Here is a 144,179-nt window from a genome sequence, read left to right on the forward strand (position 1 = left end):
CATGCATATACAGTACTGCTGGTAGTGTAGCTGCTGCTGTGGCTTGTTGACCTTTTACCACATATACACATAGTCATTTCTAGTAACCTCACCATTTCCTAACCGGTAATAAAGACTTTCAGTGCTCCTTTGACCCAGCCTTCACTCTGCCTCTCGCTGTACTAAACTCTTAAGAGGGCCTACTCATTCATTGTTTGTTGTCCACTTTGTATTCCCTTGAACTTTGAAACGCCACTCAAACGGGGTACAGCGGAAAACCATTGTTAAAATGTTTTCAAGCACTTTCAGTGACCACAACAAAGGCCCCTGTTTTGATTCTTGCAGAATGTTCCATGATGAAATTTTGAGCCATATTGTTTTCACTTCACTTTTCTGATGTGCCCACTGACCCAGAGTTCCTGTCTGGAGGTGGATGTTATATTTACGGTAGCTCCACACTGACTCAAGAAGACAAGGTCTGGGACTGTTAAAATTCAAAGACAAAAGCACCGGTTCCTCTGAGGCGGCACCTCTGTGCTGTTATCCTCTCCCTCCTTACCCTAGAGCCCGGAGCCAGAAAACCGCCAACAGCAACGCTCATACACTTATCTTGTACACATGGATACGCACACACACACACACAAACACTGCATCACAGGAAACTCCTGTCTGGCGTTGAAAACACAAAAAGAGCCTTTCCCACATTATGTAAATGATGACACGCAACACTGTACTCTACTTTAGTATGTGTGTCACATGTCATCATCACTAATGGGAAGGCCGGTTGAGCTCTGATAGAGAAGTCCATGTCGAGGCATCTTTAGTGGTTGGACTTGTACAGAGACTGGCCTGCATGTTGTGTTCAAGTGCACTAGAAAAAAAAAACACAAATCAGACGTAGTACTGTAGTTACACCAGGTATCCCCCTTGTGGCAAAGCAAAGTATAACAGGACAGTGTGTAGATATGAAAGAGTGAAGTATTTTGGTGTTTGCTGTTTTGCATTTGCCGCTCTGCAGGAAAATGTTGTGAATATGGTTCATAAATACAGGCTGTGCTCACTGAGCTAGTTCTGCAGTGCAATTAGACTAATGAGATTGAATTGAATTTTAAGCCAAGTCAAGTTAAGTCAATTTCATTCATATAGCACAAATGCAGAAGAGGGATTTATGAGGTGTAAGCAGCTAATCAGGGTGTTTTATTGAGTTGCACGTTACTTGGTTGTCTGACTTGAGCTTCTCTCTGCCACCAGATTGCTGCCGACATCGTGGAAGAGGTGGATCGGTCAGAGATGATTCCTCATGAAGTCTATGGAGCTCATTTTGTGAGCTGGAGTGACTCCATCTGCTCTGGGTTGAGACGTGGAGCTGTCCACCAGTGAACACCAAGCCAGTCAGAGCCGCACAGCGCACCGAGAGGCCAGCCTCGCACATAACCACTGAGCGGAGGTGAGAGCGAGAGAGAGAGAGAGAGAGAGAGAGAGAGAGAGAGAGAGAGAGTCCAGAAGTTGTACCGGGAAATAATACAACCACAATGAAATCTAACCAGGAGAGGAGTAATGGATGCCTGCCTCCCAAGAAGCGTGAGATCCTGGCTCTGGAGCAGAGGCCGGTGGTCGTCGCCGCCGCCACACCACCAGCCGCGGTGGTCCACGACAGTCCACACACGGAGAACTTGGCGTGGCTGGCAAGTGTAGCCAGTGAGCGCTGCAAATCCAGAGATGCAGAGAGCCCGAGGTGTCCCATCTCCTCCACTTCCTCCTCCTCTCCTTCCACCTCTGTTCCTTCCTCGTCCACGCCTCTGTCCGCGCTGCCCCTGGCCTCTCTGCCTGCGGTCTACCCCACAGCCCTCCCCCAGCAGGCCGGGACCATCCAGTTTGCTCAGCTCGGACCCAACGTTCAGTTCATCAGCTCCGGGCCCTACGCCGGCTACATCTCCTCTCACATCATCTCCACAAATTCCAGCTCCATGCCCAACAGCGCCAACATGGTCGGACAGCGTCCACATCTGGACGGCTACACCACCGCCCTCATCTCCCCCAACACCAAAGGGGAGCAGCAGTTTCAAATCGGCCTCTCCCCGACGGAACTGGCACCCGTGTCGCTGCCGAGCTCTCCCCAAGTCACCGGCCAGTACATCCACCTGGACAGCAGGACGCCTCTGACTATGAGCGGAAACGCTGTCGCTTCCCCCGCGGGCCACCTCCAGCTTCACCCGCACGCGGCCGTCCTCCCTCAAACGCTCACCCTCGCCCCCTCCCAACTGGTGGTTCAGTATGCAGATGGCTCCGCTGGGAAGAAACCAGAGGGGCACGTTAAGAGCCTACTGAATGGGGAACTGGAGGTCGTCAAACAGGTGAAAGCCCCCGGTCAGGCAGCGAACCATCATCATCAGGTCCAGAGCTACGAGGCCAGACATATTCTCCTGCCCGCAGACTACGGCCAGAACCCGGCAGGACTGCAGACCTCCTTGGTGCTGGTGGCTCATCCGAACCACGGAGCTGAACATGACGCTGCCCCAAATAAGATCTCTTTAGTCCAGACTGAGAAAGGAGGCATCTGCCTGGGTAAACCAGTGTCCAGAACTTCTTCTTTCACCTCCCTCTCCTCCACAGAGGTGGTGAAGTCTGTTGCTCCTCACACAGTCATCCAGACCACCCTGCCCCACGAGGAGCTGCCGCCCAGCCTCTATTCCTCCACACAGTCGCCCATCATCGGCTACATCACCAGCGCGAACCAGCACGCCGTGAGCTACCACGCGGCACTGCCCCAGCACCTGGTCATCCCGAGCGGCCAGTCCCTCCTCATCCCGGTCAGCAGCGCCAATAACGGCACTGAAATAGAGGTCAGCCGCACCGTCAGCGCCCTGACCGCCACCACCACCCCTCAAATATCCACCGCCATGCCACATGCTTATCTGGCCACAGCTCTGTCCAAGTGTGAGGCGCTAGGTCCAGATGGAAACCAACCGCCGCCCCCTGCTGTCGCGCAGGCTCCGGTGCTGCCAGTGGTGCCCACGAACCCGCCGCCGCCCGCAGTGGTGGCGGCGGCTCCCTCGCCAACTCCCGCTCCTGTCCCGGCCCCGGCCCCGGCCCCGGCCCCGGCCCCGGCCCCAGTTTCCATCCAAGCCTCCCCTTCCATTTCCTCTTCCTCTTCCCCCGTGGCACTTCCTCCGTTCTTCATGCGAGGCTCGATCATCCAGCTGGCTGATGGGGAGCTGAAGCGCGTGGAGGACCTCAAGACGGAGGACTTCATCCAGAGCGCCGAGATTAGCAGTGAACTGAAGATCGACTCCAGCACAGTCGAGCGTATTGACAGCGGGCAAACTCCTAATGCTGTGGTCATACAGTTTTCAGTAGGAGAGCTCAAAGCACAGGTGAGATATTCCAGATTCATTGTAGTTGTTAATTAATCATGAGTTTAATTTTCAAGCTTGCTGTGTGCAGATTTTGAAATCTCAAGTCTTTGGCGCCCCCTGATGGCAACATCGAAAAAATCCTCCTGTGCTCAATAAATAAGCAGCACAATTATATAATTTCTCTAAATGATGATGAAACTGATGAGAAGATTTTTTCTAAAAACCACCAATTATAAACAGGAGTGAACATTCCTCATTCACAGTGTCTTTTGCTGCAATAATACTCTTTAAATCATTAATTTATGCAAAAACTACAGCAAATGGGAACACCATTCTTACTTAATATGATCATTTTTTTTCAACATACTGCTGTTATCCACTTAAAGAGCCTGACTGATACTGGATTATCAACACAGAAGAAACCAGTCACATTATTTGAGATTTGGTTTGAAACTCAAGTGAAATGGGCTCTAGTATGCACAGCTCCACCTACTTCCTAAACTGCTAAACTGCTCCTTTATTTCCTGTCTTACATTATTGGACAAACTGATTAATCCAGGTGTGTCTGAGTAGTCACAATGGTCAGACACACCTGGATTAATCAGTTTTTCCAATAATGTAAGTCAGGAAATAAAGGAGCTGCCTTAAATTCAGGAAGTAGTGGAGCTGTGCATAGAGCCAATTGGATTTTTATTTAATTATTTAACATTTTACAGGAAGGTGAACTTGTCTGAACTTGCTCTAATGGACAAAGTATGTACAGTAATTGTGATCTCTGGACTCTGGTTAATGTGATTTACATCTACAGTGCATCATCTGCAATAAGCAAAAATGTCTTCAGCTGGAAAATGTCAAACAGTCAAGCTCCACTCTAAACTTCACCCAATTTCAGCAGAGTGGTAGGTTCTAGTCAAGTGTCGCACTAAACCATGACAGTCTGACAGTCAGGCAGCATGCACAACACCAGGAGCCTGAAAACTAAACTCGAGAACTTAAAATAGAAGTCGGGTTCCATTATTTTAGTATTTACTCTTTACTGTACAGCCAGGCTTTTCTGACTGTGACATTAAAGTGAAATTTGCACTGACTAAGTGTGCGGATATCTTACGTCTGGCCTCTGAAACCCTTGATTCTCCAGCACCTTACTAATCCTGAGCTGGGTTTAGCAGCAGTCTTCCTACATTGTCTACCGACTGTGACGTGGTAAAAATTTCTTCTGTGAAAATAGGACAAAATCAAATTATTCTACTAACAAAAACTTGAACTAACAGAACAATTTCTAAGATGGTATAATCCCTTTCAAATCCTCCACATAGCAGCTTTGTGTTTTTACTGTAAGTCCTTTGTAAAATATTCAGTGTGTGTTTTACAGTGAGCTTTACTGTGTTTGTTGTGCATGTGCTCCTATAATGCAGGTGTGTGTGGAGGTGCTGGTGGAGTACCCCTTCTTTGTGTTCGGTCAGGGCTGGTCGTCCTGCTGCCCGGACCGGACCACCCAGCTGTTTGAGCTGTCCTGCGCCAAGCTGTGCGTGGGTGACGTGTGTGTGTCGCTGACCCTCCGCGGCCTGAGGAATGGTTCGCTAACGGACAGCCAGGCTTTGGGGACGAAGCTGAAGACGAGTCACCTCCCTGACTCCTGTCACAATGTGGATGCCGCCGTAAGAAACAGTATGAGTCCAAATGCTGCAGGCAGTAACAGTGGCCTCCTAAGGAAGGCTTCCAGTGCAGACAGGCTGGAGAGGGAGCAGGTAACTGGACCAGGACCAGGACCGGGACTCGAACTACCGCCAGGACTTGGACTAGTTCCAGGACCGGCGGAGGGGATCTATGGAGCTGGACCAATGTTGACAGTCTCGGGGACTGGAGAAGTAAGACAGGAATCAATGAAAACAGACATGCCTGCTCTAACCAAAATACAATGTGGCGAGGCAGAGAGACCCTCGGCCCGAAAGAGACGCTGGTCAGCTCCGGAGAGAGACCAGACTGAGAGAGCTGAGGAGGAACCTCCTCTGACTCTGCCCAAACCCTCTTTTGTCCCACAGGAGGTTAAAATCAGCATAGAGGGCCACTCCAGTACCGGGAGTGAAAGGTGCTTGAACAAAAGAGTAGACTGTTGAGAAAGAACTCTAAGGAATTTTAACTACCAGTGGTTTGCTTTGTGTCTATCCCCCTCTCTTTTCTCTCTATCCAGACTACTGTAATATAGACTGAGTTTACACAGTATTTACATGTTTCCTTTTCTTTCACTTAAGTCTGATATCTACGATGAAGTACAGTCGAGCACCTTCATAAGTGGTATCACACACGAGATCAGTGCAATCAATGCTGAAAGCAAAAACGAATGCAGCGTGAATGTTGAGTATGAATGGCAGTCGGTCGCCTGAGAGACGTTTCTCTTTGACATTCGATCACTTTTGTCACGTGGCTCAAACCTGTTGAATGCAGAGCCGTTGACCATTTCTCTTGTCACACGAACAAGCACAGACCCCGATGTCAGCGTGTGGAAAGTGGGTGCCCATAATTTTGACCCTTTTTGTTGTGTTTGCTGTTTGGTTTGTAGTGACGTGTGTGAGTTTAAGAGAGGCCTGTGGTGTTTCACTAACAAATGCTCAATCATCCTGGCTGTGATTTATCCTGCCACGTGTGTCCCATGCGGGTCTTTGACTTTTCTGTTATAAGCAGTTTTCATTTTCATACCATAACAGATGTGTGCGACCACTGTGGGGTTGTGCCACTTGTCTCCATATGTACAGTGTGTGCCTGTGTGTGTGTGTGTGTGTGTGTGTGAAATGGAGCACAGGAGTCAGGTGTGTTGGTGTGTGTGTGTGGCTGGTAGCTGAGAGCTCAGTTGTCTGTGCAGTCTGCAAATAAAAAACAAAACAAAACAATGAAAAAGGCCTGAATGTAAACCACTGAAACTGTCCTCAGTGCTGACTCGCTCAGATTTTCATACCAAATGCTTTTTTTTTTTTGCAATACATGGGTGATGGCAGTTGCATACGAGTGCATTCCTCTGACAAAGTTCCTCAGTCGACGTTACATTGATAGCTTGTTAAGTCTATGACAATTTCTTTCAAAGATAGCACGTGTTTTATATCTCACCCTGGCTGCTAAGTGCAGCATTTCAGATATGTACAAAAAGGGAAAATAAAATATTTTGGTCTAATACCTCTGAAAGGGTTTTTAGCTAATCTTTGTATGGATTCAGCCCTCATACTGCAATATAAACTATAGTTGGCTAACTTAGCTGCTGTAATTAATTGATTTTTTTTAGCCACTTGGGAGCAGCACAGCAAACCGTAAACACAACATTGATATATTATTATATAACCTTTAAAATTTGATATGGCAAACATGTTAGCTAACGATTGCGTAATGACACATCCAGCAGACACAGGGCAGCATTAGCGTTCATCTAGAAAGTCGTGTTTCAGGCAGCTTGATGAATCAAAGTCCAGCACATCCTACTTTTTTAGCTCTGTTTCTGCTCTGAGGGAAATGCCGAGCTCTAAAGTAACACAATTCTGCATCACTCTTTACAGCTTCTTTTAACTGAAACAACTTCCTGCTGCAGCTAGAACATTTGGTTGATGGGGTGCAGTGAGCTTGAGCCAAAACAGTAAAGTTGAGGGCCATAAAAACCAAAAACAATGAGCTGAATGTGATAATGAATGACACATGAAAAAGGGGAAATTGTTGAGTTTGCTAATGATTATCTATTGACCCCTGTCACCTTACACATCACCACTGTCAATATAAAAGAGCAACTTTAAATGCAAACACACCATATGGTAAAAAAAACAAACAAAAAAACATGACATAATAATTACTCACTGATAGAAAATGTTACAACAAAAGGACATTATATCAATGTAACCTGTTGCTTTCTTTACAGAAACTATGGCCTTAGATATATATATACATACCTGGTTCACAGCAGCACATGGTTTTTAGGGTTTTACCGTTAAAACCTACTTTCCTCAATGATGGTATGCCTCTCTGAAGTCCATACCTGGTATATCAGAGTACTGCTGTTTTTTATTAAAACAGCTTTCTTTCTGTTAGTCGATTTCTTTTGTAGAGTAGAGCCAAAATAAATATCCTACAGTTCATTCTCAGGAACAGTACTGTATGTGTCTGTATGTATGTACAGTATGTTTGTATGTGTGTGTGTGTGTGTGTGTGTGTGTGTTTGCATGTGTGTGTGTGTGTGTGTGTGTGTGTAGGTCTGTGCGTGTCCACAGCCACGTGTATGTTCTGAGCAGCAGCACTTTGATGAAGCATCCAGCAGGATAGTGGTGGTGGTGGTGGTGGTGGTGGTGCCCCTGTTCCTCAACTATTAGATATAATGGGAATAATAAAATGACTGTTTCTCATCATATTATGTCCTATAGGTTTAACCATTAGATGAAAAAAACAAACAAACCCACAATATATACCAGGACAGGGAATGTAAAACACATCGGGCAAACTATCTCAACTTTATTTTTGATGAATGATAGAGCTACTATTCAGAGACAGAGAGAGTTGTAGAATTAACTAGCCAGCTAGTGTCGATCATGTACAGTAAATTGTATCCCAGAAAGTGTACAGTAGTGTGTATAGATATTCTAACCCTTATGTAGCCTATGTACTGTATGTGCCACAGCGCCTCCTTCTTCAATCATTCCATTAACTCACCAATATCAAGTGGTTCTGCTTTTGTTTTTTGTCGGTTCAGGTATTGATCTAATGTTCACGAATGTGCTACAGTTCTTTGGGAACATCTACATAATTTGGCCTCCTCAGAAATTAATTTGACTTGCACACTTTAACATACAGTATGTGTGAATATGAACTGCAGTTTATCATAATAGCCATTAACCTTTTAGAAATCCTGAAAGGTGTTTTGTTGTAAACCCGGTAACCAGACTGTTCTGTCTGTATGTGTTTGACTGCTCAGGCTAAACACTGCCCAGTGACTGTTCTCCTCCTTCAAAAAAAAAAACTCTGTGGTCTTATATTCCTCACTGTTACAAAGTAGAGCTACTGTTTCATCAGTTTGTCTTTGTAGCCATTCTTCTCTTATCCGTGAGCCTGGCCTGTGTTTGTACGTTCCTTACAGGGATTGTCATTTTTCAAATACAGACCTGAAATGACACCACGACATGGACAAATCTATAAAATGTTGGATTGATGCTTAAAGGAAAAGGCTGGTGTTATTCTGCATTTTTCTTATTGTCAGTAAATCCCACAACAAGACCAAAAACCAACAATGCATTTGTCAAACTACTGACTTCCTTACCATGGGTGGCACCCAGCTCCAAGCCCATTCATCCCTAATGAAACACAAATATATAAAGGCTGCAAACATGTGGTAGCCTAATTCGTTTTTTTTTAACAGGAACAAATAATTAGTTGAATACTATTTGAAGCTGTGGAGGGATACATTAAGAGGACTGAAAAATAAACAACCCATGTTGATGTTTTTGGACATCAGCAGAGGTCTATCAGATGTCTACATGTTAACACATGTTAGTTTGATAAGTTCATTGTTGGTTTTGGTCTTTCCATGCAATTTATTTCACTATAGGTCATTGCCCGTCTTTATCATTTAGAGTTATTTCTTGCCAGTAAGATCTCTGCTCAGGTTGATGCTGCGCTGAAACCTAAACAACAACTCAGTATAAGAATGATAAAGGTGGACTGTGTTTTTAGCATCAGCAAGAGTTCAGCACAGTGAGTGTTGCCCCTTACAGTGCTGAGCAGAGGTCCAATCAGGCAACATCAGTGTGGGTGGACCATCCAGGGGCTTTAAGTTAGACTCTCATATCCGCCTGGTGGAAAGGCTTAATTACATTATTCCCCTTTTCTGTAACAGACCTGTTCAAATATGTAATTTTCAGAGCCTTTCTAAATAATGTTGAATATGGTGTATACATACCACCTTGTGGTGATCTTTGGATTTGCACTTTGACATGGGGGTGGGGTGTTTTAGTTAAACTAATTCACATCAGTAATGTACAGCATGTCTGAGAGGAATTGTACACTAACAGTACAGCTCAGTGATTTGTAAATAGCCAAAGTCTTCCATTATAATGTTGGTATGACCTTGTCGCCAGTGGAGAGGATAAATACTGATCCCCACATACAGACTTTTGAAGTGAAGTTTCAAGACTACATCCCCATTTATTTGACAGAATTACACGATATTGCTTCACCCAATATATTTTTTTTGCACTAGCTCAACAATCCAGGAAATTATGGGAGAGATAAGACTTTAAAAAAAAAAAGATTTTGTAATTTGGGTCTGTTTGTTGGATAAATCTCAGCTAAGATACAGTATGTCCTACGTACAGTATGTAGTAAGTATCAATAATGTTCCCTTATTTTGATGGTGTTGAGATTTGCTAGTCAGAAACTGTTAAATCTTTACTTCAAATGTTTGATTTTACATTTGATCAAATATATTCAAAGAAATAAAGAGTCTAAATAAGAAATGAAGTTTGTCTTCTTTGCATGCCTCCTTTCCTACAGGATTCAGACGTGTGTGTGTGTGTGTGTGTGTGAGAGAGAGAGAGAGAGAGAGAGAGAGAGAGAGAGAGGACAGAAAATATTTTATGAGAGCTGTGCGACTGCGTTATTGTGAATGACTCCACTCTAGATGGATCTGACAATAGCTTCACCTCCACTGTGCTGATCTGATATTTCCTACAATAAACAGCAACCCTGCCAAGAATGAACCAGGGAGTATTTGGACTGAGTGGATGCAGAATTTCTCATTTCTGCAGAAATAATCAATGATGTTTTTCCCTTTGTAATTTTGTCAATTACAGCCTAGAGGGAGGTCTAAAGGATCAAGTGCTTCCCTGCTGATGGTCAGGGGCTCAATATTAATAGCATCAGAAGGATATTTCCTTTGAGCATCTTTATTTTTTATATATATTGTTGAGCCACTTCAATCAGTCTCAGTATTTTTCCAGATTTACTGTGCCCTTCGTGTGTTTAGTGTGGCTGCCTGTTACGCCTCAGATTGTGCTGGCAACATGCACAGTTGAAGAAGAAAGAAAAGATTCCATCTATTGCTTTGTGCTTCAAAATGATCAGATTCCCCACCTGCACGGCTAATAATGAATGGAAAGAACATGGATAAAGGAAACCACATTTTGATTCATGCGAATAATGGAAAAAAATAAAGTGAGACTAATCTATTCTCTGCTGCAGTCTGATTTCAAGTCACAAAAACACTTGATTGAAATTGCCATTATTATCAACAATTTGAAACAAACCCCCCAACCCACTGCTCACAATATCCAGAATTATGTTTATAACAGCTGCGTTTTAACTTATTTTGACATCTTCTCAAATGTGTTTGACCAAGACAGACTTCTTTTCATTCTTTCTTTCTTTCTTTTTCAAATTCATTGCCACGCCAGGCTACAGTCCTGTGTAGGGATTCACTGGGTGGCTCCTCAAAAAAACACACTCATTTGTTTCTAAACTGCACCACCTGGGGGAGCAAGAGTCCTTCTGCAGGGGCGGACTCATCAGCCCTGGAAACTATTATGTTATTTGACAGGATTAACCAGAAAAGATTTTGGAAAGATGTGGCTTCAGATACTATTACAGCTAAATGATATCCAACTCTATAATCTGTATTTGTTTTGTGTAGTACTTGACAAGAATATGTATGGTAGTATATATGAAACCTGCACTGTACGACCAACTCTGTCTTAATAATAAGTATGGTTTCTAGGTTACAGGTAGAATAATTTGTACTACTACTAGATGAAAATGTGATCATTAACTCTTTTTTTTTTGCCACAGATGTCACTCTGATCACTTTCTAAGTTCAAGTTGTTACCTAATAAGCTGAAAATAAGAATGAATAATCAAACAACATTTTATTCTGATAAAAAATTCACACTCAACACAAATAACAAATTAGATTCAAAGATGACACATTAAAAGTAAGTTTCAAATTCCCGGGTGCTGCTGATACCCAGACTGCTTTGTTCTGCCTGCCAACATTAGACGCACTGTTAAGGCCACACAGTCCGTGCAGTAACGTACACAGTCTCAGACTGTCTACAATGTAATTTTGATGGACTGTTTATCTTTTCAACTCTGTTTTTCCTTTTAGGTCATATCAACAGAAATCCAAAATAACAGACAAGACAGTATTAAGTTATTTATCTGTTATTTCCCCCCTCACTTTATTCTTTTTAATAATGTCATATGGTGGCTGTCAAAACAATTGCTTTTGTTTCTTTTGCAATACTAATATCTAATATATCAATTAATCACTTATATACAAAAACAATGGAAACATTAAGCTCTAATAAAATAATGCCAGTGTAAACAAGCTTCAGTATCACGTAACACCCAAATATTGCACATACATTCATAAATATACACATTAACTCTGTGCCTTTGTGTTTATGCATGTGGCTGCATCCTATGTGTGTGTGTGTGTGTGTGTGTGTGTGTGGAATTCAATAACTGAATGACATGATGACATAAGAGGCACCTAATAACCACACATATGTACAGTAACTGCACATATACACATTCACGCACACTCTCTCACAAACAAACAAACAAACAAACAAACAAACAAACAAACGCTCTCATACTCACAAAAGCACTTGTGCATAGATGTCAAGTCTCTGTGCGCCTCACTTACACAGACACATGAAAACGTTCAATTGCAGAAACATTTAAAGCATTGTCTTCACAACAAAGTCCAGTCTGTCTTCAGCTCTGGTGCTTCATCACAATGGATAAACAATAGACATGTGTGTGTGATTGAGTCTGTTTAATGTGTTCTGGTCCCATTCTGTCTGGTTTCAACCTTTCTTTGGTCCCAGTCTGATTGGCGCTGCAGTCTTCAGTCTGTACTTTCAGTCAGTGTCATTAACAGTGAGGCAGAAGATCTCCAGCCAAGGAATGTAGGCTCCAACTACAACAGATCTCAGATCTGATTGAAGTCACTCAGAAGGTGCATGTCCCTCCCAAACCACAGTTCTCCAACCTGGAGCTGTCATGTCAACATCATTAAGCGTCACCAGTTTGATCAGATGTCAGCTGCTCCTGGTCGGAGATGTCGTCGTCAGCTGGTGGTCGCGCCCGGTCAAAGAAACCACACTAAAGGGATCATATTAACCCATTAGTGTAGAATTAGACGATCAAACTACCACAAGAATGCTTTGGGATGGTGAGTGTGTGTGTGTGTGTGTGTGTGTGTGTGTGTGTGTGTGTGTGTGTGTGTGTGTGTGTGTGTGTGTACCTTCCACATGGCGAGTGTTAGCATGGCTAGCACCAGCAGCCCCAGCAGAATGGCCAGGATAATGACCCAGAGTGGAACAGCAAACGATACGTCAGGGGTCCCCCACAACACCAGGGTCCCCATCTGCAGAGCACAGACAGGCGGAGTTAAGTATTTATGAGCACTGAAACGCTTTCTTTGGCCGTAAGCACCTCACACAGACTCGCACACTTACCGAGGTGGTGTGTTGAGGCAGAGTGGGGGGCTGGATTCGGTAGGGCATGGCTGTGACCATGTAGGACACAGTAGAGTTGAGAATGTACGGGTCGTTCCGCCGCTGTAAGACACATTTTACATTATTTATTAAAAAGGTGACATTTGACCCATGTCATATTTTAACTATCATGTTGATTTGTCAGGTAACACTCAGCGTCATTTAGTTAGTTCTGACAAAATGGTAATTTGGACATGATCAAAAGTCCCAGAGCTTCTTCTAAATGGACCTTGTTATGAAACTGTTTTCTCAACTGCTGTTTCAAAGGAGCAGAAATCAACTTCAAGCCTTTGTTAGTATAGGTGCATAACAACAAAGCACAGAAAAACAAGAGCAAATCCTAAAAATAGAGCGATAAATAGGAGGCAAGTGAAGCAAAGAAAAAAAAAAGAGTCTTAATAAGAGGTTGAGACACCGACCTGCAGGAACGTATGTGCCCAGAGTCTTGAGCGGATCTTGACCACTGCGCTTTGCCCACGATCCAACCGGCCAACCACACACACGATCCTCAGACAGGAGATTTTAGTGCAGTTCTGCATGAAGACAAGGTCGAGGAGAAAGAAGGACGGCATCACACATCTGTGAATCGCTAATGGACATTTGGTTAGGTTTGTTTTCTTAAGAGGGTAAACACATATGTGTGGCTCACCAAGGTTTTATCTTTGTAACTCTGAGTTTTGCCGACGGTTCGTTTGTGGCGGTGAGGAGGAGCGCTGGTGTTCTTCAAGAAACCCAATAATTCAGGTGTGTCCTGGAGAGCAGAGATCTGATGCAGGCAGAAAATGATACAGTAGAGAGAGTTGTCAACACTTTGAAAATGGTGAATCTACACTTCAAAGATGATCAAATTATCAAATTATATTGGAGTAGACAGTCGACAGGAACTGCTTCTTGTATTTCAGCCAGTAAGGCTTTTACACTGATATCAGATCTGAGCTTTAAGGGCTTAATCAAACCACAGATTTGACCAATACAATGCTGCAAAATGGGAAAATACTAAATTGTTCCAATGTTCACATTCCTTTTCTAATTCCTATTTTGATCGTTTCCTCAACAGCATGTGTTCAGGCCTTTTGAAGACAGTTATTTGTCAAAACGTACAGTTAAACTCATGTTTTTTAGTGTCGTCTGTATTGCACATGGGCTCTGATGCAGCCCAGACTACAAGTGAGTCAGAGTGTCTCATTTGCAGTGAATGTAAAGAGAGCGAGGGCTTGTAAAGAAAGATTTTAAAGTTGCTGTAACGGAAGTGGTAAAACAACAGAAAATCAGAAGCTCTGGAAACAAGTAACGTTTGGTGACCCGATCAAAAAAGATTTTGATCAAAGGAAACAGAAGGATATGCAAAGATTTAGCTTATAGAGTCAAGATGACAAAACAAAGCAACCTGGAATTCCTCAAGTCACCAATCACTCATAACAGACAGAGAACGATGATTCAGTCCTGCAGCTTGATGGAGATAAAACATTTTAAATCAAAGCAGATGTGTGGGACACAAGTTGCTTTTTCCTCTCTACTAATTTTAGGAGCAGAGCATAGCAACAACGGTCGTGTGCTTCTCCTCCTGCAGCTCAGTGGGCAGCAGCTCTGTCTCCTCAGCCCACAAGTCTCAAGTGACAGAGGTGCAGAAACAGACCACAGATAACAATAATGGTGTTTTGGACAGTGGGTTGCAGTTTGTAAATGCATTACTGTAAAAAGAATGTTTTACTCAGCGTGACCTTGGGGCACAGGGGCTTAAAAAATGACACACCACCTCGGGGGAGGACTGGGATCGATTCACAGTAGCAGCAGCATCCTCATTTTTAACAGCACAGATAGTAGGCTGCTGGGAAGCTGGTGAGGGATCATTCCTGTTTCTGCAATAGCCACTCCTAAAGATTTGTTGACTATTGTTAATATCAATTATTTTTTCAGCATAATCATTTAGCTATCACAACTATCACAAGTTGCCAAAACCCACAGGGACAGCTTAAGATTGCTTACTATGTCTGGCCAACACTTTATTTTACACTTACATTGGAAACAAGCAAATCAAGACAAAAACACTCTGACCTCTCAGCATGTGTTGTATATCTGACTCATTTTGTTTTCATAGATGGTTATAGCTCGCAGCATTTCACATTCAGAAATAATTGCCCACTTTTTGAAATAACGGCATGTTTTCTTTCTGAATTACTCTACAAGATGATATCATAGATTTTGGAAACTTTTCCAACTCTAATTTCTACTAATAAGCATAGTATTCAAGCCTCCTTGTTTTGAGCCAACCAGCGAAAGGAACATGGAGAGCAGCCAGGACAATGGGTACAATTATGTTTTAAATAAGCGGGTATAAATGATGGACCAGTGGATGGATAAATAAGCCGCCAGCAATGTAATAAAAAAAAAAAAGGCTGGTGGTTTAATAGTATGCAAAAGACAACTTAGCGGTTAGAAATACTATGAAACATATTCACTGACACTACAGGAAACATACCCATAATCATCTATTTGGTTCTATGTATATTTTCATGTTACCTGAAGGCCGAGTGGGTTGAGACTGGTGTTCGTCTGGCAGCTAATTGGTCCATCAGTTTGAATTTCCATGGCATACAACAGGTTCTCGTCACGGTGACGGGCAGGCCAGCCGACCTGGAGCTCAGCCTCTCGAATACTGCTGGGCCCAGAGTTATGGAGCTGGAGACAGAGGGAGGCAGTAGAAAGTTGTCAGTATTGCGGCCTCTTCTGTCTTATTAGTAGGTCTCAAGTGACTGAGGCTATAATCAGGTTATCCCAACTGTGGAATGAAGACACAGGCCACCTGTGTGTTAGCGAAGATAATACTAATGCAGCCTTCAGTCACCCGGGACTGAAACACAAGACAAGCAAAACCTACAGCATCACCTGGCTCATCATTCCACATCTAAATGAGGATAAATGAATTATGAGCCTAAATGAACCATCAATTCAATAAATCCTCCTTTCTGCCCCATATTTTCTCTGTCTCACACACACACATGGTCATTAACACTGAAGCAAGTCATCCAAACAGGACATGATCCTGGTGCTGCGGGGCAGGAATTCTGTGAGAGCAAAAAAAAAAAAAAAAAATCTGTTCTCTTTAACTAGAAGCAGCTGCCAACTGGAAAAAAAGTACCACAAATGAAAATCATTATCAGCTGCAGGACAGGCCAGACACTGCAGCACCCCAGTTCAATGAAGCAGCTGTCCCTTTAAAACAAAAAGAAATCACATGTACATTACACACACACACACACACACACACACACACACACACACACACACACACACACACACACACACACACACACACACACACACACACACACACACACACACACACACACACACACACACACACACACACACACACACACACACACACAAACACTCACCCCTATTGTAAACTGTTGCCAGTCTGTCTGCCATCCTCTCTGCTTCGTACAGTGAGTCTGCACCTCTGTGTGACCTTGTTTTTCCTCTCAGTGATTATCACTCATTACACTGTGTCCAGTCTGAAGAACAACCCCACTCCCCTTTCCTCCTCCTCTCCACTCCCCTCGCTCCTTATTCCATTCTCTCTTTTCCCTCCTTGTCTCTTTTTCCTGCCTCCACAGCAGTAATTACTCCTGAGCCGGAGACCTTTGATCAGCCAGAGGCCAATTAGAGCTACTGGTTTTACTTTGTGTGTGTGTGTGTATGTGTGTGCGTGTCTCTGTTTACTTCACCTTGCTGAGCCCCCGTCTTGCTGAAGGCTAATTTACAACTTTCCGCACCTCTTTTTTTCTTGCTCTTTTCATGTTAACAGTCCATGCAAAGACTTTGACTTTCTTGACCAGCAGCAACCAGACAGACATACCTCATAGATGTGCGTAACTTGCGGCCCCACATCGTCTTCTTTGACAGGCTTCTCTTTGGGTTCCCAGCGTGGGAATGGCAGCACCACCTGAGAGGGATGAGACACCCTGGAGGGAGGAGAAACAACTCACTGACACTGATGCATATCTACATTAATCAGGTTGGAGTCCATCCTAATATAAAACTCACTGTCCATATGAATGTTGACAGCTGTTATTGGTCATTTCCCTCTGGCTGCGACAGAGGGATGCTCTCTACTTGACCTAGGTCGGCCTTAGTGGCTGTGTTACAAGTCTACACACAAAAATACCTTTGTAACTTATCTTAGATGACTGAAGCCCTTATATTTGCTTTAGTTGAATTCCTGAGTACATTTTTTGCATTAAACAAACAAGGACCATGGATTATTGCCTTTATATTGTTGAGTTACACTAATAACAGCATTTTAAAGTGTTTTTAAACATATGTGTTTCCATATGGCCAGAATTGACCTATCTTTTAACAGCTTTGTTGTCATATTGGTGGAGCAAAATTACTCCATCAATGACAACAAAACTCTAAATGCCAGATTTCCCTCCCTCATATGATGACACCAAACTGAAGATGTCAAGGGGGAAAAATATTTATGTTCCAAAATGGTAGTTTACTGTCTAAAAGCTTCCGGCGCCTGAGTGTGCAGGCTGCCCTTAGCTGCTTGGCGTACTGAATTTCCTTCGGGATAAATAAAGTATTTATCTATCTATCTATCTATCTATCTATCTATCTATCTATCTATCTATCTATCTATCTATCTATCTATCTATCTATCTATCTATCTATCTATCTATCTATCTATCTATCTATCTATCTATCTATCTATCTATCTATCTATCCCTATCTATCTGTCATTCAATTGACATGCAATGCAGACAAATCTAACTAACTAATCTTTCCAATCTTAGACTGGCAGAGTTGACCAAATGCCACCACCACAGTGTATTTAAAAAAATGTGGGTAATGATTTAAAATGTCAAATTTTCAACTTCATTTGGAGACAGCTGAGGCAGTTTAGCTTCACATTCAAACACAGTCCTCATCTCTCTCATCCCAGATCCCCCTCTGCTTGTGTGTGCGAGTGACCACACCCAAACAACGCCATGCTCAGCTCCAAGCTTTGAAGTGTGTGTGTGTGTTTATGTGTCAGTGGGCATAATATGGGCATCTATGTACATGTCATGAGTATCCCATGTGCACATGATTACTTCAAATTTATTTCTAGCAATGTGCTTTCATGCTGTTTTCCATCTGTATGTAAACATGCTTCACAAATTCAAACATTACAAAAGGGGCAGTGATGACATCCCGCACACACCAACAAGTTTAGACTGAAAACAGATCGGTTGTATCTTTGGGAAGCAGACGAGGCACCAAAGAAGCTTTGTCACTGTTTCTTGGTGAAGACGACGCCACCGATGTTTGACTCACCCGCGTAAATCCAGCCGAGCCTTGGCGGTGATGGACAGATTCAAAGTGACTGGGTTGCTGTTGGGGTTATCTTTGTTGGAGCTGTGGAGACATTCACAGGGAGTTCACATCAAATCTGATTGGTACAAATTAAAACATTCACCTTTATCTATTTGGAGACATTGCACAGAGGGCCACAAAACAACCTGAGAGAGATGGAGTTGTATTTTTATGTTCGGCTGACTCTGAGAAGAACTCCTCTAGCAGTGGGCTTGGCCTACATTCAGCTGTGTGTGTCTGCGTCTAGTGATGTGCTCCATCAGAATCAATACAATGAAGCAAACAGTGGACATGTTGTGTAGAACTTGTCTTCTCTATGGAGTTCCTTGCGGCGGTCTGTCTTCTGCTGTCGCTGCGGTTAGTTTCATCAAACCACAGACGGTGACAAGATCAGGACAGACACAGAACTTATTTACATGGCTCAGAGGAAAGACAAGCCATTCTTTGTGTGTGTGTGTGTGTGTGTGTGTGTGTGTGTGTGTGTGTGTGTGTGTGTGTGAATGTGGGGCGTTAGGGAGTATGCGTGACTGTCAGTGGGTGTGTCACCTGTGGATTTGTAGCTCAAAGCTGATTTTTGGTCCGGCATCATCCAACCTTTGGACAGAAAACCTCAAACCCACAGACAGCTGGGCCGGAGTGTGGGGAGAAAGCAAAAAGAGAGAGACAGAGAGTGTGTATTAGAAAACATGTGAATGGAGGAAGAGGAGGACAGATGAAGAGTGAAAGAGGAAGGAAGGCAGAGCATCTGTACATCAAAGGTCTCATTATGGCTTTAAGTGTCTAGTAATATACAGTAAAAAGCCCTGTTAACTAGATCCTCTTCTCCTATTACATAGGCAGAGGATCGTGTTGAGTGTGTGTCTGTGTGTGTGTGTGTGTGTGTGTGAGTGTGTTGACAACAGCAGAAATCTTAAATCTGAGTAAACCCAGACAACGTGCACAGACACACACTTAAAAGCTACAGTTAAGGTTCTTGTCTGTCCCCAGTTCAAATCCTCTGCCCTCCAGGCTAACTGGAAACATGTGGAGGATTTGGTTCATCATCCACTGTATGACAACAGTGTGTGTGTGTGTGTGTGTGAGTGCATGTGTGTAAGCTCTAGTAAACAACAGGTCAGACCCACATGGTCCAGAGAGGGAAATGACAGTATTCAGACACACACTAACACTTGAAGAGACCACGCCTGAGGGGCTGAGGGACTACAAAGCCAAGCAGGGAAGATCTAAAGAGACAGACACCAAGTTGAGAGAGGAGCAGACGTCACTATCAGCTGTGATACTCTGCAGAACAGAGAGAGGGGAGGAGGAGGAAGCGGTGGAGTGGAGAGGACAAATGCGTCTCTTAAAATCTGCCTTTTACGCGTCCAGCACTGACCCCCTGGTTTAAAAGGGGGGATGTTAAAAGTTTAGCTTGCTCCTTTGGAGAGACCAGCAGCTGTGGTCAGCTTGAATTTATTCTGGTTTCAATGGATTGTGCATTTTCACGGTGGAGAAAAATCATCAAAACATCCACACAAAACCTCTCACAACACTCATGCCCCGTCCGTCTGTACGCTCTGTCTATTCCAAATCATTATCATTGCACCACAATACACGGCTTCTGTGTTCGACTATTTGCCCTCCTTGAAGCTACGGAGCTTTGCCACAGGCAGTGCATTTAGTTGCGTTTTGGCAAAACAATGGTTCTTTGAAACAATACAGAGAGACGTGGTTTATGCTGTAAAGCAGTGGTTGGAGCAGCTTCTAAGGGCATTGTAATAGTTTTTGTCAGCCATACAAAGTATCCCCGAAAACAAGTTGGACTTCAACTGACCTTTGTGGCTGCTTTTCAAAAGGAATTAAAACGTTTGGCGGCCATGTTTCAAGGCTACAAGGCATTTAAAATGAGGTGCTTAAAGACAGATGTCACTTTGAAAAAATGGGAAAAGAATATCCTCTATAAGCCTCTCAGAAATTAAGCTTAATTTAGTCTTGCATTTTTACTATCATCCCATAATTGTTAGTTGTGGCAACAGTAGCGGCTGCTCAGCAAAGGACACACAACTTCACTTTAAATGTAGATATAACAAGAATAAATGTCAAATCTCATGAGCTAAATGTAGAGATTCTGTGGCAGGTTTATTCAATCCAAGCCATGACATGTAACTACACAGTATGACCAGTACAGTATATAAGTACTTGGTATTGGTCTTATTGGTAAATGATATCATTTTGTGGAACGATAACATAATATAATCCATTCATACATCGGCTAAATCGCTTATGGTTGACGGAGGGGCTGAATCGAACCGACGCAGGCAAACTCCACAGAGGAAGGGCCTGGGGATCAAACCCAGAGCCTTCCTGCTGTGAGACAACAGTCCTAACCACTGCACTGCCCATAGTGTAATCATTTCCTCAAAATAGGTTTCCACTCTCATACAAAGTTAATATTCAATAATCACCCAGTGAATGTTATCATTACTGTAAAGACAGGATTTAAATGAATGAGGTCTTTAATTCGCAGTCAGATCTTCTTTAACGATCAGGTTAGGGTCAACCATGCCCATTAACAACCCATGTAGTTTCACAGTAAGTCTCTTTTCATTGGTATTGTTTGCTCTGAAAACTTTTAAATACATTTACTGAGTCGTGTTCACAGTGCTGCTGTGGCACTGCCACTAAACTAAAGTGAAAACAAGGAAAGACAGAACAGTAACAAAGATGAAGACAGGCAGACAATACTGAAGCCAAATACTGAAGCCAAGAACAGCTTTCCCTCAGGCATGTACCTCCTACATGAAGGAGGCACTGCAGCTGTGTCATGTGGCACAAGGAATGAACTCCAGTGATGAGAGTTATTTAGCTGCACAATATGACCAGAGTCTGTATGGGGTACATGGAGGTATGTTCTGCATAAGCTCATGGATTCCTCAACATCCAGTTGGGGCAAGGGGAGAGTTAAATATGGGAAACATCTGGACGGCTGGGGTGCACACACACACACACACACACACACACACACACACACACACACACACACACACACACACACACACACACACACACACACACACACACACATGCACATTTGCACAGAGTTGTCCCTTTTATATGCCTTGTTTTGCTCTCCTCCCCCAGCAGTGAAACATGACCACATAATTGATTTATCAGAATGTTGTGAGTCACCTCCAGAGCTCAAACGCACCTCTACGCCGGCCTTGACACCTTTTAGCGAAACCCTCCATTTAGAACAACAGACACACACACACACATGTATACACACATATATTGTTCATGTATGCACACAAACTAAAACACATGTGAGATGCTTTGTGGCGCACACATGAGTTTACCGGTGTGATAGAATTTCATGTAGGAAGAGACCAAAGCCTCGTCTTCCTGCATGTGTCAACCATCTGAGAGCTAAAAGGATTATTATTATTACATGCTGCGCACACATATGCACACACACATGCACACACATATGCACACACAAATTGAGTGTGAAGCATAGTCATGGGAGTCAGAGGTGTGGAATGAGGGTCAAGGTGATGATCAGTAATCATTGGAAACCATCAATCAGTGTGAATTAACCTGATGAGTAACAGTCTCAAGCTCCTTAGCCTGGCGGGCTGTTGGAAGGGGTGGGGGACAGGATTTCTGATGTGTGTGTGCGTGTGTTTCTGTGCTTGCTGACGTGAAAATCTCACCTCCGTCCCGGCAACCATCGGGTTCCCGAGGTCACACACCACCATCCTGGACTCGTTGACCATCTTGTACTCGCAATTCAGCTGAGACAGCGACTAGAGGAGAGAGAGGGAAGGAGAGTGAAAAAGAAACAAGAGGTGGCCAGTGAGTAGGATGATAAGAAAAAAAAATGAATGAACGTGACAACCAGGGAGCAGCGGGAGTCAAGTGGGGAGAGAAAAGAACAAGGGAGGGAAGTGTATCACCATCAAAGGGGGAAGGGAGTAAGGGATTGAAAAAGAGAAGGAGGGAGAGGAGGGAGGGAGGGAGGGGTACGGCAGGGAGAGGAAGAGTGATGAATGCTCTGACAGTAACAACCTCATCAATCAAACAGCCCCATTACACACTCATTAGCGCACACAAGCGTGCAAACACACACACATAGACATAAACAGACACACACACACACACACTCGGCAGTTGACCCACTCCATTTCCGTGGTCACTAATGCAGCTTGTAAATCATAATAGGGGCCTTTTGGGCAGTTGCCAGTAAAGCATGCCCTACTGATAGCCTCGCCTTAATCACGCCAAACAAACACACACAACGACACAACAGGATGTGATGTCGCACTGTAGCTGCTGCCTCAAATAGCTTACTTCCTTTTTTTTTTTTGCGTGGTCACTTGGCACATTCATCAATCATGACGAGATGACAGCCTCGATCCTGTGTCTATTTTTAGTGTCCACCCTGCTGAAACTAAACTTTGTTTTTTCATGCACCAATCAATTTTGAGATTTTGGGCTATTCTGCATCCTTAACATGCCTTCTTTCAGAATAGTGGAAAAAAATGGTAGAAAAAACCCATTAAGGTGGTTATTTTTCTTCATTTTGACTTCTTTCATCGGTAGATTTCTCCTAAATTCACCAAAAGTTAACATGCTACTGTGGCAAACTGTGAGATGCCTGTTGTCTGACCTATGTCAGGTATCATTGTAAAGCTCTCTCTCCTGAACAATGATGTAGGATCCAACAATTGTAATTTCTTCCATATCAGCAACCAATCGTAAAAGTACGATTGACAGTAACAATCTATGGAATTATAGTACAAGTATTGAAAGGTCGTTTTCTCAAAATGGGTTTTTCCTCATACTAGAAATCCCCCCTTCAGTAGCACCTTCATACACCAAATCTTCCAGTTTTATCCCTTTCTATATCCTGAAGGTTTAACAGAGGGGTTTGTTGATACATTATTCACAGCCTGATTTATACAACATTTTATTCCCAAAAACATGGCACATGTTAATTTTTTTAGGGTTGGTGATAGTATTCTCTTATTTACAAAGTGATAAAAAGAGATATCCAAAATCCTTTCTGTAAAAGATTCTGACTCTAGTACCATGTCTCAACAAAATAAAACAAGAATTTTGAAAGTGGCTTTATCCATTGTTCAGATTTCTGTTCTGGAATTGTATGCAAATTAGCACATATTTAATTAGATATTGCCTCATTTACACATACAATTTAACAAAACTTGTAATACAAAAAGAATATTTGTCTTAATGCAAGTGATAAACTTGGGAAGTTTCATGGTGATATCTTTTAGTTAAAATTTTTACCCTATTCACCCGTAGTGTCTCACCTAAAACAATGGATTTTGGGCAAATACTGTATATGAACATTGTATTTGTGTGTGTGTGTGTTTTTACCTCTACCCTGCGCTCCACTCCGATGTAGTCAGCCTCCGGCGGTATCAGTGTGTGTAGCTCTGTCTCGTAGGCTCCCTCTCCTTGGTTCACCGCAGTGATGGTCAACATGACTTGGTTGTCATCTCCAATCACCAGCTCTGAGTGGTCCCTGTGTGTATATGTGTTGTATTTAGGACACAAGAGAAAATACTGTTTTACATACTTGATGTTTCATAAAAAAATTATCCATCTTGTGTTTTTTTGTCAAATCAAGTTTCTAATTTTTAGGATTGGACTTCGTGTGTAATCCACTCATCTGCAAAGAATGCAATACCTCTGACCCCAACAACAACCTCAAGAATGTATGTGTGTGCTTGTGTGTGCGTGTGTGTGTCTCAGTCAGCAGAGGGTGACAGGATGTTTGTGTAACGCTGCCATGGAGATATCGTACAGCTGGAAACACTATGGAGAGTATTCTAATTCACATACACATATGCACACACACATATGCACACACACACACACACCACATGGTAAATTGAACTATAATGTGAGCAACTTCAGTGTAAACTTTGCTCATTGTGTGAGGAATAACAGACGTATACTCTCATTTGGTTCAGCTGTGTGTGCGTGTGTGTCTGTGTCAAGTGCTGAGTGTTTACAGGTTGAGGTCAGAGGGCGTGGCCGTGTCTGTCTTACATGCTGGCAGAGAGCCGGAGGTTGGGGATGCAAATGTTGTCGTCTCCGCAGTCCAGGAGAATGTAGGCCTGAGAGGAAGAGGGGGCACACGAGAGGGGCACTGTGATGAGGAAATGTTTAAAGTACACATGTGCATCATCAGGAAACCAGAAATAGAAGAAAATGTTACAGGGACACACCAGGATGCAGGTGGAGCATCTGCACAGGCCTTGGTCAGCAAAATGAAGCTTTTGGGTTGGGTTTGTTGAGCCCAGTTTCAGACCGAGGGTTGGTTTGGTTGTTTTTGAGTTTAATTTTGCAATAAACTTTGGAACAGTAAGTAATGAAGAATATAAAGCAAACACTGGCTTAAAAACTCCAAATAATGTGGGCAAAGCTTCTTCGGTGAGGTAACATTACTTGTGTGGTCCATGAGTGTGCATGTGCATACTTTAGAATTAAAAATGAGCAAACTGCTTTCAGCCCATCAAAGGCTCAGCTCTGAAAAAAAAACGTCTTGGTATTTATTTCTGATGTTTGTGCACATGGAAGAGCAAACAGTAGAGTGCATACTTTTCATCAAGATTGCTTATTTGATAAATACGGAGTTGAGTTTTTGGTGTGCAGCAAACCTTTTCTTCGTTTTTATTATTTTGCATTCCCTGCACTATCTGTTGCTAATCAGTGTGTGTGTGTGTGTGTGTGTGGGGGGGGGGTCCTGATTTTTTTGATAGTGGATTCTGGATTATACCTGTTTGATCTACTGGGGAAGAAAGGACTGGGCTTATCCACTACATTCATCTTCTTTGCACTGGGAGAGGTTAAACCTGGTAATCAACTTAACATGTAAGGGAGATCATTTTTTATTTGTGATAAAGCCTCTCTGTATCTAAATCCAGCGTTTTCTACAAATATTTTAATGTCAGGTTAGTTTTACGCAGGTCACGCAGTCACTCCAAATCAAGTCAATCATAAGAAACCAGTATCACAAGTCACAAGTTTGCTGAGCTTTAACAACATTTAAAAACTGACCCTCGATTCAAATAAAGAAGAAAAAAAAAAACAAGCGGAGAAAGAAAGGAACTGTTTCATGAACACGGACAAAAGCTCTGGGGGATTCCTCTTCTAGGATGGACAAGTTGTGCGTGGATGGTGCTTTACTGAATAGGCGAAATACTATGCTCATATACTGAATCTACTCACATGCTCTTGGAGGAAGGTGCTGCTGTAGTGATTGAGAACAGGTGGGAGGTTTTGGCCACGAGGGGGAGGAGCCAAGCTGTAGTTCAGAGCCAGCGAGATGGGGGTTAATTTGTCCCTGAACTCATCCTCCTCCTGTGAAGAGAAGCAGACGAAACAGACAGAGGTGAGAAATGTGCAGCTGTGCCGCAAACCATCATTTGATTACTCTGTAAAATACATGATTGGGTTCATTTGCTCACTTTCAGATAAATGGTGTAGCTCAGACACGCACGTGGGCGGTTGTGACCCAGCGTTAGGAGCCCCGTGCGCTGAGGCTGCTGGGTGTCCAGGAAGAGAACTCGCTTGACTCCGCCCCTGGTGCCTTTCAACCAGTCCAGCTGCAGCTCTGCTCTCAGGTCTGGGCAGGAGGGAATGATGGAGACGGAGACGAAGTGAATAAGTGAATAGGAACATCCAGCCAAGCAGACACTCCTTAACTCTGGGTGTGTTTGACTTTCCATTTAGTTACGTTGTCATGAGCCACTTGTAGGTGTGTTGCTCTACGGAGCATCATTAGAAAGTGGAAACAATGTACTCCACACCTCCACTGTCTGTGCCTGTGTCCTGTTCTTGCTCCCGCTCGCCCTCCCTCCCTCTTTCCTTTGTTCTCTACCCTGATCGCTGCGGCAGCCGCAGAGCAGTGTGGTTTTCTCCGCAGGAAACTCTAATGAGATGTGCGACACCACGGATGTGTCTGACTACTGTCCCACCCACTGAGCTTCCTCCCTTTTTTGTCTGTTGCTTCTCTCTCTCTGTTCCCCGTATTGTGCACAACTGCTTACCTACAGAGCTGGGGATTCCCACACCGCTCACTGCTGCACACACATCCACTTTCAGACTGGAGGAGGAGGAGGAGGAGGTGGAGGAGGAAGATAGTGGGAGGGAAGACAGATAGAAAAGAGGGAGAGAGAAGATCATGACTGTTAGTCTCTTGTCCTGAGAAGACAAAGAGTATGCAATTCATTTTAACTGTGATTTCACAGCTATGTTACAATTACATTTATCCTATTACTTTAAATTTAGGTGGACATGTCTACCACACTCTTTGTTTTACAGTACCTTTGAATGCATAACAAAATCAACAAAAAACAATGTGTACTGTAAAAACTAGCTAAATAAATAAAGTGTTCATAAGCAAGGCATTTCTTCCTCTCTGGACTCATGGGGATGGTGGGAAATACCACTTAGGGCCCAATGAGCCCCTCCTGTAGACAGACATAGGAGACTGGGAAACATTTCTGCATTTCCTCTATTTAAGTGTGTTTGCGTGTGTGTGTATGTGTGAGTGTGTACGTTATCACCTCTTTAATCAGGAACAGGAAAGTGACTCCCACACAGGGAGCCCCGCACTGTTAATAACTGCTAATCTGAGGAAGCTACAGATGTAATGCTCCTGCATCTACACTGAAGACTCAGCAATACAGTATGAGGCAGGAGGTAAATGACTTCATGTGATTATTGTTTGTTTGGTTTCGCTTCGCAAACCCTAACAACGAGATCGCAGATGTTGTGGAGACCTGTGTGTTTGTTAATAATTAGGATCCCCATTAGATGACACAATAATGATGAGCTAGATTTCTTGCGTTCTCAATGTGTGTGCAACAGATGTGAGTTTACATGTGTGTGATAAAATACAGGTTTCTATTTTAAAATGTACTCCCCTAAGCCATCCTGACCTTTCCAGGTGGTTTCATGTGTATTTAATAAGTGTTGCATGTAAGCATGCGTCTGTATTTTGTGCTTTTTGGGCGGGTGTGACTCTAATAAGCACTGTGTGTCAATCTTAAGTGCGTGCAGCACGGAAATTACCCCCATTCTACTACAACAGCTCTGGCTCTTGGTTGGTCATTACCCTATGTAATTTTCCCCAAAATGCATCTGTGCTCCACAACCTTGCACACTTCTGACCAGCCCTCCCTGCAAAAATGTACACATAAATGTCCTTCCCCCACCACCCAGGCTCTGCTTAACCCATTTAATCCCAAATTTTTCCCAGACATGAAAATATCCAAACCATGTGCCATTAGCAACCCTTTGAAATAATCAATCATTATTTTTTTTAATTTTCATGGAAAAATCTGAGAAAAAGTGTGTTTTATAGTCGGTCACAATTGTGACCGGTGGGATAATATGTATACTAATTTTACATAATCCATCATAGCTATCAAATTGCTTATATTCCAGCCCAATTTTAACTGGGCTGTACTACAGAGCTTTTTTTTTACTGTTACCAGTGCCAGCATACATAACAGATGCTTGTGTGCATTATCACATGTAAGTGTGGCTATTTTACATATCAAAAACATGTAGAACAACTAAAAGCAAAAACGAAAAGACGCCTATCAACATTGCCATTGTCACTTTTGTGAAAAATTTAAGACATGCATATTGTAACTTTGTTATTGGATTTACAGTGTGTTACAGTTAGTGCAATATTGCTTTAGTGTACTTTTCATTTTACCATTGTATATGTACATTTTTTGTGCAATATTGACTTATTGACCTAGGGGTCACTCAGAATAACCTGCATAACCTCAGTCTTACTTTTGTTCAGGTTCAAATGTAATTTCAAAAGACATAAAACCAACATGACTACAAAATGCACATTTTAACAAATTTGATGCAAGCTTTTAAAATAGTTTTTTTTAAGAAAATTCATGAATTGCTCATCTTGCCAACCCTTATTTGTCACTGACCCATGTATGAGATTTCCTTCCTACAACATCTCTGTAGAAGAGGTGGCTGCTTATGAGTGCATTGAGGGACCATGTAAAGGTGGGCCCCCACCACTTCTTGGACCTGATTAAGATATGACACCTTATGAAGGTTGTTTGAATGTTTAGATTTTATTTTTGACCACCTGCAACCTGCACCTGCTGCTTGGTTGGGGCGGAAACCTGCAGCCGCGCGGCCCTTTGTGGGAAGGTTTGCCCATAGCTGCTCAGGTGGGTACAGGTGGGTAGAGGGATTTGCCTCTTCACCAACAGTGGGTGGAAGTGGGGTGGTGAGAGGGAAGTTATCATCCCTAATAACATTGTTTCTTACATAATCTTTTTGCCTAACTTTCATTCAACAGCCTGGCTGGCAATTGGCCTGTCTCGCTCTTATAGTCCATATCACAGTCACTGGGGACAATATCACTTTGAGAGATAGGTTAACTAAAATGCTTTAGGGTCTGTAAGGTCCAACATATACTGTGTTTGATTCAAATTTAAATAATAATAATAAAAAAAAAGAAAGTTTTTAAAAAGTAGAAAGTTAGCTACTTACACTGTGTTATCCCACCGGTCACTATTGTTGCCGTCAACAATTTTACTCATGCTGTGACCACACTAAACACAGTTGAGTGATTGTAGATGCATATATCAATACTAGACACCTTAAAGATGATGTGTGCCACAAATCTTTCTCTTATCTTTATGTTAACCTTCTTTACTAACCTTCTTTGTTGAGGCTTTGATGCAGCCATCTTCCTCGGATGGTGCAACCAGGAAGTAATCAGCTCTGATCATGTGACAATTTACACTAAACATATGAAACTGCACATATGTGATCAGGAGGGTTTCTTGCTTCAGTATTTTTTGGAAATATGTTAATACTCCATTTACTAACATTTTTAGGGCCTTTCAACTGGAAATATTTTTTACGGTCACTTTTGTGACCGATGGGATTAAATGGGTTGTGAGTAAAAACTTTCAATTTAAGATCAGTTATTAAGTATAATAATCCCTCTTTATACATAATTCCTTCAATCCAGTCGAAGAGCTAAATATCTGATTTTCTAAAAAAGAAAAACTAGTTACCCAGAGGTTAAAAATCAAGACTATTGTTTAAACATGCAATAATAAAAGAAAAGAAGAAAATAATAGACGTAGGAACAGGCTGAAAAGTGTGGTAAACATGTCAACCACTGACTGAATTCATGTAAATCTGACATTCACTCTCTTTTAAGTCTGATTTTGGTTTCTATTGTACATTGGCCCTGGGCACACACTGCAACTAAAGGAAACATTTGCAAAGACACAAGTGTCCCGCATATTCAGAAAACAACAGAATTTGACAACATAATGACTGCAAAAAATCACAATGCATAAAGAGAACCAAACGCACTGCAAACTTGGTCACAATAGAAGTGTTTCCAGGGGACACAGGAAAGTGGTGAAGCTGGCTGGGACTTGTTTTTCAACGCACAAGCATTTGGATAACAAGTGTGTCCCAGGCAGGTTCATCACATTTTATTTCTTGCCATAATTATGAAAGAGAGAGTGAGTAACAGGAAAGTCAGGGAGACAGAGAGGATGATACCACGCATTGGACTCAAAGCCAGTCTGCTGCAGCTAGATTTACGCCTACATGGTGCCCAATAGTTTGTATCTAAATATAAAACATTGGAAAGAAACATGAATATAAAACAATTTAACTCAATAAAATGTCTGATTTTGGCACACGTTGTAAAAACTGACAGAGGAGAAATGTCATTTTCTTTGTCTGGATTAAGAAAAGGAAGCACAATCCGACCAAGTGTAACTGAAGCCGTATCATGAATCTTAAACGTCTCAAAACGGTGGAAAAAAAAGTGCATTGGACAGGACAAACCTTCTGGGTTTTTCAAAGATACTCAGGTAATTATCTCAAACCATGAGACTCAAATATAATGGTAATAATAGCTGAGAAGAAAAGACAGGGGCCACCTCCCATCATGCATCTCTCCAGCTCTAACTGCTAGGAAGCAACTAAAATGTAACAAAATCTTTATAGCACCGAAACATAAGAGCCTCAGACAGACATTGCTTAACTCTCGGAGCTGCTGTTCGACTCTCTGCTTGTGTGCGTGTGTGCATGTGCATGTGCATGTGTGTGTGTGTGTGTGCGTCCTGCGCCCTATCTGATTCCATACCTCCGACCGAAACTTTATGGCGGTTTATTTAAATAAGCTGAGTTTTGTTTTGACAGAATTCCACAGTTTAGTGCTTTCTGTCAATTTGACCCAAACCCTGTTCCCTTTTCACTCACTGCCAACACTCACAAACTTCTGCGCACACAGACAACGGAATGGCAACTGGCCGAGCACACTTCTCCCGTCCAAACAGGCTTGCAGCGGTTCCAGCCCCAATAAGTTAGGACCAACAATAGACTGCGGCGAACCAGCAGGAGCCTTTGGACCCGTTCCCCTCGAACCAAACTCGCCCCCATACTGTTCAAAGCCAAAATGCTGCCCACAGGAACAATAATATAATCAAAATAGAATTATGCAGTTTTAAATTAATTGCAGCACTATAAATGTGAATTTCCAGATTATATGAGTATAGGCTTTACAGTGCACTTCTAAATTACAGTATTAGACACGCAGACAAATGGACCTTGGCTGATGGCAGACGTCTAGAGTGTGGGGGTGAAATATTTGTCACATCTGTCAGCGTGTGTGAGTCTTGAAATTCTATACTTTATAACTCGCACACAATTTATGATACAGTAAAAGCAGTAAAACCTCTGTTACAGATCTGGTTTTCAGTGCAGCAGCGGGGCTCATTAGTCTCATGTTTGTTTAAGACTTTGATCCATTTAGTTTTAATTCACCTGCACACACACACACACACACACACACACACACACACACACACACACACACACTGGTCTGTTTCCAAATTCCTGAGTAAAAAATTAATTATAACTGAGTGTTAACACCGGTGGATGAACAAATGAAGTGCTTGAGTTTGAGGGTGGTATTGATGGACGCTATTAGCCCACAAGGCAATGCCAAATGGAAATGATGGTGCCACACACAGCTGGAGAAAAACAACAAATTGTGGACTGTGGTGAGAAAACATTTTAGCGTATAAAATTTTGTGAAAACAAATTGATTGTTTAATTGAGAGTGGTCTTATTGTTTTTGTATCATGAAGAACATTCATTCCTTGTGCACAAACAGGAGACTTTTTTAACTTGGTGAAACAAATGTCACAATTTCAAACCAAGATAAAAGTGCAGCATTATGACATTGTATAAAACAATTGTATAAAACAATTACTGCAAACACTATAAACAGGTCAATAGAACAACTGTCATGTGCTACCAGAGCATACTGTACAGTTGACATTATCCTCTTGGCACATGAAGAGACAGTTTCCAAATCTAAAATAAGGTCAAATAATACATTTGTAAGCATTGACCTAAAGATCCTTTACAACTAACTTCTATTTGCAGTTAATGATCTGTTCTGTTTGTTGTTTCTAACATTTTTGCAGTTCTAACATAGAGATCTGACATCTATACAACATTGTGAGAGTGCAAAGACAAGTTTTGGTTTGCCCCCATACGTATTAGAAGGAACAAGTTGAAAGAGAAGTTTAAATATGAAAGTGAGTATGCCTGGTACATGTATCAATATGCAGTGTAGATTTGGGGTAAGAGACAATCTAATGTTGCTCTTCTTACCAGGTAACCATGATGTCTGTCTGAGGCAGGTGACACTGTCGATCATCTGGGTTCAGGATTCTAGGGGTCAGGGTCATTGCAGCTTCCACCGACACCACGGCTCGAGACCTACACACAAAACACACACAGATGCACTGATGTAAGACGGATCTATCAAGGTGATGAGACTGAATTTCTTTCTGAGACGGAGTCTTTTTGAATTTCAGGAAAACAAGTTGCTACTTAGAGAGGAGGAGCCCCTCAGACAGAAAAACAGACAGAACACCTTCTTCATTTTTACCTGTAAACCGAGACCTCGCCTGCGCCAAACGCCCCCACAATCAGATCTGTGAAGACAGAGGGGGGAGGAGAGAGAGAGAGAGAGAGAGAGAGAGAGAGGAGAGGAGAGAGAGGGGAGAGCCGGGGAATGGAGAACTTCAAAGAATGCAACAGATGGGACTGATTTCAAGGTCTCCAGCAATCTTCATCAAACACAGACTTCTCACATTTAATACACAGACACACAGACACACAGACACAAAGACACACAGACATGCACACACACACACACACACACACACACACACACACACACACACACACACACACACACACACACACACACACACACACACACACACACACACACACACACACTGTGATATACCATTGACTTTCTGATATTGCCATACTTTTCCCATCATTTCCTTTCACACACGACCTGTTTCAGACTAAATTCATAAACAGAGAATGTGTTAATGTTTGTATGTGTTTGTGTGTATGTGTTTGTGTGTGTTCATATGTGTGTATGCGGTGAGACAGGGACCCCACGCTGCATTCCAGTGCCATTAGAAATTTCACATTGCTCCAATCACATTTTGCTAAACAACAATTCCCAACAGCCTGCAGAGCCGCCGAAGCCCTAATTGTAAGCAGCACCAGATCTCATCTATATGTGATTTTTATTTGTTTTCATGGCTTTTGTGATGAACACACTTTTAATTGGCTCTCGGCTCTTAAAATAGAGCCGGCATTTAATGGCTGTGGTCAGGGGACACATACCAATGAAATCCACACAAACACACACACACACTGACGCAGACACATCCATGCACATACAAGTGCTGATTAAAACAATGTGAAACTGGAGAGAGGGACTTAATGGATAAAAGACGCCGCTGCCAAATGCAGCAAATCTAAACTGGGTGATCCTGAGAAAGACAGAATAACCTGAGGCTGCTCACTGCTAGGCAACTGGAGCTGCAGCTAATAATTATTTTCAATATCAGTCAATCTGTTGCACACATGATTAAAGGTTTGACCTTTGCCGTGATAAAACATGGTGCAAATTATGATACAAATGTCCCACACCCAAAGACCAGAGTTTATTTTGTTCATGGTCATATAAAACTATGAAAAACAGGAAATACTCATATTAGAGAAGCAGAATAAACCAATCATTTTAGCTCTAGAGGGAGATACATGTGGGAGGTGCAGTGGTAACCTGCTATGACCTAAGCTGCTTGAAGTGGACTCTTATGGACTTTGCTTGTCATTTGCTGTGACTTCCCTCTTCCCTGCGTATTTAAGAAGAAAGGGACTAATCGAATCTGAGAGAGGCACATCTGTTTCTGCCTTTGGCTGCAGTCACTGAGTCCCCCTGAAACCACAACATTAAACATTTAGACCCTAGTCCCTCTTCCCCAGGGGTGTGCTATGTCGCTGTGCGAGTGTGTGCGGCACTGCGAGTACGTACTGTATTGAAAAGCCTGTGATGAGAAAAGACCCCAAGATGTGGGTTTTGTGGGGCAGCCGGAGAGGTACGGCAAAGGGGGGAAAAGAAGTGCACGAGAAGGAGGAGACTGGGAAACGATAGGAAGAAAAAGGAGGGCAGAGGATCATGCACTTGGCCTTTAAACCGCAATCTGTGAAAGCCATCAGAGGCAAGGTGTATTTAGCAGAGGGAGGCGGAGAGACCACCTCAGTCCCAGACCAAATTCCTCTGTTCATCACGCTGTTTGAGTTGTGTAACTCTGGAAATCCAACCCCACTCCTGCCACATGAATGTATATATATGTGTGTTCGATACAGTGGTAGCCTGTACTCCTTATCCCGACTCTTGTGTTTGCTCTTAAAACCGCTGCATGACACAAGACTGATTTGAGGATAGGGCACCTTTGGTGGGGGGTGGGCGGGTTAAACGTGTGTGAGAGTGCGAGTGAGCGCATGGCTGCACTGAGGCCTAAATCAAATAACGGCCCACTTTCCTTTCCATGTCAATCCCATTTCCTTACACACAGGAAAGCTTGCCTGCCACTGTTGATTTGAGGTTAGCGTGTGTGTGTGCAGAGAAACACATTCAGCCTTGCCCACACACAAATGGGCTGACAACTCAGCGAGTACACTACTCACAGATAGGTGTAGTAGGTATAGTCTTGGTAACTAAGCTACTTTAGCTGACGGTGTCTCTCCTGGGCTGTGAAAACACAACCTCCATCCAGAGTTTAGACAGACTGTCAAGCTGTCACTGGCTGCCTGCCCTGACTGCCTGTTTGGCTGCAGGGAACAGACCTTAATGATGAAATGCCAAAGGTCAATGGCACTCGGTGGAAAAGGAGGTGATTTCAGGATAGAAAATGAGCATTTCTCAACTCTTGGATAGGGGATGGATGTGTGGGATTTTGGGGAGAGTCAATAACTTGCCAGCTATTACACATAGGTTTAATATCTGACCCAAACTAGAGTTTTGTAATGAAAAGTGTATTTCTCCCAATGCAGACAGAGGGACAGGGGAGATATGCTGTTTCAAATTGTGCTTAGGATGGATTGATATGGAAGACTTTGGTTACAGGTACTCTTGGGATGTATTGGGGAACAATAGACTTTCTGCTTCTTTTTCTATTTTTAATGTGAAGCTGCAGAAAAAGACAAAGTACATCCAGTGTGAGCTGAAAATGAAGATGGCTGTGGGTAGATGTGGAGCCCAGTAACACATTTTACACCTACTTACCAACCAAAGCTAACGACCCCTAACGCACTACGCAGCACACATCCAAATCACTGACCCTGACACGTCCCTGCGTCTGTAACTTCGGTGTAAAACCGGTGTGATTGACAGGTAAAACATTGTTAGTTCTTGATCTCTGACCCCTTGGCTGAACCTCAAATGCACCCTGAGGCAATCTGACCCCCTGGCACTGCATCAGTGAAAACACTGAGCCAGTAGTTCTTCTGTGTCATGCTCACAGCCAAAGACGCCTATTTAATTTAACTTAGTCAAGCTTTACTCTGAGAGTGGAAGTCATTTTTGATCCTGCACTGACTCGCCTTTCATCTTCTGTGACCTCTGCCTTTCATTTAGCTTCCCAATGTCAGTATAAAAAGGATAAAAAGACAAATATAAGACATCATTTTTTGAAGAAAAAGTCCATTAAAGCTAAAAGTGGAGCCTAATGATCACCCTTCCCTCTGTCAGTGTTCCTGCAGTAGACTAATGACATTTAACGTCGATAGGAGCAGAGAGTGGCTCTAGCAGGCCTCCCAGACGCCAGTGCAGTCCTCTCATAATGCTGATCAAACATCGCCGGCTCCTTTGAACAGTGTGACTTTACTACCCTGCAAACGACACACCATGTGCGCCCGTGTGTGTGTGTCTCACTTCCGTCAGCCAGTTCTCTAATGACAGACGACACAAGCACTGCACATTTGTGTGAGCGTGTTTATACGGTGTGTGTGTGTGTGTGTGTGTGTGTGTGTGTGTGTGTGTGTGTGTGTGTGTGTGTTGGCTCAAAGCTTTACCACCCATGAGTTTCTGCTCCACTCCTTCCTCCCAAAGGGTCTCCACCAGCCTAAATTTCAACCTGTAACCCCAGTGTGTATTTACTGTACGGTGTTTTTTAATTCAGGATCTCTGATTTGCAGCGGGTCTGCACAGGGTCTAGGCTCTGACCTGGAGCCTGGCACACGCTCAACACACACTCTCTGGCTGCCAGTGAAACTGATCACAAGCTGCACATGTGAACTTGTGTGTGTTCATGTGTGTGTATTTCCCTTGATATCCTGTTTGTGCAATGAAGAAATCTGTTATTACAGTGAAATGAAAAGGAAAAAGGGTAAAGGGAGTGGGGGCACAAAAAAAAAAGAAAAAGGTAAAAACTAAACAAATTCTCCTTTTCAGCCTAATCTGTGGAAGCACAAAGCCAGAGTGATGTTGAGAACAGAATGGCTCCAAATTAGGGAGAAAATAAGGTAGTAAAACAGTGGTTTTACAGACCTGCTTTGTTTCAAATAACCCTTTTTTTTAGAACTAAAAACTCATGTATATAAACAGCTTCCCACTCGTAAAAAAAAAATCCTCTCTTTCTCAAGTCTTGATTCTTTCTATGATTGCAGTGAGGTTTCTAATACGCTTTGTAAAGCCAGAAGGTGAATGGATCTGGTAAGGTAAGTAAGCGGCGCATAAAGTGAGCAGTTTACATGTAATTTGATTGAATGATGCTTTGTCTACACACAATTTTAAGGTTGTGGCCCACGGTTTGACTGTCTGGCAAACCGAACATGCGGATAATGTATTATTATACTTCGCTCTTGCTCTAAATCTCATGTTTTCTCTCCTTCTTGAGTATTGAAAATCCCCCAAAGAGTAGATGCAGCAGCGGCTCGTTGGCACTCATCCCTATACCCCCTTCCTCTGACTGATGACTTTAGCAGAGAAGAGGAGGAAAGCAATACGGGAAAACATGGGGATGGTAGTGGAGGAGTGCATGTGGGGAACGATGAAATGTGGAGGTCAAGAATGAACAGGAGGGAGGCTGAAACGAGAGGAGCTGGAAGGAAAGTGGAGAAGTGAAGGAATTCAACTCGGAGAAAGAATTTTGATTATAACACAGGGAGCAGAGTAGAGAGGGACAGTCTTGATGAGTGTGACCATTTACCAGGGTACTGATTGTTGTCCACGTCTTGGCCTCCTCTTACGGTGAATCCAAACCCAGGCAAGCCGCCGCCCGAGGACCGGGCCGCTCTCAGCTCTTGGCTCAGCGTCAGGCCTTGTGTGGATACGTCTTTGTTACCATTAAAGATCAATACTCTGCCACCACGCTCCTCGCCTCCGAACGGACAGCCCACTGCCACGTCTAAAGGGATGACACACACATGCATGTTTTAGATATCAGCAGTGTTAAGACCCCTCTGGGACAGAAGCGGGAGGAACACATGCAGGGAGAAGAAAAAGAACTTGACCTTCCTTTACCTGCACTGTGGGACCATATCAGTGTGACTATTAACCGCTTTCCTTTAATTTCCATTTATTATACTCATCTTTTTATTTTTCCTTTCTTCTCTTTCTCTTGTTTCTGCACCGCTTAGGTCATTGTTCAAATTCTTGGTTACTTCTTGGTTATAATCGGAGGTCGCACAAGGTTAGAAAGCAGGCTAAGAGATTAGCACATTTGGGGCCAACATTGATCCACATCCACAATGGATGGAGCAGCTCACATATCAAGAAATCTGCAACAGATTAGATCATTCATCCAATAACCTCTTAATGTCCAAGCACGCGGCATTGTCCTGCATTAAAGCACCCCTCAGTACTGTAACTGTCCAAACACCTCTAGACATCCTGTTTGTCTCCGGACCCCCTCTCCCTCAGTCTAAACAACTAGTTCCACATGAAGTAGATTGTGGGGTAGAGAGGATAAATGCAACCATGTGTGTATGCAAGTGTATATATGAGCCTGTGTGTGCATCTGTGTCTGCGAGTCGGTATGGCTATGTGTGGGTATGTATACATAACTGAAAAGCCATGTAAGAAAAAAAAAAAAAACCTTACTTAAAAAAAATAAAAGCCTTCACTTCAAATCATGTGAAAGTCGCTCATAGGCATTGCACACAAAGCAGAAATCCACAGCAAAACAGCCTGTCGAACACCCACTGTGATCACTGCGACCAAAGCTATAGGAGGTTGTTACTCACACAGACAGTAATGGGCCGACACTCTGCGAGGGATGCTGTCAGAAAAACAGTGTTGCTAAATAAAAATTAAAAACAAAAGAGAGCCACATGTCAAACCGGGTTAGCTAAACTGTGAAGTTTCGACAGCTGACACTCAAGAAAAGCCGTGGAAATTAGAGGAAACGGGTATGGTTCTGCTTTTACAAAGAATTTTGGATAATGAGCGATGATGTCTCTGCTATGGGAGGATGAAAAGCCTCTGTGTCGTCGCAGAGAGGAAGAGGGATCTGTCAGTGATTATGCGCAGACACACGAGGGCACAGGTACAGATGAAGACATAAGTTTGACATTAGCGAGAGGGAGCTGCTGAAAACCCTGTTCCCAGTGTTTCCGTGGTGCCTCCCTCCACAACGTAATGCAGATTAATGAAATCATGCACAGACATGGACGTGTACTCATTAGGTTAACTCTCAACAAGTCTTCTCCCCGCACGTCACTGCAGCTGGCAGAGAGGCTCCGTCTCCTCAGGCCACATCAGCGACCCTCAGAGACTGTCACATCCTGACAGATTTATGTTCCTGGCCAGAGAAAGCTTTGGTATTGATCCAGTGGTTATTGATCCGATGGTTAAAGGGTTTAAATGGTTGGGACGCACATTAACACATGCTGTCTATGAATAAATAAAACATAAATCAAAGGACCAGATGGGCATCAATTCATTCATTTTTAAGGCTGCACTCCACAGGCCTGAGCTCCATGGAGCATTTGGGCTGCAGGCTGCATGGTTTGTGTGTATATCTATGAGTGTGTGCGTCTTTGTCCAATCAATGTGGGGATAAAACAAACACATCGAAGACGAATGAACTCCGGGCAGCAGGACAGAAACTCCCAGATGATTTTATCTCGGGGCACATCTGGTGAGTTAAAAATAACTCCCAACACACACTTACACACACACAGCCCTAACCCCCTGATCATCAGAGGAGGAAACAAGTTCACTCTGACAACTTTTCTTCGCCACACTTCCTGACTGGCTGAAGAGCTTTAAGGTTTCTCAAGCAGCTGTATGTGATAGGATTTCCTCATTCCTCAGACAAAACAGTCCCAGAGGCACAGGAAACACCGAAAAAGATTTGTCTGCCACCGTGTTTACCTGAACGCATCAGCCCCATGTGGGAAGCCAAGTACAAGGGGAAACTGTTCATGCACTGAGGCACAATATTTATTGCAGGATTTTCAGAAGTTTCCTCATTTCCATAGCTTTCTCGTCATTCCTTCTTTGTTGTCTCTCTCATCTTACATATCAGATGAATTTCATCGGGTTCAATTTCTTTTATATCCTCAACATACCATTGTATCCATCCTGGTTGATGTCCCCCAGCGGTGCTATAGCCGTTCCGAAGCGTCCGAAGGTGTGTGAGCCGGTGAGGGCGATGGGTTTGGAGAAGGTGAGAGGGGCCATCTGCAGGTACAGGTAAACCCTCCCCACCTCCCTGGGTTTGCTCTCCATCTCCCGCTCCATGTAGAGGGGCGCTCCGACCAGCACGTCGTCCATCCTGGGGGGACAAGAGGTGTAGGTTTGATGCTCGGAGAAACACAGAGTGTATGTGTGAAGAGTGACATGGTGGTTTTCTACTTACCCATCACCATTCAGGTCAGCGACAGCCACTGAGTAGCCAAAGTAGGAGGCCATCTGAGGGACAGACAGGAAGCAGTTGTCAACCATAATAAACCCAATGCTATTACGTGATCATCCCCGGTTCAAAAGTTTAGTGTCCACTTATGTATGCTGTATTTTATACAAACCCCTGCAATATGAGACAATGACTGCGATGTGTTGGAGACTGCGATGTGCAATGTCTCACCTGTTCCCCTGTGAAGTTCTGGATGAAGGTCAGATTAGTGGAGTTGATCATTGCCACCTAAAACAAGCAGACAGACTGTCACATCCTGTACAACACAAGCCTTTGTCCTTGAAACACACATGGATGGAGTAGACATGGCCAAGCAGTCTGACAAACAGGCTCATGAAGAATGCAAGAAAAAAGTCTGAAACCACATTTACCAAAAAAAAAAAAAAAAAAGCTTTTATGCTTTTATTCAACTGAAACCTCTTTCTTTTCTCCGCCCTCCCCCCACCACCATCCTTTTTGTGCCTTTACCATTTCCCCCTCATCTTTCTCTCCTACCCCCCATCCTAACCCCAGTCGTGGGGAAAGACGGAGGGGGAAGGCTGAGAATTCCTTCATAAGACCTAAAATAACAACCACATGGAGACAGCCGGGGGCGACACGTACACACACGTGCCCGCACGCACACACACATGCAGAAGGATACATGTTGACCCCATCACAGATATCTCAAAGACACACTAAACGGGGATAGACTTACGAACACAGACAGATGAGGATGTGTAAACACCAATATTAAATCACAGGCTTGGACGTCAGTGTTCCTGCGCTCTGACTTGTCAGATCTCAGAGGAAACCGGATCAGCTGCTCCGGTGCCAGGCCTCTGACACGGCTTACCTGCATCCCTCATAACACCCCTAACCCTAATGTCAGCTCACAGTGCACTGTATGTACAGGAAGGAGGACTAATGCACCACCTACAATGCCCAGACATAAAACACACACTGTTGCAATGTGTGTGTACACAGTGTGGTGAGCCCTGCGGTTGCACTGCAGGTCAGGGTTAAGGGTCGTGAGTGTGTGGAGAAGGGTTAGTGGGGTTAGGTGGGGTCACCCCCCTCCACATGCAGCGGAAGCTGTGTGTCATTAGGGAGGACTGACACAGTCCGCCCTGGGGACACGTTCCCATAAGACAACTCAAGCCACACTGCAGCATATGCATAGAAGCACATACAGTATTTGTTGAAGATAAGTATAAATATATAAATACATATATACATATATTATGTACATGTTCTTCTGAACGGCACAGCCTGTCATCCTATAGAAGATTGATGACAGATGAATCCAAGCAACTTTATTGTGCACATGTGTGTCTGCACATAAAAGCCGCCCTAATACCTCCGGCCTTCTACCACATCATATGTAGACATTTACACCTTGACAAGATATTAGGTTTACATCACTACAACAGAAACTAATATAATGTTTCCTAACAAGATGTTCAGCCGCCCCCAGCATCCAGAACAGATCCAGTAACTCTATCAGAGGCATGAACATTCCTCTCTCTGTGTTTTCATGACGCACACTGGTCCAAATTCTCCCACAGGCGGTGTTTGAGATGTATTGATTGTGATGGCCATATAGCATATGATATTTAAACTGTTCATTGATCGTTTGTGAATTGTAAGGGTGCATGTAGCTGTTACACAACAAGTGTCCTTTCCGAGCACTAAAATGTGCCCTGTGTGCCAAATGTCAAATCCATCAAATACTCACATATCCAAAGTTCTGTGCTCCTCTTGGGACTCCAGCTATCAGCTCTGGGAAACATAAAAACAAACAGTTACTTACATTAGTGTGTGTGTGTGAGAGAGACTTACAGGGGAAGAAAAGGATCAACGGGGGTTTGACAAAGGCCGTAATACTTAAAGCCCCTACCCAGCCCACCCTGTAAGAACAGCTGAGTGTTGCTGAGGACACTCTGAGCTCAGGATCTGCCTGTGTATTGATTGATGAGTGTGGTGCTGAAGACTTATAGGGACGATCTAAGGGTCCCACCCAGAGAGACAGAAGACAGAGCCCTCCCTCCCCCCCATCCTGCCCTCCAGCTCGAGCCAACAGGCTCAACCACGAGCCTATAAACCAGTAATTCCCAGCTCCATCTTCACTCCAAGCTCCCAGTTACGACCAGTTCTCCAGTCTTGAAGAGGGTTTGGGGAACAAGACCACAACAAGTTCCGTACCACAACACAACACGACACATCAACAGGCATGTGTAACCTCTTAAGGCTCACTTAAAGACTGTGTGACATGTGTTGTGCCGGAGGGGCTTCGGGGCCTTCACGAGGTTGGTATGGGGGTATGTAAACGTAACATTGTCCCCTAAAGATCCCACTTAATGGTGATTACCAAAGAGCCTCTGATAGACAGGAAATTACGAAGAGAGGCTGAAGTGGCACGAGGGGAAAAGGATCTCGAGCTTATTATGACACAGCAGCAGAAATAAGTGTGTGATGACACTGTGTGAAGAGGAAGCACAATGATGCGGCAGGACTGCGGTTGATTTTATTTTCTGTGCTTTTGCTTGAAATTGCTTTAGTTTCATGTGCAATTATGACAAACTGATGGCGTGGGAATCAACTTGAGCAGCAGTGTGTCTCCGCAGAGCAAAGAAAAAATGATGTCCTCGTAATCTTAACGTTTATGAATTTCTTTGGACTTTAAAAGTTAACGTGTGAAGTTCAAAGGCATCCCCTTCCATCTGTACATCTTTAATAAAACGTCTCTCTTTCCACCTAATATTACAAGTCAGTCCAGATCTAATTCAGGACTCGCGCTGGACCTGAGGAGGTTTGTGGAGTCTGCCACTAATCACTCTAATCAGTTAACATGAGGGCCAGGAAATCCCTTTATCAGTGGTTCCTGAAGTCCTGTCCCTTTGGGGTCATGACCCAGACATGCAGAGACAGTTCTCATTACAACGTCAGAGTTCAGAGCCAGACGTTGTCACCCAGCTGTCCACTCCATATCGCTCACACTATCACACGGCAGTTAGCGAGGGTTTCCTTTGCTGCTGCGTGTGGTTAGTTGTAATGAACTGTTGGTTTTCTCACCTTGTTCGGAGTCTCCTGTAAACTCTCCCACTGCCACAGAGTAACCTAGAGAGAAATGAGTTGCACACGATGACATATGGGTGAAATTAAGTCGGAGTTTGTTTATACTGTATGTCACAGTTCTTATTTAGTTATTTAAATTAAGGTGCATGAGTTTTGTGTGTGTGTGTGTGTGTGTGTGTTTGTAAATGCATGTTACCAAGGTAACTGTCATCATGTGTGTCTTCAGCTGCTCTAGTTTGTTTCTCTCCTGGAACCTTTCTCAGGATCGCCTTCAAAGAGTAGCCGTTCAGTATCTCAGCTATGCCTGCTGTCACCACTTGACCTGCACATACACGCACGCACACACACACACACACACACACACACACACAAACACACACACACACACACACACAGATAGAGAAAAACAAACACCCAGGGTGAGAGAGTCACATCTGCTCGTGGACAGCGGTTTCAGCTCGGACCCCATGAGGGGAGCATCGCTGGTCTCCTGCTGGAGCTGGACCGCCTGCTCCACATGAAAGATGCGTCCAGCTAACGATACACACTGGAGTCCTCCCAAAGAAAAACTAAAACACATCATTGGCAGAGGAATAGCTGGAAAAATATTCCAGCGCTCCTTTAAAAAAAAAAAAAAAAAACCTCAAGAAAACGCCTGTCCTCTCCACAGCGTGGATTCTGAATTATAGGTGTCCGCGCACAAACAACACCCTTCCTCTGCCGTTGAACAAGAGGTCAAACAAACAAATGATTTTTATCTACAGCCACTCTCAACCTTCCATAAATCCTCCTTAATGTGCATGTGCGTGTGTGCGCTGACGTTGGGAAAATGTGCCCTCTTAACCCTCCCCCCCAGCTCCTCTTCCACCTCCTCCCTCTCTTTCTCCATCACACTGAGCTACGAGTTTATCTCCAAGAGTAACATATCACTGCATCAGCTCATTATTAAAACACAATCTGATTAATGAGACACCGTGTTACAAACTGTTAACATAGAGGTATAAGTCACTGCCGCTAATTTGAAGTGTCCTTTACACCGAGAGATAACAAGATTGTATATAAAAGAGTTTTTTTTATGATAACTCCGGCTGAAGGCTGAAGATAATCGTTGTGTATTAGCGGCCATAAAATCCAGGCTGAGTGCTTTTATAAACATTTAGAGGAAGTGTTTTAACTGAAGGCAGCCAGCCTTGCCACGCTGAGGGCACAGAGAGGGAGCAGTCCATTAGGCTGTCTGTGATGCCTGTCTAGTGCGGTCATGTACGATGGAACATTCATTATTTAACCATATGTGGCAACAGCACCAATGCCAAATAATAATAATAAAAAAAGAGATTACACATAAATCTCTGTGACGGTTTTAAAAATAACCACCAATAAGCCGCTTTCTTCCTTTGTCTTACTCTCATTTCTTTTTGACCTCTTGCTTGCTCCATCTTTCCATTTTGAGGAAATTGAGCGCTGCAGAGTGACAGATCAGAGGGTCACAGGGAAAGCAAAGTGAGGAGGGAGGGGCGTGCATCTGATCGGTATAATTGCTCCAGAAAAACAGCCGCAGAAATAAGTCACGATAAGTGAAGAGGACAGGAAGGGAATAAGAGAGGGACACATAGACTCTATCACACACCTGGAGCTGGGGGAGTAGAGCTACACTTCAACAGCTGAACTCTGACACACTCAAGCTGTGTCTACACCTATTAAGACACTTCATCCCTCTGCTTGGACTAGCTGACCTCAGCACCGCTTTTATCAAGCAGGAGATCCATCTTTTTTTTGCCTTCACTCTAACATAACCCCCTTACTTCTCATCTCTCTCTCTGCTGCAACATGTCTCTATCAACTCCTTAACAATCCTCTATCACCCCTGTTGCCCCCCCCCCCCCCTGCTCTCTTTCTTTATCAGTCTTTAAACCCCCCTGCTCCCTGTCCGCCCCAACTTTCCCCTGTCCCCCTCGGTCCTGTTGCCTGCCCTTGAGCTTCTTCCTCTCCCCTTGAAGCTTTTCCAAACCCCTCTGTGCTTTTTTCTTGGGGCAGAGGGGCAGTTCCTCCACACTCCATTACCCCTCGATCAGCTCATTACAGAGCCCAAACACCCACTTCCTGTTACACTGTTACAGACAGAGAGAAGCATGAGGTAAAAGGAGCGAGGGAGGGAGGAAGAGGGAGAGGAGGACAAAGAGACACATTTCTTTCCACCTTCGCCTTTGTAAGACTATAACGAAACTACAGATCTGGCAAGCTTATCAGTGTGCATGAGAGTGTGTGTGTGTGTGTGTGTGTGTGTGTGTGTGTGTGTGTGTGTGTGTGTGGGCTGTCCTGACTGTTAAACTCATCTCCATTCTTTTCTTTCATTTGAGCACCTTCCCATTTATGAAATCACTGCAAAACAGAGACTAAACACAGGTTTACGCACTGCTGCTGCTGCAGTTACCTTGCCAGTAAAAGCTTCCAGGTCCTCCTACCACCAGCCGTCCTTCCTGGAATAAATACAATTAGGCAGGGTTAGTCATATGACATGAATTGGTCAGTGAGTGTGTGCACGTGAGTGTGTGTGAGACTTAAGGGGTGTATAACACGTGTAGCGGTGCGTTTGTGAGCACGTAAGATTCCTGCTGCCATGCCTGTGGAGAATGACAGCTTCCTGTACAGGAGGGTAGAGTTGGACCATGAGACAGAGGTGAGGGGTTCACGTTGAACATACAGCTGAAAGAATGCGTAAACGCACGCGTGTTTGGTCTATTGTGTTCAGAGGCGGCGGTGGGTCACATCAGGAGTGGAGGGACCCCTCTAGGGACGAACGTGCTCTCATCTTCCCCACGTCCATAAATCTCTGAGGGGGAGTCTTGTGTTTTCAAGAAACCTCTCTTGAGTGGGGAGGGGGTGTCGTGTTGATAATGTATGATTGTTTCTGCAGTATTTACCTTGGTGAAATCCACACTGAACCCAGCCTGGCAGAACCCCTGTCCCTCTGGGTCTGGATCACCTGGGAACAAAACAAACAAACAAACAAACAAACAAACAAACAAACAAACAAACAAAACATCTTAACCATTGTGGCACCAGCTTCCTTGAGAAAAACAAACAGCTATCAGAAATTTAACAAGTAAAAAAAAACACTGATATTATTATAGTTTACATCAAACGTACTGAGGTGTGTTTCAGTTAAAATAACTGCATCTAACTGTGCATGAACACACAGAACCTACAGTATGCGCCGCACATAGTGAATTGTTCTCCATTTCAGAGGCACCCTGAGGTGATGTTTAATGATGCGTAACCTACACATGCGCGTGCATAAACAAAGTGTGAGTTACGGTTGTACTCTGTGTGGTGGTAGTCTCAGGTTAAGATGACGTAAAAGAAAAAGCTGCTGGAGACAGAAAAATCGGTTTCAGACACATGATAAAGAAATAATCCCCTCATGCATTATTTCCCCCAGAGAACAACTGAGTTTACGATGTGATTATTCTAGACTTGATTAGTCAGCACTGACATAAACAACAAAATAACTTTAACCAATTACGGCAGGCGGTGTAAGTATGAATGTGTGTGTATGGGAGTGGGATTTTTATGGAAAGCGGATGATGGAGTGGACGATAAGGGCCGCGTTTGATCTGCTGTTTATGATGTGCCACCTGATAGCCTCCATTTCTTCCTTATCATACTGTGCTGGTGCCTCCTATCAACGAAGGGTGTGAGAGAGATTGCAGGAAAGAAAGTTGGAGAGAAAGAAGAGAAAAATGCAGATGGAGGGGTGGCGGTGGAGGTGGAGGAGGCAGGAAAATCCCACGAATGTAGTTTACAGAACCGATGACAGAGAGAAGAGGGCCGGAGAGAGAAAGAGGAGAACTGTCAACTTTCAGGTTGCTGCGGCAACTAATAAAACATCAGGGAAGGTAATCCACTGCAGAGGACGGCAAAACATCTGTCTGCTCACACCTTAGAGAGTCCATTCATCCAAATTACAAAAATACACAGATTTCTCGCCTGCATACTTCATTGGGTTTGAGATTTCTGCTACTTGGCAAATGCAAGCTAAATGGATGGAAATTAGTTTTTGAAAAAGGAAAGAAAGAAAATGACTCAAAAACATGCTATAAAAAGGGGAATATTTCTTCTGTGCTTTTTTTTTTTTGGTACAGTATGGACCGATCCTTTAAGCTTGAGGCATAGACATTACTTTTTATAGGCTGCCATAAAAATTGGTGTACTGATTGACTGATGGATGATGGGGTTTATTAGAAGGTCTGTTAAGGCAATATCCTTAAAAAAAATGTTAATTTGTGTTGATACTGACAGTGGAGAGAGGAAGACAAAACAATGGAAGTGCGGATGGAAAGCAATAAACGGTATGTAGGCAGTTGGAGCCGAGGCTGCAGAGTGACTCACTGGTCCTGCAGGGTGAGTACTCTGCGTAGGCGCTGAAGTTCTGGACGGCCACATAGCAAGTCCCCACAGGTTCCTTCTCCCCATTCAGCTTCACTGTCCGCCAGTGGTAGAGAGGAGCGCAGGCCTGAGTGACATAATAAGACTCTGATTCCCATTTCCAAGCACAGATGGGACAGTTGATGATGATGTCACGTCCACTCACCACCACTTTTCCTTTGTGTGTCCTGACTGATGCTCCAAACCACTGATGCGACTTAAACTCCACAGGCTCTCTGGTGCCATTTACCTTCATCATTCTGTTATCTGGAGACAGACGGAGACAGAGAGGGAGGAAGTGGCCGACAACATAAAAGATGAGAATAAAAGAGACATTTCATAATGGTGACTGTAAAAGCTGGTATTGACTGTGGTCATGTGGATCCAGGCCTGTAGCTCTGGGTCCTGTGTGGATGGAAAACATTTGTCCTCGATGAGCAAGAACAAACAGCATCTTAAACACTCTTGTAACAAACATCAAAACACCATTTGCCCCCCAGAAACAGACATTTGTCAGGATGCTGGGGGGATTCTTTTTTCTTCAGTCAGAGACTTTCTCATAAAATGTAACAACACTTAAGAGACGGCGGGGCCTGCATGGACACACTTACACACACACGCACACGTTATGAGCATTTCCCACTCGACTCACAATGAAGTGTCAAGTTTGGTGCGAGTGTGTCTTTGCTCTGTAGTTGATACTTTCCAGCATTATTAAAGACCAGCTGGGTCTCTTTAGGGCTGTGCAGACCCCTCCTCATTAAACACCTTTGAACACACACACACAAACACACACACATGGATCATGGTGCATGCATAAAAGCAGGTGAACAGTCCATGTTCAGCCTATTAATGTCGTTAGTTTCGGTATTTATTTGACATTTTCTTTAATCTTATTACACAACTTCATTTTAAACTAATTTAAATGTACATTATCAAGCTCTCTAATAAAATCCATCATTATCAAGCTCTCTAATAAAATCCATCAGTATCACTGCCACAGGAAATGTAGCTGGGGTTGAAAGATGCAGGCTTGTAACCGAAAGGAAGTTTCTTTTTAATCTTAGCATCAGTTGGGAAATTGTGGGTGGAGTTAATGAATGGGGAATCCTGCACTAACACATAGTAAAACCGAGTTTAGATGCTGTGAGGCTTCCAGATGTGGATGTGTGGTGCAGGGTGACAGTGAATATTACTTGGAAAACAGTTCACAGGCTAAACCAACTTTTTTTCTGCAAAAACAAAAGAACATCTTTTTTTTTTAAAGTCATGTTTTTTTAATGAACGGAAAAATCTGAGTCATGTATCATATTCCAGTGGATTAAAATGAGATAAATTAGTACAAGCAGCACACAGACTCTACAGAGCAGGGGAGTATTCTGCTTCTCCAGGTTTCTTCACTCTAACATGCAATCCATCACTAATCTGTCGCACTCTCACCATATCAGCCTCTGACCCAACCCCCACCCTGCGCTGGCATGACTTGAAACATCTGCCTAACGTCACTGAAGCCATGCACGTGCACACACACTTGCATGCACACAGGTACACACACATAATCAGGCACATGTGAAGCTGACGTATAGATATTAACCAGTACAGTACACACAGATGTTCACCACTTGTGCTGATATTTTGTGCATTGTGCACAGGCAAACCCCTGTGTATGTGTGTGTGTGTGTGTGTGTGTGTGTGTGTGTGTGTGTGTGTGTGTGTGTGTGTGTGTGTGTGTGTGTGTGTGTGTGTGTGTGTGTGTGTGTGTGTGTGTGTGTGTGTGTGTCAGTCTGTTTATACCTGTAATAAAGGGTCTGCTGTAACTCTAGAAATATCCGTCATGGCTACTGTCATCAATAACCATGTGCCTACCCACCCACTCTTGAGAACAGATAAACACACACACACACATCTACTCCTGTGTTTATTCTTCTATCCTAAAAAACCTGAAATTCCCCCCCCCCCAAAGCACTTCACACTGAAACCAACCCCTCGTCAAAAAATAACCTGTAATTAGCTTTACACAGAACCAACATCACCGCCGTCGTCGTGGAGCCTTATTGCTTTAAGTTGCAGACAGGGGACTGGAGTCGTGCTTGAATCAGCTGATCGGATATCAGCTGTTTTATTCACAGTTTCATCACAGCTCATTGATACATCAGCTGATGGGCGAGCAGCTGACAAGCAGCATCCAATCGTATTCACAGATGTGTGCACGGCGGAGATTACGGCACCACAGTCCTCTGTTGACATCCTCATGTCAGCGTCACTTGTGGCTGAAGCTCCATCCTCAGCTGAAGCCTGTCTTATAAATGCTGAAACTGCTGATGACAGTTAGTTACCTTCTTTGAAAAAAATCTAATCTTCACGTGACAACGGTATCAGCTGTGAGTTGCTCTTTAGAGGTCAAAGCAACACTCACCAAACCATGGTCTCCTACCTCTTTTTTTATGGTCCTCACAAAGATGATACAAGGAACTCACTAAAAGAGAGAGAGAGGGGGATAGACTGGTGGAGGGCTATGGGGGGAAAAGGATGGGTGGGGGTGGGGGGCAAATTTTCAAGATCTAATAAAAAGCAGACCTCACCCAATCCCCCTTTCTTCTGAAGGGGAACTAAATTCCCATGTGCATACAGTTTACCCCCTCCACTCCTCTCCCTCTCCACCTCTTTCACTCACTTGTTCTCTCTCTCTCTACCTCTTCCACACACACACACTCAGATGGAAAAAGTGTGCACGAGAGACATCAGACGCACAAACACAAGGCTGATTGGACCGTTAGCATTGATGATGATATATTGAAAACCACAATCAAGATGTAGACTCGCACCAAGGCAAGGCCGCCAGCCACCTTTTTTGGGTAGATGAAGTTGATGAGACCCATGTGTCTTATCTCTCTTTTTCATGCAACCGCACATGTGCCAGCTCATATGCACACACACAGACCAGACACACAGGTTACGAAACTCCTCTGGTCCTGCATGCTAACATCTGAGGTCACCTATGGCTCTAAAAGAACCCATTTGGACTTCAGAGAAATCAAAAAAAAAAAAAAAAAAAGTTGGTCTGTTTTTCACTAACATACTCACATGAGAACTCCCAACACAATGACAGTGGTGATCATGTGCCTCACGACACTGAAGTTATTCATTTCCATGTTCTATAACAACACAAATCCTTTAAAACATGGCCTTGGGAACATAATTTCACCCAGTGGGGCTTCCAGGGGGTCTAACTTTAATTTATTTAGGTCCATGACATGAGGGGGGGGGGGAAAGTACAAAGCTTTCAGGTAACTCACTGGAATTGTCAAAAGGTATCTGTCTGCAGCTGTCATGCAGTCCAGGCCAGGGGCAGTAGTAGACAGCTCCAGCCTCCACAACGCCAGGCTGGGAGGTGTTAGCCTTAGGAGCCCCCACCAACACACTGATCCTGATGGGGTAAGAAAAAAGAAAAAGAAAAGCTAACGTAGGTACATGCAAAACTTGCAGGAGAGCGTGTACAATGTGCAAACGTGTGCACCATTTATCTCATTCAGAAATCTGAGTTTCCTTTCTGTCTCATCACTCTGCACAGCTTCATTTGTTCTAATTTAGATTGAGATAAATGTTATTGAACTTGTAGGTATAATTCAAATTCTATTATATGCTACTAAATCTATTGTAAAACATTTTGGGTAAATTAAAAACAGATAAAACGGATACAGTGAGTCCCTGATGAGACAGCTTCAGTCCTGATGTTGCCACTCACGTGTTGCTGTCGGTGGTGGCTTGGTAGAAGTCCACAGAGTAACCGAAATAACTTCCACCGGGTCCATTGTAAACCGTAGGATGCTCTGCGTAAAGGTTAAAACTCCAAACTCCAGTCAGCGCCGGCCAGAGCACCGACATCACCCCGAGAGTAAACATCCCAGCGGAGGAAACGCAGTCCCGCACACGCTCCATCCAAAAAGAACAACCAGCTGCGCACTAGTCCCCCAAAAATGAGAGGGAACAGGGAGAGAGAGACAGAGAGGGAGAGAGACAGAGACAGAGAGAGAGGGAGAGGGAGAGGGAGGGAGAGTTTCCTCCGTGCAGGTGAGGTAGCTTTGTCTCGCGTTAAGTCCGCCAACTGGATCCTTGGATCAGTGCGCTCTGCTGCTCCCTGCCTCCTCCTGACACCCTGAAACCACAAGGTCTGTCCAGACAGAGCCTGGGCTGCAAGACTACACAGCCGCGCCCCCGCCCTCTGCACAAAACTTTACCCCCCCCCCCCTACAAACACTGACTGACACACACACACACACACACACACACACACACACACACACACACACACACACACACACACACACACACACACCAAGGCACAGGCCACATCTGAGCGCGCTCAGGGGCCCCCGCGTCACCGCTCCTTTTATGGCACAGACATTTTCTGTGGCGAATCGGAGGCTTCATCCAGGAACAATAAATGATATGGAAGTGAGATTTATTACCACCGTCTCAAATCGGACCGCTGTATGTAACCTGGCACGTGCACGCGCAGAGACTTGGCGCACACGCACACACAAAACACAGAGGTTCCAAGTCAGTGCATTAAAGCACTTTACTTTACTTCTATATCGGCCGGTTCTTTAAAGCGGGGCTGCGTTTCCTTCCGTTGAGAGGAATTACTTGTAATTATGTCAGTAATTATTATGTCGGGGTTACTGCGCAAAATCTCTTGAGCTGCGTGCACAAGTTTGGGCAGTTTGGCTCGCGCTCACTGTTTCACTCAACACCAGACGGTTTCCCTCCTAAACCTCCGAGGTAACACACACTTCCCTCGCGCTGAAAATAATATCCTGTAATGAAAAACTGTTTTTAAGAGGTGACACGCCAGGACCATGACTGGTTTCTGTGCATCCAGCTCAGAAAGAACTTTTTCCATGTCAAAAAACTAAAAATAAATACAATAACAAAATCACAATGGCACCCATTTCCAGGCAAACTAACGCGCAGTTTAACAGCCTGTGGAGTTTGTTTTAATTAAAAATAATAAGCTTTTATGGACACATCAGCTGTGAATTAAACTCCACTGCGTAGTAAAACTGCAGTGGAGCAGAACGAGAGTGTTTTCTGTCAGAGGAGAGTTGATAAGAACCAGGTGAGAAGGTGAGGGAAAGAGTGGATGAGAAGAATCCCAACCTTGACCTGCCAGATGGAGAGCTTTCTCTCCACATCCTTCACCTGCCTTGTTCAACACCATATCCACCCCTCTATCCATCTATTCTGCAACTCTGTCCCCTTCTTTTCTTTCTATTTTTAGGTTTCAGTTTCTTGAGAGTAGACTTGGTTCACCTTGTATACGCATCTCCATGATCCTTTGTTGTGCAGAAGTGAAGTGTTTGTGTCAGAGAGAGAGTAGAAGTGAAGGTCTGTTCTTTCTCAGCAAATCTAAGATGGAGAGAGAGGGAGGGGGGAAAAAGCACATACAGTAGGAGAGAGATGTGTGTGTCCCGTTTCTTTTTCCTCGCACAAGAAAAAGGGTTGATGATGATGATGGAGTGAGGGGGCAGCAGCCAGACGTGGTCCTGTTCTTTTGCCCCATTTGGCTTTATTGCGGCTGCGTTACGTCGTCCGCCAGGTAAACCTAGTTTCAGTGTCTGCTCATTTCCATCTGTGATCATTTTCAATCCAATAAAATTCTCACAGATATTCAGTTTCCAGGAATACGCATTTACTTGCATACTGTTCAGGTTACGTCCTGTCACATCGCCAATGCGTTCTGATCACAGATTTACTGCAGCTCGCTCTGGATTGATTACTGCACACACAGTAGGACTTTGTATTTTACACACTGAGTGCTCGTTCCACCCCCCACCTTTTTTTTTATAACAAACTCTTAATGTGATCATTAAACAGCCTGTTATGTCAGATTAGGCCCACATCCTTTCTCCATTAGACAAATCCATTACACACACACCCAGCCAATGTTAGAGCACTACGCACAGATACAGATTGAGACAAGCACTATCTTTGCGCACACGCGAATGCAAACACAAATGCACAAACCCCAAATTAAGAGCTGTTTTGTCCTAAGCCAGGACTAAGTACTTAAATAGTATGTTGTGCTACTTCTCTAACACTTGCCACTTGAGTTGAAAGCTCAGTAATAGACAACATGCTGTAATAATGAGGTGCCAAACATGCCAGAGTTCAGGATGGTTTGAAGATGCCATGTTTCCTTCGTCTTCTTCTGGAGAATTTTGACGATGAGCTAAGAAATGGGACGTATTCTGTCCAAGGCCAGATCATTTCTGTTTACAGAGAGGCAATTAAGTCACCATCAGTGTCCTGGAGATTTAGTGAATAACTGATTTAGAGTCTCTCGGGTCACAAAACATACGTGGTTGTGTGATTTAAGGGGGTGCAGAGTGGACAGACCTTGGACATCCTGAAATCCGAGGCTGCCTGATGTCAGGGTCAGGACATGATATTTATTAGAAAAAGACGCACAGAGACAGAGGAAGATGTCTACGGTTTCAAAGCAACTAAACCACACCATGTTTGAACAAAAAAAAAGTGTTTATTCCAGAACCTTTGAGTGCGATAATAAATACATTAGCACTTGGCCAACACACCAGAGTGGTGCATGAAGCACACACACAGAGCACCTAAACCAGCTTCATCTTGGTGAAAACACTGAAGAAACATCCTGCTCATATCTCCAGTTCTCTGCGTCTAGGTTGGTCCCTTTACGCTGTAAACGCTTATCAGTAGGCGTGACTGTGTGTGTATGTGTGTGTGTATGTGTCTGTGTTTGTGCGTGTGTGTACGTGTTCTCATATGTGGAAGGCTTTGGTAGGTTTTTCCCTCAAACAGTCCTGTAGCTGGATTAACAGTAGTGCTTCACAGTCGACTGGCTGTACATGTGGTTCGGCGTGTGGTTAGATGACGCGCTGCAGTCGCCGAACCGAACCAGCCTGTTCTCTAAACAGTGTCTAGCTGTCTACTGCTAAACTGTAGCGGAGGTGTCGGCACAGAGCAGAGCTGTAAAAATAAACAGTCATTCCGTTTTTTTTTGTTTTAAATAATCACATCATAAACATCCTGCGTGTCATATTACAAGCCATGGTGAACAGACAACAGCATGAACTGTAAAGGTGAGTTTACATCTGTGTGGAATGTAAGTGAGAATGGAAGAATGGATCTCGAGGAAGGGGGGGCGGGGTGTATTGTTCCGTTCATCAAAGTGTTTGTCTCCGTCTCATGTCTGTGTGCATTTGTGTTTTTCTCGTTTGTCTGCGTTTTGTGTGTGTGTATGTGTCTCAGTCTTTGTAACGTGCTGACCTGTCGGGGTCAGCGTGGAGAACGGGGCAGCAGGAGTAGGGGTGGGTGTGCGTGTGTGTGCGGAACAGTAGTGGTCTTTCCACATACACAGGCACACCCAAGACTGTGTCAACGCTAGTTCAGGGACGGGGAGCGGTCGGTGGTCCACAGCAGCTCGATGTAGGGCCACTTGGTCTGTAGGCAGCGCTTGACTGGAGTGTCGTCCGTTCGAACCATGGGGTCCTCAAAACCTAGCACCAGAGCTGTTCCTTCCACATACTCCACCTACAAAAAAAACAAAACACACACATACGGTTACCACACAACAAATTTCAACACTTTTCTCAGGTTTGACAGAATCCAACTCTATCAGCCTTTTTTTAAAGCCACTTCCTCTGAAAGCGTCAGGGGTGAAATACAGAGAGATGGAGGCACGTATGCAACCGGCGCTCACAAAAAATGCACACATACACATCTACCAGCTGCAGGAGGCTGCTGTCAGCAGGTCTGCTATTCCCATTTGGAGCTATGGGAATGGAAATGCCATCACAATCTTATAGGCGCCTTGCTGCCATATGCATGTGTGTGTGTGTGTGTGTGTGTGTGTGTGTGTGCGTGCGTAGGCGTGCGCTTTTGTGTAGGCAAACGTGTGGTGCCATTCCTATATTTTCAGGTAGCAGGATGGAAAAAAAGCTGTTTTACAGACCAGACAAAGTTGAAGGATGATGAAAGTGATATTCCTGAGTACCAGGTTTGTGCGTCGCCACCAGCTACATCCACTGACAACCATCCATCAAACTAAGCCTGCTTAATAGACCTGTGTTTGACCATTTATCACCGGTAGGCTGCTGACAGTGGCCTCTGTGCTGGGGAAACAGGAGGCTAAGCTAGGGGTTTTGGATGGATGGACAGGCTATTAGCCTCGCAATAGCTACTGTTTATTCTGGAGTGGCCCACTGCCTCAAACTGTGTGTGTGTATGTGTGTGAATGATGACAGGAAAAGAGGAGAAGTAATTGTAAAATAGTAAGGGAATATAAAAAGGAATCACTACCATCGGCCACTATTAAGTACCTGAACATAAAAAGAGTGTCTTACCCTCTCGTTGTGGTTGGACTGTTTGAGTCCATTGTAGTGGTAGACGGGAAATGAGTCTGGGATTCCTGAATCCTGAAACACAGACGGGGAGCAGAGTGAAAAACATGCAATGTTGTCAGAGAATCTTTGGGAAAACTGTTCCCACTGAGATGGAGGTAAAAAAAAAAAAAAAGACCCACAGAGGCAGAACATTTTTGAACTGAAAGGTCAAGCCGACACATCTCTGGCTGCAACAAAAGCTTTATGTGATATCCCACATGTTAAAATTTAAAATGCGTACGTGTTGGTGTATGGAAGCAAAGCTCAACTTCAATTACCACAAACCACCCGACACTACAAAAATGTCTAAACAACGACACTGAGCCAAAACACTGCTCATGACTTTGGCTTGAAGGTGCAGAACGCTAATAGGGTGTGTTGTCTGAGAGCGTGTCCATCTTCTTGTGTTTATATGCCTATATATGAAACTCTAACCCTCGCTCCAATCCCACGTGTGTCTGAGTGTGTGTCCAGTTGGCTAATGGTAGTATAATTTCTTTGTGGCTTGAGGCCATTCCTCTGGTGAGTCCCTTAAGCCCTGATCACTTTAACACAGTTCCCCTCTATCTCTCCCTCCCTCCCTCCCTCCCTCCCTGTCCTCCTCACTTGCTCTGCCTCATAAAGGCGTCTTATAGTCCTTTCTAAACTTCTCAGCGAGTAGCGTCATATGAGGTCGAACACACGCATTGATTTCACATGAGACACCACAGGAATGTTTTTGGCATAAAAACCTTTGATTTGCTAAAACAGCACTCCACATAGAGTGTGTTCTGGAAATAGACATTAGTGTCACCCACATGTGTGCATACATGTTTCTTTCTCCACATGTTTTAACTGTGATATGGATTATATGACCAGTGGAAGGTATTTGTCATTTGTACGCGTGCACACACACACACACCTGATCGGGGAAGAACTCCAACAGGAACGGGCCCAGAAGTATAATGCCCAAAGTCTCTGGATCCAGCTTGCTCTTCACCAGACTGACACTGAGAGACACAGATGATAGAAACAGAGGTAGATAGGAGAGGAAGGAAATAAAAAGTGAGCAGAGGAAAACAGATGCAGAAACCCAGAGAGACAACTGACAAAAGGAACATGCACCTGAAAAAAGCAGGGGACGCAAAACAGCAGCCTGTCATGTCCCACGTATAAAAAAAAAGGGAGACAAATTTACGATTCTCTTATCAGAGTGTGAGGCAATGTTGCTGATTTTGGTGAGTGTGTGCATATTTTCATGAATACCACATTGCAACTAAATATACCTCTGTCCAGACATTCCTACTTGTTAGATCAGTGTTATTATTATTCCCCGTGATATAAAAAAATCCAGTCAGATTGCCCTTTTAAGGCAGCGAGGAGAGAAGCAGGGGTTATACCCAGACACACAGAGCCAAGGCAATGATTGTGAACTCAACTATTGATTTTTACAAGTCTTATGTGCAGTTGAATGGCGCTGGTGGTCACTGAGGAGGCGTTGTTATTTCTGCTCCCTATGTAGGAGATTGAGAAGATGAGAAAATCTCCGCAGGGGATCAATAAGATCTCACTACTGTGAACAAGTGACTGTGTGTTAATGGGACCTGGGGAGTTGGTTGTTTGTGGTGGGTGTGTTCTGTATCCGCTGCTTGACTGCGTATGATGTCATTTAAAAAAAGGGCTGAATATGAGATGATGGTGCATATGACTGCATTGAAGATTTCACAGTTATTTCTTGTGTCCAATCGGCTGTCCGTGTTTGAGTTATAATGCAGTCATATGATGTTGTATATCCGTCATTGGTAACTTTACTGTCTTTTTTCAACAATTATATACGCACAAAATTGATTAGCTGGATGTGAATCGAGGAAACAACTTTAACTTTGAAATGTCTGAAATGATCACACCTAGGTATGATAATGACATAACCTGTTTGTTCTGCAGATAATTTGGCTCCTGTTAAAAACCTCTTGAGCAACTGACATTGAAGTAATCCTAACCGGTACAAACAGTGGTGAAGGCAGCTCCCATGATAATACGGTTTGTCACAACATCAACCAGCTGTCTTTTAGTGTCTTGCCTGACAAACTCTATAGCAGCAGGTTACATACTGAACGTTAAATATTTTTCATTCATTCTCATTGGGTTGAATTGTCTGAATGGGTCGTTTTCCATCTGTGAATATCTTTTGAAAATGAAAAAGAGTGGACTGGACTCCCAATTTACATTAAAGACAGTAAATGGGTGAGTAATGCATGAGAATAAGAAAACACCTTCACTAATGCCTAACTCATGTATTCAATGCCATTATCCTGCTTATTTAAATTCCATATTAGGAGACGGTAATGATTCATGGCTGACAAAAATGTCCAAAGTTTCAGTACATGATTACAATCCAAAGGGAAGTGTTTGTGAATGGATAATTCTGCCACAAACATTACACAACAAATAATAGGGAGACAGTGACTCCTTGGAGCTGTGTCCTGACTTCTGCTGGGAACAACCAGTGTCCACAAAATTGGTTTACCACAAATAGTAGCAGCTTACTGACATAGGTCATACAATATGTAGAAATACTAAGTCACAGGCAACTTGCAAACAGTTTGCACTCATCTTCCATGAGTGATGAAAATCTGTACTTTAGTGCTTCCAGATACTCATGTTAATCATTTTTTTTCAAGCCTACGCTGTGTTTTTTTCACATGGAGGAATCCCTGCAATAACTCTTAGGTTGTGTGGTAAGGAAAGAGACTTTTTGCATTGGGAGTCTCCCCAGTTTACTGTGTTGTGTTGTGATGTATCAGCCATCTGGGGGTCTGCAGAGCAGATCAGTGGTCCAGTGACTTGGCTAGGCCCACAGCTGCAGCGTTAGGACTTACTGTTCCTCAGATGAGAACGTGCCTCTGTTTGAAGCGGCACTTTAAAGCGTTTCCTCCCTCTCTCAGTCTTTCTTCCTGTCGTTAATGATCTCCCTCTAAGCCTCTGTTTCTGTTTCTTTATTTCTTTCTTTCTCCCTGAGCCTTTATAGTGGGCTCTCTCTGGTCTTACTTTATAGTAGCTTGGTAGTGAAACATGAGCATACGTCTGCTGACCTGGCCTGGCCGTGACTTAAGAGTTAGAACTTTAGACGCTCTACAGGTGCCACACACACATAAATACACACACAGACACACACACACACACAAACATAAAGCCTTGAACATGCAAGCACTTACTACTCAGGCTCTGAGACAAGGTCAAGGGCTTTCATCACGTCCTCCAGCAGAGACTCTGGGATGAAGCCATTATCTGCAGAGACAGAGAGAGAGAGAGAGAGAGAGAGAGAGAGAGAGAGAGAGAGAGAGAGAGAGAGAGAGAGAGAGAGAGAGAGAGAGAGAGAGAAGAGAAGAGAAGAGAAGAGAAGAGAAGAGAAGAGAAGAGAAGAGAAGAGAAGAGAAAGACAATGAGGCACTGTCTGACCTTGGACAAAACATTAAATACACGTTTCATAGGTTCGAGCACTATTTACATCACAGCCCCTGAGGAATGAACTCATCTGACACAACTAAAAACATAAAACAGCCAAAACAAAACCGGACACACAGAGACACACACACACACCCTGTCCTTTCTCTCTGACCTACATTCCACGGCCGTGATGATGATTGCTTTACCTGAGAGGAGATGCTTTAAACACTAACATGTGTTCTTGCCCAACAGACTGTTTGTGTGTGTGTGTGTGTCCAGGCAGTTACAGCATGTGAGTGTGTGTGGCCTGTTGTTTAGATACATACATAAACCCCGAGTGTGCTGTGAAGAAGATTAACTGACGCTCGCTCCGCTTGTCCAACGCTCTCGAGCAACTCAATCTCGTTTTTTCAATCTCGCTGAATGTTATCCTGTCTCCATGAGAACTGGAAGTGTGACAGCCGAACCGAGAGGACGCATGCGCTCTACTCAGGGACAGCGACAAACTCCGTTTGTTATTAAAGAACATGCTGAGACGATGGGTTTCTGAGTGTATGTCTAGTGAGTCACTGTAGTGTGTGAATGCGCCTGGCGCCTTTTTTCTACAACACAAGTGGCTGTGCCGACGCCACATGTGACATGAACAGATTTATGAGCCTTTTTGCGCAGCACTCTATTGCACTGCCGGCTATGTGGTGGTGTATACGCTACACTTTGTGAATTGTGTCTTTGTGCAATATGTGTGTGTGTAAGAAAAGACTGTACGGTTTGGGCTGATGTAGATCTGAGAACATGCAACGTGTGAGTGAGAGATGAAGAACAAGTGGGAAGAAAGATTAGATTCGACTTCTTGTTGAAGTGCATAGAGCTGGAAAGTCACTATAACATTGCATAACGGCACAGCAGAAAAATAAGATGTCTGATCCTACACATTGTATAATTCTGTTTATGGAGACAGAGTGCAGCAGCAGCACACTTCATTTCACATTTAAAACACAAACACAAACATGTGTTACGACTGCAGATTTAGTCAGGTCCTTGGCTGAAGGCGCTTGCAACATGGACAGCTCTAATTGTGTGACTCCTAACATCTCTGCATCTGTCCGTCACGTCTCTCGTCTCCACGGCAGAAGAAACTCGATACACAGTAACAGATGTTACAACAATAACTAAATATTTTATGTCAATGCTCATTCTCGTCTCCGAGTGTACATGAACTGCGCAGTTACCCAACACTGTAATCTTGATGCTACATAAATGAACACTGCAGACATCCCACTGGCATTTTTTCTGACATGACAAACTGTCCACTCTAAGCCTCTCTACTGTCAGTGTGTGGCTCTGTGTCCTTCCCCTCGCCTTTTACCCCAGTCACCTGGAAGTGACAAGAAAAGAGGTTTAGGAAAAGAAGGAAGGGAGGGAAGGAGCGGGATGGTTGACTCAGCTGTTGGAGGGGCTGATCTCACCAACCTAAACAACAACAGTGGAGAGGAGCGAAACAGACACTGAAGAAGAAAATAACCGAGACAAGAAGAAAGGAGGACGGAACTGGAGACGGTTATGAAAGCATCTGCTCAACCAGGACGGACGGAGGAAACAGACTGCAGTTAAAGGGATTGTTTGGATTAATTAAAGTATTTTGATATAGCCAGAGTACTTGGTAAATAAAATATAATGATCTATAAAATAAAGCGAGCGGGGGGTGAAGGGCAGACGTGAACCATTAGTAATATGATGACTTCTACATACTCCTTTTTGGACACTGCTTTATCGTCTGTATTTTTTTTGTTGTTGTCTGTTTTTAAATTTTATTTCATGTTCGAAATAAATAAATTAATTCATTCATTCATTCATCATCTGTACAGTACGTATGATACAAACATGTTCATTACCTTCAGGATCAAATGACTGGAAGACCCTCCTTGCCTGTTCTGATGGAGACTCTGGACCTACCAGGGACATCTCCTACAGAGAGACAGCCAGGAAGGACAAACAGACAGATAGGAAGAAATCAAACTGTGAGAGCTTGTGCATGACAACATGAAGAGTTCTGACATGAAAGCGACCACATAGAGGTTTGTGACCCATGTGAGGAGATGGAGATGGAAAGAGAGGAGATGCTAGACCACATTTTGGGAGAAACAACTTCAGTTAAAGTAAAAGCTGAGTGCAGCGTAGAGACAATCATCAAGATCTACCTTGATCAATATCTAACAGATTTTAAAAGTTCTTGTCAAGGCTTAAGCAGGAGTCAGGACTAATGTAAAATGTATGTATGTATAATGTATGTATAATGTATAACAAACTGTAGCCACCATACAGCACCGCCCATTGTTTATGATGCACCGCTAATGTACATCTTGCATGTACTGTATGTGTGTGTATGTGAGTGTGTGTGTGTGTGTGTGTGTGTGTGACTGGGGGTAATCTAAGGGGCCAGCGCAATTGCCAGAGTCCATTGGGTTATTAACTGATCTGCTGATAAAGTTAGATGGCTTGTTTTCACTCCAAACACTCAATCAGGAAATCGAGTCTTACAAATACAGCCTGTGATTTATGACAAGATCTACAGTGTTTGTTTGTTGGTGAAATTCAGAGAGAGCAGTGTTGGCAAGGGAAGCGGTGGCGTGCATGTGCATCAAGGGGGGGGGCATGCTTTTTGTGACTGGCCAAACTAAACCAAGGAACTTAGCATTCTTCCCACAAAATGCTTGTCATATGATTAAACAGCATATACGACCCCCCCCCCTCCATTCGCCATTGTCCAACATGGGAACTGGGAGGTTTGCATTATGACAATTTCATGTAGAGGTATGACGTGTGTGCACATGTGAGAAAGCAAGCTGGGTTTGAATGACTCTCTCCTTCTCTCTTTGAAGCCCTCTTGGTTACTAATTCTTGACTAAGATCTTGGACCAGTATCATGCAGCAGAGTGATGTAGCCAGGGAGGAGGGAGGGGCAACATTTTTTGCCTTCAGATCAAACACTGAACACCAAGTCTGTTTTAAGCATAGTGAAGCCGTAACAGTTTTAAATCAAACGCCCTTAACAGATCTCTTGGGATAGAAACTTCTTCTTCCTCTCGAAGTTTATATTTCTAAGCATTGTCCAATATTTTCAAACTTACTGTTTGTATATTTAACAGCTGACCAACAATCAGTTCCTGATAAACTGATTAACGAGCAAAAGTGCAAAGGTGAAGGTCCTAGTCTTGAGAATGAATAATTATTGAAGTGTTAGGGAGATAGAAGGGATATTTATTAAAGAGGGAATGAAATGAGATACTTCATAAAACGGCTTTTCAGCTTTAGGCGTCTCTCTCCTTCTACACACACAGTGTGCAGGCAAGAGTCAGAGGGTTCTCACTGTTCCTCCACATGAGTGAGGGAGGGATTGTATTTATGACAACGAAACGCTGGACAAACACGGCATGTTTTCGGAGAGCAAATGAACCTTGCTCATCTCCTTTAGCTGGCCTTTATTAAAGCTTGAGCCTAAGATCCACGCAGGCTGCTTGGGTTTCACGGTCCACTTATTACTGTACTGAGGGCTTACTCATGGAGAGAGGGGTTCAGGGGGACACATCGAGAGGGAGATGACTCCCAGCTGCCGGCTCTTCAGATGCAAAAAAAAAAGAAAAAGAAAAAGTGTTACAGACTGGCGAATACGCGCTCGCACACTGTATAGCAGAGTCCTGATGTGTTAACATTACAGGCTCCATAAATCTGACGGGTCATTTGTCATGGAGTAGATGTGTCTAATATGTTTCACTTATGAGGATGGACGAGGGTCATTTTACCGATCCCACAGGAATAAAGTGCTGAAAAAGTTCCTTAGCTGTTGACGATGTGTCGGCAAACTAATTCATTAAATCTGGGATTAACGGTGAAGTATGCATCTCAAAACATGAACCGTTCTGATAAACTGCAACTTTGCCTTTTGCTTGAACCTGGAAATGTGTCTTCTCTGAAAGTGATGAAAAGTCCAATGAGCCTTGTGAAAAAAAAAAAGCCCCCCGTCACAGTTTATTATCTTTCAGACCAGGATGGACACATTTGGTGTAAATCACATAGTGCTGCTATAGTTACAGGATGTCAACACTTGGCAAACACTAGTGTGTGGACATACTCCGACAAAACAAAACATACTTATATGACTAGTCTATACATGTCGATACGGCTAATGGGCGAAAAGCAAAGAATAGGAAAGACAATGACTCACATGAGCATAGGATCATACACACAAACCTACATAATGGCACCAGAAATGAGGTGACTGTGTGTGTGTGTGTGTGTGTGCGTGTGTGTGTGTCTGCATGTGTGATGACAGGTCTGCTTGCTTGTCTTTGATCTCTGTTTTATTAGAGGCCTGAGGAAGATGCTGCTGTGTTGGAAAACATGTCATGGAGCTAACACAGTCCACAGGGAAGGTGTATGGAAGTGTGTGTCTCAGCGTTTCTTTGCACTCACACCCACATGTGTGTGTGTCTAGAAAAGAGAGAGAATATTTGTGCAATTATTAGGCCTGTCCGCTGCTGTTACAGTATGTGTCCTGGAGTAGTGCATACTATTCTCTTTAGTGTAAACATTCATACTCATGTAGATACATAGTACAATGACACACACACACACACACAGTCCGCAGTATGACTTTTTTCCTGCCCAAACCGTGGACCTCCTTAACAAAGAAACAACAAGCTACCCTACAAAGGAACAAAGAAACAACAACACTCGCACACCACTCCAAGGACTTAAATACACAAAGTAACGCGGGACAGTTGCTCCGAGCAAAGCAATGACCGAAGGGCTTTACTTCAGATGAATGTGTATGTGTCCTCTGAGTTACATAATAGTAATTTGTCCCACAACACAAGATATGTAAGGAATTATATACATTTCTAATCTTTAGATCAGATTTCCTGCCTCACACCCTCCTACATACTGTAAGGCACCAAACTTAGCTGTTTTTCGACTGACCTCTTAACCTTTTGCATAACTTGGTATGGAGGATTAGTGACCACAGCATAAACCTTCAACTCTCCATCAGCTCTTTTGTCTTTTACTAGACTTGAGTGTCTCTCTTCAGGTAGACAAATCATCCCCTGTAGGCCTTTTTCCTCTCTTACTACGTCTCCTTTGCCCATATTTACCCCTTTATACCTACTATTTCCTGCTTTAAGTACCTACTTAAAGCAGGTACTACAGTTTTGGAGTATTTCCTTCCCTCCCACCCTTGACTTTTTCTTTCCATTCTTCCTTCTCCTTTTCGTTCTTTATCTCCACATGCTACTTGGAGGAAAGACAGGAAGGCATAGTAGACTAGAGTTACTTTTTCTTTGCTTTTGGTCTACCCAAAGAGCCATTGTGTGTGCTGAGAGGCTCTGAGTGGCCACAGAGTGCATCTGAAGGGATCGGTTTCAGGACAACAAAGCAGAGGTCTCGGACAGTGTCTCCTGCCTTGTTCCTAGTTTGCTTCGACAGCCTCACTACATGACAGGCTGAGGAGGAAGGTGAGGAGACAGCCAGTGAGTGCGCTTGTATGTGTCTTTGTGTTGTTCACCTTAACTAGCCTTTGTCCGAGTACAGGCAGCAATGCAATGGAAATCCTCTCCCTTGCTACATGAGGAGTGCGTGCGGTATCAATTGTATGTTAACGTCTGTGAGTCTGTGTTTTAGGTGTGACAGGCAGGACAAAGCAGTGATTTATGGAGCTGTCTTGGATGAGAAAGACTGTGTCTCACCAGAAAAGTGAGGAGACACCAGAGGATACCAACGCTGTGTAATGATGGCTCCTATAACGGAGACCAACACACAGGGGAAAAGGAAGAACAGCGCAGCACACACACACTGACACAGAGAGCCTTTCATCCAGCTACAATGGCCTTTGGTCTGACATGTCACAGATTATTAATGACCGTTAATGTACACTGCTTTGTTTCGTTTTGTTTATGTGTGGCCCGCACCCTCTGATCACACTACGACCAGAAACTAATCCTGCTCAACAGAGGGCGTTCAGCTTTCTTTCTTTCTTTTAATATTCATTCTTTGTATTCAGGGGATCGGGGGCATAATTCAGTATTATCTACCAGCTCAGCATTGTCATTTTACGTTGATATGATTACCATTCATTACTGAGCCACTAGGGGATCACATGCAGTAGCTGTGGCATATTACTCTACACTTCTTACTAGCTCTGACACCTGAGCAAATCAAATAGACTGGTTAGGACTGTGGGATAATTATTTCAGCCACACTCTAAATCTAACGTGGGTATGTCAACAAAGCCTCATTGGAATTAAACTAACCTACATTAACTGTGTCTGTACAACGTTGCTTCAAGCTCCTGCTCTTTATCAGTTCCTCTAAGGATATTCTGTGTGCAGAGTCAGACAGAAGCCAGAGTCTTATGGGACACAGAGCGCCACAGCGGCTGCTCTCCTTCCTAGTAAATCACTGACCCAGAACACAACTACTGTACACATACGCACACAGAAACACACATGTAAATCCCCGGAGAAGAAGAGAAACAGCCTGCGAACCTCATCACTAAGAGAGAAGAGAGTCAAGAGTGATGAGAAATGTCACAAGAGGATCAACCCCCCCCCCCCCCCCCCCCCACCCCCCCGACCTGCTTTCCTGAGTGACCATTGCCCCACTCTTTAAAGTGCATCCTTCCTTTCTACTTCCCTTGTTTCCCTCTTGCTTCCCATGAGGGACCAATAATCTGAAGAGCTTGGCTGAGGTGTGCTGGGGAATCCTTTTCTTGGGCAACTTACCCACTGTACATTGGAGTGGATAGTTACTTCAAAGACAAGTGCGTGACGTTTTAGACAAAATGCATGATATGTCTCATCCATCACCTGTCTCTCCTCTCATCTCTCTCTGTCTTTCTGTCTTCCTTTCTCTCTCTTTCCTCTGGCGTCTCAGAAACTCTTGTCCAAAAACAGATCCCATTACATGCCATTATACACACTCTCTTTCTCGTATGCACACACACACACACATTAATACAACAGAGGGCAGTGTGTGTGGGGGGTGTTGTGGGCAGGGATCAGAGATGGTGAAATGGCCTTTGTGTAGGTAGATTAGATTGAAAAAAAACACTAATGCTATTAAGCTGATGGTCTGAAAGCCACAGTCACACACTGACAACAACTCAAGGGAATACACACCCGTCTCCAAAGGCAGACAGAAGGTGCCGCTGACACATCAGAGGGAGGGATCAGGTGTTCTGCTTTTGTGGAGCTGATGGTTCTATATCGAAGCTAAAAGCTACATAACCAGGTAGCGTGTATTTCTGTATCATGAAACCTGGGAAACCTCAGCGTGCTTCAAATTAGCTCTAAACATAGATTCCCTTTCACAGAGGACAAGGCCACACTCAGTGAGATCTATGAGAAGAGTGCCCTTGCCCCCCCCCCCATTCCCATCTTGGTCAAGTTGTACAGCCGGCATAGTATAGCGTCGGCCATGTAAGTCAGTATGTATGCACGCCTGTGTGTTAGAGTGTGTTCACAGTCTCCAACGGGACAAATGGATCCAGATGGGAACTCTGGAATCACGTTCCCTACAGGAAGCCATCCACCTGAAGTTACACACACACACACACACACACACACACACACACACACACACACACACACACACACACACACACACACACACACACACACACACACACACACACACACACACACACACACACACACACACACACACACACACACACACACACACACACACACACACACACACACACACACACACACACACACACACACACACACACACACACACACACACACACACACACACACACACACACACACACACACACACACACACACCACTAATGCTAATCAGGATTAAGTTCCCTGTGCTCTGGAATTTGTGTGTACGAGTGTGTATATGTGAACATGTCACTAGTGCCGGGGGAGTTGTAGCAATCGGTAAGTCATCAGTGCATGCATGACGACTTTGGGTCATCACCGAGCCAACATATGATCCACTGGCCGAGCAGGCTCCAGGTTTACGCATGTAAGTGAGCTTTTAATCAATGGTATATTAAGGGCGTGGCTTTATGATGGAGATGACTCTCTGGGATTTTTCTGCCTCTCTGATGCCATTTTCACAACAGCAGGGAGAATCAATTTGCTACAAGTGAACGTGCCAGCTTAATAGACAAGCTACAGCAATGTATTGTATTACATGTTCATTAACAGAGATGATAAACATGTTTGTTTCAGTGCTAGGAGGGTAATGCACACACACATACACACACACACACACACACAATGATTCATACTTCTAACATGCTTCTACTCAATGAGCCAAAGTTTCTCTCAGGGTTGACCTTAATTTGGTTGAGCATTGTATCTTGTTGCACAGTTCGGAGCATGTATGTATGTATGTATATGTAGAGGTGTACATCTGAGTTGTTTCTGCTGGAGGAGCAGGAGGTCGTGACCCTTTTCCAAGAATTCCCAAGAATTTTCACCACATGAACCTGTTTCAAGTTTTTTTTCCCTGCACTCCAGTGCCTTTGAACAAGAAAAGAACCCTACCCTAATGTTGTACTTTCCTTTTTTAAATACCACGCTCCAGAATGCAACAGACCTACCTACCTGCACTGAGACCATACTTGTCTCTTTAATATAAGATGATGAGATCGGGATTTTGTTCAATGTTAACAAGTCCTGAGGGTCTGGGACTATTTTGCACAACAAAACATGTTCTTATGAACGAGTGCCAGGACAGAAAAATGTGTGATTAATTCCGTTGGAAGAAACCCGAAAGTGAAGATAGACAGAGCTGCTCTGCAAATGGAGTCGCAATTCAGCAGTTTACGTCATGGCCATACATTATGAACAACACATTGTTTAGCAGATCACAGATGGTTGAGGGACAAAAATGCCGTGCTCATGTGTGTGTGAGAGAGAGAAGAGCACATCTAGATGACTGTGTGTGTGTGTGTGTGTTTGTGTGGAAACAGAACTTTTTCTTCTTCTTAATGCTGGATAGGTGTAATAGCCAAGAAACAGCACAGGCCATATATGACTATCTCCTGCACTCATTTTCCTCCCCTCCCTTTCTGCCTCTCTTTTTTCCCCCACATTGATATCTGATCTGCACTATATTAAATCCGTTAAGCACATTCCATATTTTGGTTTTTCTAACCTGCTGAGAAGACTGGCTTATATTACTTTCTGTGTGTCTGTGTGTGAAATACGCGTTTGCTCGCTTATGGATAAATGTATCGAACTTGCCTTGGTGAAAAACACAGAGAGATGAGTTTCACTGCCAAGGATCCAAATAGGGAACTTTGGAGACTTGAGGAATGCCCCGACCTGAAACACACATACACACGCACACAGAAAAGGAATGCACATCAAACCCATGGCTATTTTGAGCAATTTTCATCATGAATCACTGACTGCTGAACACTGTAACAAGCCTTTTTCATGAAAGGTATTAATATTCGAACAGACATAACATGTCAGAGCCTAAAAACAGCATGTTACTTTGCTGGACCCTCAACAAATACTAGTGTGTAAGGAAATGTATAGGAATGAATTCAACAAATTTCCACTTGGACTGTTTAGTAGTTATGCGCTGCTGGACTTTGGCATTATATCCAGCTTTAATTTCCTTTCCATACAGGAACAATAAACAAAACAGCACATGTTACATGAACAGCATACATTTTGACACACTGCAGACTTGTCTTTACTTGATAAGAGTCGGTCTCTTAAATCACTATTAACAGCTCTCTAGTTACTTTGGCAACCACCTATCTGCTATTAACATTATAGCTGCCTACTTCGCTTTTGGAGAGTACAGTACATGCCTCAGCTCCAGCTTTTCTGGGCTTGCTTGTATTGGCAATGATAAATAAACAGCAATGATAAACAAACAGCCAAGATTCCTGTTTTGCAAGATGACGACAATGTGTGTCACATGTGTTTTCAAATCGCTTTTGTGGTCATTTTTTGTGCGTTTCTGCTACATGTGTGCCAGAAAATAGAACTGTAGAGCGAGTGGGGTGTTTACAGCAAGCTGGACGGGACTGTTCCTTACAAACACATATTTTCACATGGGAGCTCTTACTGCGGTTTGTGTTTCATGTATTGAAAACGTCCCACATCTCAGAGTATGTGACTCTTGAACTTTCGTGTTTTTATTTGATTTCTTTTATATGCTCTCTTATACAACTCAGAGTTAGTCCGAACATTGGATGATTTGTTGTTTTTATTGCATTATGTCCTCAAAGCGTAAAGGTGTCTGTACCTTGCAGTAGCGTAGGGATTCCATAAGTGTGAGGAAGCCAACTGATGCCTGTTTATGTATGCCATGTAGTTCTACAAGAGAGAGAGAGAGAGAGAGAGAAAGAGAAAATGAGGCATTTGTTAATTTATGTCAAACTGGTATTAATTTGTGCTTTTTATGCAATGCTGTGGGTTATGTGTAGGAATTATTGCCATCTGATGGATATGGGTTAAATCTGGGGCTATAAAACTGAGCTCTGTAAGTGTGATGTGCGTGCCTGTTGTGAGAATCTGACATTTATGTGTGTGTGTGTGTGTGTGTGTGTGTGTGTGTGTGTGTGTGTGTGTGTGTGTATGCAGTAAATGGAAGACTTACTCATGCCAGAGCACTCCCTGTCTCCATCCCAGACATTAGAGACAGCGTGACCAGTTACAAAGAGGTTAACCAGACTCTGACTGCAAAAGATAAGAACAGACACATCAAGCAAAATAATGAGCTTGCATAATGCAATAACTTTGCTATAACAGCCTGACTGATGTGGACATTTGGTGAGGACAGGTGTTTGTATACCTGCCGTGACCATGCACAGGGTCAATGAGAGGCTCCATCGTGTCCTGGATCTCATTTCGAATATTTTCTATACCCTGCAAAGAAATGACCAGAGGAGTCAGGAATTAATTCTGTGTATTTGTACATGGATGTGACAGATGGGGAAAATTACTTAACATGCTAAAAACACAAGGATTAAATGCCCTCAAGAGAAAAAATGTTTTTTTTTAAAGCTAAGTCTTCAATATGGCAGTATCACCAATATCATTATTATTATAATTACCCATAATCCATTTCATTCCATTATATCATATATTTAAGTTACCTTTGTTAGGATGACTGAGTAGAGGAAAAGCAAAACTCCACAGCACCCCCTCCAGGTGTGGTAGAGAGACAGCACTTCCTCTCTGAGATCAGCCACTGACATTACAGTCCGCTTACTGCAGGAGAATAAACATCAAGGTGACAAATGAACCACTCAAATACATAAGATATGTTGGGTGTGCTGAGGTCACATCAAATGATACTGATGTATTTAACTGTGTGTACTATGCCTGGATGGTGACTATAACTTTCACAATAGGTTACAAATCTTAGTAAATGCAGCAGAGGACAAAGAAAAGTTTGATCTTGTCCCTTTGGAGCTACTTTTCTCTTTGGCTCCACCTTGGAAGTCTTACTAGTGTGATTGTCCATCTGAGATAGCACGCACTTCTTCACTGTGAGTCAGCACTGCTTTTTGCTGACTGTGGTCTCAGCTGCCAGTGCACTTACAATGTGATGAAATTTCAATATTCCTCTGGCAAGTCCAGCCTCGCATTCATTTAGTTTGTGTGTGATGTGTGTGAGTAAGGTTGTGAGAAGTAGTTTTTTTTTATTAGGCAATCAGTGAAGATGCTGATTCTGCAACTTGTGAGCAGAGTGAAATAGCTAATTCAGTGTGAATGCCAAGTCGAACAGACTAGATTAATCAAATACTAATGCTGATACTATCTTCTAAGAAATATGTAGTTGTCTATTCCATCGCTGCATATTGGCGATTGTAAATCCAGGATTTGTGGGGTCTTAATCCCCGCAGAAACCCACAGTATTATTTATTGTCAACATCCAACGACTGTGTGGAAGAAGAAACAGTGATGAGGATAAAGACGGAAGGTGTTAGCTGTGGTTACAATGTTAAGTGTCACTTACTGCAGAACACTGTGAAATCGCTCAAAGCCAAGGTCCTCAGCAGCCAAAGCAGCTAGGCACAAGAAAACACACATACACTGTAGTATCAGAGCATGACACAGCAAAATTCCAGTGTTGATTAGTTAGTCATTAAAAGCTACGATTCTTGTGAGGGTGACGTTCGGGGGAATAAGTGACCATTCATGTCTGTGTACCGTCATTGTGAATGCACATCTTGCATGTGAATGCGAATTACGTAAGACTCACTGGGCTGCTGCTCCTGTGGTGGCTGGCTGCTCTCTGGCTCTGGCATGTCCTGTGTTTGTGACTGTGATTGTGACTGTGTGTTAGTATGTGTGCTGGTATGTGGGCCTTGCCCCTTTGCCCAGGTCACCAGGCAGAACCCTGTGGAGGGACTGGAGCAGGCAGACTCCAGGATTTCACTCAGTGTGGAGCACAGGGCTGTTTTCTGCTCCTCTTCTAAAAGACATAAACATTAAATGCATATGATTTAACAGTCCATATGGAAATATAAAACAAAAAATAATGGCCTGTGGAAGTCTATGTGGACAACCTACCTGACATCTGCCTCCAGTTTGAACTTTCTCTATTAAAGAGAATATTCTTCAGGAGAAAAGCCTGTGAAGAAACACAAACTCAATATACACACAATATGCTACACAAGTATTGTTTGTCCACAGTATGCGCTCACAGATTTTGAATTGTTTTACAGTATCCTTAATACCTAATCAACCATTTTAATGAGTTAATCACTGCCAGCCTATACATACATGCACATTCCCACTCAGTCACCAGGTATAGAACTTGCTCACTTTAAAATCCCAAGTGAACTATTTCTGAATGAGTGCAATGTTCTGTGCAAAGTCCCATTCTTCCCAAGACAATTTTAAGCATTTTCTAGCATGTGGGTCTGTAAGGACAATGTTTTGGGAATACTGTAAGAAAACTGAACTAAACCTTACCTGGACAGGTGCAATGACAGCACATGGCCCGCCTTCAAACTGCTCCAGTGCTGTGTGCTCATTCTCACAGAAAACAAATCCTGTGATTGAGAAAAGAAAATCTCATGTGTCAACAGAGACATCTGAAAATTTGCCACAGTATTATCACATAATATTTTTTTTTGGCCAGAACACCTACAAACATTCAAAACCACAAGAGCATGCATGGTCAACAATTAGTCAGTTAACAGATTAGATGACTGCGGGAGAAATGTAATTGGAATCTCTATTGTTTATCATTGTTTTGAATAAGTTATTCAAAACAACAACAACAACAACAACAACAACAACAACAACAACAACAGAAAAACGTATGTACATTTTCTATGCTACAAAATGAAAACCTTTAGGTTTTGAAGCTACAATTTGATCGGTGGGAAATAAGGTTTTTGGAATTTACATAACAATTAAAAGAGTAACTGAACAACTAGATTAGATTAGTCAATATTAAAAAGTATTGTTTATTGCAGCCTTAGTCATATTGAGGGGCAGAAATAACTCAGTTACTCTGTGAAAGGGCTAACCAACCATGTGCAGGCAATTAGACAGAAAGATCCAGCAACTGAGATCACCTGTACTACTCTTTTAGACACATTTAGAACTTGGATACGTGTAGCACCACTGTTTCTGATTAGTATGCAAAGTGTAACATAGAAGCACTTGTCCCTCATATAATCAGGTACAAGACAAAGTGTCATACCTTGAGTCCATCTACGGAAGATGGAAGCAGACACTCCTCCACTGGAAGGTCTCCCCCAAACCAGATCCACCACCTCTTTATTTAACTCCGACATGACAACTTTCACTCTTGGCAAATCCACAGGCACTACTCTTCAGTCCAGCAGCCTGGTGGGGACCACAGAGGCCAAATAAAGTCAACTCGCTAGCTCTTCTTGAGGTTGACAGTCCACTTCTTCTCTCTCCAGGTCGAGCCTGTGGCATTGGCCACAAGCTACCTGTGTAGCTATCCACAGTCTGACTCTAGAGGCAGGCAGCAAACTGGCGGGTAGGACTGACATCAACGTAGCCACAGCAGCTTGGGGAGTAATAGGACCACAGCATAATGAAAATACTATCAAACGTTAATAACAAATACACATACGACCTTAACTACACATCTAAAATTACGTCGCGCGAATAATGACTATTTTAATCACTATAATGCTACATACCAGCTCGACTTATCATCATGCTACTAAGCTAACAGTGCCGTTAACGTCCTTTAGTTAATTAAAACAAACAACTGAGAGGAAGATAATGATTAAGTTAGCTATTTATGTGGCAGCGCTGTTTCTTACACTGATGTGGAAACCTTGTGCCAGTGATATTTTTAAGAGCTGAGTAGGCTTAGCAATGTCAGCACTTAGCATTAGCAGCTAATCTTGCATTGCTTTGTCATTCAGTGACTTCTCAGACGACACCGATAACGGCAGTTGTTAAATGAATTCACACCGTTTGGTATTTGTAGGATAACATTAAATCATAATTACCTTGATTTACAGCCGTGTTATGTGTTTCCGTATTTATTGTAAAATTTTGGTAGCATTTGCACCAACACCAACGTCTCTGTCATTCGTTTATTTACAACAGAAATGTTGGGGGAAAAAACTGTGCGTATATTTGACGTGCCTGCCCATTGGTTGAAATGCAGAAAGTTCCAAATGCGTCAAGGGGTACAGCCTCAGCGTGTTATCTCATTGGTCCACAGGCTTGCCAATCATATTGAACACCCGCCCACATGCAGAAATGATAAAGCCCGCCTTAATTGATCAACGACTCGTAGACAAACCCGTTTTTTTGTTGATGTTGAGACTTATTTAAATCTAAGAGCAGACATTTGAAAAGCAAATATGTAACACACTGGGCCGTAGAAATCGTGTTTATGTCCCCCAATATGAGAACGGTTATTCCGGAACCACAGGCATTATGTCCACTATCTCTTTCCGTAGCAGCCACCCAGTCAGTGCCCAGCGCCTGCGCATTGCGCACCTTCAGATCAACTACACTTGCATTACACGCGTGTCTTTAGACTCACACTTTAGAAAAAGTATGTTTTAAGGTAGAAGTTGTCATATTATAAGGAATATTTATTATCAGAATGGGGGGGCAGGCTAAAGGCAAAAAGAAAAATAAACCAAAGAGGAAAGAGAACCGCGGTAAGTTGTTCAGTGAGTTATAATTTTGCTAGTTATTTACCACACGAATACCAGTCTCTGAGGCAATAAGTGCTTGATATTGCCCTATGTTTTGATTGACCGGGGGAAACCAAATGAGACCACAATACCGTTATCTGTCCTCTTCCTTCATTACAACAGATGCAGGATTCGCCGTATTGTCACCTCAGGAAAGGATGAAAGTAAGGATGCACGACAAAGCCAAGAAGAAGACAGCTGAGACGTACTCTGTGCTACAACTACTAGAGAAGGTCAGACCGACAAGATAACTAAGACAGAGACTCAGATCTATTGTGTCACTGAAATGTATGTTTTTGATTCTGACATCTGCTGCATGTTTGTTATGTCATGTGATGTACTATTGTACTGTACAGACAGAGGAGTGCATGGACAGTTTTGACTTTGAGATGGCTGCTCTTTTCTGTCAACGGGCCCTGGATGTGGACTCCAACAACCTGCAAGCTCTGGATATGCTGGGACATATCTGCTCCGAACTAGGCGACACACAGAAAGCCAAGGGAATATCCTTTAAAGTATTTCCTAAAATTATACGTGTCAATAATTCAGTTATTTCACAGCAACACTGTGGCTGTGATGTTTTCCATACTGTTTTAACCCAGTGATGATTTTAGCTTCCTTGACCCAGTCTCTTAAGTTTTTCTTCGTGCAGTGGAGCAGAGCCCAGATGTAGGCCACAGTAAGTACATGTACCTGGGACAGATCCACACAGGGCAGGAGGCTGTGGACTTCTACACTAGAGGAATACAGGTCTTACTGTCTGCGCTGGAAAAACAATCACAGACCACAGTGAGTGCCCACCCATACACACTCACACCCACATTATGGTATACTTAGTTATAGATGTTTTGTTTCAGCTAGGAGAGAAATGCTAATGTATTGATCATTAATGCTAGTGTGATGTTAATTATGTTCACAAGAGGGAGCTATTGGACAGTGCATGCATATCTGCCAATCTATCTGAATGAATGACATACTCAGTGCATTCTCATGGTTATGGTTTTGACTTAAGCCCTGAAATAATTGAAAATCACAGAAAAATAACAGCTGGATTTAAAAAGAATACCTTGGTATCTTGAAGGCACCACAGAAATCATGAACAATAAAGTAAATAACAAAAGGTGTGATAACAGCCTGTATCTTATGCTGAGTTCTTATTCCAATTTGTAGATAATTTACTGCATTGACATGACACATGGAATTGTGATGTTTTCAGAGGCTTTTTCATATCTTTCCTTTTGAGTTTGGTTACTCTTTTGTTGTCCTCGGCTTGTTCAACCGTAGAGACATTTTATCAATTAATTATTCAAATAAAAATCAGTATTTTAATCCACACAGGACAAGATAATGTGTCATCTTATAAAACAGTAATAGCTAAGTACAAATAAAAGCATAAGAAAGCATATCTCTACAGTCAACAGGAAAATAATAAAGAAAAGAGTTAGGAAAAGGAGAACATTTATTTTGACATTTTGTAATAGTGACACTAATGGCAAAGGTGTTGTCGATATTGCCTCGCATTAGTCTCGCTGTGATGTTCATTCATTCATTTATTTCATTCATTTATTCGATCAATCATGCTTATCGCTGGTATTTGTTTAAATAACTGTGATTTAATAATAAATAGAATGAAAGTCCTTGACACAGCGTAACAAATGCATAGAACAAAGAAAACAAAGTTTGAGCTATTCTACATAATTAAATCTTAAAAGTTTTTTTCCCCCCAAAGCAGACATTTTGTTATAGGAGGAAAAGCACAGGTGTTACTCATAACTTTGAAGTGTTCCACTAAGCCATGACAGTGTGACTGTGCGCCAGCTGGCACAATACCAGGACACTGAAACTGAAGCTGCCATCATCCATTTTATTATTTAAACAACATGCACTTTTTCTACCGTGACAAGCCAAAATGTTATTTGTATTTTTTTTTTTTTTGTAAAAAGCCCTGTTGAGATAGATTTTCTGTGGAAGTAAACAGAGCTTATGCAGCTATTTTGCTCACCAGATGACTTAATAGAAAAAAAAATCAGCATTTTTATTATCTATTGATTTTAATATGCTTGGGCAAACTTTTGAAAACTTTCAAATCATCCTCCCTCTTCTCTTGAAGCAGGCTCAGGCCGGTGCAGCCGCCCAACCAGAAGAGGACCCTCAGCTTCCCACACCAAAGGATGTTTCCGTAGCCTACTGCTCCATCGCTGAGATTTACCTGACGGACCTCTGGTACTGATGCAGGCAGAGCCACTCTCCGGACGCATGCAACCTCCCTTTAAGGTTACTGCTTGGTAACGAGTTGAGATTCGTCTTTCTTTGTGTTTGTGTGTAGCATGGAGGAGGGAGCTGCAGACAAGTGCCGAGAGTTCATCGAGAGAGCATTACAGTATCACCATGACAACCCGGAGGCTCTGCAGCTCATGGCTAGTTACCTGTTCAGTACGGAGAGAAACCAGGTCAGTACACACACGCATGCACACATACTCAGGATGAGTTATCACCATATTAAAGTAGGAATCCTCTGAGTTAATTATTCTGAGCAAATTGAATTGTATGCCATTAATCAGCAGATGGACACTTACATTTGCACACACATACACAGACAGGTCATACTGATAGGAATGTTAATTACCAGGCAGATCACCGAGGTCATACAGTCATCTGATAAAGAGGAAGAGATGAAGAAGCAGCCTGTTCAGTCCATTTTGTAAAGCTGCATAGTGTGCAGCAAATCTTGATACTAAGACTTTTTCTTTTTACTTATTGTTAAAAATGCTGCTACTTTATCAGCTGTGATTAAAGACTGATTCAGTTCAAGGGAAACCTTTCTACTGAGAGAAACCTTTCTACATTTTCATTTTGAGAGAACTTTTAAGTGCTCGACTCACCCTTGTGATATTCTTTGAGGTCACCAAAGTGTCTTTTAGTTGAATAGAACGCATTCATTTCTCCTTTTTACAGTTCTCATCTGTTGTTGTATAAGATGTGCAATAACTGCAGTGATGTCTAGCCTGGGTAGCCTGGCTAGACACCACTATTTAAAAACATAATAACCACCTCCCTGAGGTTTCAGCAGTTTCATGTAGGAGGTAAAGACATAGGGGAAACAGGTCTTGGTAATAGCCAGTTCTCTGTTTGTGGAAGAGCACTTTTCCTTTTCATGTTCTGTAAATTTATTTTCAATCCTGAGGCCTGCCACTGGTAAAACTCACTTCATCTTCTTTCTGTTTCCATGGTGTCAGCAATGGAAACCCAAGACTGTCTGAAAATCATACTTTTGCGCTCCTATATATCCAAACACAATGAGATACTGAAGATCTGAGGTGGATCTGTAATACTAGCTGTAATCTGCAGGGGTCAGGCTGGCTCCAGCAGCCAACATCCCATCAGACATTCTCTTTTTGAATACTTTGGTATGATAATTATAACAAAAATACACAACATTGATATCAGATTGATCCAGAGGTCATTGATAGCTACAGAGCATTTATATGCTACTAAATCTGTAAATGTAAAACACATGAACCCATTTAACTCATCTTTTTTTTCACTTCTTACAGCTGTTGATTTGTGTTTGTTTTGTGTATATGTGAACAATAGTTTTCCATGCATACATACATACACACCCTTAGATTGAAATGTTTTGCCGTCTTCAGGAAGGGAAAGAATACCTGTTGAAGGGCGTTGGATTGTGGCTTCCTGCCCAGAAACAGAGTGCTGCTTCTTCTAGCACAGAAGAAGGCGTGCAGGTGAGTTGGAGCTGTGCTTGTTTTTTTGTTTTTTTTGACAGCAACCAGCCCTCATAAGATCCCAGTTTTATTTATAAAGCACTTTCAACTAACGGGATTGTCACAGTGTGCTTTGCACTGAGCACAAACATAAGGACACCAGTGGAGATGAAAAGTCAGAGATAATGAAACGAGGGATAATAAAAAAAAAAAAATGGAACAAATACTTCACAAACCTGTGTGCCTTTGTGTGTGTGTGTGCGCTCACAAACGTGCCTCTTTGTGAGAGTGTGAGAAAGCAGATATAAAAGCAGGGTAAGCAAGGTAACACTAGAAAAAGGTCTAAAGGATAAACTAAGCAAATTACTACAGGGAACACGACCAAAAAAAAAAGGAAACGGGTGTTCTGTGAGGAAATGCGCACCAAATAGCTCATAATAAATGTTACTTGAATTTTCAGTCATAACTAATTAAATGTGATATATGAGCAGTTTTGATGATGATTTAATACAAAAATCCCAGTGGCAGCATATGACTGTTTATGATGTTTATCTTCCGGAGAATGTTGCTCTGCACTCTTGATACGTGCACTGTGATTAACAGCCACATAGCTAATACATACATATATTTATTTATTTATTTATTTATTTTTTACCTTGGAGCTATATTGTGTTTTTATCAGGCGAAGGAAAGAATCATAATAGTTGATGCATCTGTAAACACTCACTGCAGAGGTGATGATCTGCTCCTTTTTCTCCAGAGTGAAGTCCCTCCGTACGAGTCCCGGATCACCACAGCCAAACTGCTCATTGAGTCTGAGGAATACGAGGTAAAAAAATGTTGTATGTTGTGTGTTGTGCTCGTACTGTCTGCTGTTGTTGGTCCGTGTACGCTCCGTGGTCGGAGGGAGGCCTGGTGTTTGTATGTGTGTGTGTACACGCGTTTGTGTGCTTTCCTTTCTAGCGAATAGCACTGAAGGTGGGAAGGCCGTGCCTGGTCTTTATCCCCTCCAGAGTTCAGTGTCAATAATTGAAGAGTGGTATTTACAGAGAGGGACGGGGTTATGGGGGCACACAGGGGAGGAGGAGGAATGGGGAGAGGGAATGAAAAAAAAAAAAAATGGAACCTTTATTCTGATGAATTGCTGCCATATCTGTGATACAGTGCCCTTGTCTACTAAATCACTCATCACTTTCCAGTATTAATGGCTTTGATTTTAGTGGCTCACTAGCTCCAGTTCAGTGCTAAAACCCCCTAACAGTCATTAACGCTCAAAGTCATTTTCTGTGATTGCTGCCACACCAACAGCAGTTCTGCTATGAGAACATGTGCCCTCCTAACACACACACACACGCAGTCACACAAATGATATAACAGCCGCTGAGCCATTTGTGTGTGTTTGTGGGAGTCGGGCTGTCAGGTGTATCAGTAAAATGACAACGTCTCGGTCCACAGTTTCTGACATGTCGTTTGTCTTCATCCTCCTGTTGGTGTCATCAAGCCCCAAACAAACTGCATCAATTTCTGAATGCTTTATAACCTGGATATATTTTTTCCTGTGCATACGTGTATGCATAGACTCATCCATGCGCAAACTTTTGGTCCTATTTGCTTTTTGAAAGCTCCTGACAGAAATTGAGTTAAAGGGTGCGAGTAGAGAGGAATATTCTGTCCATTTCTCCCCGACTGGGACTTAGTTGAATTGGATAGGAACATCCTCTCGTCTCATTCCTTCCTCTGCTCTTCTGTCGCACATACGCAGACGCTCACTCACTTTTGTGCTCGCTATCTCTCCCCGTGCACTGTAAATCTATTCACAACTCTAAAACCTGCGTAAAGTTGTGTGCTTCCAGTGTGTAGAGTGAGGCTCCCCTCTTAGCAGGATGCCAGCATACAACCATTTGTCTGCATTTTTATTCCCTGTCCAATAATTTGTTTGGTCTTCCAAACTGAGCCAAGACTTTGAAATGTTGATAAAATATATTTGCTAGAGAAACATATTAAAGTCATTTTTGTTTTCTTTGTAGCTTTACAGAGTCAATAACTATTTCTGGTAACAATTCACTTAAGAATAGCAGAAGTGTGGAAAAAGCACTCTTCTATCTCAGTTGGAAATTACTCTTTGTCTGATGAATGAAGTTTGGCCATATGCATTCTGTATAATATTTTTTGACTTTAAATGTAAGTAAATTAGGGATGGGCCAACACCAGGTGATTGCTTTGGGTAGGTTGCCAGGGTGCTAGGTATTTGTTAGTAGTTAGTCGAAAAGAAAATAAGGTAGTGCATGGTGGTGACAGAGGAGTCATACAAATACTATAATAATGGATTTTTTTCCTCAGCGGTTGCCCATGGTGAATGAATAGCATTCCATTTTTTTATGATCACAAGGTGATGCTAAACAAGAATATGACTTAGCATATGACTTTTGTTCTGTGACAGAGCTCCTTGTGCCCCCCCCCCCTTTATTTATTTGAAGGTAGATGATTTATTTCTCATTTACCAGATTCATAGGCATATTTAGCATTAGTGGGCAGCCTCTTCAATATCAAAAATGAACCCAGTGTAGGAAAGGGTTGCACATAAATAATAGTGTCACCGCTGGATAAAAAAAAAAAAATCACTGTTTGAACCGCAAAGTCTGTCAGGCCCATGACTTTCAAAGTGTCTCTTTTTGAAAGGAGAGCTTGCCTTTCAATTTGCAAGCTGAGATCACATAAAAAGCTCAGCATGGAAGTCAAATACCTGGATGAAGTGGGTATTTTATGAGAGATGTGTTACCCATACTAGAGGGTCAGGGTTGTGGAAACAATCACATCAACTGATGCTAAAAGTGCCAACTGTATGTAATTGTGTCAGTCTTTCTAAGCACACTGGCAGTGAGGACGCTCCTTAAGATAGTGGGTTAATGAATTCATGAAAATATCAGTTGCATGGTTGCTGCTGCACGTCTTCTTCAGTCCCCTGTTTCTGCAGCGATGTGGATCTACAGTATGCCACTTAATTTGGGATGGAAGAAAATTGCTTCTTTAGGTCTTTTTTTTTCTCCCTTTTGATTGTTCTTGAGGAGGAACACACAATGCATGCCAAATCTGTTTGTGATTCCCACAGCTGTAATAGAAATAGAGAAAAAGCACATAAGAGGTGCTTGAAAGCGGCAAAAGTGCGACAACTGTTGTAGGTATTATCATCCAGCTGCTTGAGGATTTGTTTTAAGGATAAGCACTCTCTGTAGTGTTGAAACAACTACATAATTAAGAGATTGGCTGATGGATAGAAGACTGACAAGAGTTCTCATAGTCGAGTCATTGTTTTTAGTCATTTTTTAATGCTTAAAAAAATGCTAAACATTCCCCGGCCCCATTCTTTAAAATGGCAGAAGTTGGTGCTTTTTGTTTTTCTGCCTATGTAAAATGAATATCTTTGGGTTATTTTTGGGTTGGTTGATGGGTGAAAATAAGTGATTTTGAAGGTACTGTATCACTGAGGCAATGTGTGATGGATATTTTTCATGCTTTTTCTGATGTTTTATTGATCAAACCAGTGCAGTTGTTTATAAAAAAAAAGAATAAAACTCTGTGGTTCCAGCTTCTCCAACTCAAGAATTTGCTGCTCTCCTCTTTGTGTAATTTGAACTCAGAAACATTGGAATTAACATTGTTCAGCCTTGTCTGACATTTTATAGACCACGAGCAGTTAATTAAATAATATCAGTATCTCTGCTCTACTGATTGTCTATACTGACATGTTATTTCATTGGTTAAATAGTGTGCATTGCCGGAACAGCACAGCCCTTAGAGAACACATACACACGTTGTCATCACCATGAACCATCACTACCACTAATTCACATGCCACATAGCAGACAAACAGACAGACGGCCTCCCCTGGCAGCCATTAAGGTGTCTGTTCAGTGTAGTTGTCACGGTAGCTGATGGGTAGTTACTTTCCTTGTCGTTGTCATTCTTGTTTGCTTTTATGTTTTTCATTTAACAATTTTGTTCTTGCATTTAGCTCCGGATGGAGCACAGCTTGTGCTTTCCAATGTTGCTTGGAAGTACAGTTAGCACTGACATGCCTAGGATTTATTTACTTAAGTGTAGACGTCCCTGTTTGTGCGTGACGTGTGTGTGTGTGTGTGTGTGTGTGTGTGTGTGTATGAGTTGTATGAGTTTCTGTGTGTTAGAGATACGGGTTGCCCTCGCTTGTAAAGTGATTTGTCTTTCTCCTGTCTGTGCTGCGCGCTCCGGTAAAATGATTCTGTTAAACAAAATTGCCTGAAGATTACACACAGACTCAGACATACACTCACACAAACTGCGCACACACACACAATGGCCGTTATAAATTAGTTCCTCCCCAGAGTGCTGCTTTTTTTTTTTTTTTTCCTTTAACGTGTCTTGAAATAAAGAGGACAACATGTACGTGGTGCCTGTAGTGTTTGTGTGTGCGTGTGTCTTTGCTTTGCACCACTGGTCCACCACACATGGACCAGTTTTACATTGTTTAATAAGATACTACTTTTATAGCCTTCCCGTCCAATTTTCTCACTTTTTTTCCCTTCGTTGTAGTTCTTATCTTCGTGAGAATATTAATCTTGTTGTTGTTTAGAGCGTGAAGCGGCTTAAGAATCTCTGAATCTTTAATCACTCGCCCCTGGGTTGACCAGTGTAGTTAGGAAGGAGTGCAGTCGGAGACGATATCATTGCTCACTTATCCTGGCTCCCAGATATCTCTTGTTCTATTTTTGTTGCTCCAAAACTGCCTGTTCTATCAGTTGTTTAATACCCAGACAGATCTTTGCTCCTATCTCTTATATCTAGCACTTGGCTTGAATTACTGTGCGTTTTGTGTGCATGCGAGGGTGTGAGTCTGTCACATTGGTGTGATACAATGAAAGTCAAGTAGATAATTCTGACGCTGGGCATAAATCCATTCATCATCAGCTGGGATTAGGTGTTTTTGTTTGTGTGTTTTTAATCAGTCATTAATTAATTAAGGACAATAGGTTTTCAACTGATAATTGGTCGAGCAATCAATCAACTGACTCCCCGACACGCACATTTGCACACTCTTAACGAGATACTCTCAATTAACCTGGCTCTCACTCAGCCTACCCAGGCAACAGACCTCTTTATCGCCACCGGAACCACACAGGCTTAATGAAAAGAGAAGAGAACTCCAAAGAGCGGGAGGGGAGAAAAAAGGAGGAGGCTCTCCAGCTAATAAGACTGCCTTAACAAGAAACAAGTGCTGCTTGTTGTGCTCACTGTTGTGTCTAGCTTTTTTTGTTGTGTGCGACTGTGGGGTTGTGTGCATGTGCGTGTGTGCAGGCGTGCGTGCTAGCGTGCATGCAGAGGTACGTGCGTGTCTTTTATTCTTGCCCTTCACCACGGGTGATTGGCTAACAGTCGCCTCCAACCTGAAGTTGACAAAAATCAATATATCATCACCTGGGGCTTCTCGCACACACACACATACACACACACACACACACACACACACACACAGAACCACACAACCACAGAATCCGCAAGGCGAGGGGTAAAGCAAAACAAACACACAGCCTACTTTAGTCAAGGTCTGTTTTCTGTAATAGAAACTTCCCACAGAAACTGACCCCATATGGTGACGCACTACGGCAAAGGTCACCTGACATTAAACTCCTTTGAGACCTCAAGCTCGCTCTCCAGGACACCACAGAGAGGAAATTAGAGAAAACGGTGTAAAAGGGGAAATAGACACGGTGGTTCAGGTTGATCTTGAGGTTTATCATGCGTCCTACGGAGCGGGGCGTATCCTCTGAATATATTGACTACCAACGTCTGTAAATGCATTAAAAGGGCTATCGAACAGAGTAGCCAAAGTGACTATTGACTGCCCGATAAGCACCGGTGAGTGTGCCTATCGACGGCCATGTCTGTTGTCTTGTTGGTATTGACAATGTTGTGTGCGTGTGTGTGTGTGTGACACTGGCCCCTGGTGCTTATCAGACCCTCTGATCACTTTGATTGATCAAGGCGCCTGGGAGATGCACAACATCTGCGCGTTTGCCTGGGTGTGGTTGTCCGTCTGTGGGTTAGTGGCTATATCCACGAAAAGACATATGCAAGCACTGATGTATGTTTTAAACAGGAAATTATTTAGCTGGTGTACAGTAACTGTTATCTAATGATTTTGTTTTCTTTCTTCTCTCTTTCTCTCTCCTTGGATTAGACGGCTGTAGATGTGTTGGAGGGGCTTCTGGAGGAGGATGATGAGGTTGTCCAGGTAAGAAATGAAATGCGGTCACAGCTTCTTCTTTTTTTTTTTGTCTCCAGCGTGCCCTGCACTTATGTTATTTTCATCTTTTTATTTTCCATTTCTTTTGAGTGAGAACTGAAGGAATGTTGTGTGTCTGTCTTTCCCTTTTAGAGTGACAGACGTGCAAGATTTCAGTAGTTAATCTGGTTTTGTATTTCCAGCATGTCCGTCTCCAGCCTGGCAACAGAACTCTGAATCAATGCCCACGTCTCAAATGTGTTCAGAGATACCAATTTATTTGGTGTCAAGCTCACTGACAGCTGGTTGAAGAAACAAACGACCAATCTGAGCCTTGTAGGCGGGATTAAAAATCTGAAGGTCAACTACCGACATAGGCAGCAGCTTAGATATTTTTATGAATAAGGCCAGGTCAAACCTTAGCGTGTAGCTGGACCGCACTGTGGGCTATTTGCATTGCATGTTTGCAATTTCCAAGCTGCTGCTCTGCACTGCTATAACCCCGATCTTAGAACGTCATCATCATCATCTGACAAAAATCACCCACATCAAGTTTAAGACGAGAAGTTGTGCCAAGTTGGGTGCCAAGTTGGCAACACTGCTCGTTCTAGCCAAAGCATCTCCAGCTCCAGCGCGAGACGGACGAATCATTGTTGTAACCTCATCAGTCACTCACTCAGTCAGCTACGTTCATGATTTATAGGGTTGGCTTGTTCCAGCCAAAAAATGGCAACACTAAATGGTGTGTGCATGAGATCAACCCAGACGTAGGTCAGTGTACAGAAACCTTAATCAACAGCTCCTGATAACCGCTATTTGATCTTAATCAGTTATCCCTAACTGATTGGTCAATGCAAAAGAGAAACAAAGCACTCTCCCCCTGGATTGCAAGAAATCAATTAACATGAACACATTTTTCAGGCTGTCCGGACTAATTAACAATTCTTGCCCAGACTCTATGCTCAGGTTGTTGTTATTTGTCAATGCACATGATTAAGTGTTGCAGTTTAATGTTGTGTTGTTATTATTATTACGAGGCAGTGACCGCTCCTGGATCAGAACAAGTCGAATCTTTCATGACAACCAGAGAAAGTCTCAACCTGAGCACTTAGTTGCTTATGCTGAGCTGTTGTTTGAGAGTGTGTGTGTGTGTGTGTGTGTGTGTGTGTGTGTGTGTGTGTGTGTGTGTGTGTGTGTGTGTGTGTGTGTGTGTGTGTGTGTGTGTGTGTGTGTGTGTGTGTGTGTGTGTGTGTGTGTGTGTGTGTGTGTGTGTGTGTGTGTGTGTGTGTGTGTGTGTGTGTGTGTGTGTGTGCCTATTAGAGAGTGGCGTAAATGGCAGTATTTTCTGTGCTTTAGTGGGAACTATGTGCTGTCAGCGTGCTCCAGAATCCTCACTGTCAGCCGCAGACAGAGCGAAGGTGTGCCACTGAGTGTCAGATAGAAGAGCACGGCAGCACCGCAACCCCCCCACTCCCCCTCAGGCTTAGACTCCCACACACACACACACACACACACACCTCAGCTGACAGATTGAGAGCAGTCATCGGGGGGCTGAACTTTTAAACTTGCTCTAGAGACGCACAGCTGTGACAGTCGAATTGAGCGGGCCCACAGCCAGTCTCACGTGCGTACGCTCACCAGTGGTAATGGTCAGAAAATGTTTTGTCAGAACATATCAAAGCTATGCAGCAAAAGTTAAATTTGGGATGTCAGAAATGTCTGACATATTTGACTTCATAATACTCTCCCTCTCTTTCTCTCTTCCCCTCCTTGTCTCACTTTTCCTCCTTCTTATTTGCTGTCTTGAGTGTGGTAGATAAGTTGTTAGCCCTCGCCTCTGTCTCCTCCTCGCTCGCTTGCGTATCTCCAAGTTGGAGGCTTACTTATATAACGTTAAGTCTGCACAAACAACTGTGCAAGTTCCTCGCAAATCTTGTTTCAAAGGTATTCCACTGATTCATGATGCTTTTGTTCTTCCTTCAGCAGCACCATATGGGAACTAAGATGTGCCTTCACTTTGAGACGACAATAGTCCTCGTGAATTGATTGACAGCATTTTATTTTATTATGAGTGCTTCTGTCTGGGGTTGCGGGAGTGTAGAGTGGATTCTCTGAAGTTCTTAATTAGCTTTCTCATGTTTTAATTTTGAGTGCAGATGCATGAGCCGTCTTCACCACATCCACAAATATTTCACAGTGGACCATCTGTAAAGAATTTTTCCAGCCCTTCGCTATAGCAGAAAACATGCAGTGGTTCTCACTTGTAAGGGGGTAAAAAAAAGAAGAAATTTAAGTGACCTGATTTCACTCCTTCTCTCTTGAATATACACTTGAATATTTTTTCTGCATTCACAGAAAATGTTTTAGTGATAAAAATGTCATACTGCTGGTTCTGAAACATTACTACATTTATCCAGTGCTGCTGTTGTTCTGATAAGTGTGGCTGCAGGGGGTAGCCTCCCACTCAGCATACGGAGCAGCGATTCTGAATTCAGCGTGGCATGCCTGGATGTGTTTGTTAGCTAAATGGTTGATTTGGCAGAGGTGCAGGTCCCTACTGCCTCTGCCCTCAATGAATAATGAATAAAGCTAATGTTCGTATTTTGGTGCTTGAAGAACAGTGGGTGGGTGATCTTTGGCCTTAGATGAGAGGCGCACACACACCTCCAAGTTCACTGGGAGTTGAACATTATTGTGTTTAAAGGTGGAAGAGTAAGCATTGCACAGTGAATGTGATTAAGAAAAAAAGGTGTGAATGGGAAAGAAAGAGAACATGCTGGTTGTGGTTCGTTCCAATACACTGACTTGCAGTTAAAAATATTCTTCTCTTCACTGAACTCCGCTGCAACAAGATTATTTCAAAATAAGGTTGTATGTTTTTGAGTCGAGTTAAGAGGAGTTTAACACCTAACTCAACATGGTGCTCTCGTGAACTGAGAGATGCTCCCACATCTGCTGTTAGGATATTCCTAAGAGCTGTTCACAGAGAGAATGAATACCAAATATTTATGAATACAGTGAGCCAAGAAAGATTATGACAAATATACAAGCATGCAACAGGTTGTTTTCTGTCGGTCCACTATAATCCAGCTGTTGCCAGGTTCAACTGCCAAATATTCAGCACATGGTTGGATCTAAAGTGGCCTCTTTAAAATATCACAATAGTCTGGAAATGAGGAACCTGAACCTATGTTATAGAAGTTGTCAGATTAAACGGCTAAACCGATTAAATAGTACATAGGACGTTTTATAATCCTGATCCTGAGAGTGGCCAATGGCTGTGCACCCTTCATCAGTCGTATGAAGTAAATATATGTAAATATCACAGAGGCAGAGCTTTCTATAGCTGAGCCGTCTGTGTTGCCATGGTCTTTTCTACGGCAGACTGCTGGGGACAAAAGGTGTTACTATGATTAATTGATGTGCTGTGTCACTCACTTACTGACTGTGCTGACTCTGACCAAGCTGTCTGAACCATCAACTTGTTAAGGTGCTTTTTTTCGTGTGGTATTGGCCAATCTGCTCCAAACTATCATTATTAAATCAGCCTTTAAAAATCCACTATTAGTCGACCTCCAACACATGATATTTGAAGGAACCCTGACTCAGTAAATGTAAATGTCACAGACTCAACTGTGCAGATATTTTTCTTATGGCCACAAAAGTAATATGCAATTATATATAGTATATTATCATCCAACTAGAATTTAAATATGAGGGTTTTATGTTCACATTGTCTGTCTCGTGTTCTCACAAATGACAAAACTGTGCTCGACAAACCACTCATTTAACATCAATATGCATCAGTAATTTCTTTTTTGATTACTGGTCATCTACACTTCCTGTCATTTATAAATGTTTTTGTTCAGGGAACAATCACATCTGGTAAAATTTCACTACTACCTGTTAAAGCATTAATAAACACTTTTCACCTCTGCGTGTCTCACATTTGCAACATTTCATTTAATAATATACATCTGTTAATGTTTGTTTTTGTTTGTTTGTTTCTAAGATGATCATAACATGGCTTAGTGATAGTAATAGTGATTGACAGTTATTTTTCCTACGCATAACCTGCTCTGGGGCAGGTAGGGTGTGAAGCTGAAGTTGCCGTGGTGATGTACAATTCCTTGCTAAAAGCTAAATAAGTAAGCTACCACAGTGGAACGAAAGAAACAAGAGTCAAGGCAAAGTTAGCTTGTTAGCCCACAAATGTTGCTTTCCGAGGTAGTGGAGTGTCATACTTCTCTTATTCTTCGACTTCTGTCTGGGCAGAAAATATTTTATGGTGCAAAACTGAAATCATGCAGAAAGAAACAGAATTCACAGAGAATATAAAAAATGTCCCCATATTATTGAATAGCAGGTTAATATAGTCCGCAGAAGTATAATATTATTTGAAATGGGAAGAAGGTATTTGCCTAAGGGAAATTTATGTTTCACTTTACTGTATCATGTTGTCTACATTTTCTGAAAAGTAATTGCAACTTTTGTTATAGAGATTAAAAAATATATTGACAGGTGGTAAAATGGTGAAGCCGCAAGTCATTAGTTTAAATAAATTGTGAGGCTACAGTTTGTAGCAGCATGTGCATTTACATTCATGCAGCATTCGTAAATGTGTACAGTGTATATCAGGATTGGATCGGGTTGACAGTTATTATGTGAGTGATAGATTGTGTGTGTGTGTCTGTATGTGTGTATCAGTGTGATTCCATGTCACATTTGTGAAACCTGTTTGTCAAAGATGGATGTGGGATTTCATGCAGACACGCTCTGTGAGGGTTACAAATCTGTTTCCCTTGTCATTGTTCACTTACTGCAACAAAGAACGCTTTCTCGGTCTGCCTGGATCTCACGCCCCCTGCTCCCCCCCTAAACCCCTCTCTCCGAATCTTCTCTCTGCCTCCCAGGTGTGGTATCTCTCCGGCTGGGTGTGCTACCTCCAGTTTGAGAAAGCGAAGGAGCAGCAAGAAAGAGAAGGAAGGCAAGTGACAGAGGATGAGCTGGAGGAGTGGAAGGCGCTGAAGGAGGCGGCCAGATCGTACCTGACCAACGCTAAGAAGGTAATTCAAGTCAAGATAACCTCATAATATCTGCCCGCCAGCCAAGAAAAGCACATCTTATTGACGAAGACAGGAACTAATTTAGTACAAGTACTCAAAGCACTATGTTTGGTTGGGAAAAAAAACAAGATATTTGAAGATTTTATTCTAAGCTATAATTCTGATGGCCATTTCTCATTATTTGTGTAACTGTTTTTTAGATAGCTCGAGAATATAATCAGATTAATTCATAATGAAAATAATCGTTAGGTGAAGCCCCATTGGCTGTATTCTAATGGCCACCCCAGCCTGCAAGAGTTTAAATATTTAGGCATGAATAATAATGCAATCTTATGATGTATGATAACACTCACAAGGGTCATTCCTCTCCATCAAGTACTTTTAATTTAACATTTTCCCAATAACAATAACATACTTTAATATACAAAATGCTAGACACGCCATTTATTACTTGTGATGGTGCATTTTTGTAGCATAGTTTGGTAGATTTTATGTAAAGTAAATGACTGGAAAACTTAGTCCACCACTGTGTGCACTGCAACTGTGGCTGCAGCTAGTTATATCCAGTAAACTGTTGCAATAGATAATAGAGCCCTAAGGACCAGTCCCTGTCAGAGAAGCATGTAGCACTCTGAACATGAGAGGATCCTAACTAAGCTCCATTGTTGCCACCGAAATGTCTTTTTGTACGGTTTCAAAGAGGTTTAAATATACCCCTCTTTCTCTTCCATCCCCCTCTACGCACACACAAACACACACACACACACACACACACACACACAGCACGGAGTGATGTGTCTCATTCATTCTGTCATTCTGTCAGGGAGCAATGCTTCTATGGAGCAGTGATTCATGTTAGTCTAAAATCCAATAGGCTTGTAAATCAGACAGCACAGACTGAAGGATGGCAGGCCCCACCTCCGATTTCCCCCCCCTCTTTCCTCTCCTTTTCACCTCCCCATCCTCCCTCTGCTTCTCCTGCCCCTCTGTGTCCCGCTACAGATGAATAGGGGAAGCAGAGTGGCAATATATTGATGTGTGTCTCTCTGGCCAGCAGTGTAGTGACAGGCCTGTCTAACCATCATCCACTGGGGATGTCCACAACTGAGACAAGAGTGAGGTGGGCTTTGAGCTGCCAAGAGGAAGAATGAGGGGGGAAAATAAGAGTGCAAAGCACATATAGATTTCAGCTGACAAGTTTGCGGTGAGACTTATTAAAGAAAAGAAAAAACAAATTGAAAAAAAAAATGGAATTGAGAAATGGAGGGAATTAAGTACTTAGCCATTTTTGCAGCAAGAGAGAGACTGGTAAAAGAATTGGGTAAGGCGTCAGAGCGTGACAGGTAAACAGCATAGTTTCTTTGTAGAGTGAGTGAAGCAACAGGCGCAGAATAAATGTGAAAGGTAAATGCACGAAGACCTTGAAAAGGTGAGCTGGGTTGTGGGGGAAAAACAGCCCCTATTGTAGTGCCCTTAATTTCTCAGCTCAACGCCTTTGCTCATACAGTATATGTGTACACATCTGTGAGATTCTCCTATGTTTATATCAGAGCTTTGTTTCGGAGCGTCACTGTGAGTGTTAATTATTAACGATGAGTCAGTCTGCTAGTTAAAATGGGCTCCAACATGGAAATGAGGCCTCAAAGCCCAATGGCTTGTTTTGGCGCCAGTCCACTTCTCTGCATACTTTATGACTTAGTGCTTCGTGTGGTTGTGTGTATGTGTGTGTGTCTGTGTGTGTGGGGGGGTGTGAGACAGTGAGAGAAAGCATGCTGTTATGCGTAGGCGCACCTTATGTGGATGCACATATTTAATTATGGTTGAGAGTGCCAACTTGCATATCTAATTATTTGCTAAGAAACGTCTTCATTATTCATCTGTTGTCTGATCAATACATGTACACACACACAACCATGCACACACCTTGCATTCCTCTGACATGCTCTAAAAAGGAATGATAGGAAAGACTGGATGGGCTGAGAGGACAAGAGAATGAAAGAGGGGAACAGATTGGATGTGTGTGTGTGTGGTTGTGTGTGTGCAGGGGGTGTAGCTGAATAGTGGCAAGGGTAAAATCAATAGTAAACCGGACGTGAAATGGAATTTGAGTCTCTGCCAGATAGGGTGCGATTGAAGAAGGATCCGCAGTATATGCACGGAGGACAGTGTTATATATATATATATATGTATGTGTATGTGTATGTGTGTGTGTGTGTGTGAGTGCCTGCATGAATGTGCACAGAGGCAGTTAGGGCAAACGGAGGTCAAAAGCTTTACTATTTGATGTGGCTGAAAGGGTATCTCATGAGCACGGATTGTGGGGTAAGGTTGGTCCGAGGTCTGCTTGTCATGTAATTTTAATGCCTTCCCCTACCAAGGATGTGACTGGAGGACTGAGGTGGTAAGCTGCGTGTGTGTGTGTGTGTGTATGTGTGCCTGTGACTTCAAGCGACATGCCCCGTTCACACTCAAGAAGTTCTAATCCCAGCCAGTGTCACACTGTTACCCTCACTGCTAGTGTGTGCAGCCTACGCTGATATGACAGTGAGGTGGAGAACTTAAGAAATGTGTTGAAATAATTCATCTAATTATTGTTGTCTAATCGAATATGAATGCTACTAATGGTCTATGAAAAGGGCGTGGGGATAGCAGGGTTAAGGATACACAGAGAAGTAGAGACAAGGGCAAGATTTTGGCACTATTCTGCCACAGTAGATGTCTGTGCGTGTGTGTGTGTGTGTCCAAGTGGAAGTATAAGATGTGAAAGTATGAAGTGGTATCTATCTCCTTGACAGGTAGGTCATTTGGTGAGAGTGTACGAGACTGAGCGAAATAAAGCCAAAGACAGAGTACATGATGGGGAAAATGTTCAGGAGACAAGCTTGGAGAATGAAGGCAGTAGGAAATGAAATGAAAGAAGAGGTAAAATGAAAGGGGAAGTTAAGCATAGATGTGGAACAGAAGGTGAACAATGATGGAGTGATTAAGCTTTCACCACATAATCAGCCTGTCTTTATTCAGCCATGAGTCCTAGGAAAAGGTTTTCTTTCATCCTTTCTTCCAAGAAATTAGGGAAAAAGAATGATTTCTTCTAAAAAGGTTACATTAGATACCCTCCCCCCCTTCCCACACACACACACACACACACACACACACACACACACACCCTTTGTTTTCTTTCTTTTTTTCTCAAACGATAGCATTTACAGATAATCTATGCTGGACCATATAATAAATATAAGAAGGTATTAACGTCAGATTTTTATGTAACTGTTTTAAAGTTATAGGACTGGGCAGAAAAAAATAAGAGGGAAAATGAAACTTTACCAATACAGTATGAAATACCACAAATAGCTGTCGCTGTCTGCACTATAATGACCATAAAAAGGGTTCGACCTCATTCAGCTCCAGAGGCACTTACACAATGCTCATTGTGCACCTGAAGCGAACCTAATACTGTTTTGTATGAATTCCGCCGGGCCTTTTCATTTCCGTTGCCTCGAATTGGAGACGTTGTCATTATCATCAAGTCAAACTTGCCAACTGTTCTCTGCAGAAGTTTTTTCACAGTGACCGTTGCCACATTGATTTATGCCACGTCGTGTCACTGAATGTCTGGAAACTTCAGGGAGGAATCGCAGGTTTAAAATTGGTTTTCTTGTTCAGGAAGTTGTCATTTCCCAGGAGATCACACAGGAGTTGAACAATGTGCTTGAACAGTTTGTCCAGTATGCGGAACAGCGTCATCTTAGAAATTTGCATACTTCACCACCATTATATGTGAGTGTTGGCAAGACCTAGAGTCTACAGCCATGCTAGTTATGCTACAGCTGCAGTGCTCGTGTCAGAAAACTCACATGCTGATGTTTAGCAAGCTGAACTTTGATCATGTTGTTCACCTTCTTACTTTGGTGTGTGAGCAAGCTAGCATCTGCTAACTAGCACCAAACCCAGAGCTCAACTGAGGCTGATGGAGATGTCACTCACTTGGTCACACTTAAAGCAGAAGTAAACGGAATATTTGTGTTACTATAAGTCTTAAATAGTTATATCTTCCGACAGCAATCACTTATATAGAGTGTTTGGTCCGAAACACGGGTCTGTCCGTCACTCTGCTCTGCTGTAAGCCGAGGAGAAAACTTTCCTTGTATCCTACAACCTTTATCCATTGAGGAGAGAGAACGGCATAAAGGGGCAGTCCTCTCTGTGTGTGCAGCCAAGGGATGCGCGTGCATGTGGTGACGTAGGGACGAGGGCGGGGACTGCTAACTCCATCGGCTGATAAGAAGTTAGCCAAAACCACCGGATCGCTTATTTCTGCTTTAAATTAAAATCTGGTGGGGTCACTAAAATCATCAGAATATCATAAACCATGAATGTTCCTGCCAGTACAACCATGTTGAGGTATTTTAGTTAAATGAGTGAAGACTCTGTCCTGCTGGTGGCACTAGAGGATCATCAGAACATGTTCTCAAAGGATTTAAAACCTTCGTATCCAAACTTTGTGGCAAATTGTCAACAGTTGTCAGGGTGTGTCACGTCAAAGTCTTGTTGGTGCAAGAGGGAAAGTGAGGAGATCACCACAGTCAGCGGTATTTACCCACCGGGGAATAAGAACGTCGGTGCAAAATTTCAGACTTGAACCAAAGCGGTGGACCGACTGACCGACCAACTGACTGACTGATGTTACCGTTCTCTGGGGCTGAAAAAGAGGCGCGAGTAGACAGCGAGAACAGTGGTGTCCATGCACCCCTGTGTGTGTAATATGTTGTGTGTGTATGGGAGAGAGTTGTTATGGCAGTGGTCAAGTGTGCTCTGGGCTGTGACTTGGGCCTTGAAAGTAGAGCAAAGTGGACCATGAAAAAGTTATACGATTACACACACTGGCACGCGTGCGCGCTCGCACACACACACACACACACACACACACACACACACACACACACACACACACACACACACACACACACACACACACACACACACACACACACACACACACACACACACACTCTCCCTCCCTCTCTAAGCAGCTCTGTGGGCTGTGAAAGTGAGAAGAGAAAACATAGGCTGTTGTAAATGAGAAATGCCTGTGTTTTTTTTCGTGATGGCGGTGCTGATCTCAGCAGCGCTCGGTGCAGAATGTGTAAAGAATAGCTCGTGTTTGTTTGGCTAGCTGAAAGCATCACAATGAATAATCACATCCCCGTTCCAGCAGACACACTATGCTATCGATTTGTACTAAAAAAATCATCACCTACTCTATTAATACGATTTCCCGGTAGCCTTTCTATTCTATAGCACGTTTGCACATGTTCACTATATTTCTTGCATTATGTCACTAAGTTGTGCAACTCATATGAAAGAGAACTTCCACCTCTTACCCAAGGCTGTAATGTGCAATTATTCTGGGTATTGAACCAAGCCTATTCTAAAGCAAAGTGAACTTTTATTCAGAGTCCTCGTTGTGGATAAACATCTCCAGGCATTTCAGGGTGACACTGGCAGAATGACAATCAGTGTTGGTGTGTGTATGTGAGTGTGTGTATCTGGTGCTGGAGGAGGTTGAGAGGGTCGACTCTCACCCAGTATCAGACCCTGCGCCTGGACCTGGGTCACGCTCCACCTCCCTGGAGTTTCAACCTGCAGAGACAGCATCCACTTAAATATATACACACAACCCTACACACACGCACGGGCACGCACACACGCGCACACACACCCACGACACATTCTTACATTCCAAATGAGTTCCCGTGGGACTGCGTGTCTCCTGTCAGGACCTGCTGTTGCTTAGAGACTGGTCCCGGGGCAAAGCAGTCACACACACTCTTCTTCACTCCTCTGGCCTCGTTACACTTTTAGTAAGAATGATGGCACTCAGCTGCTTATTGTCCCTGAGCTCAAGTGAATGTGTGTACACGCGTGTGTGTGTGTGTGTGTGTGTCTGTCTGTTAACTGCATTTGGTGGACCAAATAGAATAATATTCCTAGATCATATGAAGCACCCCCCCTCACCCTTTTTTCCCATCTAGTTCTGTTTCTGGAAAGAAAAGTATAAATATAAATTGCTGTATCAGTTCCCTTTACTCTGTATATGCAGACACAGAAACACTGTGTTATGCTTTCTGTCCTAAATGGTAGCCCCAGTAGTTTTATCACCAGCTCCACTTTCAGTTCAGTAATTACACACAAGCAGCGTATTTTACAGAGATAAATCTGCTGGCTACTTTGAGGATGGGACTTTTTTATCTTGCTCTTTCACGGCATATTTCACTGAGATAACAACTTTGATTGTGTGTGTGTGTGTGTGTGTGTGTGTGCACATGTACAGCACATAATCATATGTGCTTTAGGATACATTTCTGTCTGTGTGTATTCGTGTGTGAGCGCACGCGCATGTGTGAGCTCGCAAGCATGTCGCTAAGGCAAGAAGAAGATAAATGGTCTTTTTGTCTCCTGTGTGGATGAATGGTGTATCAAATGTGCTGATTTGCCAAATGAAAGACAAAAACTGTTTACCAGCGTCTTGCAAGCCGTGACTGCCTCACTGACAGAACGCAGCTGAGCCGCTGTTGGGTATTTCAGGCAGGCTAACCAGCACTTGGAGACTTTAAACCTCTAAATTGATGCTGTAGTGATACACTAGCTTCCCTCTGTCAAGGGCTTTTTACTTACCATATCTTATTTCTTGTTTGCATTCTCTGCATTTTTTGCTATGTAACCTACTTTCTTTGTACTTCCCCTATTAAACACTTGCATTATCCTTTTTTTTATTCCCACAGCTGTACGGTAAGCTGAGATGTGATGACCAGCCGATATTGGACCATGTGGAACAGCTGCTCGGCGAGCTGGGAGGAGAGATGGAGGGAGAGGAGGAAGAGCCTGTCTTGGATGACGACTATGAACCCTGTAGTGATGATGAGGAGGACGATGCAGAGGCAGCCATGGAGCACTGAGCACACCTCCCTTTATTTGTATTCTATGATTTCACTCCTCTCCATTATGCTTCCCTCTAGTTTCAGTGTTCTCGTGTCCTCTCTAAAGTGCCTTTTTTTTTTTTTTACTGGTTATCCTTTCACACCCATTTATCAGAGATGAAATTTAAAGTGAGATGCACAGAAAGAGTGGCATTAAACACTGCAGTCGACTCAATCTCTCTCTGTCATTTGTTTTGATGCTTTTGGTGAAATAAGTGCATATAAGGGAGGTGCTTCCCTTAATCACCTTGACAGGATGACGGCGATAAAAGAAAGTTTTTCAAGCTTTATTTCTCACTGCAGCAAAAGCAAAACATCTTTGAGTACTTCTACCTTATACACACCCACGCATGGTCTCTACAAGCAAAGATACACAACACATGTATACACACACACACACACACACACAGACAAAAAAGGCACAAAGGCAGAACATTAATTACTTCAGCTCTTCCTAGATGCAACAGCAGCAACAGTAACAGCAGTGTTTCCTCTCAGGCATTATTAGAAAACTGTGACTATCTATCTTTACGTGTGGAGGTCTTATAGTCCAGGTTTATGTGCAGTGCTTGAATTTTTATGCTGTTCAGTTTGTTTCCATGCTTTGGATTTTGTTTTCTCCCTTTTTCTTAACTCATTGGATTCAACGAGACAAGACACAATAGAGAGAATTTGACATTAACTTTTGCGGTATGCGCTCCTCTCTCCCCACTGTTCAAAGTGGCTGGCACAAAGCCTTTCAGAACGGAGAAACTGGCAACTGAGCCTTTTTAAAGCTAGTTTTCACATCGCATCCCAGCCTTTTAAAATTCTCTAACGGGGTTACGTAGTGTAATGACATGGCAAAATAATGGACTGATGCGTTTCACTTACTTGTATATTTTTATAATCTAGTGCAGCAAGGTGAGGAGGCTGAGTTTCTACATCTGAGATGTAGACAACTACACATAGCTGCCTTCTGTTGACAAAGAAGATTATAACGTTTGAAGATATTTCTGTAACCAACAGCAAAACACTCACCATGTGATATAGTTCACACTATGACAAACTACATTTTCAGGTCGGAGATGTCAGACTGAAGACTCCAAATGACAAAAACACATATACAGTCCATACTGTAGATGTGTCTGTTGCTTTTGACTGCCTTAAATTTAATCAGAATCTGTTCTCAGGCATAAAATCATTTTTAAATTGAGTTTGTACCCTTTTGTTTCTTTTTGCGCCTGGAAAACATTTTTCTCAAGTCAAGTTCTTTTTTTCCCCTCCTCTCTCTAAACTGACATTTTCTCCCCAGATGCCTTTAGTAGAGGGAGAGGAACTGTTGCATGTGACATGCATGCTTTAACACACATCCACTGAAGAATATTTCTCCATCCACCACGCCTGTTAACAAACACAACACACCACAGACAACCACGGCTGTGCGGCCCTCTTTGAAGAATTTCATAACCGGTAAATGGGAACGTTATCTGAGATGCTGCTCCATGATAGCGGCCCAGCTCCAAGCTGAGAGGCCTGTTTGAGAACACAGGGGTCCAGATACCATGATCTGATAGTGCGTGTTTATTTTTAAGGAGCATAAAATACAGCTCAGGAGGAAAGTTAAAGATAGGATCCTGTGTCCATGTGTTTGCGTGTGTGTGGGGGGGTTTATCTTAGCTTAACGTGATATGATGTGTTGTTATTTGTGAACTGGGTTTTACTCAGAAATATTCATGTCTGCGATGTTTTGTGTATGATAATGCACCAGGAGTACAGGCCTTCAGGACTGGCTACCTGGAGCTTTGCTGTCATCAAGCATTTGACTTCATAATTAAAATGGGCTCCAGTGTCTATGCGTGTTTCTACTTTGGGTGTGTGTGTGTGTGTGTGTGTGTGTGTGTGTGTGTGTGTGTGTGTGTGTGTGTGTGTGTGTGTGTGTGTGTGTGTGTGTGTGTGTGTGTGTGTGTGTGTGTGTGTGTGTGTGTGTGTGTGTGTTATGGCGTGTGTCCATGTGGCTCATCTGCAGTGCTGTGTGATTAATGACTCCAGGGGTGAGTGAGCATCAGCGGTCAGCCCTCTCTGGTTATTCTGAGCTGACCTAGTGTGAGTGGGCCATAGTGGACACAAAGCCTCAGGTGATCGCAGAATCCTTGGCCATTCTCTCACCTGTACATCAGCCTCGACACCGCAGGAAAATTTCCACTCGCTGAGAGAGGGGAGTGCAGTTTCTACACAAGGACACACATTCAATCACTGGGAAAGGACACTCGCTGTTTGCTCGCATTCTTTGCCGCTCTGTGCTGAAAATCGGTTTGTGAAAGGCCAAAATGGTTCTCTGAGAGGCCAACAACAGTAATAGTTAGACTTTTATAAATATGCTGTCGCAGATCTACAAGGTTTGACCTTTTTATATTCTATTTGTCAAAATAGCATTAAACACAAAAAATCACATTATATGCATAGTTAATGCCAAAGGTGCCTTCCTATGTAAAGCAGATTTTTCTTTTTCTTTACCTGTATGTCAAGCTATCTTTAGAGACCCTAGCAGCATGTGTTCAGTCTCCAGGGAAACCAACCCATAATTAGTATTTGTGTGTATGTGTGTGCATGCATGTGTGCCTGTATGTGTTTTTTAATAATCGACGGTAATGAGATGAGCGGAGGGGAGAATAATCCTGGATTAACAGCTTAAAAATGCATGTGTCGTCATAACAACATCCTGATTGGGACTTAATCATTGAAATACAGTCACACAAACACTCAGTAGCCACACACACACACAGCAACCACCAATTGTCCATGCATCAGATAACTGAATGCTACAAGCTGTGTGTGTGTGTGTGCGCTGTTTATCCTGTGTTGGTGTATGTGTGTATCGTTGACTTAATTAGAGAGTTAAGCGGGGTGCTCCTCTGAAGGGATTAAGGGGGAAATTATCAGAATCTGGAGACTTAAAGCTGAAACCAGTTAAACGGAAACAGGAGGAGGGAGATCAGGGCTCAGAGGAGAAAGGAGTTTGAGAGGCAGCTCTACTGTTTACACACATATTCACATGTTCATTTGTGTAAATTGTCCGCTTGAAGTCACGCTTAAGCACTTAAATTTGCTTCAAGGTGTACAAGCAATTCTTTCAACCTCTCAAAACCACCGTTGGGGTGTTTTTGAGCTGTGTGCACCCTGTGTAAGGATGCTGGAGAGGCTTTATGGGTATTCTAGGATACTCAGTGAGAACGCTGGAAGGTGACAGAAATTCACACAAGCAGGATAAAAGGAGACCAAGGATAAAATCGACTCCCCTGACTTGAAGATTGACAGATAGAAGCCGCTTGTCGCTCATCTACATCACGTTCTTTATGCTGCGGCCACGCATTCGAACTGTGAATTAACGACATAATGGGAGCGATGGTTATCTGACCCATGGGTTTTCCTGACAGCCACTGTGCAAAGCCATGAATCAAGTGACCTTTATCCTCCGCTGTGAAACCGTTTCCTGTATGGGATGGATTTCTTGAGGTAATGGATGCAGTCTGCCTGCCCTGGGAGTAGCTCTGCAGCAGATGGATTGATGCAAGGGGTTAATGCTCTCAGCTTTGTGGAGCTTAATATGATCATTAAAAGGTGATATGGGTTTTCTTTGAGAGGTCTCATTGAAAAAATGTGTGTTTCTTCCAATCAATATGGCAAGAGGTCAATGTCCATTATATGTGATTGTTTTACATGAATTTTCTATTGTAGAAAACTTTGAGTGAGAGCTCAGTTGATTCGGTATTCTCCAAAAACTCATTACATCTCATAATTAACTCTGAGAGAAATCATCTTCATCATTGATCTGCGTTTTTGGTCAATAAGGCTATTTTAGACTGTCCCGCTGCTCCTATTGTGTGAGGATTCAATGTGTTCATGCATCTCTGCATGCACACAGTTTGTATGTGTGTGTGTGCGCATAGTAATCTTTGGTGGGAACATCTGTCTCTCAGAGATAACATAACCAGGGAATTAGCCATGCTGTCTTACAACTGAGCATCACATCTCACTATTACAGCCCCCTAAATTACAACCTATTACACCTCTGTGTGTGTGTGTGCGTGCGTGTGTGCAGATGAGCGTAAGCAATGTGCTGACAGTGTCATGTCCTTGGGCGACTGTGCCAAGTTTAAGAGTATCATTGAGCCCACTACCTCCTCCAATCCGTAAATCCATCGTTGAACTGAATTCACACAGTTATTTATACATAATACCAGTCCCACACAAACAAGTTTCCTCTACAAGAGCGCCAAACACACAAGTGAGTGCATAGGATAAAACAAAAAAAAAACAAAACAAAAATAGGTTGTTTTTTCATAGGATGAAAGTGCTTTCCTGGCTCTGAATTATAAACAGTGATGCATCTTTTTGATGTAAAAGCTCTAAACAGCCTGGAGCCACTTAGCTTTCCATATATTGCACCTGCAGCAACAACAGTGTCTCCTGACGCATCATTGGTGACAGATCACTCTTTGAACTGCTCCTTTATGGAAGTTTAAAAGTTAACAAAGTGATGCATCCACCATAAAACAACAAAAATATGGGACGCTGTATGATTAAATGATATGATTTACCAGACACCTGACTGCTCGGCTAATGGAAGCTCAAAAGATCTATTCACTTTCTGTCGATGCTTTCTGATCTTGAGCAGCCCATCTCAGTCCTTCTCAACTTTATTTCCACTTCTAACTTTTGGATGCCATTTAGTGCCTCTGTAGAATAGTTATAATGGAGGGCTATCCTTGCTCTTAGCCACAGAGGCTCAGGAAAAAGATGTAAATTGGAGTGGGACAGCCTGGTACAGTATGTGCCACGACTTGAGAGAACTTTTTAATGAATGTCACTACCAGAGAAAAGGTATGGGAGGGGCTTTTCTTGATGTAATAATTCTGCAAAGCACATTGTGCAGTGAATGTCTGTGCTGTACAACAGCATTCAAACATGTAATGAGGGGAATAGTGAGAACAAAGTGTAATGGTGCCTTTTCCGCGCAGCCAGAGAACAGCCGGGGGAACTGAACACAGCCCCACTGACCTGGTTGAATCAAAGAGAAGGGTAGAAGGCAAGACCACGAAAAATGAAAGAAAAGTAAGAGAGCAAGAGATTGGAAGTGTCTCATTTCTACAGCATTGCAATTTAGGTCGATGGATCGCTCCAGTAGCCGTGAGGGGCTCTTTTTGCTCAATGCAATCTATACCCACAATCTAACAATCAAATGTCTTGCCAATAGAAGTGATCCTACCCCAGCGGCGAGCTCTCTGTGGCTGCTGGTGTATTTGACTGAATGCCAGCTTTAGTTTTTATACCTCATTAATTCACGGGTGCGATTGACTGAGGAAACCGTTTCTTCTCGATCATAAATCAACTCACACTCTTGCACACGCACGCAAATGTGCAGGCGCGCCACGCATTCGTGCACGCACATGCACGCACAGCAGCAAAACAGGAACACACCAGGGGGCGAATCTTGGGGCTAAGGTAATGATTTAATCAGTCACTGACAGAAAGTACAGTGATATTGTGATTACTATTTTCCTCATGAACCCTGTGTGGAAAACTATGCGCGTACGTGTGTGTTTTCCAATTTAACTTTATAATAAAATTAAGGTTTCCCTATTTAAATGGGTTTTTATGAAATAACATTTTTGCTTGAATTAGTTTGTGTATGTGGCTGTTTTCATGCATTTTCCCCCATTAGACTGTGTCAGTGATTTTAATGCACATGAACTGGAGAGAAGATGGAGGAACAAATGGAGTGGGTTGATTCTGTATTATTTCCCTGATTATCAGTATTGGAGGGCTGAGAAGTTGCTGTACATTTGAATATCGCTAAATTAAACTCTGGGATAAGAACAGAGTAGGTTGTGTGTGTGCGTGTGTGTGTTGTATGGGAGAGGTAGAGATAGAGAGGTTTGATGCTGTAACAGCTGCTAATTATTGCTGCTCTATATTTCACACAGTCTGTTTGATCTCCTGTCCTGTGGAGAGAGATAGGGATTCTCTGTGTCTGTTTCTCACAAACTCACACGTTTATGCACAGACACAGACACACACACACACACACACACTCAGGGGTCACAAGGAGGAGAAAGAGGAATTGTGCTCTAATTACTGAATCTCTGCAGGAGTTGACTTACATTTCTAGCCAACACCTCAGGACTCAGAGTGTACATTTTGTGTCTTGTTTTCATGTCTGTATTTATGTCACCCCTTGCTGTAGCCCCCCCTGCGTGCTGGGCTGTGTTCACTGATATCACAGAGGGCAAATCAATCCAATCTCTCAAAGCACTCTGGGTAGTCCAAGTCCACAGACCATCTGGATGCCGCTCTGTCCTCCTCTGCGCTCTGCTCCCTGAGAGCCGGCCGCTGCAGTGATCAACTGTTTGGCAAGCAGCTTTAATATGTCTGCGCCTTCACCAGTCACCAAGCATGGATGCATAGCAACAGTTACTAGCCACGATAACCCTGGGTAAGACATGCTCATATATAGCCTATTTCATTCATTATGGAATTGTGTTTGTTTATTTGTTGTTTTTCTTCGCTGCACATTTACTGTACGTACAAGCACAACATGCACTACAAACTCAAACTGCCTGCTGCTGCTTTAGACTCTGTTATTTGAAACTGAACGCATAGGTTTTTTGATTTATGAGCTTTGGGCATCTTGGGTATGATGAACCAAAGGACAGGTGGACATAGTAATCAAATATGGTTAAAAAATTGTTTCTTTGTACAAAATGATTAATCTGTTATACAATAAAAAGGACTAGTAGCATACTTTAATCCAAAATATAGTACATTTTAAAGGGCAACTCCATGACTGATACACTGAAAATTCCTCTGGATCCCTCTATTTTTTTTTTTTTTTTTAGAAATAACCCCTAGGAATTGTGGGCCTCACTCTGAGAAATGCCAAACCACACAGTTTTAATTCTTTATGTGGAGTTTGTTGCAACATGTTGCACAATCACCATGAATCAGACAGAATAATGAGACCACATTAAAGCCCATTTATTTTCACCCAAGTTTTAATGGAACAGATCAGTTTCATTCATTGCTGTCTTGACAACTGATTTGTTAAAAAGTATGTGAAAGAGAAAACAAAAGGTCATGTCACACATGAATGGGAAAAGTTGTTTATGTGTTTGTATCACTGAAGCCACTGGGTGTGGAATAAGCACTGGACTACTGCTAAAGGTTAAATCCACCCTTTATTTTATTGTTTCCAGTGATCTAATGTTATCCCTCTCTGTCAGAATATTTACACTATAGAGACAAAACAGGTCTTTACATGTGTCAGATATGGAAATTAGTTGTTGTACTTCCTATGGTGCATGTGTGTCGTTCCAGAATTACCTCTATCTTACACACACACACACGCAGACACATTATGCACAAATACAATATACACCAAGGTTATAATGGCTGAGCTGTGCCCCCCGGTCTCTGGAACATTATTTATGTTTATTGAAAGTCACACTCTAACTCAGATAACCTGTATGAAATGGAGATAAGGGGAGAATATTATCACTTTCTCTTGCCCCTCTTTCTCTGGCATGAATGATACTTCAAAAGGCAGCAAGGTCTGTCTATGGTTCAGAAGGAAAGAGAGAGGATGACACAAGCCCAGCTTGTCTTTGAATAGCAGGTGTGCCTTTCTCTTTATTCTGGGCCTGAATGAGAAATGATGGAAAAAGCAAAGGATCAAAGTCTGTTTTCTCACAGTCTGCTGCAACACAGCAGAGGCTAAATGGAGAAACAAATTTTCATTTGAAAACAGTCAATAGTTGGGCTGTTTGTGTGTATGCATGCGTGTGTGAGTGTGTGTGTCTGTGAGTGCATATGTGGGTAAGAATTGGAGAGGATGCTAGTAAAAGCACTGACATATCCCCATTTCAAAAAGCAGGCTTTTGTCCAAACTAAAAATTCCTTCCCTCTCTCTCATCAGTCTGTGTTGCCAAGAAAGATGAATAAACATGGCAGCCTCTCTGTGACAATCATAATGCCTTCTGTTGGAACCTCACCGGCCACACTCTCTCCATGAAAGGCTGAGGGTTCAAGGGCTGCAGTGCTACTGAGGAGAGTGGGGTGAGTGGGGTCGCATGGAAAGCAGGGGATTGAGGGAGAAGATGCATGGGGTGATGGGACAGCAGGATGGAGGGGAACAGAGAGGAAATTGAGAAGGGGGAGAGGTGAAGGTGATGAGGGAGAGAGGGATGGAGAGGCGGAAGAGGGTGAGGGAGCTGCGCTGGGTGGATGGCAGGGGAAGGGGGTGAGCTGGAAGAGGAGGAGGTGGAGGAGGAGGAGGGACGCATGGTGAGGGCTGTGTGTTGTAAAATGATATGATGGAGACTGGAGAGAGGTGGGGAGGGTGGGAGTGGGGGAAGGTTGGGGACTCCCAGGGTCATGGGCTGAGTAAAGCTCTCCTGTGGGGTCAAATGTGGAAGTGGGAGGTTGACCTGGAGCGTGTGCTGTGCTTGTGTTTGCATCGCATCTGTGTGGATGGACTGGGTTTGAGGCTGTGAGGGGTTGTGTAAAAGTGCAGGTCCAGGTGTGTATGTTTCCTCTGAAGTCCCACAGTTCTCCGTCCGTGTGACGTGCGTGTAGCTCGTCTCTGTTTGTGTGTCTGCGCTCTCTTGCGACTGTTCCAGGACTTTCTGCATGTGCTCCCTTGCCTGCTCTTGCAGGAGGCGATATTTGTCCATCTCCTCAGCAGTAAAGCTGATTGGCGCCGCTGTCTCTCCACCTGTCTGTTTGTCATAAATCCTAATCTGTGACGGGCAGAGATTTGGCGTGCTGCTGGGGTTTGACTCAGCCGCGTCCAGAGGATGTTTCTGACTGTCGACGAGTGCTCCAGGAACCACTCCACTGCCCTTAGCTTCGTCCTCCTCCTCTCCCTCCTTGTCAAGACTCCTCTCCAGCAGCCACTTTTTCCTCTTAGCCTTTCTCTGGATTGCAGGTAGTTTTCCGATGAGAGGGAGAAGCAGCATCCTCGCTGGTTTCTGAGGCAGAGACTTACTGGGAGATAGTCCTGGAGGAGTCCTGCCTGAGCTGCTTGTGGTGACGGGGGTTGAGGGTCCATGTTTGAGGTCAGCCTGCAAATTGGGCTCCTTTAGCTGTAAAGGACTTGTTTCCCCATGCTCCACATTGAGGCTTGAAACTGTGGGAGTGAAAGAGACTCTGGGGGGTGAGGAGTGAGAGAAGGAACTACAGGTGAGGCTGGATGAAGTGGAGATGGAGGTGCTCTGCTTCCTTGACTCGGACGGAGGCTTCTCAGGAGCTACTGAGGGCGTCCGGCAAGAGCCAACTGTCAACCCGTCCAGCGTGACTCCAGAGCAGGTGCTGCTCCTGCTCCACTCCCAGCTCAGCTCCGACAAGCTGGTGCTGCTGCAGGGGCTGCAGGAGCGAGGGCTGTGGCATCTGCTGGTCCGCGTGTTGATCACACTCTGGGGGCTGCATGTCTGCCTGCTTGTCCACCACTCAGGGCTGGAGAAGTGTCTGGAGCTTGAGCGTCTGGTGCCTGTGCATCTCCACACGCAGCCCGGGCTGTCTCTGTTGTCAGGCCCTGTCCTGGAGCCTGACGTGGATCTGTGCGTCCCCCTGTCTTCCCAGCTGTCGCTGCTGCCCCATGTCCATCTGTCCACGCTGCACCTGTCCCAGTCTACATCTTCTGTGCTAAGATGTCTGCTACCCCTGCCCCAGCTGCCAGGACTGGGGCTGAACCTTGCCGCCCGATCCCTCTCCAATGCTCTGTGTTTCGATGCCCACCCTGCCCTCGCCCTGCCCTCCTCGCCGCCTCCAGGACAATTTCCTCTCATCCACTCCCACTGTTCTGTCTCTGAAATCAGGCCTCTGTCTCTGCTACCTGAATTCCCTCCCACTTGCCTGCCCCTCTCCTCCCAGACTTCACCATGCCTGAAACTCTCCCTCTTACTATGAATGAATTTCCTGTCCCCGTGGGGGAGCTTTCTCTTTCTCGCCGGGCTGCTACCACAGCTGTTGTCAGGGTAACAGCAGTCAATGAAACTCCTGGGGTTGCTATGGTGACCCCGTTCCCAAAACAGCTTTGAGTCGCATCCTGGTGAGAAAGAGTGTAAGGAGAAGTGAGACCGCCAGGGAAAAGTCACCACGTCTTCGTCTCGCTTTCCCTCCCCCTCGGTGTCTCTGTCGGCCGTGTGTCTGCTGCGCGGGGAGTCGGCACCGCGGCGCTCTGCCTGCTCTCTGTCTGGCCGTGGCTGCGATTCAGCGCTGTAGCTCCTGTGAGGCCTCCTCTTCCTGACAGAGATAGATACTGGCTCAGCCTCACAGCTCCCCAGGAGACAGCTGCTCCCTGCTCTCCACACCCTCCGCCTCATGCTCCTCTCCCCGCTCGCCCTTTGCCCCCTTTTCCTCCCCCAGCTCCCCCCGGCTTCTCCTCTCCTCTCCTGCTTGCCGGTGGAGACTGTTGAGACAACACTCCTCACTTTGCACCTTGCTGATTGGCGTTTGTTTGAAGCTTTTCCCTTCTCGCCCCTCTTCCTCTTCCCCAGTTTGTGTTTCTTTGCGCTAGCTTTCCTCTTTTTGCGCGACACTTCTGAGGCACCCACGTACGGCTGTGGAGCGCTGGCACACTCGCACATTGTCTCTCTCCAACACTCACACCTGGACGGGCTGATGCACATCCCCTGTGTGCCAGACTGGGTGACAGACTCTAATTTACAGCTCAGGGCTGTGATGGCTTTCTCCCTGATCCCTCTCACACCCCCTAATCTGCCTCCCAGAGGATCCTGGGAGTTTGTGTCAGAGCTGTCACTATGGGCAGGGTCAGATGGATGGGAGGCTGCCCTCACGCCTTTCCCCATGCTTAGTTTGTTTCTTTCTCTTTCTGATCCCGTTTCCGATGATGAGAGGGGTTGTTTTAGGAACAGGTGTGCTTTTGTTTCCACGTCGATATGTTGCTCTGTCTTGAAATCCTCCTCAGCTATTTTCTGTCTCGGTGCTCTCAACTCATGTCTTGTCTGTCTTTGTAAACAGGAGTGAGCGTCTGGTGTAAGAATAACTGGCACACGTGGGTTTGATTCATCAGAGAGAGCACACAACTCATTCTGTTGCGACTCCGGCAGATCCTCTGTGAATTTTTCTGGTCGTCGCAGGTTCAAACAGAGTGGGTTGCAGCTGTAGGAAATGTGTGGTTGAGACTTTGTGAACTTCAGCAAACTGACAGGCCATCTCAGACAGGTAGAGCCATCTTTCCCCAGCACACACACATGCTGGCTCTCCTCCCTCCCCGCCTCGGTTTCTGACTTTCTCTCTGACTCACTATCAGTATTTTCAATGTCCAGGTGCGCCCCTTCTAATGCTGCACCCCATTTGGTCGCTTGGGTCTGCGATGGCAGGAGGAGTGAATTATGGCTCTTATTATCAAGTGTGGCTGTGGAAATAAGAGAGTGTTCTTTCAGGATGTCTGTTTTTTCAATCTCCTCCTCTTCTCTCACAGTCTCTCTGGGGATTTGCCCCATGTTGCTCAGTCCAACACTATCAGAGCTAGACTTGCTAGCCTTAGGCTTCTCACTCTGACTGTGTTTCCTCTCCTCTGATGCCCCAATCTCCCTGTCGATATCTTCCATTATTCCCCTTATCCTTTCTTTCATTTGCTCCCTCTTCTCTCTCTCCTCCTCCTCGAGGTCCGAGAAGACGGAGGCAGAAGGCTCCAGCCTTGGCCCCCTGCGTGAGAAGCAGAAGGACACCCCGAGCCTGCCTCCTACTCTCCCCCGTCCAGGGAGAGGCAGCTGGGGATACATGCCAAGACAAGACTGGGGGTTCACCACAGGGGGGTCTGTATTGGATGCCGAATGTGTGATTAGTAGGGACTCTGGTGAAACAGTGGCCAACGGTATTTGGCACAGAGATTGGCATGGATCTTTTGGCTGGTGGCTGCGTGTAGCTGTCCTGGTTTGTCGGGGACAGGGTTTCTGGGTGTGGCTGAAGGTTTCTGGTTTGTCGTCATGGCTTCGGTCTCTTTGGTTCCCGTCTCTCTCTTGTTGATGGCTCACAGCCCTGACTGTGCTTCGTAGTACCGTCCTTCCTGGGACTCTGCAAGATGAAGTGACAGGACAAACAGACTAAAGTTTAGTTTAGTATGGCTACACTTGAACTCACGTAAGCTTGGCTCAGATTAAATAAAGAGCACTTAAACATCCCTGAGAAGCTTGTTTTTGCCGAACCCCCAGTGGTTTAAGTTTTCACTTTGTTTAAATGAGGTATAGGTGCACTTAAATACCTTATGACATCACATTTGGATGTGGTTACAGCTGTGGTAAAGTACACTTCCTGCCACATCCACCAGTCATGTTAACTGTGGTCAGAGGTGAAATGGGCTTTCATCAGTGAGGATAGACAAGCACTGCTTTTCAGCCATCCTTTGAGTTACTCAAATAAAATCGGTCTTTAGCAGGCACATGACTTAAAAAGTTAATACCATCATGAAAACTGAATAATAAACATATTTAGAGGGCAGAAGGAATCAATTAAATAACAAAATACAGTACAAATACATAAATAATATACTAAAATCTGACAACACAATGGCAGTAGAGGAGAAATGACTAGTCAGTTAATCAGTCTTGACATACTGACACTAAACTATTGGACAATTTTAATAATAAAGTCATATTTAAAATCAGCTCTGAGCAAACATGAATTATTAGTTGCACCCATAAATGACAGAGCTGAGTAATATGCTTTGAGTAGTTAGAGTCAAGTAGATAATGCACTCATACAGCATGCAAACTCTCCATTACCTCCAGCAAAGATGTTTTAGCCCCTGTATGTTTATTTGTCTGCAAATCTACAGCAAAAATACAAAACTGACTTGCATTGAACTTGGTGGAGGGATGTGGTATGGTCAGGGAAGGGGTCAATTCATTTTTTGATCCAAATCCAAGTTTACTATGAGCTTTGATTGTTTTTTCCCCTAAATTCTATGATTAAATAAGATTTTGATGCACATGAAATATACATGCAGGTACATAGGGGCATTTTATGACATGTACAATTATGTATTAAATAAAGCCCAAGGTGAAGCCTATTGTAACATGACTGAGATCATACAAAGAAAGAAAGAAAGAAAGAAAGAAAGAAAGAAAGAAAGAAAGAAAGAAAGAAAGAAAGAAAGAAAGAAGATAAATAGCATGTGCAGTCATAGTAATGCTGTTCACATATCATCACCCGATTATAGAACAGCAGATTTAATTGCACAGGAAATAGGTGCAATCAAGTTGATTATTATGTGATGGGTTGTTTTCTTATCAGTTGTTTTGATTGCTTGAACAAACTCTGAGGCAGGTATTGTGTTTGAACTTCTGTCAGTCAAAAAAAGTGATGTGTAACTCTTTTTTTCCTACTATTCTTCCTTTGTCTAAAGCACCACCCCCTCCTACTACAAACCATCTACTCAGAGAGTTAGCAAGAACGTGTCTTCATGTTATATTTACTTCACCTGTGGCCCATCTAGGCCAACAGAGTGCTCGAACATCTGTGGATGCATCCATCAAATCTAGGAAACGTTGACTGGATGTGACACACTCCAACCCCTCTGGACTCCTGCCTCTGGTCTCATTACACACACACACACACACACACACACACACACACACACACACACACACACACACACACACACACACACACACACACACACACACACACACAATACACGCTCTTCCAACTCACTGTTGGGTCTCCTGTTGCAGCTGTGCAAGCTGGTGAAGGCGTCTGAGTGCCTTCTCCTGTTTGCGCTGGTCCTTCCATGATTTTGAAGCCACGTTCCGAGCAAACTCCCTGTGCTTTAGGTCCTTCAGTCTCTGCAGGAGGTGAAAATTAAGGTGCATAGAGGAAAGGACAGAGAGGGTATGTGGAACCCAGCAGGGGGGGGAGTGAGGAAGATGGGAGATGTGAGAGTGGGACAAAGAGGAGAGAGATCAGTCTTAGGAAGCTCTCTGCAGGCAGCTGTCTTTCAAACTATACATATCAGTCAGCAGCGTTTTGCAGATGTTCTCCTCTAAAGCTCATGTCCAATTAACTCCATTCAGCCTGGAAGAAAGCATTTTCCTCCAACACACAGCTTGAGAGCAAACACAACCCAACTGGTGAATAGTAGATTACAGACGCAGTTACGATGACTGACATGAGTTATTTAATGATGATGATGCTCTTTCTGTGGTGTATTGGACTGACATTTTTCTTTTCGCTCGCCCTTCTTCAATCTAGTGGCGTGCCACAGAGAGTTCTGAAATGTTCAGGCATTCACCAGTCATCACAGCTCAGCTTGAGAGAACCTCTGATCCAATGACATCTGCTTTTGAGCAGCGTGTAGAGTGTACCAAAAGCATTGATTTGCTGATGCTGAAATTACACATCACTAAACACGAGGCCAAGGCCACGGATCTAAACAACCATGAGAGTCACTGTAAAGGGCAAAGATTTTCGGTTGGAAAAATCATGGGCTGTTGTAAGAGCATGATTGTGTGTGTGTGTGTGTGTGTGTGTGTGTGTGTGTGTGTGTGTGTGTGTGTGTGTGTGTGTGTGTGAGAGAGAGAGAGAGAGACACACACACAAATATGGAAAATTAGAATACAGCAAAGAACGGTGACATTGTGATTTCTTTTGGAGCAAACTGGTGGGTCTTCGGCTGCGTTGTGATGCAGAAAAAAGTAACAATTAGCTGAGTTTTGTGTCTGTATGCCTTGTGTGTGAGCGCATGTGTGTGTTTGTGTGAAAGCATGTGTCTATAGGTGCAGCAGTCCTCTGAGGGAAACAATGATTCATGCCTCTCTCTCTGGTTTCCTTTTCTGACACACTTTAATCCCTCCTTTATCCATGCTTGGCAGGTGTGTGTGTGCATGTGCATGCTGGTGTGTTGCTTTTGTCTGTTTATGTGTATCTGTGTGTGTCTGAAGGCTAAGGAGGGACTCAGGAGTTTGGGAATAGCTGCAGTATCATGCACCACCATCCCCTCCTATCTCCTGTCTTATTCTCTTTTGCTTCCCAGTATATTTTCGCTACCTCGGTGTGCAATCCACCCATGGCTTGTAAATTCAAGATTTGTTGTTTATTTTATATGTTTGTGAACTTATCCTATAGTATAAGTTCCAACAGGATTACACATCTCTCACTTTTTAGCTTGTGTTACACTATTATCCACCCATACAGTATATGTGCACTCACGCCCATATGCACACATCAGATTAGCCCCTCACACATCAGATTTATTTATACATTCACTCTCTTTCACACCCAGATCTTATGCAGGAGCTGACAGTCGTCAGGTTAATCTCTGCTGAGTCTTACACAAGCGGGTGTCTTTTTACATTATCACTTGATGCTTAACATCCCACTGTCAGCTCACTGAAGACAGCATTAAGTATGTGCCAGCACAGCAAGAGCAGCACTTTGTGGGTTTGTATCCTTTAAACATACATGCCTTATACTATAGGTGCTTGTGCACTGCAGATGTGTGCAGTCGTATATGTGTGTGTGTGTGTGTGTGTGTGTGTGTATTTGTTAGGGGTGCAGTAAGGAGCTTTGAGGGTCTTTGATGCCAGACTCATTCTATGGGAAATATTAATCATGTTCAAGCAGAGAGGCATACATAATGAACTGTTGCGGACAGAGCCAGAAAAGGGGGGAGAAGAAGGGAGGGAGAAAAAAAGATCAGAGTCGTGGTTGTGTAGCTGTCCATGGCAATGACTGCGAGCGAGTGAGCAGTCTGTAATAGATGGAATGTATGAAGATGAATACTTCTCCTCCCTCTTGCATTTGCACTCTGCCAGGTTATTGTTCTCTCTTAAAATCAGGTCCCACTGCAGGCAAACCTGTAGCTATATTTAGAGGCAAACAAAATGTTGCGCACAGAACCGTTTTCATTGAGCAGCACGTGGGGCAGGGATATTTCCGTTTCCCACTTTAAAGCAGACACTTCTGTCTTCAAAGATGATGTCATGTCCCCAACAGCGGGAAGTGATATTACTCCTTCTCTCCAACATGCCAGTCGAGCTATGCGCTGTGAAGCTCAATCCGTCCGTCAAAGCCTCGATCAATATTCCTTTAGATGTGTTAAGGAGTGCTCAAGCTGAGGCAACTATGGATGAGTCAGAGTTGATTCATATCCACTAGGGCTTTAGAATGAGGGATGATGTATTCTTAGGTAGCATGTGATGGGCCATACTAATGGGCTGATTGCTGTTTATTCAAAAAGGGAGTCTAATTCCGTTGTAATGAGCAATTCTGTAATCAGCAGTAAATGCTGATAAAGCACTGTATTCAGACATGTTTATCCCCGAATCGATGACAAGGAAAGGAGACAGAGCAAACGCAATCAGCTTCCATTCTCCAAAGCCAATACTCCTGTAGGGAAGCTGTCTTCAGCTAGAATTTCATCTGTTGTCTGCTCGGTAGGCAGAGTGTGCATGCATGCCTGTATGTGTGTGTGTGTGTGTGTGTGTGTTCCTACAGTGCCAGTGGCTACTGTCAGCTCAGTGCCTCATGCAGCTCGTTTCATGTGCCTGCCGCTAGCTAAAACAAAGCATTAACATTGGCCTGCAGTTGCTTCAATTCATTTCAAAGAACAATGACAGAGGAGGAACAGTTTTATTTAATGTTTATTTCATGTTGCACAGTGTGGGCGTTCAGAAGTGGGAAGCGGCTTGGCTCGGTTGAGAGATTGCCTGTGTTTGTGGCCGAGTGTGTACATGGGTAAGTGTATGTCTGTATGTTTTTGTATGTGAGTGTATGTCTTGGCATGACAACAGATAGCTGTAGGAGAATGTGCTATCAGCAGAACCTTCAGCTTGTTAGTCCAGTGTGGAGGTTGTGTATGAAAATGGATGTGAAAGCAGAACGCAGGAGAAAACCTGCTCCCGGGTCTTTTTCTAATGGTCCATTGGCCTCATCCTGTCCAAGCTGGAATAATAGGATCAAACTTGAGCTATGACTAATAGCTGCATGTTCTATTTGGTGCAAAATATTTGTTTTCTGTTTTGAACAAAGTACAAATTTCAGAATAAAGTGAATTTTGTATTAGTGCCAGATACACACAAATCAACAGCTCTATGGTTTGAACTAGTGACCAAAAAGATAAAATCATAAATTTGGGACTTGAAGATTAAATAATACTGAAATGTACATTATGATTGTTTTTTCTGTCTTCATTATTCTGGTTACTTTGATTGCTGGCTGCTAAGAATAATACACTTTCCTCACCTGAGTGTATTAGGCAAATTGAAAAAACTTGAGAGGGATCATTTTATTGCCTTGATACGTAATGAATTTTCCTAATTTTATGAGAATTATTTTGGTCTTTGATGTCTGCAGAAAAAGATGACTCTTTACCGCTGTTTGGGGTCTCAGAGACCCCAGCAGTGAAACACAGTTAAATATTTTTTTTTAAATTTGTAAATCCCAGGTAAATCTATGTTTTTTCCCTTTTCCTCTAAGCTCTATAACGGCCTGTTAATAATGGTTCTCTGAGGTCTAATTGAACCTAGATAATTGGTAAAATCACTATCTAGTGTGCACGTCTTTGTCAATAGCCTATCAAGGGAAGGCCCATATAAAATGAATTATTTCCTTATTTTGTAAAAACCTTTTTGGGGGTTAGTTCTATATTTTACTGATCTTCATCTTCATCCTCTTATCTTATCTTATCGTATCTTATCGTATCTTATCTTATCTTATCTTATCTTATCTTATCTTAATTACATGTACGAAAATCAACAATCAATCAATCAATCAACTTATTCTGTCTATCTAAAATGAAAAAGGCATAAATGCAGTGCTATATCTCTTGAGTTTATGTGTTTTCCACCTGTGTGTGTGTGTGTGTGTGTGTGTGTGTGTGTGTGTGTGTGTGTGTGTGTGTGTGTGTGTATGAAAGAGATGATGCAGTTGTCACATTTCTACTGCCTCCTGCTGGGAAACTGTACCCAATGGGCGGATTGACATGGAGATGTAACATAGCTTTCCGTCAACACGCATAAAGCTAACACACCCATATTCCATGGTGAGAGATCACAAAAAAATGTCTGTTTGTAGCATGCATGTGTTTAGCTGTAGCGCAGGTGCACCCTGCATACCTGTTTGTGTGCGTGGTCGTAGGAGTTGATGTGATTGTCAAACTCCTGGTGTCTGAGGTACTGCTTGTCACACAGCTCACAGTAGAAAAGAGCCTTCAGATCCTCCACTGAGCAGCCCAAAGCCCTCTCCGCACGCTCCTGGAGAAAAAGAGAGACGGAGAGGACGAGTTAGAGTGCTGCAGGGATTGGGGGACAAAAATGAGAGAGTCGAGATAGATGCAGAGAGAGATAGAGACATAAAGGGTAAGAGGGGCAGAGACAGAGAGCAGGAAGAGTTAGCGAGGGTTGGAGCTGGGGAGAGGGATGGGGAAAGGGTGGTGGTGGTGGTGGTGGGGGGGGGGGGGGGGGTCAAAGGAATGGCAGATTGTTAGCCATTTAGAGTAAATCTGCATCCCAGAGACATCAGCAGTAATAGCCTCTACATGTGCTCTGCATAAAACTGTTAAACAGCTTCCCATTAAAGTACGCTGCCTTACTGCTGCTGCTGCTCCTGGAGGTTGGACAAAGGCACCAAAGCCCCGTGCTCATGGCAGCTTGAGCCTGGGGACACATTTAATACAGCCACTATAATAGAAACCTGCGTATGTACTATAATGGCAAATAGTCTGAGTCTAACTGCAGAGAAAGAGGCAATTGTGGCTGACAGAAAAGGAAAAAAAAGCGGGCATCTAAAATGCACAACTTAGACTTCTGTACACTTGCTAAAACCATACAAGTGAGAAAGAGAAAGTTCCGGATAAATACACACACATATAGAAAGTTGCATAAATAGCACATGGACAGATACACAAACACATGCACTGCACAAATGACACATGGACCTCAGGGGATAAATCGCTTGTCTGCATGCTCACATCAGCCAGAGGCCTTTTTTTTCCTTCTTTTTGGTCCGAGGACAAGTGCAGAGTTGTGTACAATAGACGTGTGTGCTCGCTTGTGTGTGTGTGCATGTGTTTGTGTGCACGTTTTCGTGAGTGTTCAGGGGTGTGTGTGCATTCATGCCATGCTCTGCTTCAGAATGTAATTTCCCTCAGGCTAGGGGCTGCCAATAAACACTATTGAATTCTGTTCTACACTGACATGATGGGAATTTAATTTGAGGTTGTCACTTCTTTCTCTCCTTTTCTGCTTCATTCCTTTCCTCCGTCCATCTCCTACTCTTCCTCCCTCTCTTTGCTAGCTCTTGTTTTTGTCCTATTCCTTTTTCCCCCCCTCCTCCAACTTTCTATTTTTCTCTATTCCTTTATCCCCCCTTGCATCCTCCCTCTATTTGCCTTTTTCTCTCTTTCTGGCTTGCTCCATCCCTGTTTGGCGAGCCCTGGGTCGTGCAGTGACAGAGTCTATTGGCCCCAATTTGCTTCCGTAATATGCCTGCGCACAGCAACAGGGGTGAGAGGAGAAGAGAGGGAGGATAGCAATGCAGGTAAGAGGAAAAACGGCCCCTGCCTGCCCTCGCAGAAACGCACACACTAACACCTCAGCATCGCTATCACCACAGAGTTGAACAATCCCTGCTGTACAAGCCATCAGTTTTCACATGCCTAAGTGCTATGTCCATGCAATTTCTCGGCACACATACACAGACGCACACACATACAGAGGGGGAAAACTGCCCTTCCTCTGGCCTCTTCCATCTGCAGCTTGATAGCTTGTCGGCACAATGGCTGAAGTGTAGGGGAGCTGGCTGAAGGCTGAAGAAACGACTGGGCTGACAGACCTCTCCTATACCTAAATCAACAGAGAGGTAACTAATACACATTGATCCTCTGTGTGTATGGGTGCCATGGTATCGATCCGCCTTGCAGGCTTAAGTCACGACCAGGAAATGATCCAATCAACCGGGGCGGCCTTCCTATGAGTGCTGAGGCTGGGGTAGATGAGATTGAGATAATGAAAGCTGTGTTTCTGTCAAGCTCTGAGCTCATGCATAGGAGCGTAGACAGGAGCTGTGAATGTGCACAGTGTTCACATGTGTACTCACAAGATGCGTGTGCGTGTGAGCTTGTGTATATTTCTGTGCGCGCTTGCCTTTGTACTCCCTAAGCCTTTCTTCTCACCTCTCTGCACTCTGTCAGGGTAATTATTTTGAACAGTGAAATATATGTATGGAAAGAAGGGTGTACATAAGAAAAGGTGCGAATGCATCAAAGCAGAAATGTGCTTGCGTGTTTGTGTGTGAAGTCACCATTTGTTTATGTCAGAGGTATCCTGACATGCAGTTCCCTCTCTTCCTGTTGCATGCTAAAATCAAACATGAGAGCTTTCATTTCCGTCAAATGTACCCACCTCATATGATTTCTACTTGCCAATATGCAAAGACTCACTTACAGAAATCGTCCACACATTCAGCACACCCACATAAACAAACACACTTATGCATGCACCGTCATACACAGCCTGTCAACCTGATATACCAGTGCTAAATTAATCTAGACCCCAATTTACCTCAGTAGCATAAATCTGTTTGCAGAAAACGCACAACTGATATCTGCAGACCTGAATGGACATTGATTGTTTGCATGATTATGTGTGTGAGTGTTGGTAGGAGGCTGTGAATGTGAATGTGTTTCCATGCTTTTCTCTTCCCCTTCTCTTTACGCTTATCCTCAATTTGTGGGAGAAGTGCCATGTTATCCCTCGTCATAGCTGAAATTATACCGCAAATAAGAGTCATTATGGACCATAACCAGAGTTACAGACACAAACGCATGTAATTTAATGTCTAAACCCACTGTGGAAATGAACAGGTCACGCTAAAAGTGTCTTACACGTGGTCTGTCAGTGCTTGAGAATATGTGCGCTGGAAACTAATGATATACAATACATTCGTGAAAAACTTCAGAAAGAAGGAAAAAAATCCCTTGAGGAACCCCTGGGAGTTTTCTGGGATTCAAACTGTGACGATACTTTTCTGATGCAATCACACTGTCACTGCCACCGTACCCATTAAAACTGCCCTCTTGGTTTTTTTCCCCCAATACATTTATTTTTCAATGTCTGATTTTACACACAAAAAATTCTATTAAAATCCTCCTAATTAGTTGTAAGCACGTACAGACTAATGGAGATGTCAGATAATTAGGATTCTTTGTCTAGTGACCTTGACATTCAAAAGTGCTGATCTGCACAAGAAACCTGCAGACACCTAATATTCTTCTTACAATAATAACTTTTATTAACACCTTGACACTAAATTGACCGCAGATTGTCAGTGACATAAAGGGAGTTGTTCAAATACTAAACACAAGGATTCAATACTTCTCATTCAAACCTCTGGTGCAATGATTCATGTCAGTCACAACAAGGAAGCAATATCACTATTATTTATTATTAAAAAAAAAAAAAAATCTATTTGTTATCCAGCGCAAGTGCACAATGTAATTTATTAAATTTAAGCAGTTTAAGTGCAAATGAACTCTAAAATCCAAAAAATGAATATCATGGAAAACAATTTGAATAAAGCTCATTTTCATGCTTAGAGTGATAAACGGAGTGGAAAATAGTCAGAGTGCTTCTTTTAATTTGCTGCCTCCCAATAAACTTTATGTATACTGGTGTGAATATGTTCAGCACCATTTAGTTTTCATACAGTTTGTTTAGACTGAATCAATGACATTAAAATACAGAATTAAAAGCTGTGTTCAGACACCTACTGTACTTGTATGAGCTAAATCGTTTCACCCGTCTCGCTGGTCACTTTCTCGTCGGTTGTAATTAAATATTGAACAGCATTTTCATGGATGGTTGGACACAACCTAGAGAGAGTGTGAGGGAGGACGTTTAAGGCTAATGGACTGATATTACAGAAAAGTCACTCTGACACGGCATTTTGAGAGTTTTGTTGGCCTCCTTGATTTGATTTATTTTCTGATAAATTAGAGTAATTGGTTGGGACTCAATCTTGAGAGAAATCATGATGGGAGAGAAAAGCTCTTTTATTTTGAGATCCTGATACAGTAGATCATTTTTTGCCAATGTTATAGCCTATTGTTATGTTGAGTGGAGAAATAGAGTAGAAGTGGAGAATTAAATCAATTGGTTTTTGCACTTAATTAAGTTTACTTTCCCTATCCCCTGCATCTCTGTTTCTTTAGCTGTGCCCTGGCAGCTGGTAAATACATAAAATGCCTCCTCATGCTTATTAAATATGCTGTCTTAGATATGAGATGAAACTTGATCAGATGTGTTAATTGTTAACAGCACTGCAGCACAAGTTTTAATTGCAGCCTTGTTCAGTACAAAATTCAAAACATACCCCGACTAGTAAGAAAAAGAAAAAAAAAATAGGATGAAACAACACTCAGCATGAATAATAAATCCACGAGGAGAGAGACAGTGAGGTCAGTCGCAACACAACTGGTGGTAAGATATTCTCTCTGTTCAAATATATTACTGTAACTTCAACTGAAGAGGGTTTCTCCTGCAGGGGGTAGAAAAAATCACGTAAAAACTTCATGAACAAGGCTATCTGGGAGGAAACTGTTGTCGCAGTACAGTAATTGCTGTTGCAGAACTGATAAAAACACAGGCCTTATGAGGTTACAGTATGTGCTGCTGAGCAGTAGGTCTCTTTATGAACCCTACACTGGACTGTATCATCATCAGCATTTCTCTTTTTGCCTATATAGTTTGTTGTGTATTACACAGCGTTTTAAGACTTTTTAATTTCTTCTAAAACTTTGTTTCTTTCCAGCCGGTAACGTTAATTAAGTCATGTTGCTATGAAACTCATATGATGGACCTGCGAGGTATATAATGAGTGAAGTATTCATTACTCTTTCACCAACGGATTATCTCTGTCTGCTCACTGTTTAAGGCACATACTGTAACAATGGTGAAAAAATTGCAAGGCTGGCACATAACCACACAATGCCTATTCATGCGACCTCATTCAGCAGGTGAAAAAAAAGAGAAGAGAAGAGAAGAAAAGGGGAAAATTGTGAATAGGAGATGTTTATGAATTCAGATAACTTCTAATTGCTTCTGTGCCTTGTGAGGGCAATTCAATCTTAGGTAATTTTATGTGTTTTCATTACACATGTTTTGCTTTTTTTGTGTCATTTCATGCTATATGCCACTTGCTCTCACTCTACTGACCAGAGGTGACACAGCTGGGAGAGACAGACCAGATGGACCCTCATATTGGCACATTTTGCAGAGACAACTATAAACCCTCTTACACCTCTCATAAAGGCACTATACAGTGAATTGCCGCGGTCCTCAAAAATCCCCCAAGTGGGGCCCCTGGTTATATGTGGGTGTTTCCCCCAGATATATATTATACACATTTACAGTACATGGTGCACTTCCTTTGTTGATCAAATTGTTATTTTTTTAATAAATACGCTTTTTTACCTGGGGCCCCCAGAGGCGTGAAAAGCTAAAAATGCATAGATGTGACTGATGACATATGGCATGCTGTTTTGATTACCATCAGCTATAATCACCACTATAACTTGGCTATTGTATTTTTTTAGGCTTTTTGCCTTTTATTTGATAGTACACAGTAGAGATAGACAGGAAAGGGGGAATGACATGCAGGAAAGGGCTGCCCGACGTGGGATTCGAACCGGGGCCGCCTGCGGTGAGGACTGTAGCCTCTACATGGGGCCCCTTGGCTATTGTATTTACACAAACAGTTTTAAAAACATATGTCTGGCTCAAATAAAGTGTATTTCCATTTCCTTTGTAAAACACTTATGCAACACTGTTAAGAAAAATATGAATAAAGTTTATCTTTTATCATAATAAATATATTATTATTATTATTATTATGGTTTAAATGTATCTGGCACTCTGTTTTTTTTCTCAGAACGCCTCTGAAGTGTCTCTTTGATTCAATCCTTCTGACACATACCGACATACGCAAGTGGAGGGAGTCTGTGTGAGAGTCTGGCTGTGCTGTGTGATTTCTGGCCATTCTTCTGTAGCTAATGACAGCTGACCTGAGGGCTAAGTTGCTTGTTACTGTAATGACCTGTAGATCTCAGCGGCAGACACCCTCTCACGCGTGTGCACACACACACACACACACACACACACACACACACACACACACACACACACACACACACACACACACACACACACACACACAGACACAATCACAGAGTGCCAAATGGGATAGCTGAGTGTTAATGAGCTGATATTTGCAGCCTTAATGAATCTCCCTTGACTGCCTTTAATATGCCTTTGTGGCCAGCGCCCACTCATTTATACATTTGATGTGTGGGCACGTGTGCATCTGCATCTACATGCCATCCTTTGTTTTCATCTGAGCAGTGTGTCTCTGTGTGTTTGTGTATCTTTGTTAGCTCCAAATCATTACAGCTAGTTAGAAGTAGGGCCAAAACTAGAACACAGAGCCGCCATCGCCAAAACCACAGATGTGTTGACCGTGGATGCGGTCATTAGGGTTTTTCTACAGCCAAAAGGACAGATGTGTTAGCACCAGTGAGCTATGTCCTCTTTAAAACTGCCAGCAGACACCACAGGACAAAGTTATTCAGAATACAACAAACATAGTGCAATGAAAAGTGTAATCCAGTGATCCTGCATCAGGTTTGTCTGAATTCTTTGTGATCTTCAGCTTCTGCACTGTGGACCACCAGTGTAATTCTTTTCCCTTTCTTTCTGTCTCACTCAAAATATAACCAAATGTTCTGTCCCTCTTTGACCTTTGCATGTTGAGCAGCAAGCAAGAAACAAACTGAATAAATAAATCATGAAGAGATTATATTTGCTAATTTGCCCTGTGCCCTTTGTTGTCTTGTTGATATGAGGAGTACTTCTCTCTGGATTTTATCGCTAAACTGAGGGTCTGCAACCTTTGTAGCAGATGGTTTGTTTACTTCTGATCTTAAATCTGATTTAAGATCAGACGTAACACAAATCTGGTGCATCTGCCTCTCCATTTTAAATTGAATCGTCATAACTAGGGGGCAGAGGAAAACTTGATGAAAATATTAGGATTTATTTTTTTAAAGCTATCTTTAGAGCAACAAAGGACATTATATAATTGCTGCAGGTGTAAAATTGCTGGAATTCCCTTTAAAATATAAAGTATTAACATCAAACTCTAGATGAAACGTAGAGAAGATCTTTAACTTTTTCCCTCCAGTTTTGGGGACAGACAACATCAAGTGTTACCAAGGGCATTGTATTCAATATCTGATTTCAAGTCCTTTGCTGTCAGGCAGTGACTGAAGTCTGTGACCTACAGACATACGCAGACACTTTAAACCTTAGTAATTTTCTGTCAGGCTTGTACAGCGGCTATTTCTGACAGTTTTTTTTCTTTCAGAATAATCTTTAGCAGTGAGAGAGATGTTCAGTTGAACTGACGCAAGGTGACTTGAATTGACTGTAGTGAAAACATCTTGGTCGCCTCGTCTCTGATTGGGATCACTGACCTGATGCGATTTCCCTAAAAAGATTTATCTAATGGAATTCTGCGTTTTTTACTCAGCATGAATATAAACACACTCAGAAACACTTAGCTAAAAGTGCACACTCTAACCTTGTAGTCATTGTTTTATTCTCTGTCTAATATGCTCAAGTAGCTCCAAGACAAAACAAAATATGTTACTGTCTAAATACTGAGAGGCTTCACAGTAAGTGCTGCTTTCATGCTCGGTTTACAGTAGGTTGTTTGAGTTTTACAACTCTGAGCACATCTGTAGGCATCTACTGTATGTCACTGGTTGATTTTTAGAACCTGAACTTGTCTATAAAGAAGAGAGAGCTGCAAGGTAGCATCCTCCATACATCCATACATAATGTGTGACATACCGCATTCCCATGCTAATGTAAGCAGGTGAAAAATAATGAGGGATGGTGCTCGAAAGCCTCAAAACAACTGTACTGGGGATTCAGAGAAAAGCCCGTGGCATGGATAAATTGCACCACACTCCTGTTGAAAGTCATAAATCTATGATTAGTCACAAGGCCTGACCGAACGATCACTCAGCGAGAGATCAAAATTTAATTCCCTGTCCATCACAATGCAAGGCCAAAGACTCAGCTCCAGAGGTCGATTGATAGTGGATTTTTAAAGGCTGATATAGTTTGGAGGAGGAAAAACCCTATAGCTAATTATTCAGCTGATATCAGCCTCTAGTCTGTGATAGAAGGACTTGGCCGATTAACTGGTTATCCTCTAGCCCCTCCACTGATCTGTCCACCCACTCCTGCCTTCTCTCTATTTTGCCTCCCGATTCAACAGGGCACCCTTGTTTTTATACAATTATTAATGCTCTGTATCACTTATTAGTCCTATTCTGTGCCATATTTAAAATCTGCCCACCTCTCAACATCCTCCCCCTCTTCTCTCAATCTCTTCTCCCTGTGTGTGCCATCCTGAATATAATGTGAGCTCAGCCTCTGGCTCGTGCAGGACAAGTTAAACTGATTCACCAGGGCAGAGCATAGCTTACAGACAGGGCAAAAAGCAGAGGACATCTTAAGACATTTTCTTCTCTTGAACAAACATGACCCTTTAGTTTTTTTTCCAGACGTTTTAGATAAAATTTGTGTTGGGTGGGATCAAGGCGGAAGCACAAATGCATGAAAGTGTGCATGCAAATTCTTAAAATACCCTGGTTCTCTACAAACTCTGGCCTCCTCTGTGTCTTTTAATGTATTTTTATGATCCTACCACTCACTCACTATGCTCTTCAGGGACTTGCATTTGTTTCTCTGAGAGGAGAAGGATTCCCTCCCTTTCTCTCAGTGCACTTTAAAGAGAACATCACAAACCAATTACATGAGGACAAAGAATGCTAGACATAAAGCAGAGGAATCTGACCTTTACTCCTCATTTTCTGCAATTTTTACATATCTGCAAGCGTACATTGTAAGAGTTGTCAGATTCTCTTCTTTAGTCTTGTTTCCTCTTTGATGCTTTCCCCACAATTTCTGTCTGGGGTTCAAAGGACACAAAAAGAGCCTTGGACAGATGTATTGGTAAGATCTGGTTGTCTCTTATACTTTCACCCTCTCCTTTCACACCAGTTTACCTCTAATTTAATCCAGGTCTTTCCTTATTGTAATCTTTTATAATATTTTTAGTGTCACCCTCAGTTTCTCTCCTATATCCTTTTTCCTCTCGCATGCATTTAAAGCACTTGTCAGTGATGTGTCCTTCCATCTCTGAGCCTATCTGCCTTCTCTCCTCTCTTGCAAAATGTCATCTTCAGTAATGCTCTCCCCTCCCAGCTGGCAGAAAAATGGAATTATATGGATCATACACTCTTGACATTTAGATAACAGACACAAGTGAAAACCCTGCATGGATAAATGGATGTACAGCATAGTTAAGTTGGTACGCACACACGCACACACACACACAAACACACATATTCTGCACTAATGTGCTGTCTATCGTATTCCTATCTGTCCAGACAAGGCTGGTGATTGACTGCCTCAAAGAGGATTGCGTCTCTATCTGTTAAAGTGATCAAACTGCGAGTGTAATCTGTCAAGAGTGTGATGATACAGATTAGAGTGAAAGACAAGTTAAGAAGATGAAGGTAATCAGTTTGGGAAGTGACAGTTTTAAAGAACAGGATTAATACGATCGAAGATTACACGCTACACTCTTAACGCCTGGCTAAGTCTTGCCAGCTGAAAAACTTAACAGATGAGGAGTGGGAGCGAGGATGGGTGAGAGAGAACGATGGGCTGCTGTTGTTGAGGAATGATTGCTCTCTTTCAGGCATTTATGATTGCAGATCCTTTTGAAGCTTTCCAGTGTGGGTGAGCATACAGTATGTGTGTGTGTGTGCATGCTCACTCTGTGTGGTTCATTTGTGCTAAAGCAGTGGATAACATAAGTGTGTCCAATAAGAGTGAGTGATCTTTTCTCTGGCACATTAGAGTATGAGTGCATGGATGGCTAATGATACTACAGACGTGAAAGCAGAAATAAACTGTAGGCTTAAGCACGCACACACACACACACACACACACACACACACACACACACACACACACACACACACACACACACACACACACACACACACACACACACACACACACACACACACACACACACACACACACACACTCACACACACGCATACAGTACATGAACTCACAGATCCTGTTCTATGGTGCACATCAGTCCAACTTTGTTAAAGCTGGTTTTGCTGTATACTCAAAGATTGCGTAGCAGTTAAGACCCCGTGCTGGCCAGGGATTGAAATCCCGCCAGAACACTCACTGCTTTCAACATCCTGCTCTGTCTCCTTCCATCTCTGGGCTCTCCACATCTCCTTCTATCACTGTGTGTCCTCTCTATCGTTCCCAACTTCTATCCAGCCCTCTGTATAGCAGCATTAGTATGTATGGCTGTGTAGCTCAGGGTTTAGAGGTTTATGTCTCCTAATAGACAGAGATTTGTCCTGTCACACCAACACCCACATACAGCTTACAGAGAGAGACAGAGAGAGAATGACTCCCTCTGCTCTGTGTGTGGAGGGGAGAGAAAGAACATTTATGTTCCTGTCTTATCTCAAGAGAGAAAGGTTCCATTTCTGTACAGACAAATCATAAAGCATTCATTTGTGGCTTTCTCTTCTTTTCTCCCACGCTTTCCATCTTCCTTTTTCCCCCTCTCCCACTCTCCCGCTGCCTCTCTCTACCCCTTTCTCTCCCTTTTTTACCGGCCGTGATTGGATTAAGACCAAAGAAACAGAGTGAGGAGATGAGGAAGGGATGAGAGCTTATTAAGTATATGTGAGAGGTGAGATGACATTAAGCTATACAAAAAGAGATTGAGGAAGAGGTGTGTGTGACCATGAGTGCAAGAGTGTGAGCAGCGCTGTGTGTGTATGGCACATTTCTGTATTTATCCTCGCAGAAGGTAGGGTGAGAAGAGGGAGGAAGTGAGGCGTTTAGCTGTGGAGCACTTTAATCAAGGGGCGAGCAATCCTGCATGACCCACTCTGTCATCCATTATTGATGCCTGCCTCAGCCAGGCTGATGAATCATTAAGCCACTCATCAGGCCTGGGAATTCTGCCTCCTCCTCGGCCGATGACACTCATTTACATAAATCACACGCTGCTATTTTTCACACACACTCTCACAAACACAAACATACACCCACGTACAGTCACGCACACAAAGTTCATAGATTTTTTGGCTCACGTTGTGATGTGCATGGCCCACACTTGGTTTTCAAAGCGTTTTTCAAAAACACACATTTCTGTCATACCTGGAAGAGAAACTGACTGGAGCTGCGAACACAGAATTCAGACTGCGGCTTATACCGCTCACGTCAAGTGCTCCACAGCTGCAACACCTGCGTGCTCACAGATGAAAGCCAATATGTTCCACGTCCTCCGGACCTCACAATGTTTATTTGTTCCCCTTCTACTAGATGACAGATATGTTTTGCATATGTAATCCAAACGATCACACACAAACGCACAAAGAACTTGACATATGAAGAAAGGAGAGTGATATAGAGGAATGGCAGAGAGAAACAAAAAGAGGCAGAGAGAAGTAGATCTCACTGAGTTTGTGTTTACTTCTTGCCTCTGGGTTTTATGGCAGAGGAAAAGTGAAGAATCTTAGGGAAATTGATGAATACCCATGACATGCAGGCACACATACAGTACACACACCCACACATGCACGCACACACAATCCACCCACACATTTCTTCTCATCTTTGTGGGGTTTCCCTCTCCTCTCATCTCCTCTCCTCTCCTCTCCTGCTGTTCCTATGCGCTTCCTATCCAGTGTTCTAACTAATCCCATACCACAGGGTAAGAATATACCTCACAGCAAGGGTAAGGAGGCCCAATAGCAGACTCATACAGAAGCGCACAATCACACCATACATACATACACAAACAGACAGAGGAAACAGGCACCCTGCCCATATTAAGGAGGTAGCCAAGGCCTAGTGGCTTGTAGCTGGAGGCTGCTTGCAGACCACAGTGATCCTGCCATCCTGGCAGCACGCAGCCAGGACATTTCTGCACAGCGTTAAGCTGAGCGCCTGGCATCTTCAATCTGCTAAACACAGGAATGCTGCTACTCATGATAATTGCGGTGGGTTGTTCTTTTCCTCGCGGCTGATGTGAAGGCTAGTTGAAGCAAACGGCATGAATTATTGGTGCCTGCATCATGGCTAATGTTGCTGGTGGAAGTAAGTCTGATATAATTTGATGCATTGTTACTGATGCATGACCGACCCTGTGCTATCAGACTGTCCTCGTAGGTCCAATGTGTTCAGATAAATAAACATGAGAGTGCAGCAGAATGAACACACAAGAGAGCATGGCTGTATGTAGGAGTTCAAAATTGGTGCTTGTTATGGGAGATTCATTCCTGAAGAAAATTTGATTTCCCTGACCCACATATGTGAATTTTAAGATGTTTGGAGTTATTATAGCTTTAAAATCATGTCAGCGGGCAACAGCATACATTTTCTTGCCAAAGTGTATTAGGCATAGAATCAACTTATATATATACTGTATATAGCCTACTTTTATTTCTTTTCTTTATTTGAGTTTCAGTTGAAATGATTGAAATGTGTTTCAGACAGTGCACGGACATAAGTAAAATCTTATACAATAATGTATTCCTACCATAACACTATACTTTAACACAATAATTAAGCTAGGCCTGTGTTGTTGTTAAATTGAGCCTATAGGTTGAACTGTAATTACCAGAGTACATATATCTCCAGGGTAATTAGGCTTACCCTATTGTTAAAATGTGATAAGGCCAGTCAATTTTTGTTTGTGTAGAACAACAAAGGGACATAATACTAATCCTATCCTGGGAACAGTGGGCAGTACCTGCTCTTCTTCTCTCATCTCCATCACCACCCCTCCTTTTTTTTCTTTAAGTCCCCTCATCTTGTTCTGTAGCAATTTTTTCCCTTGTCAATGGTGGGTTTTGATTTATGCAGTCCTTTCAATTTTGCCTGCATCAGTGCACAAAGTAAGCACATGGGGTCAGTGGATATTTACATTTAAATGTTGTACAACTGAATTGAAAGAAGAACAGTTCAACTTTTGTTTAAAATGTATCAGTCTGACACTATTGATTAAATTAGCGTTAACTAGCTAGCTAACTGTAATTAATTCACTCAAATGACCCTAACTTGCCAATGTGTAGCGTCCCTGCTGAAGTATGTTCTCCTTACATTAACATGGGCCAAACCTTAGCCTATCATAACCCAAACCATGGGGGGTACTACAAGAAACACAATTATAAATGCACTGGAGCTATTGGTCACATGATGTCTCAGACCATAGGCTGTAAATAAAGATGGATGTAGCCTCTGTGATATCAATTGTTGGTTTCTGAAGAGCAGTTTAGAAGCATGTGTTGGCCCATCCAATGTGGCCACCTCATCAGCCCCTGAGTCCACCAATTCCCATGGCTAATCCAAAAATGGATATAGAGACCAAAACCATTGTTGGATATTTTAACATGGAATTGACTTGTTTTTGGAGCCAGCCTCAAGTGGCCATTTGAGGAACTACAGTTTTTGGTATGATTGTGTTGGCTTCATTTTTCAACCTCAGTGATACTGCTTAGAAATGACAAAAAAGAAAAAAAAGAAAGTGATGTTGTACAATATCTTTGCAGCACTGACACAGAGTTATTATTGTTATGTTATTATTTCTTGAGTTGTATTATACATCCCATAAAAACACTAAGGTCCAGATAATAGAACATAAATATTGTGATATGACCTGCTCGTGCACTCGATGTGTTCCTTCCTTGTACGCCTACATTTACATGTATTGTGCTGTATACTACACAAATACACAGTGCACACATACAAGCAGTATATTACCAGCTACAAGGACGTTTGATAAAGTAATAGCTCAATAATATCCTGTTCATCTCTCTGAATCCTTGACCCTAACATTGACCTTTTTTCACTGCTTATTTCTCCCTTGGGCTGTCAGAGGTCAGAGGGTAAAGATGAAAGGTCAGGCAAGGCTGAGGCAGCAGAAATATAAAAGCGTCGCCTCCAGATTCGACAAACCAAAATGCCTGCAATCGGATTGGATTTTATTTGTCACTGATGTTAAATTCATGTATAAGTATTTACTGACTAAAATACAATGCTAAAGTTGCCATTTCCACAAAAAATATACATCTCCTATTTTCAACAAGAGACATACTGTAGGATACAAATGAAAATTTCAAGATATCACTGTATACATTACGTATGTTATGTAATGCGTTTTAAAAATGTATTTCAGTCTCTCGGTTTCCTTCATTCAGGCTAACTTAAACCAGTCTGTGTGAGTGCATTGGTGCAATATGCCCCATAACAGTCTATTCTGTGCAAGGCACCGCAATGCAAGACATGAAAGCCTTGATCTTATGTCAACGATTTCAGGGAAGTGAAACTTGTTCATATGCATTAAAATTCCTCTGCTACTTTGATCTATAAATGCAAAGTGTCTGCTTGACTTCTTTCACTCGCAGTTATTTTTAAAAATTGGCGTTATGCACATGAAAAATCGAAAGAAAATATGATCTGAAGATCAAGCTGAGGATGAAATCCAAGCCTCTTTTTTCAGAGGTAAGCACCTAGGTCTCTGCTGGGCTCGGAGTAGTTGCTGGGCTTCCTCTCAACCAGGAGGTGCTGGTTCACAGCCCCTCTTTCAGTGAGTCATCCCTCTCCGCTAGAGAAGAGATAATTAATTTGTCTGAGCTGCTCTTAACCCTGGCCTGCATGTCAGCAGCGGAGACACACACAGGCATTCAAGCACACTGGTGCAAATATGTGTAACGTTGCACATGCACATGTGCATGCTGGCACATGTGCACGCCAAATTAATGGAGCCATAATTGCATCCATCCACACATTTGTCTGTGTGTGAAGGCACGTCCAGGTAGAGCAGCAGAATGAGAAGCAGCCGAGTCTCACAGCAAAGTGGAGGTTATTGAAAAACAGGAAATCTGACCATCAAATAAAGCACTCTCTTTTCTTTTATTCCTTCAAGGACTTTTCAGCAATATTGCTACTGTTATATTACTCCCAACATAAAAAAACCGCCATATAGGCATACTGTGCACACATATGCACACAAACAACACACACACACCCACACACTAAGATTCAAAGACCTAAACAGTGGAACCTTTGACCTGCTAAAAAATGAATGGGCTGGGGAGATGAGACAAAAAGCAATAGTAGAGGGAGACAGGAGGGGTGTCAGGGAGGTAGGGACGAGAGCAAAGGTATTGGCGAGAGAAATGTATGAAGGGAAAGACAGAAGGCAGTGGCAAATGATAGTTTAGGGGGGAAAAAAGAATAAAGGCAAAGACGAGAGATACAGAGTTCAGACTGCAGGGGAAAATCACTCCAGGAGAATAAAAGAGGATATGACCAAACCTTGAATGAAACATGACATCCTAATGAGTGTGAAACAACAACGCTTTCATCTCTTCATCTCTCACCTGTCGTCTTGCTTCCTGCGTTTTGTCAGGACTTGGGCAATGAAACTCTTTTGATAACGATGATTTCAGGTGTTTGTGCGTATGATTTTTGTTTGGAGCGTGTCTTTTGGTTTTCTACCTGAGCTGGTGTTCCAGATGGTTCATCAAACATCCCATAATTATCAAACACTCACTAATTGTACGTGAGTGTGTGTGTTTATGTGCTGGTGTGTCTCCAGGTAATTATCTGATGCTGCGATCACTAATGACCACACAGACAAACATCTGTCCCAAGGTAATATACAAAATGAGAGGTTGGCCATCTGTTGTGTCCATGTGTGTGTGCGAGTGTATGTACGCACACGTGTATGATAGCTTGTGTGTCACTCAAAACATGCATCTAATGTTGGAATCTGCTTTTTTTAAAATAATTATTCGCACATCTCAATATCAAGATTTTGAAGCAGCCTTTGCTCCTCTTGTATTAACAAACAAACTAACAAAACACTCACATCCCACACACTGTAGCCTCCAAATGTGCTCACACACACCCACACAGAGCTCACACAGATCAACTCGGCCCCACAAACATCCTTACCAGTCAGGCCGCCAAAGCAGATTTTACCTCTCAGACATCAGACCAAAACAGCACAGATGCTTCCAATTCATAAACCGGCGACTTATGTCTGATCAGGCTTTTAGCCAGATGGAGGGTTAGAAATGTGTACTGTGGGTGAAAGATCATCCTGTATGTGAACAAAAAAAACAAAAACATTTTTGTTGAAATCATGCAGGGTTGTGAATGTGTGTGTGTGTGTGTGTGTGTGTGTGTGTGTGTGTGTGTGTGTGTGTGTGTGTGTGTGTGTGTGTGTGTGTGTGTGTGTGTGAGTGTTGGTGTGCATGCTTGTGTTCCCAGTGTGCAGCGGATCAAAGAGACGCAAATAAAGAATGAATCAGTCGTGAGCAAATTGAATAGAGATCATTTCCATCTCAGAGGTGAACAAGCCAGCGAGCACACTCAATCAGAAGCACAAAGACACCTTTGCATAGGTAGAGAAATGCAGTTGTACTTTTTTTGCGCTTCCTCTCTGACATTCCTGAGGGTGTGATGCGCTGTTGTTGAGAGACTGGCGGGTCATGCCACCTCAACCAACGGTTTCATTTACAAGTTACACAAAACAGCACAAAGAGAAACACAGAGGAAACCTGCTGGGTAACAGAAAGAGAGGAGAAACCACATAAAAAGCTGAGAATGAGTCAGAAAATGGTGAGGCAAAAGAGGAAAAGTCGGCACATTTCCTCCGTGGAACCACCCGGGTTATCAAGCAGAGGTTATTATGCTATGAAGCACTAATGAATTCATTAGCTAAATGAAATGTCAATAAAGGCTTGAGAGAGTGTTAAAATCAATGCCAACTGTCTCGCGCTCCCCCTCTCCATCCTATCTCACCCATCTGTCCCAATTATCCACCTTTCTCCCCACACACTCTCTCCGGAGTGTTGAGTGTAAACCGTGATGGAGGACATTAGCGGTGATCAGTGGGAGCACTTTGCAGCGGTCAGCAGGAATGGTCCAGTCATATAGGGCTTTAGTATTCAGCAGCACTCACCTGCTCACTCTCAAACTGCTCCACCAGGGCCTGATGACTGAGCTTGGTGTGTGTGTGTGTGTGTGTGAATTAACATTAGACTTTATCAGTGTGAGCAACTGCAGCATTATGGGCCTTGACTCTGAAGTGGCCTTTCTGGCAACACAAAACTCAACAATTACCACAGCTGCTTTTAACCAAACACCTTCTTTTTTTTTATTATCCCAAACTCACATTTAACTGATCGCTTTTGTTGAACTTCAAAAATGTCAAGATGCCATTCATCGTCCCCGGGGTGTTCTTTGATACTATGCTGATATATCAGTTATTATTATGATCCTCATTAAAAGTGCACAAAGGTTTCCCTGTATCGTGTTTACGCCCATGAGCAAACTGGCACGCCAAATGGCAAGCCAGTTGGCTCATCTCACCTCTGTCCCCTCATGATGGTTTAATATTTGTAGCTAAGTACTTGACTCACTCTGAACATGGCCGTGTTTTTGTGCAGCTTAATAGTTGTTTCAAGATAATTGTTCAGGGCATATGTTTAAATGTCACCTCATTTACATAAACACTGCTCAGCTCCCTGCGGAATCAATGAAAACACGAGGGGTGCAAAGGCAGAGTCACTTCCACATACACACTCATTCATGCTGGCGCATTCGCACTCACTTTGACACTGTGCTGTGTAGTCAAGGATTCATCTGTTTTCTGCAACGGAGGTGAAATATGCATCAAAGTGGTCTTCAGTGGAAGAGCAGCTAAGTATGCACGCACACAAGGCTATAATATTCTACAGAGAAATGGTTTCTAAAAGGACACAAGGAGACAGTGCGGAAGGGATTCGAGGATTTCCGGTCAAGACGCATGAAAATAAATTGAAAGAGTATCAGTGAGGATACATCTGGATTGGGGAATGCATCAGAGTTGTATCTGTCCACACACAAACACCTTTATGTTGCTACATCTCTCCTCCTGTCCTCCCTCCATGCTGACACCAGGAAGAGAAAACCTTTGAAGTGTTAATGAGAGTTTGAAGAATGACTCACCAGTGATGATTAAGCACTAATATACATACGGGAACCAAAATTTAGACACGTCCAAGAAACCTATCACAAAGACTAATTAGTGGTGATAAAGTAGTAATGAGCAAAAACCTAATCTAGACATAGCGCAGCACTCCACAGGGAAGCTAACTAAACAACAAAACAGAGAAGTCTTAACAAACACAAGAGGATTTGTTGTAGAGGAAGAGGAGGTGGGGTGTCGGGAAGGCTGCTCCATACCATTCGCATGGCGCCCAGTGTTTTCTTAATGCTGCAATGCCTTATCAAAGTGAAGACACAAGAAGTTACCCCTGACAAATCCCTGTTGTAAAATCCTTTGTACTCCACTGATCTGTGCTAAATCAAAGAGCGGATACTGCAGCTGTTGGGCTCTGGCTGGCACGGCATCCTCAACAATGGGATGGACAAGTGTAAAAGATGCTGCTCAGCATGTCTGACAGTCTGGAGGAGGTGTGTTAAACTCACTCTCTCACTCCTGGCTGAAGTTTCACCTAACACAAGAGGTCACTTTTGAACTGCTTGGCCACTGTGCAGCCTGTTTATCATACTGACAGGCTCATAAATTGGCCCATGTCTAAACTAATATGGATAAATCTGAAAGCGCGTCTTTTTTTTGACCCTCCATACTCACTTTGCCAGCATTTTCCAACAGCAAAAACCTTTCACATATAGCTTTATCTACATTAGTTTGGCCTTGGGGGTGAAAGATGTCCTTCCCTCCATGAATGACACCGATTACTGTAAGTCTGCACCTCGGAGAGAATAATATGTATTCAGCTGCTATCTTCTGTTTACGTATGGTCCGATCCCAGCTGAGAGTGTGAAACCCCGAAGCCGGTATGGTTACGTTGATGAAGTCTGAGGGCTTGAATTCCTCTTGCTTGAATGGTTTTCTTTGATGCTATTTCTACTTTTAGGGGATATATATATAAAATTTTCGTGGACTCAACAGACTCCTGTCACATCCTATTTGACTACACAATGTGACAATTCAACTAAGCCTTTTTCAGAGACATCATTAATAAAACTAAAAATGGCTTAATTCCTCAGTTTTAAGGGCACTGCTACTGTGGGTGCTGCTCACCACTGCATTAAGCTGGACAGGACAGAACCAACATTAACGTTATCAAAAGCATCTTAGTTTTTTCTACTATGATGAGTCTAAACGACTATCTGAGGTAAGACGGATTCAGATAGGTGAATGCACTATTGGAACATTTCACAAGAACTTGAAAACATAAGCAAGAAAAAGCAGTCTCAGATGTGCCATGCCATGTATAATCCAAGTACAATTTGGACATTTTGCCAATGTGATACCTGAGTTTTGGGACAGAGCCCAAAAAGAGAAAACTGACTTGAAGGAATACAGGCATGTTTCAAACCCTTTTTTTTTCATTGTCACAAAATATGCCAAATTGCTAGCAGCTTGTTACAAAGAAGAGTAAGAGTAAGCTCTTCTTCCGAGACCAAACTTGTTGCGAGGGCAATAAAAAATGAGTGTCTGTTGATGAATGGGCTCGTGTGAGACGGATGATTCAATCAATTTAAATTTAAAAGGGAAACCCTAATTTGCAGGAACTGAGAGATTCACACTGTATGCAGAGTGTGTACAGTCATTATCTCCTTTGGTAGTCTTTTAGCATCTCGAAATAATTTGTGTTTGTGCATGTGTGTGCAGAAGTTTGCAAGTACATTACTCTTTCCAGCATCTCTGGCACTGTCTCTGCTCAACACTATATTCGCTCATTCCTATCACATAGTGAGTGCGGGCCGAACATGACAGACTGGTAATGACTTGAGTATGAACACACACACACACACACACACACACACACACACACACACACACACACACACACACACACACACACACACACACACACACACACACACACCAGCTGCTCCTTTCCTCCTTTCTCATCAAACTTGTCATCAGCTCCGCCAGTTTGTCTCGTCTCACATTAAGAGCTCATGAATAATGTGTGATTACCAGAGACTCTCCGAGCAGCTCATGCACCCCCATTCAAACAGTCCAAGATATCATGTACATATTTACATGTACTGTGATTTCCCTCACTGCTCTATGGGCCTTTCTCTCTCCCTCTCTTTCTTTCACACACTCAGTCTTTGTCTCTGTAAGTGTACGCACACACAAAAACTCCACAGCAGGCTGAGAGTTGGTTTGCAAATAAATGCCAGTCTGGTGGCTCAAAGGAACCACAGGCACCAGGAAAAGGTCAGGGAGTTACCCTACCAGGCTGGGCAGGTCGCGCACACACAAACACACACACATGCACACATGCACACAAGCACACACACATGCACACAAGCACACTAGCACACCTAACAAATACTCCCCAGGTAATTAGTGTTATTTTCAGCTGGGCAGCTCATCTCCTCCTGAAAGCACTAATGTAATTTGATTCGTTTAATTCCCAAAGCCATGAGAGAAAGAAGGGGGCATGGAGGGACAATGACTTCATGGTTGGATACCCAGTTTCTCATCTGTTTAAAATATTCACACCTACAGTCTTCAAAAAAAAATCTTTATTTTACGCTTCAAGAAAAGAAAAGATCATCCCTGGCAAATATCCATCTCTGTCATCCACCTCCTCTCAGTACTGTAGATGACAGTGCCTGTGGGTCCTGTTTTCTTATCCATCGTGCACACTTTATACACATTTAAACACACTCTCTAATTGTTAGAACTTCCTATTACAACACACAGATACCCTTACTTTGACCCTTATCATGAACTTGCCCCAGGAAAAAGAAGAACAATTAAAAACAAGATATCATCTCACTCTTTTACAAGAGCAAACCCACAAAGGCACAAACACACCCTACTCTGTTTCTCTCTCACACTCACACACACACCTACGGAAACCCGTCAAGACCCACATGTTTTCCTACCGGTGAATCACTGGTTGCAGTTGGACACAGCGGTCCTCTGAAGACTCCCTTGACGCGCCGAAAGTGTCCATTGCTCAGGTGTGTGGAGCTGATAACCAGGTAGTAACACGCGCTGCACGCCATCCCGGGGCCCTCACGAGGTTTGGGGCCCATGAAGCGGCTTTCCTCAGTGTCGGGTCCTATGGGTGTAGATGGTGACCCGGAGTGGGGGGATGTTGTGCAGGTGGGGAACGGTGCGTGGGAGGACGTCTCACTCCTGTCCTCTTTTAGAAAGTCTGTCTCTGTATATGGAGGGAGAGACAAGATGAGGATGGTCTCTGAGGGAGAAGACTGTACCTGTCCATGTGTTTGTGTGTGTGTGTGTGTGTGTGTGTGTGTGTGTGTGCATGTTTGCGCGCCCATGTGAATATATGAGAGGGAACAACAAACAGAAAGCAAGAAACAGTGACAGGCTGAGAGACAGGGATGTTATACTGACCGAGCTCTGCTGCTGCTGCTGGAGTCTGCGCTTGGCATGCTGTCGTCGGTCGGGCTTAAATAAATGAATGAGCGCCTGTGGAGTGTCAGAGGAAGAGAGGAATCCATCCTTAAGTCCCTGCTCCACACACACATACACAACCACGCAAAAACGCACACACTCTCTCTCCCTCCCTCTCTCTCGCCCACCCCGCCTCTCTCTCTCTCTCTTTTCTGTATTTTTCTCAGTCCACTGGTCCAGTCTGTAAAGTGTACGTAGCCTCAGCCGAGCAGCAGCAGCGGCAGCAGTTGAAGCCCAAACGGGGCTCTCAGACACTCTCGCAGGTGCGCGCTCGCTTCACGCACGTCGAAGGGGAAAGAAATGGAAAACATCTGAACCTCTCTCTCTTTCTATCTTTCTTTCTTTCTTCCTCTCTTCTCTTTACCCTTAAAAGTCGCCCCGTCTTGTGAAAGAAATTCCGCTGTTGCGAGGTTGGGAGACACGATAAATCCACCCGGAGCAGTCCTGTAGTTATTATCAGGTTCCAGCGCAGGCAGGCTGAAGTGATTCAGATAATTTCTCAAGAAGGAAACACACTCTCTCTCTCTCTTTCTCTCTCAACCACTCTCTCTCTCTCTCTCTCTCTCTCTCTCTCTCTCTCTCTCTCTCTCTCTCTCTCTCTCTCTCTCAACCCTTTCTATGTGTCTCTCTCTCTTCTCGGGGGCTGCACCGGACCGGATTCGTGTCTGCTTGCATGCAGCCTAATATGCAGCCCGTGTCGGTGTGTGGGTCTGGGACAGGGGAGATGACTGCTGCCCGCGCTGCGCTTGAGTAACTCCGAATTTCATCTCTTTCCTCCAGAAGGACAAGGGATAAACTTTATTTGTAAGGTGTGTGTGTATGTGCGTGTCGTATGACTTAAAGATTTGTGCAAATGAGCCACAGACGATATGTTTTGTGTCGGCCCCTTGCTCTCTCTCCCCCCTTGTGTCACCCACCTCCAATCCTCTCTCCCTCTCCTTTTTTTAAGGGCATCAAAGTAAGCGCCATGCTTTTCCAAGGTCTCGATATCATCAGTGGGGAAAAGAAAACCTCAGTCAATTGCAGCCTCGGTTATCTGGTTATCTGGTTACAGATAAAGGGCTCTTTCACCGACCCAGCCTGTCAAACTGCGCCGGGTTCCGTCAAAGAGCAACTCGGAACCAGCTGCAGCTGAACCTCGGTCTGTCTCAGCGGCGTATGGCGCTGTTCACCAACACGGTGCTGAAACTATTAAACTGCGAGCAGCCACTGCACTGCACAGCACTGCACGGCGCGTCATGCATATTCAACCCAGGATTAGGGTGCCTTTTGTGCTCAGCGTCAACACAGAACTGCTACAGACAGCTCAGGGTTATACTGGTATACATAAGCGACCACTTAGTTCCTTTTCTGCTCCTTCTAACTTGATGTACTGTACACAGCCACAAAGGAATATATCCATCATCTTAGCATTAAAAAAAAAAAAAAAAAAATCAAGTTCGCGTTTTTTGTGTGCGTGTTTTTTTAGGACACCTGTCAGTTCCTGTGAAATACATGACTCTTATAGGCCACTTATCCACCCATGACACCAGTCTTGAGATTTAGTGCAGCATTAAATGCAGCTTTTAAATAACTGACTCCAGTGGTGACTGAATCAAAAGTAACAGAAACCTAAAGTGCTGCTGTTGTTTTGATGCACGAAAAAAAACAAAAAAAACTTTCTTTTCTTTTAAAATCTTTTATTCAACAAACACCCAAAGGACACCTTGAAAAAAAGAGAGAACCTTTTAGGTTTCTGCCACAAGTTCTTCAAAACGTGGTTGATCCTTGTACTTTTGCAAACTTAATATTCTCAGCAGCCTCCTACTCTTTGTCAAACTGTTGCTCCTCTGCAGCCTACTCATTCTCTCATCCTGCAGCCATTTCCTGAACTTCTCAAAGTTTCTGTCCAGTCCTTCCGGCCAGGCTCCTACCACCCCTCCCCTCCCCCCGACCATGGCCCTTTGTAGCTGCATCACCACATGAACTGGCCTCAGAGCTTAGAGTTATTCAAAGCAAAGTTGCGCTTTGGTTTTGATCAGTTATAACTGAGGGAGTGTGTGATGATGCTGTTTTTATCCACATGCCCTCCTACATGAGAGGTTTGTTCCCCGTGGACTCTAGTTCCAGTAGACAGAGGATGAAGCATGGCTGTCTATACTGTACTCACATACAGGTCTATTAATGGACTCCTGCCATCCTCCTCTATGACACACGTGCATTTACGAGCTCAAAGAAACACTTATTAACATGTTTAGATCAAAATGATAGTCAGAGTGTATTGTGTGGTTTCACAGCTATGCTGTGAGATCTATACTCCATACATAAGAGAAAACATGTCAAGGATTTATTTCTGTGCATTTTTCATGTGTCTGTTCCTGATCATATTTTAACCTCACATATATTTTGGTTCTTACAAAGTTAATACAAAAACTAATGAAGAAGTGAACTCTTAACTTGTTTCTGAACCTTGATTCAGACTCCTGTGGTGTACACAAATTCAAGGACATTTGTTACAACCTTTTTTCTTTTTTTCTTTTTTTACACATTTACATCTTGGTAATCTCAAAGTTTAAGAATTAATTAAAGCTCCTGATCTTTTATCGCTCCATAATTGCTGTGGATTTAAAGGAAGAACTTTATAAAAGCACAGTGTGATCCTGTCTCGATATTTTTCTGTGGAGCTTGTGGCTTTACACTACAAACCTGGAGAAGTTTACTTTCTGCATTGATATAAGTTTACGTTCTGATTACAATAAGTTTTTATTAAATCAAATACATTTTTTTGACAAAACAGTAGATACATGACCCATAAAAGCAATGGAATGGTTGTAGTTTTGAAGTTCTGAGACTAAATCAAGCATTAAATATTCTTCCACTCATTAGGCTAAGTCATAAAACCCAATAAAATATCTGAAAACCCATTAACATGACCTTTTTCCAACATCATGAACTCCACTCTCTCCAGTGATTTGCTGTCTGTTTAGCTGTCCAGACTCTTTTGCCAGTTCATTGTAACCCTGAGGTTCAACAATATGTATTTGTGTTTCTCTGTGTGTGTGTGACTGTGGCTGTGGCTGTTTACACTGTACTGATGCTCATCTATCCCAATGGCCAGCATTATCAGTTGGCTGGTTCCCTGCTGCTTTGCAGTCTAAACTCTAGCATCACCCTGCCGCTGCAATTTCCTCCTGAAACTGCCGGCCTGAAACTCCACAGATCATATCAGCACAACTATCTAATGACAATAAAGGTGCCTGGGTGGAAAAAAACATAAGTGTGCTCATGTCCACTTATACACACCTTCACATATGTACATGTATGGAATTATTTGCACATGTCTTGCGTCAGAGATGTAAACATCGTCTTGATGCTTTTTCTCTGCCACTTTGCCGCCTGGGAATACACTTTCCTCACACACAAGAAAAAGGAAACCAATTTCACGCAGGAAATTGCCTCCATACTATCTTCTGGCAAAAGCTTTAGTTAATGTCTCATACACTTAAGCAATGCTAGGTAATGTATTTTCTATGTCCTGGGGTGCCACTGAGAGCGAAGCAGCAGCAGTAATGAGTGTATCCTGAACAATCAGGTAATGCACAAGACAATGGCACAAACCCCGAAGGCTCCTTGATAGTGATGCAAAAGAGCAGCTCCTTTTTTTGGTCAATAATGTTCTAATAATGTCAGGGATCAGACAGCATACAGTATGCAGGTGGGTGATGCAGAGTGATTCAGTACCTTCAGAATGGGTGAATGTGCAGCAGTAGGGTGTGGGGGTGGGATGGTGGTGGTGGTGGGGGACTATTTGCACTGATCATCCACAAGAGGAAAACCGCTGTGTATATTTTAAACACTCTAATTCCCTGAAGTACCTCCCCTCTCCCTTGCTCTCTCCCTGCTCCTGGTGCACTCATTACTGTTGGAAATGATGCAGTAACACTGAGAGGGGGGAGGCGGGTGGGTGGCAGAGTCAGGGCGAGAGACGTACTGGGAGACAGAGAGAAAGAAAAAGAGAAAGAGAGAGAGGCAGAAGGCAGAAGGCAAAATCTTGGTGGTATCTGTTTTCCCCAGTTGCTGCCTCTGGCTCTTTTCTTTCCCCCCTCTCCTCTCTCCTTATAAACCGCTGAAATATTACAGTTAGGTTTCGGCACATATTGCTGTCTTTTATGCGCAGTGGATGAGATTGCCTCTGAATGTATTATGATCCAGACGTGGCTAAGTTTGTGTGTGTGAAAGAAAGTAAAGGGGAGAGTGCCTGTGGTGTGTCTCCGTGTGGGGCAGCGGTATGTTGCCTCCACAGACTCACCGTGGCATTCCTGTGAAAATACTATGCAAAGAATTTGTCTAAGTGTGGAGGTAGATAAATATGCTCACAAAAAGATGTCTTTACCATGCTGCTAAAATAAACAAACCCAGACTTCCACAGAGAGGGGTGGGTGAGCGTGATATTTTTCCTCAGATAAAAATTGCACGGTTCAAGGTAAATTGTGGCTCTTTTTCAAAACAAAATTCAATTTATGAACACGACCTATCTGAGCTATCATTCCAGCCTGAGATACCATCAAGTACTGTATGAGTGGTGCTGCATGCGTGTCCCCATATGTTTGCACCTATAAATTTGTGGACAATGAAATTAGGATTTACCACCCTAATATGTGCATTTGTCTGTGTGTGCTGATGAACTGTGAGATTTATTGCTTAGTGTGTTTGTGTATGTGTGAGCATGAGTGCACCTGCACAGCTTGTGTGTGTGTATATTTCACTGTGAGCATATGTGTGCTCACCCTGTGCCTGTTACTGTGTGTGTGAGTGTATGTGTATGCACCAGTGAGAATATAAAAATGCCAGGAACAGTTGTGTCTGCATATGGGCTAAGCCATGCACACATTGGTCCTGCACTGCAGATTGATAGGAATGAAATATTCTGTAATCTAAATGTAAATGGAAGCAAAATTTACCGGTGGGTTCTATGTAATTACCAGTGCCACAATTTATTAGAGCTGTGTTTGTGTAAGGTGGAGAGCAAGAAAGAGAGAATATGAGAGAGAGAGACAGAGAGAGGGAGAAATAAAGAGAACAAATGAGGGAGTGTGGAAGGGCTATCGCAATGACAGAGTAAGAGAAAGGATGATTTATATTTAGTTATGGTTTAATGGTTGAGCAGTGTAGGTGCAGGCTCACTGTGAAGGGAATGGGAAATAAGAAGCTGGTCAAATCTGGTCCGAGGGGTCCATCGAGACAGTACCCAGAAGAATAGGAGCGGAATAGCCTCAGCTCTTATATGACTCTGTTCAGCATAAAGCGGAGAGGGGTGGAGGGTAAAATATGGGACATGGGCCAGACTTAGGCCTGTCAGAGCTGAAAACCAGGCTTCGGATGTGGGCTTGATCTCCTGGGCGGTGGTCAATTAGTCACACTAGTATGATGTGTCAATGATATACAGACAGTATTATGAGTTGTGCCCTGTCCCGACATGAACCCTTCTGGCCCCGCAGTTAAAGTGGAAAGGTGTCAGATTCGAAAGCACTGAGAAAGATAAGGATCGTTAAGGTGGGGTAAGCTGTGCTAACACTTTTAATGAAACCGCAATTCTCACTCATGCGTAAGTGGGGGAGATGTATATTTATAAGTTTGTGTATATTTCTCTTTTGCTTTCTCTGTATTTGCATGTATTTGATCAAACTTCCAGTGCCACATTCCAGTGGGATAGATACTCAAGATGAAGTTTTAATGCACTTTGACAGCAATTCATTTCACAGACCTCCAAAATCCTCGTTCCCCTCCTTCTCCTCTTCCTCCTCCATCACTTGCCCCCTCTTTCCTCTGCAGCCCACTTCCCTCTCTTAGCATGCTCCCTGAAAGCTAACCAGCATATTTTCTGCTGCAGACAAAAGTAATGGACCTTGGAGTTAGCACCAATACGGCAATACACAACAATCTGCCCACAATGAATGTCATCAGTCTCAAGTGTGTGTGTGTGCTTGTGTGCTTGGACATGTTTTTATCAGTTTACTGGTTTGTTTTTCTGCACTTGTGTCGCCTCTGTTATCCGTGTTTGTAAGCGGCTGTGTGTATGTCATGAACTTTTACAGCCTCGATCAACCCTGTCTTGTTTGGCATTGTGGAGCCTTTTTTCAGAATGCTTTTGACTGGATCAAAAGCCTCTGCATCTGTGTGCCAGAGAGCATATGAATATGATTCTCTTGTTTGTGACAGCAGAAAGTTGTTTGGAAAGGCAGTTGGCTTATCTATTGGAATATCTCTAGTACTGTGTAAATAATAGATAAGGTCTCTTGATGGGGGTCTCTGGCTCATCCCAGAGGACCATGGGAAACACAGGAGCACACTCAAGAGCCCTCTATTCTACAGTTATTGTACTTCAAAGCAATGACAGTTAAGATTAAATACAGCGTCAGAGTGAGCAGAGGCTCCACTGCCCGCCATATATCAATAATCATGGAGGTGGAGAGGAGAGGAGAGGAGAGGAGAGGAGAGGAGAGGAGAGGAGAGGAGAGGAGAGGAGAGGAGAGCTATCATATCCAAGCTGATTTGGAGAAGCCCTTATCTGGCCTGGCTCGGTGCCCCTGTGCTCTTGGCTGCCAGCCACAATGAGCAGCGCCTAGCAGGGTCAGAGGAAGTGAGGTCATGTGAATCATGGAAGCAGTTAAAGATCCACTTGGCAGCAAATGGCAAATTCACCACTGAAGGTCAGACATATATCACCTAACAGGGAGAGATAGGGCTGCGGCCGGGGCAGAAAGAGATAGAGGGGAGGGAAGAGGGGGAGACAGGGGGCAGGAGAGAGATAAACATCTTCCATCTTTCACTCTATTGTTCGTTTTAAACAGAGAAGTGCGAGCGATGCAGAGAGCGGGATATAGAGTCCCGTCTTTGCTCGCTGTAACATATAGCCCACCAAGGAGGAAGCTTTATAGTGTTGTTCTGGTGTTTGTGCTTGAAAGCAGAGATGCCATGCAGATAAACAGCAGCTGCTCCTCTATTCATCTCATCCTCTCTTCCATCCAACTGCACACACACAAATACACGCACCTTTTAATCTCAACAAAAGAATCGTGTTTCCCAGAGAATTAAGCACAGGCGAGTATCCATGGCTCAGCCCTGGAGTGTGTCTTCCACGTGGTGAGAGCTTCTGGAGCCAGAGGACCAGCACAATGACCCGTCTCAGCCTGCTCTAATCAAATCAGTCTCTTCAACTTCCTAATAGGCTGGTTTCCCAACAGTCCGCTCCTCTGGGACTGTCGCTGCTTTTATCTGTTGTATGGCTGTTTTTCTGATTAGGGGTCAGAAAACTGCCTCGCTCTCTGTACAAGAAACCAAAGCTACATCACAGCACATTACAGCCAGGCTCACTGTGATTAATGTGCTGTGGTATACACTTTTGTGTTTATTCCATGCACAAAAATGTGTGCGTGCGCTTTTGTGTGTGTGTGTGTGTGTTTTAATTTGCTTGGCTGGGTCTATCAGCTAGACTTTAATCTAATCTGGTAGCTTGGCCTGCCATGGTGACCTGTAATGATTTAGAGCTGACCTCAGCTCTCTGACTCAATACACTCTTTTTCACTCAGCTGCAGTGTGCATACAGTATATGTATGTGTGTGTGTGTGTGTGTGTGTGTGTGTGTGTGTGTGTGTGTGTGTTAGCTTGCTTATATGTCGATATGAACCTTGCTTATATGTCAATATGGATCTATTAGCATACATTCAGTTTGTATATATGTGTGTGTCCTGATAGCACCTTGAATGTGCAACCCCGCATGCACAATGATCTGGTCATCCACGAACCCAAGCACAACTGGTCATGCGAAACCCACATGCGCACAGCTACACACGCACGCACACACACCTTACCTTTTTGTCAACATACAGTAGCTGTCTGTTTTTCTCCCGCTTTCTTTTTCTTTTTGACCTTCAGTTTGGATTTATGGGAGTAACCACAATCCTATAAACAGGCCACAGTCTAGCCCACACAGACACACACTCAGACACAGACACGCACGCACGCACGCACGCACGCACGCACGCACGCACGCACGCACACACACACACACACACACACACACACACACACACACACACACACACACACACACACACACACACACAGGTTATTGGATTCATAACTGGGAGACTCCTATCCTCCTGCTCTCTGTGCAAGATGAGAGGTGTTGAAATGAAATTCTCCCACAGAAAAGCTCTGCTCTTACCTGGGATTTAGAAAAGCTCTAGCGGTGCTGCCTCCATCTGACTTTCTCTTTCTCTCTGTCTCTCTCTGTCTCTCTCCCTCTCTCAAACACACACACCCATGCACACATGTGTGCAAACACACACACACACACACACACACACACACACACCCCAAGGATAGAAGGGGCTGAGCACCAAAAGAGAGAGAAGGAAAGAGAGTAAAGAATAAGTAG

The 144,179-nt window shown here is 43.3% G+C and overlaps 5 protein-coding genes across 6 annotated transcripts; 2 read left to right on the plus strand and 3 right to left on the minus strand.

Moving 5' to 3' along the window:
* Window positions 1–1,511: 1,511 nt before the first annotated feature.
* On the plus strand, window positions 1,512–5,452 carry LOC310999301 (ataxin-1-like; the record flags this gene model as incomplete). The annotated part of the gene is made up of 2 exons (XM_083989644.1): window positions 1,512–3,353; window positions 4,751–5,452. 2 exons carry the CDS (start codon window positions 1,512–1,514, stop codon window positions 5,450–5,452), a joined length of 2,544 nt encoding a protein of 847 aa, XP_083845770.1.
* Window positions 5,453–12,371: 6,919 nt separating this feature from the next.
* itga8 (integrin, alpha 8) lies at window positions 12,372–50,979 on the minus strand (the record flags this gene model as incomplete). Its single annotated transcript, XM_083989412.1, has 30 exons — window positions 50,783–50,979; window positions 50,334–50,464; window positions 47,204–47,304; window positions 47,002–47,125; window positions 45,534–45,595; window positions 45,044–45,089; window positions 42,809–42,934; window positions 42,610–42,654; window positions 41,273–41,316; window positions 39,727–39,783; window positions 39,502–39,554; window positions 39,212–39,417; window positions 36,847–37,044; window positions 32,214–32,259; window positions 31,934–32,041; window positions 26,281–26,336; window positions 25,699–25,856; window positions 25,460–25,591; window positions 24,278–24,345; window positions 23,600–23,747; window positions 21,913–22,005; window positions 18,767–18,846; window positions 18,182–18,262; window positions 16,719–16,824; window positions 15,377–15,535; window positions 13,506–13,622; window positions 13,276–13,389; window positions 12,818–12,919; window positions 12,604–12,726; window positions 12,372–12,461 (listed from the first exon to the last, which is right to left on the minus strand). Exons 1-30 carry the CDS (start codon window positions 50,974–50,976, stop codon window positions 12,372–12,374), a joined length of 3,168 nt encoding a protein of 1,055 aa, XP_083845538.1. The 5' UTR covers window positions 50,977–50,979.
* A 2,664-nt stretch (window positions 50,980–53,643) lies between these two features.
* mindy3 (MINDY lysine 48 deubiquitinase 3) lies at window positions 53,644–73,499 on the minus strand. The gene is made up of 16 exons (XM_083989580.1): window positions 73,381–73,499; window positions 72,591–72,926; window positions 71,852–71,931; window positions 71,447–71,507; window positions 71,136–71,348; window positions 70,890–70,941; window positions 70,024–70,138; window positions 69,720–69,793; window positions 69,525–69,604; window positions 69,171–69,241; window positions 68,150–68,230; window positions 60,776–60,848; window positions 58,652–58,724; window positions 56,359–56,446; window positions 55,419–55,490; window positions 53,644–54,606 (listed from the first exon to the last, which is right to left on the minus strand). The coding sequence occupies exons 2-16, from the start codon at window positions 72,682–72,684 to the stop codon at window positions 54,457–54,459; spliced, it is 1,377 nt and encodes a 458-aa protein (XP_083845706.1). The 5' UTR covers window positions 72,685–72,926; window positions 73,381–73,499; the 3' UTR covers window positions 53,644–54,456.
* Window positions 73,500–73,880: 381 nt separating this feature from the next.
* On the plus strand, window positions 73,881–96,284 carry LOC310998891 (uncharacterized protein). 2 transcript variants are annotated; one of them, XM_083989142.1, is made up of 11 exons: window positions 73,881–74,046; window positions 74,206–74,315; window positions 74,439–74,584; window positions 74,718–74,871; window positions 76,193–76,305; window positions 76,409–76,532; window positions 77,733–77,825; window positions 78,565–78,633; window positions 84,019–84,072; window positions 88,977–89,129; window positions 95,915–96,284. In XM_083989142.1, the coding sequence occupies exons 1-11, from the start codon at window positions 73,989–73,991 to the stop codon at window positions 96,086–96,088; spliced, it is 1,248 nt and encodes a 415-aa protein (XP_083845268.1). In that variant the 5' UTR covers window positions 73,881–73,988; the 3' UTR covers window positions 96,089–96,284. The 2 variants fall into 2 exon arrangements, with proteins under 2 accessions (XP_083845268.1, XP_083845269.1); XM_083989143.1 differs by having other exon boundaries at window positions 76,196–76,305.
* Window positions 96,285–103,711: 7,427 nt separating this feature from the next.
* Window positions 103,712–135,375, minus strand: znf804b (zinc finger protein 804B; the record flags this gene model as incomplete). Its single annotated transcript, XM_083990293.1, is given in 6 exon segments — window positions 103,712–103,776; window positions 103,779–103,788; window positions 104,140–108,187; window positions 109,826–109,956; window positions 114,226–114,363; window positions 135,223–135,375. Coding segments are annotated over 6 exon segments (4,545 nt in total).
* Window positions 135,376–144,179: the final 8,804 nt, after the last annotated feature.

Source organism: Trachurus trachurus, assembly GCF_905171665.1.
Source record: "Trachurus trachurus genome assembly, chromosome: 16".
In the NCBI taxonomy this organism is placed as follows: Eukaryota; Metazoa; Chordata; class Actinopteri; order Carangiformes; family Carangidae; genus Trachurus; species Trachurus trachurus.

What these genes read in the sequence shown, in the direction of transcription:
- mindy3 (XM_083989580.1), bottom strand. Translation starts at nt 72,684, where the DNA reads ATGTCGGAGTTAAATAAAGAGGTGGTGGATCTGGTTTGGGGGAGACCT. An exon ending in CTTCCGTAGATGGACTCAAG is followed by an intron (nt 71,932 to 72,590) that starts GTATGACACTTT and finishes TCTCAATCACAG; the next exon opens with GATTTGTTTTCTGTGAGAAT. An exon ending in CAGGGAGTGCTCTGGCATGA is followed by an intron (nt 69,242 to 69,524) that starts GTAAGTCTTCCA and finishes TCTCTCTTGTAG; the next exon opens with AACTACATGGCATACATAAA.
- LOC310998891 (XM_083989142.1), top strand. Translation starts at nt 73,989, where the DNA reads ATGGGGGGGCAGGCTAAAGGCAAAAAGAAAAATAAACCAAAGAGGAAA. An exon ending in AAAAACAATCACAGACCACA is followed by an intron (nt 74,872 to 76,192) that starts GTGAGTGCCCAC and finishes CTTCTCTTGAAG; the next exon opens with CAGGCTCAGGCCGGTGCAGC. An exon ending in ATTTACCTGACGGACCTCTG is followed by an intron (nt 76,306 to 76,408) that starts GTACTGATGCAG and finishes GTTTGTGTGTAG; the next exon opens with CATGGAGGAGGGAGCTGCAG.